General features: G+C 42.7%; 14 protein-coding genes and 1 long non-coding RNA gene across 22 annotated transcripts; 7 read left to right on the forward strand and 8 right to left on the reverse strand.

The window, feature by feature from the left end:
* Nucleotides 957–2,909, forward strand: LOC8077974 (heavy metal-associated isoprenylated plant protein 30). Its single transcript, XM_002465924.2, has 2 exons — nt 957–1,479; nt 2,186–2,909. The coding sequence occupies exons 1-2, from the start codon at nt 1,288–1,290 to the stop codon at nt 2,576–2,578; spliced, it is 585 nt and encodes a 194-aa protein (XP_002465969.1). The 5' UTR covers nt 957–1,287; the 3' UTR covers nt 2,579–2,909.
* LOC110431741 lies at nt 9,366–18,463 on the reverse strand. Its single transcript, XR_002449186.1, has 6 exons — nt 18,298–18,463; nt 18,065–18,228; nt 17,748–17,816; nt 17,615–17,677; nt 16,815–16,912; nt 9,366–9,496 (listed from the first exon to the last, which is right to left on the reverse strand). It is a non-coding gene; the product is annotated as an uncharacterized LOC110431741 (long non-coding RNA).
* LOC8085729 lies at nt 19,285–22,569 on the forward strand. The gene is made up of 5 exons (XM_021453665.1): nt 19,285–19,349; nt 20,654–20,707; nt 20,983–21,044; nt 21,610–21,682; nt 21,920–22,569. The coding sequence occupies exons 1-5, from the start codon at nt 19,285–19,287 to the stop codon at nt 22,476–22,478; spliced, it is 813 nt and encodes a 270-aa protein (XP_021309340.1). The 3' UTR covers nt 22,479–22,569.
* LOC8085730 (tobamovirus multiplication protein 3) lies at nt 22,587–25,049 on the forward strand. 2 transcript variants are annotated; one of them, XM_021451222.1, is made up of 8 exons: nt 22,587–22,605; nt 22,760–22,869; nt 23,082–23,433; nt 23,713–23,758; nt 24,102–24,165; nt 24,254–24,307; nt 24,377–24,454; nt 24,621–25,049. In XM_021451222.1, the coding sequence occupies exons 3-8, from the start codon at nt 23,178–23,180 to the stop codon at nt 24,711–24,713; spliced, it is 591 nt and encodes a 196-aa protein (XP_021306897.1). In that variant the 5' UTR covers nt 22,587–22,605; nt 22,760–22,869; nt 23,082–23,177; the 3' UTR covers nt 24,714–25,049. The 2 variants fall into 2 exon arrangements, with proteins under 2 accessions (XP_021306897.1, XP_021306898.1); XM_021451223.1 differs by lacking the exon at nt 22,587–22,605 and having other exon boundaries at nt 23,347–23,433.
* Nucleotides 31,647–35,985, forward strand: LOC8085731 (mucin-5AC). Its single transcript, XM_002465928.2, has 6 exons — nt 31,647–31,950; nt 32,716–32,836; nt 32,948–33,319; nt 33,965–34,418; nt 34,633–34,714; nt 35,599–35,985. The coding sequence occupies exons 1-6, from the start codon at nt 31,909–31,911 to the stop codon at nt 35,800–35,802; spliced, it is 1,275 nt and encodes a 424-aa protein (XP_002465973.2). The 5' UTR covers nt 31,647–31,908; the 3' UTR covers nt 35,803–35,985.
* Nucleotides 36,674–37,319, forward strand: LOC110433788. The gene has a single exon (XM_021456404.1). The coding sequence runs from the start codon at nt 36,780–36,782 to the stop codon at nt 37,074–37,076; it is 297 nt and encodes a 98-aa protein (XP_021312079.1). The 5' UTR covers nt 36,674–36,779; the 3' UTR covers nt 37,077–37,319.
* LOC110432815 lies at nt 38,782–40,760 on the reverse strand. Its single transcript, XM_021453670.1, has 4 exons — nt 40,548–40,760; nt 40,148–40,344; nt 39,866–40,039; nt 38,782–39,079 (listed from the first exon to the last, which is right to left on the reverse strand). Exons 1-4 carry the CDS (start codon nt 40,758–40,760, stop codon nt 38,782–38,784), a joined length of 882 nt encoding a protein of 293 aa, XP_021309345.1.
* LOC110433437 (ALA-interacting subunit 1-like) lies at nt 41,656–47,832 on the forward strand. 6 transcript variants are annotated; one of them, XR_002450865.1, is made up of 11 exons: nt 41,656–41,790; nt 42,391–42,442; nt 42,594–42,652; nt 42,754–42,828; nt 42,946–43,053; nt 43,171–43,241; nt 43,472–43,772; nt 43,896–44,185; nt 44,479–44,584; nt 45,499–47,276; nt 47,485–47,832. XR_002450865.1 is itself a non-coding variant. In XM_021455585.1 (10 exons), exons 2-9 carry the CDS (start codon nt 42,391–42,393, stop codon nt 44,537–44,539), a joined length of 1,017 nt encoding a protein of 338 aa, XP_021311260.1. In that variant the 5' UTR covers nt 41,656–41,790; the 3' UTR covers nt 44,540–44,584; nt 45,499–47,832. The 6 variants fall into 6 exon arrangements, 3 of the variants coding, with proteins under 3 accessions (XP_021311260.1, XP_021311265.1, XP_021311268.1); XR_002450869.1 differs by having other exon boundaries at nt 45,499–45,868; XR_002450872.1 differs by having other exon boundaries at nt 45,499–45,649.
* LOC8085732 lies at nt 45,153–48,969 on the reverse strand. Its single transcript, XM_021455580.1, has 11 exons — nt 48,183–48,969; nt 47,965–48,067; nt 47,549–47,562; nt 47,030–47,248; nt 46,863–46,934; nt 46,645–46,734; nt 46,526–46,564; nt 46,342–46,446; nt 45,910–46,075; nt 45,677–45,786; nt 45,153–45,575 (listed from the first exon to the last, which is right to left on the reverse strand). Exons 1-11 carry the CDS (start codon nt 48,423–48,425, stop codon nt 45,489–45,491), a joined length of 1,248 nt encoding a protein of 415 aa, XP_021311255.1. The 5' UTR covers nt 48,426–48,969; the 3' UTR covers nt 45,153–45,488.
* On the forward strand, nt 51,614–55,037 carry LOC8077975 (THO complex subunit 7B). 2 transcript variants are annotated; one of them, XM_002465929.2, is made up of 3 exons: nt 51,614–51,815; nt 52,353–52,968; nt 54,659–55,037. In XM_002465929.2, the coding sequence occupies exons 2-3, from the start codon at nt 52,375–52,377 to the stop codon at nt 54,791–54,793; spliced, it is 729 nt and encodes a 242-aa protein (XP_002465974.1). In that variant the 5' UTR covers nt 51,614–51,815; nt 52,353–52,374; the 3' UTR covers nt 54,794–55,037. The 2 variants fall into 2 exon arrangements, with proteins under 2 accessions (XP_002465974.1, XP_021311276.1); XM_021455601.1 differs by having other exon boundaries at nt 51,655–51,815; nt 52,336–52,968.
* Nucleotides 55,301–57,806, reverse strand: LOC8085733 (general transcription factor 3C polypeptide 6). Its single transcript, XM_002468577.2, has 5 exons — nt 57,723–57,806; nt 56,896–57,021; nt 56,687–56,737; nt 56,001–56,052; nt 55,301–55,622 (listed from the first exon to the last, which is right to left on the reverse strand). Exons 2-5 carry the CDS (start codon nt 57,013–57,015, stop codon nt 55,426–55,428), a joined length of 420 nt encoding a protein of 139 aa, XP_002468622.1. The 5' UTR covers nt 57,016–57,021; nt 57,723–57,806; the 3' UTR covers nt 55,301–55,425.
* Nucleotides 59,284–63,998, reverse strand: LOC8085734. The gene is made up of 7 exons (XM_002468578.2): nt 63,846–63,998; nt 63,395–63,717; nt 61,764–62,041; nt 61,160–61,516; nt 60,564–61,049; nt 60,379–60,457; nt 59,284–60,240 (listed from the first exon to the last, which is right to left on the reverse strand). The coding sequence occupies exons 2-7, from the start codon at nt 63,549–63,551 to the stop codon at nt 59,549–59,551; spliced, it is 2,049 nt and encodes a 682-aa protein (XP_002468623.1). The 5' UTR covers nt 63,552–63,717; nt 63,846–63,998; the 3' UTR covers nt 59,284–59,548.
* LOC8077977 (histone H4) lies at nt 72,889–73,480 on the reverse strand. Its single transcript, XM_002468579.2, has one exon. It carries the CDS (start codon nt 73,410–73,412, stop codon nt 73,101–73,103), a length of 312 nt encoding a protein of 103 aa, XP_002468624.1. The 5' UTR covers nt 73,413–73,480; the 3' UTR covers nt 72,889–73,100.
* LOC8077978 (pentatricopeptide repeat-containing protein At1g09900) lies at nt 77,031–78,696 on the reverse strand. Its single transcript, XM_002468580.2, has one exon. The coding sequence runs from the start codon at nt 78,623–78,625 to the stop codon at nt 77,357–77,359; it is 1,269 nt and encodes a 422-aa protein (XP_002468625.1). The 5' UTR covers nt 78,626–78,696; the 3' UTR covers nt 77,031–77,356.
* On the reverse strand, nt 81,280–113,883 carry LOC8077979 (callose synthase 9). Its single transcript, XM_002468581.2, has 51 exons — nt 113,374–113,883; nt 112,205–112,302; nt 111,282–111,445; nt 110,530–110,653; nt 109,261–109,374; nt 109,050–109,175; nt 108,079–108,168; nt 106,330–106,427; nt 106,120–106,237; nt 105,286–105,411; nt 105,135–105,211; nt 104,980–105,058; nt 104,620–104,736; nt 103,690–103,792; nt 103,479–103,602; nt 102,696–102,873; nt 102,557–102,609; nt 102,412–102,472; nt 102,254–102,335; nt 102,019–102,068; nt 101,703–101,789; nt 100,648–100,733; nt 100,546–100,570; nt 100,242–100,336; nt 100,073–100,157; nt 99,806–99,966; nt 99,483–99,603; nt 98,961–99,061; nt 98,777–98,867; nt 98,507–98,667; nt 98,237–98,346; nt 96,928–97,062; nt 96,354–96,422; nt 96,094–96,268; nt 95,807–95,921; nt 89,012–89,131; nt 87,565–87,680; nt 87,399–87,482; nt 87,194–87,306; nt 86,952–87,004; nt 85,389–85,565; nt 85,179–85,226; nt 84,173–84,331; nt 83,529–83,642; nt 83,358–83,446; nt 83,109–83,267; nt 82,918–83,020; nt 82,413–82,532; nt 82,280–82,330; nt 82,020–82,202; nt 81,280–81,800 (listed from the first exon to the last, which is right to left on the reverse strand). The coding sequence occupies exons 1-51, from the start codon at nt 113,570–113,572 to the stop codon at nt 81,564–81,566; spliced, it is 5,724 nt and encodes a 1,907-aa protein (XP_002468626.2). The 5' UTR covers nt 113,573–113,883; the 3' UTR covers nt 81,280–81,563.

Below are 122,459 nucleotides of genomic sequence, written 5' to 3' on the forward strand. Positions count from 1 at the left end.
ACGGACTATGTTAAGAGAACTGAGAACATGCAATAGTAGTGCACGCCGTGTGTAGAAAAGCCTGGACAGAATAAACACCGGGCATAATATCATCGAGGGAGGCATGAGCTTTGGAACTCGTTCCACTGGGAGGTACTGTAGAGGCCTAGAGGGAGAGGAAGATATCTATTTTCTAAACCTTTTCCTCCTATCTCCCAAACTGAACATATACTCCTCCTTCAGACACTTTTCCTGGCTTCTGCACCACTACACAGTTTGAATTAGTCACTAAGCAAGAAGAGCTTGTTTAGGAGAGGAACCACTAGTTCCCTTGTTGCCAAACACCCAAGACCTCTTTGGAAAGCAAGAATTCTATATAGTAATTTCACAGAAATCGGTTCATTTTGACGTGAAAAATGAATATGGTAAATATGAAAAATATCTTCATTCCAAAGTGGAGCCAAAGAGGCAGTGACACTGAATGATCAGAAAACCGAGCCGAGCGTGGATTCAAAAGGGCACCCTAGACGCTCCTCCTCATGCCTGTTTGTTTCTGACCATTGCATTGTTATGTTATTGTTCTCTGCCGAGTGTTTGAATTGCAGAGAGCACCGAGCATGTACAGATGGGCTCGCCGTCACACCGCCGGCATAGATGATTCACTCGTGCTGGCATTCATGTCTGTCATGATGCACCAAAAGAGCTCGATGACATGCACATCATTGTGCAGCTAGCTCATCACTCTGCCAGCAGCAAACAAAACGCATCGCCCGTAATCTTTCGCGTAGCTTAACTTTCAGTGTTTCAAATTTCGAAGAACATCAAAAGATCATGATTAGTAGGAAGTAGTGCTAGCTAGTCCACGGCTGACGTGGCAGAACATGTGTACCGGCGGACTGGCCAGCAGCTGCCCTGCTCCCCTGGCTCTCACCATACCAGGTGACCAGGGCCGGGCCCCTCTTTTTCCTCCCCAGTCTCCCAGAATTCAAGCACCAATACGAGGGCGGAAGAAAAAAAAAAAAAGCAGAGAGTAGGGCGCGCGCGCGGCAGCGGCGGCGAGAGAATAAAAGCAGCGGCAGTGGCAGAGGCGAGAGGCACTCGACTACTCGAGCGTCCAACGCCAACGCCAACGCCAACCCAACCCGAGCTCGCAAGCAAAGAAAGCGCTGTGCACGGCGCGGCGGGGCAACCAAAACCTCCCTGGGAAACCAAGGGTGAGCCTGCAGAGAGGGGCAACTCGCCGCCGTAAGCTTCCTCCCCCCAACCTTGAGCCACACGGGCGAGAGCACCGGTCGTATAAGTTGAGCCATGTCGGTGTCGTCGTCGCTGTCCAACTTCCTGCTCTGCTGCTTCTACCCGTCCGCCGGCCACCGCCACGGGCACCGCGGCGGCGCGTACTACTACAGCAGCCACCCGACGAGCGCCAACACCCTCTACTACCACGAGGGCCCCTTCGCCGGGCGCAGGATGGGCCGGAGCAGCAGGCCGCTGTCGCTGCAGGTGCGTCCGTTGATTTTCGTTTGGGCTTTGGCTCTGCTCTGCTCTGCTTCCCGTCTCTGCTTGCGTTGCGTGCTCTGTTCTTTCGTCAGGCATCAGGCATGCTGTGGATGCGTGCGAAACAACTCACAAATGGCAGGCAGAGTAGATGCATGCAAGTACGGCAACTCGGCCATGCGAATGCGACGTGACATGCACAGATTAGTTCTGTGTCCGCCACCATTAGTTTTCGAATTCGCAGGTTTAGTGTTCAGGAATTACTGTAGCTTACGCTCTATCGCTGTGTAGTCATAGTAGTTGCTACAGTAATCCTTTGGCGTGTGCGTGCATGCGGGCGCTCCTGTTGAAAACAGCGACGACCTTGCATGCAGCAGCATGCGTCCTGAAAAGAAAGCGAGAAAGCCAGCGAGAAGCAAAAGAAAAAAAAAAGATACACAGAGAAGCCTTTTCCTCGGTTGCTGAAGCTGAAAGCACCGGTGTCGAGAGAGTAGCATAGCATGCGCTGTAAATTGTTCGAGTAAAGTATAATACCCTTCTGTTTTATGAACAGTAAACTTTTCACTACAGTAAAATACTAGTAGGAGGAGGAGTATGCATGTTTTTTTGTTCTTCCTTTATCTTGTCCGGAGACATCATCATCACATCACATGACTAGCTCTAGCTACATGAACTGACTCTGACGAACGAGCTACTCTCCAATCCATGACAGACGGTGGAGCTGAAGGTGCGGATGTGCTGCTCGGGCTGCGAGCGGGTGGTGAAGCACGCGGTGAGTCGGCTGCGCGGTGTGGACTCGGTGGAGGTGGACGTGGAGATGGAGAAGGTGACGGTGACGGGGTACGTAGACCGGCACCGGGTGCTCAAGGAGGTCCGGCGCGCCGGCAAGAAGGCGGAGTTCTGGCCCAACCCGGACCTGCCGCTGCACTTCACCTCCGCCAAGGACTACTTCCACGACGAGGAGTCGTACCGCCGCACCTACAACTACTACCGCCACGGCTACAACGGCGACAAGCACGGCCAGCTCCACGAGCCGCACCGCGGCGCCGACCCCGTCAGCAACATGTTCAACGACGACGACGTCAACGCCTGCTCCATCATGTAGCTACTAATAGCTAGTAGCCGCCGTTCTTCCTTGGATCGGCCGGGCTGCTGCTCGCCACCCTGCTGATGGGAGACCTGCAGCCCCGTTGTGGCGTTGTGTGATCATTGTGTGTGTATGTGTTCTCACTTCTCAGAGAATTAGCAGGGTAGTCAAGTGTGACAGAGAGGCGGTGTGTGCCTCTGTGCTCATCAGCTCATGCGTGTGTAACAAATATAATGGATGCTGCGAGTCGTTGCAACATGCATGGAATGAGTAGCGGTGCCCTTTACGGGTTACAATGTTACATGATGCATGGATGCAATGCAATTGGCAATGTGCAATGGCCACACTCTCTCTATCCACTCCATGGCGCGAGAGCCATGCGTGCGGTTGTGCTCTGCCCTCAGCACTTCGTGTTCCCCGATTGTTCTTGTTCAGACACGGCCAAAGCCAGTGGGACACCAGAGCATCTTCTTGCTATGCTAGTATGCTACCCGTAGCTACCCGTTACAGCGAAAGGCGCGCGGCTTTTACTAGTCTAGTCGATCTGCTCCATTTTCGCGCGCGCGCGCGCGCGCGGGATAGTAGAACTAGGTTCGGTCGTTGGAGATGGTGGCTACCACTGCTACGCCGGTTAAATATTCAGTAGCAGCCATCGAGTGCCAGAACAAGGCTCTCAATGGAAGCTGGTTGGTGGGCATCACGAAAAGGAAAAAGCCTTGGAACTGGGAAAGCTAGCTAGTGTTCTTGAAGTCTGTGATAATTGCACCAATTGAGCCCCAGTGCAGCCGCCAGCAACAGTAGGCTAGGATACTCTAATGGATCAGGTTTTTGGATTGATAGTTACAGTCACTCACGGCAATGGAAAAGGGTGTTCGTGATTGATTCTAATCCAACCTTGTGAGGTCCTTGGGCGCTCTCCTGACAGGAGTTAACGAGCTCGCCAAGCAAGCATTTTGTAGATGTAGATGTGAAGAAAATTAAGGTTTGGATCTCGTACTTTAAAGTTTAATTAATTGGCTACTAAATTCTATACCACTTTAGCACACTTTTATATTCTAATGAACCAATATTTTTTGAAGGTTGGCCAAAATTAGATGACAGTTTAAGATTATCTATTTAAAGCCTCACGGGCTGAAGCTTAGTGGCTAAACTATAGGCCGCAGGATCTAAATATGTCTTTTTGATTCCTCCCAAAGAAAGATTGTGGTTCACACATGGAAGGGGATCAAGATAGTGGTAACCCACTATAATCGCTACTCGTTTTGTCATTGCAAATCTACGGCTTGATTCGTGTCATTTTTGCAGTCTACTCCTTCACGGGACTTGAGCAAAAGCAAATATGTACACAAACACGCCTACTATAGCAGGTATGGAGACTAGTTGAGGCCAAAGTGGGACATGCCCCCCTACTCATCTTGATCTCCATCGAGTAAGCAATGATTTTGCAAACACAAGATTGAGAAGTACCCTTGTGGATCGTTCTGTGATGACTCCATGTCATCTTTCATATGCAATGAGGTCCTTCATCACACAATCACATATGGACTAATCACCTGTGTATCTCACGTAAACACAATTAGTCTACCTAAATTTGTCACTCAATTGACAAAACCTGTAGGACCTTTCAACCACCACCTGGCACCTTGCCAGCGCCAACCCTCGATCCATCGCTGGAGGGCGGGCACACCGGCAAGCTGTCTGGATCCGCGAGCCATGAGGCTGGATCCGTGAGCCTCAAGGTCGAATCCATCGGATCAGCAAGTTCTAACACCGAATTTGATGTGCCGCCGCCTGAGGCCCCACTCTACCAAATCTGGCATGAAGGGAGAAGGGAGCTGCACTAGAGCAAGTTGGGCTTTGAGTCACCGACATTGCTCTCCCAATGCTAGAGTAGGTTGCGCCCACCGTCATTGGTGCCTATAGTGAAGAGGGAGAGGAGAGGAGCGACGATGCCTATGGGGGAGATGAAGAGGAGAGAGAGAGAGAAGGGGCCTCGCCGCCTATGGGTGAGAGGAAGGAGGAGGGGCACCGCCGTCTGTGGGGTGAGGAAGGAAGGAGACGGAGAGGGGTCGGGTGAGAGGGAGGGACAAATGAGACTTTGGAGATGAAGAGGAGCGCCGTGGTTGTGAGGAGAGAATGAGTGAATGGTTGAAGAAACCCTAAGTCTGTGATTTTACAATACAAAAGTATTATAATAGGTGACCTCGAAGTCAGTGCTACTCCTAGAAAATGGAGATTATTTTTGGGAGGTGATATAGTGGCATTTGTTGTGTTGATGTAGCACTTGTTTTTTAGCATTGACAACAGAAACTACCAATTATTTAAACTAACTACAAAAGATGTAAGGGCCCAAGCAATAGCTAATAGGTGAAAGCAAAGGAGATGCCAAAACAATGCATTGTTGGTACAGAGTTATACAAGCAAATGGCATAGCAAGTATGAATAACTGAGAATCCAAATTATGGATTCAGATGGATAAGAAACATTGTATTCTTTAAAAGTGAGCTTTGAGAATTCATTTGGGTTCCTAGCAGTATCGATACCATATATGCGTTATCGGGGGGATATTGGCTACAAAATGGTCAAAAAAAAGTTAAGCATTTACCTTGCACTAACCATCCCTTCCCCTGTGACCCCCACACGCCACATCCCTAAACCCTGGCCAGGAAACTACTCAGAACGACAAAGGTAACAACAACCAATGTACTTGGATCTGTCAACAAAGTGGGGATTTCAAGAAAGTACCATCTAGATCTAGAAGAAGGAAAACCAAGGAGCAGCAACGAGCAATCCAATGGGCAAGAACAATGTCGGGCCTAACTTGTGAGGTACTAACACCGGCGACCATGTACGATATGAGGTCGCTGACGGTGGTACGAGGACTAGGGCTAGCACTATTCTGGCTATACCCGACCGCACCATCACATCATAAAAAGCAGTAGGAAAACAACAAAGACACTGATAGGAGGAGGAGGAGAACAAAATGGAGTTTGTAGGACGGAGGCACAGGGCCGACAACCGTCTCGAGGAATGACACATGTGGAGAGGAGGTGCGGGAAGGGGAGCCGAGGACGTAGGGAGGCAGAAAAGTGTGGAAGGGACTGGACTAGCTCAAGAGAGATCCAAAACCAAGATTCGGAGTATATTATCGCTGGCTGATTCACACAGAAAGCAGGGGACCGAAGGTGGACCAAAGGAATCAAGGCATGAATCTCAGAAGCTAATTAAGGGTGGTCCGTATAGTTCTGGAAATATTCAAGACTGGATGTGTATTCTAATTTGAATAAGCTTTGTCATCTAATTCCTGGCTAGGTTTCAGCTTAACCGAACGAATCCAAACAGAATCAAGATCAGCTTCTAAGAATAGTTTGCAGGGACAAGACTAATTTGGAAAGACGTGGCGATGGTTTCTTGGCTAGGAGCTGACACGATTTGTAGTTTTTTTAAAAAAATACAAGATGCCCATTGAGTAATAATAAATTAATAATCATTTATATATATACCTAATCTATATCTAATAATAAAATTGTAAATGTAAAATTTCTGGAGATTTTTTTCTACCTTTCCTAACCGGGTTCAGCTAGAGATAGGACCCTCTATAGGATAGCTTGGGGGAAAGGATGAGAAAAAGAAATAAAAAATAAAGAAGGGTTCCAAGTGAAAAAGTGTAAGAAAAAAGTAATGGAATGGTCTAAATTAAATTTGAGAAACTCAAAGAAACACACTCATATTTAAATTACCATATCATTATTATACTCCACACACGAGTATTTATCTAGTGACATATAATAAGGAGAAAACTGAGAGACTTTTGTATACGTAGTTGCATAAAGCTACGTTTGGCACCACTTGAAACCCATCAAATCCATGAGCATCAATTCAAATTCACAGAAAAAACTATCATAAAATTGGAGATCATTCTACAAAATTCCAAAGGAAGCCTAGCGGGCACTAGCTGACTGCTAGCTTCACTCTCCACCACACGGCCTGTAGCGACAACACATCCGGCGCAGAAGCTTTTTGGCACTTACTATAGCCAGGTTGCACCCCCCCCCCCCCCCTCCCCCCGCCAACCCAAATCGTATTACACGGACACAAACATTCATACGTGTGCACATACACCTCCATTCTAATCCTATGAGCATATCAAAAGACTGAGACTAGAAATACAGATCTCGAGATTGATAAGTCACCAATCATGCAAAGAACAACATGGTTATGTTCTTAGATGAGTTCAGGAAAAAAAAATGTAAACACCCACATCAAGTCAAGGATTGAGAGTAATGTTTTTAGTGTAAAAGTAGATGAAAAATGTTTTGGAAAGGGATAAAGACAACATGACTCACTATAACCACCACTTTTTTGTCATTGTAATCTACCGCTTGATTCGTGTCATTGCCAAATAGTAATGTCAATATGTGTTTGTGCACATATTGACTTTTGCTCAAGTCCCACGAAGGATTTTAGTTTGTGAGAAATGAGGTGATGATGGACTAACTCATTCCATTTCATGAACTAAATAAAGTGAGAAATGATAAGAAGATGAATCACTTCATATCTCAAACTAAACACATTAACAAGTGTCATGTCTAGTTACATACCTCTACAGACGTTAGTATATCGGATTGCACGTGACAATGTCCAAGTCATTAAAAAATGTGACGAGCAATTATTTTGAGATAGAAGGTATAGACTACTCTTTGGCTGGAATTTCCGGTTCTACTCTTTTTTTTTGACTTACTAGGTAGCATGCCCGTGCGTTGCTACGGGATAACAAATATTTTATATTTAAAAATATAGATCGCACAATAAAATAATAATACTGTAAAATATAATTACCAACATTAAAGTGACAGCATCTCAAAAAAGTAAAGTTTATGAAATCAAACACAATAACAGTAAGCGTGGCATTATATGTTGATAAACTTTATTTTATAGGTCCTTAAGTGATACGGCTAAGATAATATTTAATATCGACAAGAAGATATATCTGATATCCATTTCTTTCATGCGCCAATAAATCCACAAATAAGTTTCACCGCATCTCCGTACCATCTTATCATACATTCGAGTTTATATATTTAAATATTAGTGCATATCACATGGATAATACTACATCTCTTTGTTCTACTGTGTTTTCTAAAATCATATTATATACTCTCAGTTCAGTTTTTAAGCACTAATAATGGAATCAATTAGATTTGTTATGTTCAATTGAATAAGCAAACAAAAATAGCGATATGTATTTAGCTGATTTAATTGAACCCAAATTATGGTGTATTTCTATATTCGTACATGGATAAATTTTTATGTTGTTAAACATATATATAAAGATACATATAATTATATACACAATAATTTATATGTGTAAAAGTTGGGAAAAGATAAACAAACAAAAGAAAAAGGACTCTTTCACTCTCGGGCCAACGCGCTCGCTCCTAGGCCATCGGCGCTTCCATCAGCTGCAGCGCCAGTCGCAGCCAGCGCCCCTCCTCCTCTCTCCCACTGAGCCGACAGCGCGGCTCCCACCCACTATCAGAGAAGGAGACCTACCCTGGGTTCGTCCCCTCCCCATGGCATCCCCGACCCAACCACCTCTCCGATGGACTCCATGGTGTCCTCGCCCCTACCACCCCATGGATTCGGCAGCGCCCATTGTAGGGGACATTCTTCCTCCACGTGCATCCTCCCCAAGTCCGACAGCGACCTCGACGCTGCAGCTGATTGGGATGCTGTGGCGGTACCTCTAGAAGCTCTCCTTGCGGCTTGTGTGGACCAACGGGCCAAGGTGAGACAGCTAGTAGCCTATTAGCTCTAGGAATTACTGAATTAGCAATAGACATTTAGCAACTTCACTCGTGTAGATGTCAATTGATACTTTAGGTTCGAAAATGTGCGCAGGAGATTGTTGAAAAGCTGTTCGCTTACTTGGGACAGTGTGATTGCACGAAGAAAGCTAGCAATGCTGCAACCGACATGTTTGATAAGCACATTTCTTCATCCCAAAGCCACAAATCAGAGTTAAGCACTTGCGCTTGTGAACATCGTATAGGATTATAGGTTCCATGAGCCAATTCCAGAATGTTGTATGTCTGTGTGTTTTTGCTACTTTTCCAATACTCCATAATTATAGCATATATTCCAGGCTGACTTGATGCCCAAAATTTTAAAAAGGACATGATTTTTAAATATTTGTTTTAGTGAACTATAGAACGAAATATCAAATTCAATTAGCACATGGGGCAGATAACACATTTACAAATCATAGTTGTTAAATGTTTGATATTTTTGTGTTTCTGTGTTGCAATCCAAATGGAACAGGGTGTTGCTCAGGCAATTATCCGATCTGCCATTGATCTGTATGTATCATCTACTCTACTGCTAGTAGTTCCTAGTTTGTTATCTGTGACCTAACACCTGTGTATCTTCACTGTAAAGCTAGGATAAGAAGTGTAAAGACTATCTTTGCAACTGTAAAGACTATCTCGACTCGGTGAAGACGAAATCAATCTATTAATTTATTTTCTGAAGCTAGCAGATTTTTTTGATGTAATCAGGAGGGGTTTCCCCCTACTGTCTTTTATTAAAACAAAGGTAAAAAACTTTACAACTGAGATCAAGACACAAAGAAAGAGAGGACCAAAATAAACAAAATTACACATAGTGGTCTAGCCATTGACTAATATGAGGTTGATAAGCAGCCTTTGCTCTAAGTATAACAAGAGCAAATTCTTTCCTGAAGATGGCTTTACACCTCTGAACTGAAGGCTGAATGCCTCTGAAGATTAAATCATTCCTGATAGACCAAATACTCCAACTCATGGTGATTAAAATTTCCAAAGCAAAAGGGCAGTGAAGTTGAGCTTTAAACATGACCACTGTGAGAAAAGGATCTTGCAGATGAGGCACTATCAGACCCAAAGTTGCCCAACATGCCTGAGCAAAGGGGCAGTCAAGGAACAAATGAGTAACAGACTCCTCAGTTGGCATGGAAGTACAAAAAACACAATGATAATCATCCAAGAACATATTTCTCCGTTTCAATATCTACGTGGTGCTTAGCCTGTCTCGTAATAGGAGCCAAAAGAAAATCTTTTTTTTTCTGGCAACAAGTCTTCCAAAGCCACTGAAAAACTACATGTACATGATGTGAAGCTAGCAGATAACTTCACTAATTTTGTTCTGGCACATGGGAATAGGCATCAAGGATAATATTAGCAACTGATAATGATGGTCCAGGTCAGGCTCTGTCTGGGGAATTGCTCCTCAACTTGGTAAAGAAAGGTTTGTGCATCAGCAAACTATTATGAAAAAAATGTTATGTGACCATTCATTTTTTCTTTTTCTTTTTCCAATTTGATTTGATGCAATCAGACGTTGGAGAATCAAGTGGCCAAAGAAGAATGATACAGATACTTGTAAAGACGCAAATGAGGTTTGTTATGGAATGCATAGGTTCATTTGACATATTCATGAAACCCGTTCTTGGAACTTGGGTAGTCTTTTGTCATTATGTAATCAGCTCTTGTAACACCTTTTTTGACCTACAGGTACTGATGTTTTTAGGTCGACAAGCATTGAGAAAGGTTATAGAAGATGGAGAGCTGTATCCTATAAGGGGCTCTTTTTCACTCAAAGATTTCTTCCAGAGAGATTGGTAATTATTATCTTGGAATACATGGTAATGAGTTTGGTATTCATACTCGATGGAAATCTTTGGATGAACTTTACAAGGTAAATTTAGTTGTATTTCATTATTCTATATTCCTTAATTTATTGGTGAAGGTGGGTTCTCAAGAAGAGTTAGCATTCTTCTTTATTATAACAGTAATGCTTTTGCATGCCCCATCGCAGCTTGAATTTGGCAATTTGTTTTCTTTGTTTACTATATGACACTATTTCTGTTACGGACTATGGAACGTAGGGGGTAGGAGTGGGAGATTGGAGGTCGGGGTTTGAAGGCACGACGTCGTACAGGCGGCGCCGTGCTTGACTCTGGAACGAGACAGAGAACAGAGGAGGTGCAGGGTAACCCGCCAGGGGCAAGAGAAAGAGATTAGATCTCAATCCCTGGCTATCTCATTCCAACAGTAGTGTTCCATACTTATACAAGAATCTCAACAAACTCAAATCTCACTTAACCAAATATCTAGCTAATCAAACGACTTCCTAAACTTTAGGATCCTATCAACTGAAATAGCCCAGGGCGACTGCTGGCCCAGGCCGTGGTGATCGGTGCCCGCGTACCAGCCCCTCAGCCCTGATGCCTGCGCTGGTACGTGTTCCCGGTCATGACATCTCTCCCCTCCTTGGGAAACAGCTCGTCCGCGAGCTGAAACGAAGGGAATAAGGCGCGAAAAGCAGGCACCGGTTCCCAGGTGGCTTCAGCTTCAGGCATTGTCGCCCACTGTACCAGCACATGCCACACACCCCGGCGCAGCTGTGAACGGAGGACGCGAGCTGGTTGGTGAAGAAGACGCCCATTGTGCAGCGGAGGCAGCGCCGGAGGTGCTGTCGGAGGAGTGCCCCGGAAGGGTTTAAGGACGCCCACATGAAACACATCATGGATGCGGGCGCCCTCCGGCAAACGTAGACGGTAGGCGACGTCGCCCACGCGCTCCACCACCTGAAAGGGCCCGGCGAAGCGTGGGCTGAGCTTGCCACGGAAGCCCGGCACCAACGATTGCGCCGGACGATGGAGAATGCGAAGCAGCACCCAGTCGTCGACCTGAAACTCCAGAGGCCGGTGGCGAGCATCATAGTGCTTCTTGGCATACTCCTGCGCTTGCAGCAGCCGTTCGCGAACATCCGCCAGAAACGCATCGCAATCACGCATCTGGGTCTCAGCAGCTTCTGTCCGCGCTGTACCTGCAGTATAGGACAGCAGGGCCGGCGGAGGCCGGCCATACACTACCTCGAATGGTGACGTGCGAAGCGCTGAATGGAAGGAAGTGTTGTAGCAATACTCGGCCCATGGCAGCCAGTCCAGCCAGGAACGTGGACGATCGCCAGTGAGACACCGCAGGTACATAGCAATTGTGCGATTGACCACCTCTGATTGTCCATCAGTCTGCGGGTGGAAGGCTGTACTCATCCGCAACTTCACTCCAGCAAGCTTGAAGAGGTCCTTCCAAACGTTCCCAGTAAACACCGGGTCCCGATCGCTGACAATAGAAGTTGGGAAGCCATGAAGTCTGACAATGCCTTCGAAGAATGATTTAGCCACAGTCACTGCTGTATAAGGGTGACTGAGTGCCAGGAAGTGTGCCTGCTTGGAGAATCTGTCAACGACCGTTAAGATGACACTTTTGCCATGGACCCGAGGCAATCCCTCCACAAAATCTAGGGATATGTCAGACCACACTTGAGATGGCACTTCCAAGGGCTGGAGCAATCCAGCAGGGTGCAGATGCTCAGTTTTGTTACGCTGGCAGGTGAGACAGGAATTAACAAAGTCACGCACGAGCCGCCGGTCGTGATCTATCACAAAGTCCTGCCGCAGCCGATGCAAAGTCTTCTGTGTCCCCTCATGCCCAGCAGTATGGGCCAGCTCCAAAACTACCGGGAGGGCAGCCGACCCAGTAGGAATGAACACCTTATTGCCGCGCATGATGAGGCCGTTGACGACCTGCCAGGGGGCACCGCGAGTGGCGACGATAGAGTCACGGAGGGCGCGGAGTTCAGCATTGGACTGCAGCTCTTGGCGAAGGTCCTCAAACAGACCAAAGGACGGACCAGTGAGAATGTTCAGCTGTACTGCTTCCTCCTCGCGCCTAGACAGTGCGTCAGCGACGACATTGAGGGTGCCTGGGCGATATTCCACCGCGAAGTCATAACCGAATAACTTGCTAACCCATTGATGTTGAGGAACAGTAGACAAACGTTGATCAATCATAAATTTCAGCGCATAGTGATCAGTCCTCACAACAAAGTGTCTGCCCCAAAGATATGGCCTCCAGTGTCTGACAGCTTGTACGAGGCCAATCAATTCTCTTTCATACGCAGCCAACTTGAGGTGTCTGGCAGCAAAGGGTCTGCTGAAGAATGCCAGGGCACCCGAACCCTGATGGAGGACTGCACCGAAACCAGTGCCCGAAGCATCACAGTCCACGGTGAAAACTTTGTCAAAATCGGGTAGCTGAAGAACTGGGGCTGTGGAGAGGGCGTGTTTGAGAGAACTGAATGCCGCCGTTGTTTCCTCTGTCCAGGAGAAAGCCTCCTTCTTGAGGAGGGCTGTCAAAGGTGCTGCAATGGCGCCATAGTTCTTGATGAATCGGCGGTAATAACCAGCAAGGCCGAGGAATCCTCGGAGGCCCCGCACCGAACGCGGCTGTGGCCAGCTGACCACCGCAGCGACCTTCTCCTGGTCCATAGCCACCCCGTCCCCAGAGATGACGTGTCCCAAATAGTGGACTGAGGATGTGGCAAAGGAACACTTGGACTGCTTGAGACGAAGGTGATGTTCGCGGAGGGCAGACAAGACGGCATTGATGTGTTGCAAGTGAGCAGACCAAGATGGGCTATAAATCAAGATATCATCAAAGAATACCAGAACAAACTTGCGCAGGAAGGGTCTCAGGACTGAGTTCATGAGGCTCTGGAAGGTGGCCGGAGCGTTGGTGAGTCCAAACGGCATCACCAGGAATTCAAAGTGGCCCTCATGTGTTCGGAAGGCGGTCTTCTCAATATCAGCCTCATGCATCCGAACCTGGTGATATCCAGACCGCAAATCAAGTTTGGTGAAGAAACGCGCCCCTTGCAGTTCATCCAGCAGCTCCTCGACCACCGGTATGGGAAATTTATCCTTGACTGTCAGCTTATTAAGGGCGCGGTAGTCCACGCAAAAGCGCCAGGAGCCATCTTGTTTCTTGACAAGAAGAACAGGAGCCGAAAAAGCAGATGTGCTGGGTCTGATCACCCCTTGCTGTAGCATGGCAGCACACTGTGATTCCAATTCATCCTTCTGTAACTGAGGGTATCGATAGGGGCGCACTGCCACAGGCGCTGAGTTGGGAAGCAAGTGTATGCGGTGATCACAAGCGCGGGCAGGTGGCAGACCCTGAGGCGTGGCGAAGACATCGTCGAACGACTGTAACAGCTTGTCCAACAAAGCGGGCGCCGAGGAACGGAGGCTATTTAGGCGTCGAGTGGACTGAACATCATGGCGGGTCGAGCCGATACCCCGCCAGAAGACACGCCGCCCCTCCCTGGTGAAAGCCATGCATAGATCATCAAAGTCCCATAGAATAGGCCCCAGTGTGCGCAGGAAGGTCACTCCCAGAATCATGTCCCACTTATCCAGTGGAATGGAATAGCAGTCGACACTGAAAAATTCATCTGCAATGCGTACACCAACGTCACGGGCCAGTCCAGTGCACTCCACACGGTCTCCATTGGCCACAATCACGCCCCTGCCCGGGCATGCTGAGGAGTGCAGGCCAACACGGCGAGCGACGTCGCCTCTGATGAAATTATGCGTGGAGCCTGAATCCAAGAGAGCCACAAACTGCTCATTGCCCAAGGTGATGTACACTTGCATTGTATCTTCAGTTCGGACGCCTGCAATCGCTGCGAGGGAGATCGTGGCCACTGTAGGCTCGCTGGATGCTGCACCTGACTGCTCCTCATCCTCAGACTCCTCTGGCTCTTCCACAATGTAATCTGAGGCCTCAAGATAGAACAAGCGGGCACACTTATGGCCTTGTACATATGGCTCATCACAGTTATAACAGAGCCCCTGTTTGCGCCGCTCGCTCATCTCAGCTGGTGTCAGACGCTTGAACGGCCGTGCCGCCGGTGCTGGTGTAGTTGATGCCGCCCCGGGCGCCGGCAGAGCATTCTGGCCAAGATGGTTGCGACGGGGAGGCCGGGTTGGTGGAGCTGGGAGGGCGAGCGGTGCGTTCCTGCGCTCATACGCGCGCGCCAAGCGCATGGCGCGGTGGAGGTCCTGAGGCTCATGTAGCTCGACGTCGACACGAATATGTTCAGGAAGGCCGCCGGTGAACAATTGCGCCTGCTGTAGAGGGTGCAGATGGCCGGCGTGCGCTAGACGCGCCTGGAACGCCTCCATATAGGCGTCGACGGTCGAGGAAAACGGCAGGCGCGCGAGGTCGGCGAGGTGATTGGTAGACAACGCCGGCCCGAAGCGCTGGTGGCAGAGCAGCCGAAACGCGTCCCAAGACGGCCGACCAGCGTCGCGCTCAAGGACATAGAACCATTGCTGGGCGCTGCCGGTCATGTGGAAGGACGCAAGCCAGACCTTGTCTGCCTCCCGAGTTTGCTGTCCCCGGAAGAAGGATTCACAGCGGTTGAGCCATCCCAGGGGGTCTTCCTTGCCATCATAGACCGGGAAGGACAATTTGTGGAAGCGCGGCACCCCGGACCCTTCAGGCGATGGTGGCTGGTGGTAACGCGATGGCGACTCGTGAACCACCGTGGCTGACGACATGATCGGCTCGTTCATGATGGACGAGAGGGAAGGCAGCGGCGACGGGGAGTGTGGGAACGGGATGGACTGGATCGGCAACCCTGTCAGGGGCGGCTGGGTCGATCCGACGCCCGCGTCGACCGTAGAGGAAGCCGCCTGCTGAGTGCCGGGTGCAGATGTCGCTGGCAGAGCCGTCGAAGGGAGCTCCGAGATCACAGGTCTCGGGGCTGGGATCCCTCCGTAGCCAGGCATGCCGTATTGGAGGAGCAGCGGAGCAGAGTACTGGAGTGCGGGCGTTGCAGAGGCCGCTGGCCCGCGCTCGACGGCCGTCAGGCGGAGGGCCATGTCGCCCATCTGCCGCTGCAGGCTCTGCACCGCGGTAGTGAGGGCCGCGAGAGACTCGGCGATGGCGGCCTGGGCGTTGGGCGATGGCGGGGGTGCGGTGGTGGGCGCGGGAGAGGCGGGAGCGGTGGTGGCGGGAGCAGCGGCGGCGGCAGGCACGCCCGACGAAGCCATAGTCTCCGATACCAGATTGTTACGGACTATGGAACGTAGGGGGTAGGAGTGGGAGATTGGAGGTCGGGGTTTGAAGGCACGACGTCGTACAGGCGGCGCCGTGCTTGACTCTGGAACGAGACAGAGAACAGAGGAGGTGCAGGGTAACCCGCCAGGGGCAAGAGAAAGAGATTAGATCTCAATCCCTGGCTATCTCATTCCAACAGTAGTGTTCCATACTTATACAAGAATCTCAACAAACTCAAATCTCACTTAACCAAATATCTAGCTAATCAAACGACTTCCTAAACTTTAGGATCCTATCAACTGAAATAGCCCAGGGCGACTGCTGGCCCAGGCCGTGGTGATCGGTGCCCGCGTACCAGCCCCTCAGCCCTGATGCCTGCGCTGGTACGTGTTCCCGGTCATGACAATTTCATTCAATTTATTGTCAATATGTTCAGTATAGCAATGCCTTGGTTTTGTCCTATGAATTTGTCTATACTCATTTTTTATATATGTGGATATTAATTGAAGTGGCTTATCCATTAGTTTTGTGATCGTTAAGTATCACCTGAACAGACTTTCGCTAGTGAGCATAGAAAAGATGACCTATAAGCTATTTGTGCAGCAGGTACTCATACTTGTGTTGTTGACTTCTAGGCTTATATTATTTAACCTCCCCTTGGTCTGTTTGTGGATGCGCCACTGTCGGCCACGCTCTGCTACTGGCGGCGTCCAGTTGTGCGCCGCATCCAGGCTATGTGTTGCCATCCAGTGGAGCACCTGGGCACGCGCCACACTGGTCTCTTCCCCAAGTCTTATTCACTGATTCACATCCTCGTCTTCTTCTGTACACCCTTATCCTCACCGAGACCTGAGGTACTCCATCCCCTACAACTCGGTGGCCAGCCCCATCTCTGATTTTGTCCTCTCGATTGTCTTCCCCACGCTCGGTAAGGTGAGTTTCTCTGCTTGACGTTGATTGTTTTTTCTAGATTAGTATTTCTGTAGCCATGAACTGGGGCAGAGCACGGGATGCTCCTAGGACCTGCGTAGACTACAAAGCACTCCAACAATTCTGTTACAATTTTGGAGCCTTTATCTTTGTAGTTTAGAGAGTTAAGTACTGCTAGAGTCATGGTGGAGTTAAGTAGCCAATTTTGTCACTTAAAGAGTTAAGTAGTGCTGGAGTCATGGTGGTCACCAGTAGTCCGTTTTTTTAGTGGTAGGTTGATTTTTCAGGCGTACAACACAGCCATGGCTAAACACACAGGCTAAACACAACATATGAACATAGAATATGTACAGATATTTTTAAACTTTGTATACCTCCATCTATTGTATTTGTAAGGTTCCCAAAGGTACACGTTCACCGATTGGCTTGGGCGTGTCCGTAACACTACCTATCACTTTTAGCAATGTTGTGCCTGTGAAATAATATGCCCAATAAATCTTATTATTGCAAAAAAAAAGTTAAATAGGTCGACAATATCCAACATGAAGGAACTAAATAACATTACGAATAAGGCTGAAGTATGTAGAATGGAAAAGATGGTCATGAATGGATCACCAAGACCAATAGGCCACATAGATTGCCATCAATGTATTCAAAGTGTCTTGATTTCAAACTGCATTAGTTATCCTTACACGTCATGTATCAATTCAGAAAATGTGGATTGGCACATTGCTAACAAAAGCATATTATCAGCCTGTGCATCCACCAATTTATTTATAATATACGCCAAGTATTCAAGAAGAATAGTAAAGTGCCTGCAACTGCAGGGCCCGTACTAAAAAATTATCAGGACCTACCATGTGACTATTGAAAGTTTCAATTTTTTTGTCAACTTAGTCTCTCTTTCAGGTACCATGATATGATAATACACAATAACATCATAGTTTTTTTCCAACTGTGTAAGGTCAAATGCAAAGATAAAATAGGCACAAAATCATGGTTTCCTCTCTAAGGAAGGATTTGCAAGCCTTTCATGTGATAAAGCATTCTCAGATCAATATGTTCTTAAAATGAATGCATTAACCCATAATTATGAAGCTTGAAATATATCAGGTCAACTGTGCAGGTACTCAATTTACTGATAAAATAATGAAATTTAGGAAAGCAATCTCACCTGCACGAAGTTCTGCCGGTAATGACAAACTCCTAGGGAAACGGCGTCCAGTTGTAGTTCAGCCTAATATGAGAAGCTATTACTTTGTAGTACTTTATAAACACAAGCAGTTAACAGTGAAGCATAAGCTTACCTATATATATTGACAGAAAAGGCAGCTTATTAATTTCTTCAGTTGGTTTTTGCATAAGCTTGTTTGCCACTTTGATAGATCATATGAAAGCAAAGCAGGCTACAGATAGTAAGTTGAGATAACCAAAATGCACTAAAATCGATCTGCTCAAATAAAGGGCTAACAAATTTATTTAGCAGATCAAACAAAGCGGTAATAAAATGTCATCTGCGCGGATCGGATCAACGCTCAAGTTTCGTGATCACCGATTCATTGGTAGGTATATGTTACTGTCTGCACCACGAGGAGCAAATAGGGAAGAGAATGATTTGGCACACCTGGTGGTGGTACTTGCAGGAGCAGAGGACCGACTAAGACACAACGGCGGCGGTCCGTTTGGCGAGTTATTTGCAGTCCGGTCTCGCGGTCGGCGGCGAGGTGGAAGAAGCCGCACCTTTTTGCAACCTCTCAGTCGCTTCACCACATTTTCCCATGTTACTATCTGTCAAACACAAACTGCCTATCGAACTGACCACCACCAATCAACGAAACTGATTCCACCATAGCCTACCTTGCCTGAGTTACCGATAGGCTCGGCCGCATTAGGCACAGTCACAGTAGGAGCCACTGCAGGGGTAGGCGGGGGCCACTTGGGAGCAGGCCTGCGGGGCGCAGGAATTTCCACGCGAACACGACGGCGACGGCGAACATCCGATGCTAGCGGCGTCGAGTAGCGATGCTGGCGGCGTCAAAGTCAGGGAAGGTCTAGGGCGCAGCAGGCTGGCGGCGTCAGGGCGATGCTGGCGGCGTCGAGGACAGGGAAAGCAAGGGCAAGGGAGCCGTGAGGAACTCCAGAGACATCGGACCTTCGACGGGGGAGGGTCGCACGATCTGGACCTGATTCCTATAATCACGTAGTTTCTTTATTAGTTGAGTGGTATAAAATCGATAATCTCTCATGTGGGTCCGTAAGAAGTGGCGTTTTTGGGGAGACTTATCTGGGACCACCCACAAATTGTGGCATTTTTAGGGAGAGTCGCGAGTAGAGGCGCGGGTCGCAGGTCGCGGGCGGACGGAAGCGAAAAAAAGTCGCACGATGAAATATTTGTTCTTTTTAGTTGTATGCAGGAGATTTCCGGTTTCTACTTGGCTTCCCACAGTGGACTATCCAGTTAGCAACACCACTAGAGAATGACGTATGACAAGCTGGACCCAGGCCGCAGACTCGCCGTGAACCCGCCCGCCTTCCACATCCATGATCCTCTGATGGACGGCCACCAACCTCGAAAGCCCATAGACCGAGTCTACTGATTAACCTACCTTTGCCTCAGCAACGGCCGAACCAAAACCCACCAGAAGCGTTCCCCATCCGGCAATCCCCAATTCGGCCGCCTCGACGAATTTTGATTTCTTCCAGCTTGGGCTTCTGATCGCTCGCGCGCCTCTGTTTGCTTTGCATTCTAGAACCTAGCATTTGATTTGATTCCGCCGCTTGGTCCGGCTCCGAGGAGGACGAGGAGGATGAGGAGGCGAGGGAGTGGTGAAAGGTCGCGCGACCATGGTGGGTTTGTCTCCGGCGGCGATGGAGGCCTGGTGGGACGACGTGAACAACTCCACGCTGTGGTAGGACCGCACCTTCCACGCCCTCGCCGCGCTCTACGGCGTCGTTGCAGTCGTAGCCCTAGTAAGCCCTATCCCCCCGCGCGATTTCACCCTCGTCCTGCTTGGCTTGAGAAAATGACTCTTATAGGACTATAATCGTTTGGCTTCTCCGAAATAGGATTCCTAAGGTTGATTTCTCCAAAATAGGACTCCAAACGTTAATAATAAGCTGCAATGACATTTTGTGTTTTTTTAATCTCTTTTCTTATCTAAATACATGTATTTGTTCCTAAAGTGACCCTTTTATCCTTCAGTTATTAGACTGTGATGATCGTCTCCATTACAGAAAAAAAGCATCGTAGCTTCCTGGCCCGTGTGTTGCCTTGTCCAGCTTTTTTTTTTTCATAAACTGATGCCTTGCTGCCATGCCGCCATGGTCGTGGCTGTCGTGCTGGCTAGCCATGGTCATGGCTTTCTGTCAGTAGAATATTGGATGTCGGCTAGGTACCTCACGCTGTTGGTGCTTCACGCTGCCTGCAACCCGATGTTCCGGCAGATTGCCCGTCACTGTTGGGGGCTCGGCGGGCGATGACGGATCGCCGGGGAGAGGTGGTGCCATGATGGGGCGGCGGCGGAGTTGAACAGGTCTGGGCGATGGAAGAGTCACAGTTGAAACGCCGATGTACAGGAGAGAGAACACGTCGATCTTTTTTTTAAACTGAAACGTAGATCTGTGAAGGGCAGTATCATTAACTGAAAATACATGTATTTTAAATTACCAAACTTGATTAAAAAGGCCCGAAATGTCATTAGAGCTTATAAACAACGTTTGGAGTCCTATTTGGAAGAAAACAATGTTAGGAGTTTTATTATAGAGAAACCTGTTGTTTGGAGTCCTATAATAACCATTTTCTCGCTTGGCTTAGCTTGCAACTGGGGTCCGATTTAGTTTGGAACCATGAGCTAAAGCGGGGACGAGGGTTCAAGCGCGTAGATTTGAGAGGTGAGACTCGTTTCTGGGCCTTGTGAATTGTACGACAACCATCTAGCGTAGTCTGTATTCCAAATGTGATTGGTAGAAACTGAGGTGGTGGTTTCCGGTCCCATTAGTTCATTTGATGTGAATTTCGTCAGGTCCAACTGATAAGAATCGAGTGCCAGGTTCCTGAGTATGGGTGGACAACACAGAAGGTGTTCCATTTCCTAAACGTCATTGTCAATGGTGATGAGTTCATTGTTGTGCTTATCCAATGCTTACTCAGTGGTCATATTATGCCTTTGTCTCCTGGTCATGATCTGTGGTGAACTTGTGTCTGTGTATGCAGTGAGGTCGACCGTGTGTTGTACTGCGGCGGAATGTGCAACTTGTACACCCTGAGGTCTGTGTAAGGAGACAATTTGTATTTTGTTTCTGTCAGCTGGTTGGAAATTACTGTAGTAATGTGTGTGTACCAATACTTTCTTGTAGATATTTCAACATGTGCTTATTGATTTGCCTGGCCTAGCATTCTTCACGACCTACGCTCTGCTAGTGCTTTTCTGGGCTAAGATTTAATATTAGGTTAGGTTTCAGTTCATCAAAAATTTTTTGGCATGGTTCTGTGAGTTCCCCTGTGCTCATTGTTTTATGCTGATGTTTGCTAGGCACGTGTAGTGTCGACTTATGGGCTCCGGCCAGCTTTCTATACAATCAATGGAATGATCTATGTGATTCAGGTAATTTGTGTATTTGTATTCCTCATTGGCCACCATTTGGAGGAGGCCATGAACATTTGACCTAACCCCTTCAACAGCACAACACTGTGGTGTTTCCATGGTCCCCAGGCTGTTAGAATGATTAGGGAGTTTACACCTTTGCGCAATTCCTTGGGAACACTTTTGGTGGTATTTTGTACCACCAACTTGGGAACACTTTCAAGTATTAATTTCAATGGGTTTGTTGTGTAAAATTAAGACAACTATATGGAAAGATGTGATAGAAATATCAAATAGCGAAATAAAGAAACACTATAGTTTAACACTTTAAATTCACTGTCCTAACGCTAACGATAAGTGTGAGGACCAGGAACTCCTCTTGCCTCATTGTCTGATTTGATACTTGGTGGAAGTACTGCATGAATGCCTTGGTAAATAGTATGACATTCAGTTAATTGCTTGTTATACTTTAGCTTGTGAAGTGGCACTTTTTTCTAGAGTATTTCTCAATACGTATTTCAAAATCGAGGAATTGTTATGCGATGTCACTTCTCATTTCTTTTGTCATCGACCTGTAAAATTGTAGATACTACTGTGGCTGCTCATGTGGTGGAAACCAGTTCCAGCTGTGGTGATTTTGTCAAAGATGCTCTTTGCAGGTAATGTCCTTGTTTCTTTTGGCTTCCCCTTCAGGTTGCAGCACTATGTTTTGCACTGTAAGAGCAATGAAAATTTACAGCATGAAATCATATGGTTTTTTCGTATGAAGCACATAGTTAGATATATTAGTTAATGAAAACATTCATAAAATTTCATAGAAATGATACTCCTACCCGATTAACAAATTCCAGAAACTATAGTTGTAACCTTAGTTTCTTGTATCCACCATTTGACAGGAAAGATAATTTTTGTGGTAAGTCTATCCCTAATAATAAAAGGGCAAAATTTCAGCCTTTTTTTCGTCTGGGCTGTTTTTCGTCTGGCCCATTCTACAAACCAGAAACACATTCGCAGGCCCATTCGCGCTCCCCCTGCACGGCCTGTTCCCGCACGGAACGGCCTTCACCATCGTGTGGATATGTTTTCTCCGTAAAAAAGAAACCGCAGCCGCAACTCGCGAGCAGCACTCGATGCCGGATGAAAGCGCCGCCGTTCGTCGCCCACACCATGCGTGCTCGCCGTCCGCTCACCCACGCGTGCTCGCTGCCCGCTCGCCGCCGTCCGCATCTACGTGCTCGCCATCGCGAAAAGGCCGGCCGTCCGCATCTACGCGCTCGCCGTTGCCAAAAGGCCGGCGAGGTGCAGGGACGTCGACGCCGCGGCTGCGCCCACGCGCGCTCGCCGTTTGCTTGCCACCACACGCGCTTGCCAGCCGCTCGTTTCCGTCTGCTCGCCCACGCGTGCTCGCAGCCCGCTCGCCGCCGTGCGCACCTAAGCAGACGCCAAGTCCGATGAGGTGCTCAGACGTCGAGACAGACTCGGAGCTGGGCAGGAGCGGCGCATAATTACCTCAAATCCAAGTTCGACACAGACTTCCCCTACATGTCCGATGCAGCTCCGCCAAAATTCCTCGTTTTCTATGGTAAGTTTGAATCGAATCAAAATTGAAATCGAAAACAAAAATACCTCAGATTAGAAAATATCGTGGTATTTTTCTACTCAAAATTCTTCCTTTTCCTCTCTGTATCTTACCTATATATATATATTAAAGGTTCTTGTCTTACTTGATCTCACAGATTGCGTGCTGCTTTGGAGGACGAACGGCAAGAAGCCACCAACTTGGCACCAAAATCGTTGTGATCTTCCTCATCGTGCCGCTGAGATCAAGTGCACACTCATCGGCCAGGTATTTAATTGTGTACTCCCACATAACCATGGATTGCTGCGATCCATGTGATTGAAAAATAGAGGGGATCTATTTTCAGAAACTCTTCTTGCCTGTTTGATGATGTTGAGAGAGTATTGCTGATTTCTTATAGCTGCTGATTCTCAATGAAGCTAAGGTAGTGCAATTGAGTTATGTTTGTTGATTAAAATTTTTTGGCTGTTTTTTAATAGAAAAAATGGATCATAATGTTGGGTCAAGCAATGATGAGAATTCTGATGTTCGACCCTTAAAGAAAGCAAAGATGAGTGAAGAAAGATGAAAAGATAATGGCATCGCCAACCAGAGAGACATTGTCTTCATATTCTGAATTGATAGATAAGCAAGTGAGAGAAGAAAAACTTCCATTGGATGATGAACATAATAATAAAAAGATAAAATTTCAGCCTCAAATTACTAAAGAGGCAAAATTTCAGCCAAATTTTTTGTCGGGACTAGATCGGGAAGGTGGATTGGGGGAGAGGAGCCAGATGGGTGCAGAGGACGTGAGGATGCGATGCGGGTGCGTCGCGAGCCCGTTGACAGGTGTGTCTGTGCGTGCGTGGTTTTGCACGGTGCCAGACATGGTGCCGTTCCTGAAGATCTTTTTCCATCCACAAGCAAATAAGTTTAGCTTTTGATGACATTAATATTAATATTAACTTTTGGTATACATATATCGTGGTTATAAAAATTGCTAATTTCTTTCTCCCGTTGCAACGCACGGGCACTTTTCCTAGTTATTTAAAACAAGTTATGTTGCAGTCTATGATTTTATTTTTTGTACTTGTTTATTTCTTCTACTAACGTGGAGCTACTTTTTAGCTACATCCTTATTTGCTGCCTTTGGTTTCCTTCTCTATGGAGGGAGGTAACTTATTCCTTGATATATCATGGTTCTTTAACAAATGAGAACTACTCTATTTGCCATCGGTTGAAACTACAGTATTATGGTTGCACTGCTACTACAGAAAACAATAACTCAGCATGCACACTAGTGTTAAGAGCAAGAGATTTTCAGTATACTTTGCCCCTTGATTTCTGCAACTTTAGGTTGTTCGAAAAGTAAAAAATCCCCATACACTAAATATGTGCATAAATTGAGGCCATGCTAACATCCCGTATTTTTCTGTTATCTTGAAATATTGTGCTGATCCTTTTGAGTTTTGATAACAGTAAGAGTTAGTTATAATAATGTGGGTATCCTTGTATAGGTTATTCCTGATGTTGCAGCGTTTCCCTGTTGAGTCAAAAGGTCGTCGGAAAAAGTTGAATGAGGTATTTTGCTATCCGTTGCCTTCCGCTATAGAATATGTCTTGATGACTTGTTTGTTTAACATTAAATACATTTCTCCCTTCTACGCAGGTTGGCTATGTGACCGCCATTTGCTTTGGTTGCTTCTTGACCAGATGCATAATGGTAAATCCTATGTAGTACCAATTTGGTTCTGAAATAATTCCAGTAATAGTTAGCATGTCTATATTGCAGATGTGCTTAAGTGCATTTAATAAAGATGCTGATCTTGATGTTCTGAACCATCCAATCCTGAACTTCTTTTACTACTTGGTATGTTTTTTTCATTCAAATAAATTGTTTGTGCAGGTTTAGAGTTAATAGTTTCTCAGGTGCATCTTTGAACTTACTTTGTGATATCAATTAGATCTCTTATGTATGATCTGTCGTTGCACTTGCTGATATTCTTTTCTGCTGGTGTCCGCTGTGTCTTGTGCAGCTGGTTGAGATTGTACCCTTGTCTTTGGTGTTGTTCATCTTACGGAAACTGCCGCCAAAACGTGGGATTGCACAGTACCATCCAATACATTAGTCAGGATTCCGAAATGTGCATGGTCCATTGCTAACAGTTCCATCCAATTGCCAACTACAACAAGGCAAATGTGAGTTTTTTAGATGAAGGATGAGACACCATATACCTTTCTTTGTAGGTTAATAGCTTTCATACGAAGTAGGTCTGGCAAATATAGCTTGTTAAAAATGTAACCTCACGGTTTGTTGTAATCCCAATTCCCAACAACTGTCACCAATACAACCTATTTCTTGAATTGAGGTTTCCGGTTGTAAACTTCAGAACAGAAGACAACACTGAGAATTGTTTGTGATTGAGAAAGTGTGTGATAGGATCATAAGATTGGCTATTTCAGAAGAGTCGGTGCTGTACGGGTATTATAGCAACAAACTCATGAACCTGAATGCTAGGGGCCTTTAGTTTCTTAGCCCACTTGGTCGTTCTGCTCTAAGTTTCTGTGAGGTAGCCTTAGAAAAATGGGACGTTGTGGTGGTGTGTGTGAGTGTGTTTGGGTCTATGTAGGACTCATTTTTCTTTTACTAATACAATGATATGCAGCTCTCCTGCGTATTCGAGAAAAAAAAAAAGATGTTGATCCACTTTTTCTTTTCTTTATTTTTCCAATAGACAACATAACGCAAAGTTTGTGGTGTAGGACTAGTTTAAGACCTTTAGAAAACCATCTCCTGAACTTCAGCTGTGAATGGTTTGAAGCACAAACCATGCATGAACCTGCAGCTGGTCGTGAGCTGGAAACTTGCGAGACACTCGGGGGTGCGGGAGAGAAGAACTCATCAACTGAAAGACGTTTGCTTATTACAGTACACATAAAAGCGCACACCTGTCTGCTGATCAGTCAGCTTGACAGCATGTACCAGATCACAAGACGAGGGGAACGGAGTGACACAGCCAACCTCCATTCCCGACTAGACCTGCTCAGCTCAGAGACTTGTGCTACTCTGGCAGTTGGCATTGCATTATTCTTGTCCGTCCGAGTCCGACCCAACAGGAATAATGGCCAACAGCCATTCCCAAGCCGGGCACCTACGTCCGGCGAGCAAACCACGCATGCAATTTCTATGGCACAGCCACAGCTCCTGGTGAGAGTGTCAGACATGACCACCCACGAGCCTGATCTGAACGAAAGAATTCGATCGGGCTACCATTTGAAGCGTGTCAGGTCAGGCAGTGCTGGGTTGGGCGGCGGCAGGAATTGGGGTCGAGGGGCCCCGAAATGATTGCCACGACGACCGGGCCCGGCCGGGCGGGAGCGGGAACACGAGCTGGTGTCGTCTGCACGTCCGTGCGCGGACGCCCGCGGACCGACAAATTGAGGCTGCGCTTTTTCGCGTCCTGCAGTGCAGCGGCGGGCGGCCAGTCGGCCACCCCCAAGCCGGAGTGGAGCGGAGGACCGGCGACTGGCGAGCCGGGCCGGGCCGGGAGATCACCGCCTCATCAAACGACTGAGAGGCCTTGTTTAGTACTTTAGTTACATCAAAAAAACTAAAAATTTTTCAAGATTCTTCGTCACATCGAATCATACGACACATACATAAAATATTAAATATAGATAAAAACAAAAATTAATTACACATCATAAAAGAAAAAAAATATCGAGTCAAATTTTTTTGTTTATTAAATAAGACCGACCCACGAGTATTGGCGGATCAGCTAGGTGGGTCTATTTCTTGTCTTTCCCTGTTTTTTTTTCTATTTTGTGTTGGACTTTTTCATCCGATGCATTAGCGGAGTCAAGCATTGAATTAGGTGTTGATCTTTCACGTCATAGGCCTTGTTTAGTTCAAAAATTTTTTTAAATTTTCCGTCACATCGAATCTTTGGACGCATGCATGAAGCACTAAATATAGTTAAAAATAAAAACTAATTATATAGTTCACTTGTAATTTGTGAGACGAATCTTTAGAGCCTAATTAGTCTATAATTAGATAATATTTATCAAATACATACGAAAGTACTACGATGCCCATTTTATAAATAAATTGAAACTAAACAAGGCCATAGCATCTTCCATCCACACCCACCAAAACTAAGGAAACCACACAAATTTGGCCATACCCAGAGAGACAAAGGAACGGAGGGATAATTGTTGGATATGCCGTACGCGTACGACATACAGTAGGGTTCTGCTAAAATCCAGTACACCAGTAAACGTCCACAGAGAACCTGGCAAGGCATCCTATATATGTACAAATTTATTTAAAGCAGCGTAACAATGTTGGAGCAGTTGAAAGATCACCATCAACAAATGCTTTTGCGCTCCCGGGCGGCCGGATTTGGATGGAGATACATAGCGGATTAGCGGCTGGACACCTTCTTCTCATGAATTTACGTGTTGATCCGTTTATATATTTTGACTTGAATTCGTGCGGCATGGATCTCTCTCTTAGCCGGCGGTGTATGGCCTCATGCATTATCCTTATCCATGTTCTTTATCTTCCTTGATTGAAGGAGCATGTGCCATGCATACTGACCCCTAGCCTAGAAAATGGAACCTCCTGTTTTACACTTTTATTACTCCCTCCATTCCAAAATAAATGTTATTCTCCTGATGAGTCAAATACTTTTAACTTCGATCAAATATATAATAGAAAATATCAATATTTATAATATATAATTAGTACTCCCTCTGTCCCTAGAAGTTTAATTCCTAGAATCCGTGTCAGTCAATTTTTTTAAAGTTTGACCACATTTTATATAAAAAAGAGCATCTATGACATAAATTGAGTATCACTAGATAGATTGTTAGATCTATTTTCATAATAAACATTTTTAAAGATATAAATGTTTCTACTATTTTATACAAACCTAGTCCAACTTTAAAAAGAGTTTGCTAGTGCTGCTTATTTTGTCATGAAATAAAAGACATACAATTATTTCAAAATTAAAATTTTGTTATCTTTATCAACAAATAGTATAATTATATATATGAGATTTTATACTGTAAAGGTGGTTAAGTTGGATTTATTTATAGAACAATTTCCGATGATAAAACTTTTATTCACATAAATTAAATATATGTTATAGGAAACATTAGTGGTCAAAATGTGATCTTGAAGACCACACGAATCAAACTAATTTTTATATTTTAGGATGAAGTGAGTGCCAGTACTTCTGTCAATTTCAGACGATTGTGAGTTTTCTTTTTCTTTTTAACCAGCAGCACAGCTACCTCCGGCTCAGCTGGCTCATATAGAGTCTGTTTGGTTCTTCTTGCTAAATTTTAGCTATCTAAACTTTAGTCATTTTAGTAGCTAAAGTTTCAAACACACTGATTAAAAAAAAGCTAAAATAGTTTAATCCATTAGTCATCCAAGAGTAGCTAAAATAATTTTAATTAGCTAAAATTTAGCACGGTAACCAAACAGGGCCATATTAAGAGTATACTCCCACGATACGACGCGCAGGAAGGTAGGGTGCATGAGCCTTGCAGCTGATTGCACCTAGCGTCCTAGCTAATAATTTCTTCTCCTGTCATCAACCGCTAATTGGTTGGTGGTTATTCCTTTCCCCTGTTCGGTTGATGTGCCAACGAAGTGGATTGCCACAAATTACACGTATACCTAGCAAGTAGCTTCTAGTATAATCGAGCTGAGCAGCCAAGAATCAGATGTTGAGGTAGTATATAATTAATAATCTACACACACCTTACCGCTAGATCATTAGCATTCACGAGCATTACACTGTCAGCTAGCTGGTCAAAGTCGTCGATCGTATGCATATTGCATACCGTACGTTGCGTGATTGCATAGTTACACGAACCTAACCCACTAATCATGCTTGCTAGCTTGGGGACATCTTTGTCTGATGAGCAGCTTATTATATGCCTGTCTAAAGCTTATGTTTGCACTTGAAAGTTGAAATGAATGCATCCTCGTTGTCAACCCAACTCCAAAGGAATTCCCTTGAAAGGGAGGTGCTGGTCACCTGGAAACGGCATGCCTTTTGAGCATCAGCGAAGAACACAGCCAACCAGGACGCTGCTCTGTGTTCCCTGGATTCTTGCTTCCTTTTCATTCGCTTTTGTACTATATGTATATGTAGTGGCACACCACAGAAAAAAGCAATACTACATCACATATTGTTGGGCCTTGTTTAGTTCCCCTGAAAACCAAAAAGTTTTCAAGATTCCCCGTCACATCGAATCTTGTGACACATACATGAAACATTAAATATAGACGAAAATAAAAACTAATTACACAGTTTAGCTGTAAATCACGAGACGAATCTTTTGATCCTAGTTGGTCCATAATTGGATAATATTTGTCACAAACAAACGAAATGCTACAGTACCGAAATTTTTTCACTTTTCGGAACTAAACAAGGCCTTGGTACATAATGGTACACGCACTCAAGAGCCGACATGCATTGTTCTTCCCATCTGGGAAAAGACAGGCTGGGACACCTGAATTTCACATGAAGGAGCGTGTTCTATTCTGTCAATGAGAATGAATCAAGGGAATTCCAGGCTGATGCATGGAGGAACGATGGATCCTGTGATCTTTGCTCTCGCCACACTCACGAGCTGGCGGCAGGGCAGCATAATAATATATATAAATGACTGAATCTTTGCTTGCTTAGGCTCCGTTTGGTTTTAAATGTTAAAGTTTACCGTCGTCATATCAAATATTTAAACATATACATAGAGTACTAAATATACATTATTTACAAAACAAAAAAACCAGCTAGAGAGTAATTTGCAAAACAAATATTTTGAACTTAATTAGTCTATGATTGGACATTAATGGTCAAATAAAATAAAAATAGTATAATATATATTAAACTTTAACAACCTACACCAAACACATCGAGGGTGCATGATACAGTGATGATACTGACCAGAGCTCGAACCCAAAACGGCCGTCAAATGCCATGCAAGCATAGTATTCCGTACTACTCCCTCTATCTCAAATTGTAAGTCATTTTAAGAATTTTGGAGAATCAAAGCATTTTCATATTTGACCAAACTTATATAGAAAAATGCTAAGATTTATAACGTAAAATGAGTATATTATGAAAATATAATTAAGAAAGAATCTAATGATACTTAGTTGATATTATAATAATAATAATTTTATTATATAAATTTGGTTAAATTTAGAAAAGTTTGACTCTCCGAGATTCTTGGAACGAGAGTACTAGTCATGCGTGTGGCCCCTTCTGAACACTGTCTTGTGTCGTGTGGCTGCAACTTTTGGTCCTCCTGTCACGTCTCATCACGGTGTCATGTGTGTGGAGTCCTTTGCGGTTTGCCCACCACTCCAAATTTTCCGACCCTCTTTCGCAAATTTTCTTTGGATATTGTATTTTGATAATTATTATTTAATTATAAATTAATTAAATGTAAAAAATTTATCTCGTAAATTATAAACAAACAATATAATTAATTATTTTTATTTATATATAATACTTTATTTTACGAAAAATCTTGGAAATTCTTTAGCCATTGAGGAACTAATGTAGGCCTAAACGGACGGACGAGGAAGAGGAATTCATTTGCCCGTCGCTCGGACTCCAACCGTACGCTCCACACGTGCGCCTCCTGCCACACTGTAAAAGTTTCCAGATCCTGCTGTTTTTTTTTGTTCTTACAGTAAACCACGGTATCTTATTTTTTATAGCGTCAGGATCGGTTCAGTAAAATTTTGGACTCGTCTAAAAACCAAAAACTTTTCAAAATTTCCTGTCACGTCAAATCTTGCAGCATATACATGTAAATCACGAGATAAATTTTTTGAACCTAGTTAGTTTATGATTATAAAACGAAAATGCTATGGTATCGAAATCTAAAATTTTTTCAGAACTAAGGTCTTGTTTAGTTCCTAAAAAATTTTACAAAATTTTTCAGATTTCCTGTCACATCGAATCTTTAGACACATGCATGAAATATTAAATATAGATAAAAATAAAAATTAATTGCACAGTTTGGTCGAAATTGACGAGACGAATCTTTTAAGCCTAGTTAGTCCATAATTAAATAATATTTATCAAATACAAACGAAATAGCTACGGTGTCGATTTTACAAAATATTTTGGAACTAAACAAGACCTTCGGAAAAAAAGCAAGGAGAGATTTTGAAATTTGCACTCGGCAGTCTGCACTCTGCAGCAGCAGGAAGAGGCGACCGGATGCACGCTAGCAAACTTGGCGCTGTGCTACCACACTAACTTTACATAAGTGTAGCAAACTACAAAAGTATGGCTAGTAAATTAGTTGCCACACTTTACCATGTCTAAAGGAATCTTGACACACTTTTTAATTCTATGACATGTGGAGCCCAAAAGAATCATGTCTAAGCTTTGTTGTAAACTAAATATTTGCCAATTTGGTTAAACTTGCTTAAGTTAAAGTTTAGCAAATTGTGGCTAGCAACCAAGCCGAGGTGTGCTGTGTTTATAGATTTCAGATCGTCTGCTTCTGCAGCTGCGTGCAGACCGCGGCGCACGTAATTCTCTTGCTTGCTGCAGTGGCAAAGGTGAACGGCTCGAGATGGATGGAAATGGTTGCTGCGCACGTAATTCTCTTCTCTTCCCTACCTACGTCGAGACGATGGAGCAGATGCAATTACACCAAGGATAAACCTGCCAAAATTGCTGGTAGCACTGCCAAAAATTACGAAATGCGCCTCTCTTTTTTTTTTACTCTTTCTGATCTGGTGGAAGGATTATGATTGTCTTCTTCACAAAACAAAGAAAAATCTGAAGCTAAAATACTGAAAAACCGGAGCAGGTTCATCCATAACGGTCAAAAGTGCAAGATATGCAAATTCTTTTTCCCGGCCCCCCCTGATTATGTGCACGAGAGAAGAGGAAGTGAACGTTTGCGCCCATCCAAAGACGCAGCAACAGAGGAATAATTCTTTTGTCTCACGAAACAGTGGCGGAAGGATCCCAATCCCCAATCCAATCCAAGTATCCAACCAAACCTCTCCCCCAGCACCTGCAAGGCTGCAATCGCTAGCGCACAAGCTCCTGCCGCTAATCGCATTATTTTAATTATTAATTAATAAATCCCACCGCCACTACTAATCGCACTACCACTACTACAAGACTACCCGGTAAATGCAAAGATCGCAAGTCCACGGCCCGCCGGCCCCCCAATCCCCACCCTCCACTTCTGTCGCCTCGGCGGCCGGTATCTTCCAGTCCTCCTCCGCTTCGTCGTCCAGCCTCCCGCTCCACCGGGGCCTCGCCATTGATGGAGTACGAGCGCATCCATGAGCCGCTCCCGCGTCGTCAGGTGCCCGCCTCGCCGCGATCCCCGCCTCGATTCGCTCTCCGGGTGCTCCGTTTCTGGATCTTGTCTTGCTTTTGCTTGGGTGCTCCCCTCCTCCTCCTCCTCCTGATGTGCTTGCTCGTCTTGGGGGTTCGATTTGTTTTTACTTTCGCGACGTCTTGCTCGTCTTGGGTTCGTCGTGTTCTTGGACGAAAGGTTTGAGGCTTTCCGTAGTGTGTGTGTGTGTGCTGTTCGCGAGGTGACTTTTTAATGATGAGGTTCTCGGCCTCGGAAGAGAGGCGCGCCTGTCGTCGCTGAACTCGATGAGCGGTTCATTTTGGTTGGACAGGTTCACAGGTTGATTCCTTGCAGGGTTTTTTTTTTCTTTCTTCCCCATCCTTCTATTCTATCGAATTCGCCTGAAGCTTTGGTACTTGTGCGGCTAATTCGACGCGCATTTCGCCGAAAAGCTGCAGCTTTCTCATGCATCTGATGTTACTCGGCACTGTTCTTGTAAATTTTGTGGCGCTTTCTGTGCCGTAGCTTTCAATCGCTGGCGGGTTTAAGGATGGGATTGGGATGGGTCGGGTATTTCAGTGCACATTTCACTATAAAGCTGGGATCTTCTTGTCCCTTCCGTCGTTGTTTCAGCTTTCTTCAGTTCCAATTCAGTAGTTTGTCGGTTCAATTCGCCTTCTGTGCACCATTTCGATTCTTCCTCCGCTACATTTCACCCTTTCTCTCGCGGCGTCGCTGAACCGTTTCTTCTTTCACCCTGCTCTGCCACAGTCCGGCGGATTCTCTCCAGCTAAGCTACGAGCAATGCTTCGCGGGCTAGAGAAGCACCAGCGCAACAACGGCGAGGACACGTCGCCGGAGGCCAACGACTCCGGCGAGCTTGACGACCGGAGTAAGTCCACTCCTGACCAACCATCAAGCTGTTCATATATGATTCCACCTTTTACCATTTGCTGAGCACGAGTTTTCTGATACGTACTGAATACTCTGAATGCGTCGACAGGGAGCTTGGAATGCTCCACCTCCACCGAGATGTCGAGCAACAGCGGCCACAGGTCAAGAAACCGAGCCCCGGACGACGACAGCTTCGACTCGGAGAGCAGCTCATCGGGGCCGCCGACGGTCAAGAGGTCGACCGCGGTCGCCGCGTTACTGCCGCCCTTCTCTCGGCCAACCCCGTCCAAGTGGGACGACGCCGAGAAGTGGATTTCCAGCCCGACGTCAAACCGTACTGGCCGTGCGGGGCCTACCGCCGGAACTGTGCCAAAGAAGTCTGCATTGGCATTCCCTGAACATGGAGGCCGTCCACCAGCCGTTGCTAAGGTGGTCACGGATGTGCCTACCAACACTGGACCATTGGTTAAGAATTCAGATGGTAAGCATGAACTTTGCCATGCCATCGATTTTTTATTGTTTCAGCACATATAGAGTAGCGCAATACTACAAACATATAATGCAGTGATAAATATTGTACTTGCGAGGTCATATTTTTTATTAATGCCATTGGATTTCAGTTTCAGCCTGTTTGTGTGTCTGAACTTTGGAGTCCTAACTATAATTTGGTTATATTTTATAATGAAGTTTGATGAATTAAGAATTAAGGATTATCTAGAACATTTGGTTGCAAGTTTGAAGTGTTGGAGCGGGGTGAATTGGGGACAGGTAAAGTGTAGCATCATGAGTTGTCCGTGCAGAGAAGTCTGCCTTTGATGTTTAGCTGTTCTTTTCATCATGGCAGTTTCTCAGACCCTTAAAAAGTAACATGTATTTCATTTAACACACCTTAAATTTATAATAAATACATAAATGTGTCAGTCTAATATAGCTAAATCTGCCCACCAACTAAATGCTTTACTTATATATTTTCTTTTGGAAAATAACTAGCAGGATAAATGCACATTCAGATCAGGACATATTTCAGGCATACTGTGTCATTATCTTATTATATGTTAGCTGCTTGCACTTAGAACCTCACAGATATTTTTAGAATAAATTATCATCAGTGTGTTTCTATTTTCAGGTCTTGCCGATCCTGATTTACTTAAACCTGCACACAATGCTTCAATAGTTGACGAACCAGCACCTGCAGTTAGGTCTGTCTCTATGAGAGACATGGGAACAGAAATGACTCCAATTGCCAGCCAGGAGCCTTCCCGGACCGCGACTCCTATAATTGCATCTAGTCCAACTTCTTCTCGGACACCAACTCCACAACGCACCACAGAACTCAGTGTGAGTAATATAGATTCTAACAAAATGGAGATGTCTGAAGAGGAGCTACAAATAAGTACAAGACAGGAAATTATGGATCTTGGCGAAAGGTTAGGCAAGACAACTATAGCTGCATGGGCAAGCAAGGAAGAGAAAACTGCCGCACATTCCACGAGTACTACAGCCTATAAGGCTGTCGATATCAACAGGGAGAATCGAGCGGCAGATTGGCAGGAGGCAGAGAAGGCAAAGTATCTTGCAAGGTATATCTGACCCTAGTTTAGTTGTAATGTCATCATCTGTTCAGCTTGAGAATTACATTTAAAAACACATAAAGAAGGTTAATGCTTTCCATTGTAATAATATACAGGAACTAGTTTTAGGATCATCAATGGTATAGAACTGCAGAACATATGGAAGCTAGGCGAAACTGGAGGTTGCAGATTTATTGTTTCTCTGATCTTCAACATTATGCAGGTTTCAGATGGAGGAAGCAAAGATCCAAGCTTGGGAAAATCTCCAGAAAGCGAAAATTGAAGCTGAAATGAAAAGGATAGAGGTAAAACCTCCATTCTCTGCTACTCATCTCATGATATAGTGCCATAGATACATACTTTTCATTTGAAGCCTGTATGTATGCAATTTTCTATTTTAAGTAATTACTGAATCAAAAGAAAGCACCATCACTCCAAGCAACATCTGGACTATCCTGCGATAGGATTAAACTAGGAATATGAAGTGTTCCCTCCATTTTCTTTTTATAATGCCTATTAGGACTTTAAAATGTCTTTGAAAGCATACATTTGGCCATCGATTTCTCTTACAATGTTTTTCGAAAGGGCCAATTTCTCTTACAGTGTATCATCAGTTGCTGCAAAGTCAATATTGTAATAAAATAAATGTGCGATGCAAATCTATTGATACAACTTTTACATACTAAGCATGCATACAATTCAACTAATTGTTAGCCAAATTGTAGGAAGTTTGACAGTTTTAAATCATAAAACGTCCTATAAAAATGAAACCGTGGGAGTACCTCAAATCTAAGTTCAGTAATTTGATATTGTTTACCATTCTTGAGTTAGTATCCATAACATTCTTTTTCTGCTGCCTAGTGCGCACTGGTCTGGATGTCTGAATCATTACACTTCCGCGATCCAATGTTTTCTGTTGGTCATAGACATGTAACTCTTTTAGTTTGCCTGGCTTTTGGTTGCAAATTCCTCAGTGTTGGTTTCGGATTGCCTCTCGCAGTCCAGGACAACACTGATGCTGCCAATGTGCTATACTAACTGGTACTTTTATCCTTCCTCTTAATGAAACATGTGTCAAAGCACATTTGCGGAGAAAAGAAAAGCTCATGAATTCGATGTATATGTATTCGGAGAGAACTGAAGCTCAGATTGCAGAATCTGACAGAAGCTCCCTCTCCTCTGATTGCAGGCTAAGATAGAGCGAAAACGGGCGCGCGAGCAGGACAGGCTCGCGAGCAAGCTGGCCGCAGTAAGCCACCGAGCGGAGGCGAAGAGGGAGGCCGCGGAGGTGAGGAGGAACCAGGAAGCCGCGAGAACGGAGGAGCAGGCAGCCCAGATCCGAGAAACCGGGCATACGCCTTCCTCCTTCTCCTGCTGGTGCTGGTGCCTGTGATTCTCATTCCTTCTCTGAATCGCCAGCTCTAGTCACCCGCCTTGTAACATAGCATGATCCGTGTAATCTTTGGGCGTGGTAGAAAAATTGCTCACTGTACGACTCATAGTGTAGTGCCCTGATCTCACGGTATCTCGTCTTCTCAGGAAGGAATGCAGCAGTGTTTTCACTTTTCAGTTTTCACCACGAGGTAATTGTAGGCCATAGCCGCTGGCCCTCTGCACATGCCACCGGAAAAAAAAATAAAATCGTTGGAGAGAGTTGTCATGGACAAGCATGAACACCTATCGCGAATTCACGAAATGCAAGCATCAGGATTGCATGAATTTAGGAGCACCGGGATTGTGGCATGAATTTCAGAGCACCACCACCAAATGCTTACGACAGTGGTTCACGGCTGCCACCAAAACTGCTCCCAACCCCATGGATATTTCTTTTATCCAAAAATGCCACTCCTAAACGGCGTCCGATCAAACTTGTGCGGCTGGGATGATGCCAGTTCTTGGGGCATCGCGGCCAATATGGGCTGTTGGGCCGACTGGGCCGCGATTCGCGTTCTCAAGGTAGATAGGGCCCGTGAGAATAATTGGAGGTGGGCTCGGATCGTCAGATCGGCCCAGTAACAATTGGATCGCAAGCAAACCCCAACGGGTCCTGTCGTTTCTCCTCCCCCCCACCACCACCACGATCAGGGAGGAAAGTTTCCCGTTCTATTGTATCGTCGTCGTCTCTCACGCGGTCTCGTCTCAATCCATGCATGGGGTGCAGACTGGAACCACCTGTCCGCCTCCGCCCGCACCTCTCGCCTCCCGCGGCTATAAATCGCGAGCAGATCCGGAGCGCGCACCCACTTCGATCCAAACCCTGACGACTCGTCGCTCATCAGATAATCCGTGCCGTTCCGTTCGTTCGTTCGTCGTCGTCGTAGATATACCGGCCGGCAGCAACCGCCCGATCGACCGGCGCGGCGCCAGATCATGGAGACGTCGACGGCGGCGATGATGATGGACCACCACCACCGCGCGGCGCCGTCGCTGTCGGCTGAGGAGAAGCGGCGGATCGAGCGGGTGGCGCGGTGCGTGGCGCGGGACCGGGACGGCGGGGATCTCACGGAGAAGCTGCTGCTGCGCCTGCTCGGCCTCACGCGCAACGCCCGCCGCTGGGGCTTCCTAGCGCCGGACCACCCGCTCCACCCCTACTACCTCCAGCAGAAGGTCTCCGAGCGCTGCCGCATCCTCCGCCCGCGCCACACCGCCGCCGCCGCCGACCGGTGATCCCATCCGTTCTCCTATAGCTACATACCGGCGCATGCACATGCTTTGCATGCGGACGTGCAGCCGGATCGACCATTGATAGGACTCAGCCATTATACGCGCATCACCTCGTCTCCTCTTCTCTTTTACGCTGCCGATTCATTTTGTTAATCGGAGCATCTTGTATTAATTGTTAGGGATGATATGGGAAATTGATAATCGAAGAAGCATGCAACGGATCCGGAAATACATTGATGCGCCTAATTGCAGCAGTTATGAAAGCAACTGCCCAATGATAGTTTCTCAGATTTGAGATCAAAATGTTTATGTGTGGCGATGTGTCTATACTTATATTACTCCCCCATCCCAAAAAGAGTCCACTTTCAGACATCGTGTTTGACCGTTTGTCTTATTTAAAAATTTTATGTAAATTATAAAATAAATTAATCATGGGTAAAGTATCTCTAATGATAAAATAAGTCTTAACAAAATATATAATATTTATGTTAAAATTTTGAATAAGATGAATAATCAAATAAATGTCTGAAATTCTAGAACGACACTCTTTTTGAGACGAAGGGAGTATATATGTTACAACTTACAAGGAATGTAAGTGATGAGTTTAGTCCTGAGAGCCACATGTATACTCGTATTGATTTTAATCTGTCAGTTGGATGGATTATAACACATACTAACACTATTTTCAACAATCATCATCCAAAATACAACACCCATTCATCCTTTGGATAGTGTTAGTTTTCTCCAACAATACTAAAAGACAACTTTCTCTATAAATAGATATCGAGGAGAGAGAATACTCAAATTTGGGTTATGTCATAGGTAGGTATTGTTTAGGAGACCCATTTTGGATTTGAGTTCCCAAATGGGTCTCCTATTGGAGACAGCTTAAGTTCAACTGATTTTATAGAAAAGAGTAACAACATCTATGACATAAAATATGCATCTTCTGCAAATATATTCTATGATAAAATCTAATCCAATGATAATAATTTGATACCATAAATCTTAGTATTTTTTTAGAAATTTAGTTAAAGTTTTAAAAGTTTGTCTTAGAAAAGCTTTAGAATTAATTTTTTTTATGGACGAAGAGAGTAATTAATTAATTTTTATCCCAATCCACCCCAAGTGCCAACACACGGAATGTGAATGTGGTGGATATGAGAACCCCACCTAAAACATCATCTATATAGCTTTTAGGACCAATCCACTAACATCTCTATTTAGAGTTGGGAAAGTTTAAACCTAATTCTTACTCGACCGTCTCTTTTTTTACATATTATATTAGGTTTGCTGCAAGTCAAACATTACTAACTTTCAACATCAATTTGAAAAAAAATCCATATATTTTGACAACGTATGAACTATATGTATGCCGATATCTAAGAATATACTTATGTTATTAACATATACATATTTTTTTTAAAAAAAACTTTTTTAAGGAAAGATATTAATGGTCAAAGATAAAAATATTTGACTTAAGATAAAACTAATATATATGGCATATAAACAAAATCTGGCTTAATTTAATAAAGGCAAAATCAGATGGCAAAAGGCAGAATATAATGTTAAAGAAAGGATGAAGTGCGAAGTGCAACAAGCAGCAAGCCTTCGACATGCATGGGAGATACATCCAGAACGTGAAATTTAATTTGCATCAAATCAATTTCCACCACCCATGCATGTAAACTGCAAAGTGGATGGTGGATCATCCCTTGCCAATGTTGCAATCCGCAAGCGTGCTCGAGTCCGGAAGGGTGTTTCCGTACACCAAGTGACATGGATAACCCGCTGGAAGTTGCAGTCCTGCTTTCTGGTTGATCTTGTGCTTCACAGTGGCAATGGTGTCACCATTCTGAACATCCAGTGTTATAGTCTTACCCGTGTGCAGCTTCACAAAGATCTGAAAATGGTTTTGTTGGAGCCTCGGCGAAAGTTGGCACTTCTTGTCCTCCAGCTTGCTCTTGAACACGTCCGTCAGAGCCGTGTTGCCAGTCAAGGTTGCTCTTAGCAGATCAACAGAATGCGAGATATCGATGGTGACAGCCAAGTGACGTCGTCACTAAAAATATATATAGGTCTTGTTTAGTTCACCCCGAAATTCAAAAACTTTTCAAGATTCCTCTCGTCACATCAAATCTTGTGATATATGCATTAAGCACTAAATATAAAAGAAAACAAAAACTAATTGCACAGTTTATCTGTAATTTACGAGACAAATCTTTTGAGCCTAGTTAGTTTATAATTGGACAATATTTACCACAAACAAACGAAAATGCTACAGTACTAAAATCCAAAATCTTTTCGGACCATAGTAAATAGTAATAATTCGAAGGATAGAATGGTCTTGTTTAGTTCACTCCAAAAACCAAAAATTTTCGAATCTTGCGGAAGATGCATATGAAGTATTAAATATAGATAAAAACAAAAACTAATTATACAGTTTGTCTGTAAATCGCGAGATGAATCTTTTGAGCTTAGTTAGTCCATGATTGGACAATATTTGCTAAATAAAAACGAAAGTGCTACAATAGCTGAAACTAAAAAAAATTCAGAACTGAACAAGGCCAATGTAATAATATGCTGTTGCATGGAGACTTACCTCTTGTTTGCTGATTGCAATGTCCATCTCCAACACCCTATCTTTTTCTCTATTGCACCAGTGCTTCATAACCAGCAATGCTGAAGCCTGATAGATAAGTAAATTATCGTCTACAACGTACGTGCCGTTGTCGACAAACTGCGGGCTACAGAAAGAACAGGAGTGGCTCTTAGCGAAGGAGCAACAATACGGAACACTGCACAGGCAGAACCACTTCTTGATTGCCCATTTGGATCTATGAACCGCCACCAACGGGGAAATGCTGGGGTCAAGCAACGTCTGTTTATAGTAGGAACCTATTGCATTGCCTGCTAGCACTCTATTCGCGTCTAGATCAACTGCACTGACGTACAGATTGTCCAAACTGCATCCGAGATGAGAAGTTCCGTCAAGGTTCTTGGTGACACAGGCCACCGGGTAAACCAGGAAACTGAGGAGCAGGTCCACGAACTCATGCTCGCATTAAGCGTACATAACTTTCTTTTCGTGACTATCGTAGAACACCTTGATGCTAAACTGTGCTGAATCATCGGTTTCTTGATAGATCTGGTGTTGAATGTTTTGAGCAGTGCTCAAGTTCACAATGGCACGAACTTCAGTTTCCTTGGGTAGGAAGGTATCAGTGAATACAGTCTTCGACGAAAAAGATGCCTTCAGCATAGATACAACCTATTTGACACAAGGGAAAAAAAGGAGTCCCAATTACTAAAAACAATGCCTTTTTCTGGAATCAGAGGATTTAGTCAGTGCTTTACAACATAATACTTGACATATTAAACTTTGGACAGTCTTCGACATATATAACTGATTTTCAAACTAACGATATGGTTTCTATGACTGGAGAGTGGAGACTGGAGAGGGTACTTGCTTACCTCTGTCCAGCCTACGAAAACTTCGATCTCCTCAAAGTCAATGGCGTGATCAATCCTACCAGAACCAACAATCCTCTGATGAAGCAGCAAATGTGTATTGGCAGTGGATGCTGGTTTGATCACCAGGTCATCACTGATCACAAACCGACGTTTCCGAACAACGAACATCTCCGCGCCTTCTTTTCGGTTGAACAGATGCGCCACTCTGGCCATGACTTGCCAACACCTGCAGTCCGAGCCGTTCCCCTGTAGGCTCGGCTCGCTCCTGACGGTCGCAGGGTAGCAACTGCACGCACAGCGTTCGTGCCCGAGGCACCGAATATTCCTATTTTTATGGATGGAAGTACAGATCAGTGCCGGCCTTGTATTAAGGTACTGATGGCATGTATCAGATTCAGAGGCAGCGAGGATGAGATAACCTACTTGAACTCATCTTCACGTTGAGCCCGGAGAAGCATGCCGTGGCACGCGTCAAACCTCAGCAGCTCGCTTTCCTTGAGGTAGCTGACGCCCTGGCAGAGGGTCGAGAGGCAGCCGGGCGACGACGCGCCCGCGACGAGACGCACAGCGGAGAGTGGAAGCGTCAGGAAGCTGATCGAGCAGCACGTCGACAAAGTCGGAGCCCGCGTCGGCGAACAGGACGCGGTTCCGCGCCCTGTCCACGGCGAGATTGATCTTGATGCTACCGTCGGCCATGGCTTCACGACGACCCCGGCCGGGGAACCCTTCCAAACCCTACTGGTGCTGCAAGATGAGACGGCCGACGGTGTGGACCAGAGGTGTGCAGCCTCGAACCCTATAGTATACTGTATACGGGAAACGACGCCGCCACCTTGGGAATTTGGAGATTTTGATGGTGGTGGGAGCAGAATCCGAGGAGACCTTCCTTCTCTGCATTTGCTGCACAGGCTGGCTGAATGCCAAGTCCCACTGCCACTGCAAATTGCAGTCTGCAATCCATTGGGCCTCTTCTCGTTTGCGGCTTTCCTCCTCAGTGGGCCAGCATTTGCAGGCAGCCCAATCCGCGAAAAGAATAGCCCATTTGGCCAATCCGCAGAGCCGGGCCTGGCCCACGCATCGCATCGGATGCCACGCGCCCCACCTCCCTCTCTTCGTCCTCACGACGTTTCGTCGGGGTCTCTCGCCGTCGCTCTCTGTGCTCTCCTCCACCATTTCCCCCCCCGAACCTCTCCTCCTCATCCTCCTCCCGCTTCCCCGTCCGGACAATCGAAGGCCCTCCCCGGTAAGCCCCCCCCCCCCGATGACCCAACCCACCTCGCCGCTCCGAACCCGCGAGCCGTTCATCTGATTCCGCCCCCAGTCCTTGCATGCCCCCATGGTTCCGCCAACGTCTCGTCGTGTTTAATCTTATTAGAGGGACGTGGTTTATCGCGGTTCTTCTGTCTGCTTGGAGGTGACGGACGCATGTGACCGTGGAATTCCGTTCCTCGTGCGCGATTAGGTTGGGACGTCGTGATCTTCATGCGGCCGCCGTACAAACCCGTGATCTTAATTGGTAGGGTTGTCGATGTCATTATCGTCGCATAATCGTGGCTTACAATAGATAGATAGGGACAACAAAGGTAAAAGCGGTGAAAGGAGCAGTCATGAGCGCGGTCTTTCTCTATCGTTAATTATCTGTTTCTCAACTGTTTAGTGCCCGGTGGGTCCCGAAATCCCCCCTCTAGTCAACTAACGCGACTTCTTCTCTTCTACAGTTTGTGTGTTTGCCTTTTGACAAGTTTCTCGGCTCCTAGAATTCCAGTCATTTCTAGTTGGTTAATTTTGTCTGCTTCTTGCAGTGACTTTGCTAACTCTGCCCCCAACTTTGTTGCTTGTGCAGATGGATCCATTGGAAATGCAGCACGACTCGAAGAAATCCAATAAGCCCAAATGTATCTGTCCGTGCCCCCCCTTTTTATTTCGTTTGTGTTGCACATGTATACTGTGTTGTCCGAGGAAATTTTAGAGCTCAATATTATCTGTATAAAATGGTGAGTGCAACATAATATGTGTACATAAGACTCGGCCCCTTCCTATGTGCAGATTCTAAGTTCACGCAGCAGGAGCTTCCAGCATGCAAACCACTGCTAACTCCAGCAATTGTAATTAGCTTGCCTGCTCACCACTATTTTTTTTGTTTTCAGATGAATGTTTGCTATATTATATTATCAGTTAGACTTATGAGTACCTTTCGTGAGCACAGGTCATTTCTACCTTCTTACTGGTTGGCATCCTATTTGTCCCAATTGGTCTCGCATCGCTTTCTGCATCACAAGAGGTATATCATAATATGTTTGTACTATGTTTTTTTAAAAAAAATGTTCGTACTACACTTTCCATTTGTTTTTCTTTTATCTGCTGCATTTATTTAGTCTGTCACTTGACTGCAATGTAGATTGTGGAGCTGGTACATAGATATGATACAAGTTGTGTGCCCTCGGCTGATAAAGTTGGGTTCATTCAGGACACTAAAACGGACAAATCATGCACTAGAACTCTAACTGTGAGTATGCCAGCAAAAGTTGCCCTTATTTATTGCTTGTGATCTTAAGATACAATCCTTCATATTTATATCCAGCAGAATTTGTAGTGGACTAATTGGTTGGTGTATGTCATCTAGGTACCTAAGCATATGAAGAGCCCAATTCAAATATATTACCAGATCGGTGACTTCTATCAAAACCATCGACGGTACATTCTTGAACCAAACGTTCTATCCTAAAATCTGCATCTAGTACGGCATTAACAGGCATATTGAACCATGATACTGTTGAATTAAATACCATAATTATTTTGTTATGTCTACTGCATTAGAAGGGAGCCACGGACATTGAACTGCTATTAATTGACTTTGATGATGTCAGGTCAGTAGGAATTAATTATGCTGACATTCAGACCTTTTTTTTGCATTCTTTTCCAAGGTACGTGAAAAGTCGTAGTGATAAACAATTGCTGTATAAAGATGCTGCACACTTGACAAAAGATTGTGAGCCTGAAGTTTATGGTGCTGATGGTGCTCCAATCGTTCCATGTGGCCTCATTGCTTGGAGTTTGTTCAATGATACATATACAATTTCGGTCAACAAGAAAGCTATTGAAGTGAATAAAAAGGATATAGCTTGGCAGAGTGACAAGAACAAAAAATTTGGCAGTGATGTTTATCCCAGAAACTTTCAGAACGGAAATCTTATAGGTGGTGCTAAGCTAAATGAGAGCATACCGGTACGTGAGAATTTCTGTGTCTTCAACAGTTGATATTTTCAACATCTCCATTTCATCTATTTTCTTCTAGTTTTGATCTAATTTAAATTATTGTCTTTCCATTTCTATCTGTCAATTGTTTAGTTAAGTGAGCAAGAAGATCTCATTGTTTGGATGAGAACTGCTGCCCTCCCAACTTTCAGAAAGCTCTATGGAAGAATTGAGACAGATATTATGGAAAATGATCAACTCACAGTGGTTATACAGAACAACTATAACACATACAGTTTTGGAGGGTCAAAAGCACTGGTCCTTTCAACTACATCTTGGATTGGAGGCAAAAATAATTTTATTGGTGTCGCATATCTGAGTGTTGGTGGTTTTTGCCTTTTCCTTGCACTGCTTTTTTTAGTTCTCTACATGATTAAGCCCAGGTACAATGTATTGTTTCAGTCAGATGCAGATGCATTTCCCATTATATTAGATTTAAGTTAAAACTGTTCTTAGTTCTGTGAATGTTGAAACGCAAATACTAGGAGGAGCCAAATAGTTCCTTGTTTATGATTATTGAGACCTGATTACTTGAATTCTACGGAGTAAAAACCAGTAACATATGTGTTTGCATCTCTTGAACATGCTAATTCTGTTGTAACTTCTGTTTTTTTTATTAAAACAAGCTGTCAGTTCTAATATTCACAGTGAGAAAATCACACTTAATTCTTTTCAGGACTCTTGGTGACCCCTCATTCTTGTCATGGAATAGGTGTACCCTGGACTATCCAAACTAATACGTCGGAACCTTCTCTTTATAGAAATAGAAGAGCAATCTAATGGTAAGTATATTGCACTTGCATGGGTGTGCTATTGACTCCAGAGCCATAATATGGTACAACTAATTTTACCTGGCAACGCGATAACTAGACCTAGGTCAGAGTGGGCTGGTTTGATCAGTTGTTTGGTCGGAGTGTTATTTTTATTTCTGTTTCCCATGTGATTGTGTTTTGTCATGCACTGTGCCACAACCCCTCTGCTTTGCCAAGATGAGTCAGAGTGGTTGCTTGTAAGGGACAGGTTTTTCTTCTCTTTAATACAAAAATAAGAACCTCTCCTGCATGTTCAAAAAAAAAATTTGTGACTTGAATAAAATACAATTATTTTTGTCCTAATCTTATTTTCTTATTTTATAGTTCCCCTATTGTATCACACAAAGATAGTAGCACCCGAGTCCAAGTGGCTTATGTTATTTTTGATGATATGATGTCTTATGAGTTCCAGTTCAACTTTGTTTATCAGTGTTTTATACTTGTAACCTAAGTACTTGTGACTTATCATGAGTCAAGCTGTGCAAGCAGTTAGTAACTTAGTATCCCATTTTATAAATCTTTAGGACATATCAGTCAAGAAAATACAAATTACAGGCAGATATCATATTGAAAATTGTTTGAGTTTCATATGATGATGATTTATTGGATAATTACATCAAATTCCTTCAACATGGAATCAGTGGACTTGGTTTGTAATCACTTATTAAATGATCAACAGACCAACTAGTTGTTGCTGCTCAATATATTTGAAATTGAAAGAAAGCTCAATATATCTTTCACAATTGTGTAATTTAATCTTTGCAAATGCTTCTGTCCAGATCAGTTTGTCAGTAACCTAAATGCTTCCATCAACTAGTTGTCACTGTTTGCTGGTACAGTAGCTTGACAACTCAATCATGTTCATCTGGGTTCATCATTCGCAGGGCAGGATTATAGGCTCCATGGGTGTGGATATGCTCCTAGCGCACATTTCAGGGCCAATCTCTGTGACCCCTTCTTCCTGTGTAATTATAGTTCCACTGATCAACAACCTTGTTCTAGAGACGTCATGAATTAATTAAGTGAAAGGAAAAGGTAGCGTAAAGATAACACAGCTCATGCCTTTGCAAGATTCCTGAAGTAAATTGTTGTGTAGTTCCCTGTTGGGAAGAAAACTTCTATGAGGTCTCCAAGAACCAACTGAGGCTGTGAGATAGCTCCGTCGTACCAATCTTAAAGGGGGAAAAAAGTAAATGTCTATGACCCCATTTCTTTGAGATGGAAAAATCCATTAGATCATTACATAGGTAAAAGGTATGATACTGGATTTTTAGCAGTAGGATTGCTTCTATTACCAAGTGTCCCAGAAGCTCCTATCCTTTTGTCTAATCTCCATATGCTGCGGTTTGATACAAAACTATAGCAGGAGTCTTGGCTAACATTAATGTTCTCCAAAAAAGTTGCTAGTTTGTACTCTGCAGGCTCCAAAGCATATGTCTGATCAATGACCACGTCCACTGTCTGGAATATTCGTGAACCAAGCTTAGTTAACTCTGTTACTGAGTGCGGAGTCACTGAAAAATGTGTCAAGTAATAGAGCATTTGATGTTTTGCAGGAAATTTTTATTTGATGCAACCAGTCAAGTTATAAATGTTAATTGTGTCAGGATTAATCCCTTTTCTGACCAAAAGAAAATGTGTCTTTTGTACACAACATGCAACAGTGAGCTCGTCAACTATTAGCATTACAGGGTTGTAATATTAGATTCTGAATGGTTGATACTCACACAAAGAATAGCATGGAAGTTGTCCATATCCTCTGGGTCTGAACTATTAAATCTCTTATTTGTAATAGTTGCATCAACAGTTTCTGCTCCTGCATCTGTGACATACTGTTCATGAATCCAAACATGAACATCAGTGGTCCACTTGTTTTTTGTTTATTTGAGTACTACTCTTTAAGGACCTTACCTGTAAGGTGTAACTTTCTTTAACAAATGTCCACATTCCCTACAACAGTAGATGGAGAACGCTTTAAAAAGTTGCTTTGGATGAGAAAGTTACAATTTTACTGGTTTGCAGTTGCATACCTGTGTGAATTCAATCCACGCTACTATAGGCTTGAACCTTGTGCTAAGGTTTGCAGCTGCTTTGCTTAAGCACAGGTAGTTTGTCTTTATCTGCAATGACGTACTAGAGAAATGAGACAAATAGTTTGCTAAGTGTGGTTTTATGGCACTGTCCAATGCCATACTTTATTACTTATTCATATATCAATTCAAATAAAGATACATTTAGTGGTCTTAACTGCATCATAGACAGTATTAGCCCTGCCTTCAGAGTTTGTGAAAGTTCCCAAGTACTTGATCCACTCAGCCCTCTGGAGAGAACCATTGAATAGATAGTATATAAGTTTTAGGTTGTACATAACTAGACAAGTTCCAGATTGAACTCAGGTTCCTTTTATTGCTTTACCTGCAATGGTGCATCTTCTTCTAAGGGTACATATGCTGCGAAGTTGCAACCTCTATCTTCATCTGTATCGCTTATGAAATGTGCAGTAAACTGCGAGAGTGTCTGTGCATCAGTTCTATTCACAAGCTGGGCATTTCCACTTGTATATGATTGGAGCACACACTGAGAAGCAACTTGGTTTGATGTTATTCCTTTCAAGCTTTCTATCACTCCAAGCAGCTGCATATATGTCAAATGTACTTATGAGGTCAATAATAATTTATAAGCTTAAAGCATTCACGTCTGCTAGTTTCTCTTGGCTTTTCTGTTTCTTCTGCTGCTATTGTTTCATTGTGTATGCATGCTACTATACTAGTTATTAGTGACAGCTAACTACAATTTTCTTAGCCTTAAGTTCGGAGTAGATGTGGAATGGAATAGTTCAGATATGTGTCTGAGTTTTTTTTCCCTTGCAGGAGGAGGAACCATTGCCCATTGGACTATGCTGCAGAGTTTCAGTTTGTGTCCTGCATTGCTCACCTCAAAGAATGACACTGCAGACAAAGGTGGAAACAATATTACTCCGATCAGTTATGGATGTATGTACATACGAGAAAAAAAAAGGGTCAAAAGTACTTGGGCACTTGGCAACAAAATGGAGTGGTCATGAATTATCTATTTCATTGAGGAAAGATTCTCTTGTACTGATAAGTATATTTTACCTTGCGCTGACGAACTGATAATGACAAGTGAATGGGTTCGGATGTGAAAAGTTCAGAAATGTTATTGCTAAGTTTATTTGGAAGTTTGTATAACTTACTACATCTTGGTATGTTCTAGCTGTACGTTTTCCATTTTTGCAGCATGTGTGTTCAAGGTCGTGTTTGGAGGAAGGAGTTGCACCATTTTCCATTGTTAAGGTAAAAAGTTCAGAGCAGCAGACGGTGAGCAAGTACCTGGAGAAGTCGTGGTGTCGATGGAGAAGTTGGCAAGGGGGATGACGAACGACTTGATCCTTCCCGTGCAATACCTCGTCTTGGATGCCATCTTGGACGTGTTCTGCAGGTACGGTGAGCACTTCCTTCTCAGGAAATTGGCTGGCGAAGAATGAGCCGAAGAATCCGGTGGCGCTGCAATGCAGCTCAGTCTCCGAACGAGACGTAGCTTTACTTACCTGCATGAGAAGGTAGCTCTTGCCGTCGCCGGAGTTCTTGATGACCTTGAAGCTCTGGCCGTAGTATATCCGAAACATGGTGGCGTCCTCCACCTTGGACATCGGCCCGGTCGCCACAGGCGCTGGCGCGGCCTTGAGCTTTGCCGGCACGGCTGCGGCCGCTAAAGCGAGCGCCCACGGCGAGAGCGCCGCCCAGAGCAGCACCGCCGCCTGCAGGCAGCGGCGGCTACGAGCAGCGGTCATCGCCGCCAATGCGCGGCTCACGAGCTCTTCCCAGCTCGTGAAGAACTGTGATGGCTTTGGCCCCTGATGGGAAGGGAAGGGAAGGGAAAGGAAAGGGAGTGAGTGATATGAAAAAGAGCCCGTGAAGCATGCACTCGGCCGTGACAAAGACCTTGGGAAGCTCTTCTTGTCACGGCGCGGAATTGGTAGGATTCCTGTGACTGCGAATCGACTGGATTCATGAACTGGCGAGGCAATGCATGTGCTGCGTGCTGGCGCGCATTGCGGTGCATGGCTTGCGGCTTTCAGCCTCTAGCTTTTGACCTTGCTCGCTCCTCCCATTCCTGGATAATGCACACCTCAAGAAAAAAAGAAAGATAATGTAAATGTATGATGCTAATGGCTTGTTTGTATTCAGATTAATTCATTTGTGTTGGAGTGAATTAAGATAAACTTTTGTAAGGTGTGTGGTTATCTTTCTTTCTCTCTTTTTCTTTGACCATAAACTTAAGAAACACTTGATTCGAGGGAAAGCAAATACTCTCCGTACTACAAAAAATAAAATCGTTTTGAACAGTGATACAGTCTCCAAAGCATAACATTGACTTCTTGATTTGGAGTGAAAGGTGAAAGGTAACAATAAGGACACTCCTAATGCAGAAATCGTTATAATTTCTATGGACATTAATTGTACTGTCACTTAAGTGTTTTGTTGATGTGACAAGTTAGTTATTGAAGAGAGAGAACAAAAATCATAGAAATCAGGTCTGAGTTAGAAACCATGCTTACACGAGAACCAAAACATGAAGTGATATGATTGGTTGAGAATTAAGAAAAAAATGAATATGATTGGATAAAAAAATTATGTAGACATTATTTATTGGGACCATGATTTTTATATGTAGTATATATATAGATATTAATAGATATAGAAACTATATGTCATTGGGAGTCCCCTAAGGCCACTTGATGACTTGATGGTGGAGGCCATGGCTCTATGACAGTAGTGTATATAACGGTCAGAAACTTGAAAATGGTATTGGATGCAATGCAACAATAATATCCAAGTTTCAATTGATGCTATATATGGAAGCGTAAGGGCGTGTTTGGCAGCCAGAAACATTTATCTCAGAAACGGTAAGAATCGTTTCTCTGGTTAGAAGCTAGAACCATTCAAATTCTTCTCATTTCTTTCTTATTTACTCTTCGGCATTTTAAATCCAGGCAATTAGATCTGAAATTATTCTTGGAAATTCTAGATCTCTACATGGCTAGATCAGGAACAGAACAAAAGCAGCAACGTTCATGGGGCAATAATAAGAGATAAAATACAATAAAATAAAAAGGTCATTTTTTGAACTATTACTAAGTATGGTTTTGGTAACTGAACTTAGAAACAATATATCTTTGACAGCTAAACTATGAAAACCAAACAAATTGTACCAAAAAAATTGGCCAAATTAGTTTAGTCATATAGATGGTTTCAAAGGTTCTCCTTTATTGCCTTAAAAAATATAAAAAAACTGGTAAATAATTCATTTTCAATTAGAAAAAAAATCGAAAGTAGTATCATTGTTTCCCCACAAACGTGCTCTATCAGACAATTATTTGTTCCCTTTTCTAATGTTTTCTTCTTATCTTGCTTGTTATTTACTTTACCTCTCATTTTTTATGGTATAGTAGACAAGGGAGCAACCAAAAGGATCCAACAAATACCGAGTATATGGAAGATCTCGAAGATAACACGAACTTTGTAGGCATGCTCCACCACATAAAGATCTTATTTAAGCGCCATAGCTAGCGCTTGTACTTTTTTTAATTGCTTGAACAGGTAATGTGTTCCAAACGAGGTGGGTCTCAGACATCATGCAAACAACTAATTGTGCGGTCAACATAAAGTAAAGTATAAAATGATTGTTCAAAATAAATACATTTTCATGATTACAAGCAGTAAACAAGTAAAACACTAGAAAAGGAACAATGATTCAAATAACTATAAATAGAGTACCGTTAGATATTTAATAGATATAATTATACTTTTAGAATTTTGGCACATCGACTTCGTATTTTTATTTGAAATAAATAACTGAATCTATACATATTAAAACCAAACTTTTATTTTTTTATAGAAGATATAAACATAGATAAAATCATCTTTGGTATGGGGTCAAAATTTGTCCAATTTCGTAGTTGGTTGCCCAAAGATAGCTGGTTGTTGGTCAACATTGGATTCCAATAATTCGATCGTAAAAAACGAACTTCTTCCTTAACTAAAAATCTGGGGATGTTGAGTTTAACTATTTTTCCAAAATAAGCAAATGTCGTGGCCATGATATATCTAGAATTTGTTTTACGCATATAAGATTTCTTATAATTGGATCGATAAAACCTCGGAGTTTGTCATTAGTAAGATCTTGAATGATGTAACTAAAGACACTATTCTTAGCGAATATATTCACGACAACTGGGCCTAGAGACGTCGCTGGATGAGACTTGAGAGATTGCTGGATTGCCAAATCTGAATTGTAGAAGTTGGCTGCAAATTGTATCTGTTTGGATCCTTAGCTTTCACAATTTGCTAGAATCCAAATGGGCTCTAAATTTGTACAGTATCTGACCCAAACAGATCATCTTGGTTCACCTCAGGCCGGCCTCTGTATTATGCTGAAATTACAACCCATCCTTGGTCTTCTTCTTCCATCACTCCTAGTGGGCACACAACCCTCTCTCACACACCGACGACTGAGTTAGTCGTCGTTGCGGCCCTCCTTCGACCCCTACACCGGTGACAAGCCCTACCAGGCATTTAATATTCACTTGAGAAATTGTCACAAAGAGAAAATTTGTTTTTATTTTAGAAAAATATATTTTTATCACTTATTGGTTTGTGAAATTGGTATATGTTCTTGTGAAAATGGCTTTTAGCTTCAATAGAAAAATATTCAACTTTAATAAAATATAAAAGATCTATTTATTTATTTATAATATATTAATATGTATTTACTTGCCACTGATGGTGTCCAATGAAGAGAATATATATAAAATTTCTGTTATGCTATTTTAAAAAATGTTTTACTAGCCATTGATAGTATCTAATGAAGAGAATAAACATATGAAATCCTACAAGAATATAAAAAATCAAAAGGGAGAGAAAGAAAAATAAAAAACACAAATTTCAAAGAAACTGAGAAACGGCCCACAAGAAGCCCGTGCGTTTTTTTCTTTCGCCTTCTGCTTCCCCTTCCGTCATCCGTCCGCGCCCCCCTCTTTCTTCCCTCCTCCTGTCTCTCTCTCGCTACCCTCTCGCTCCCAGACGCCTGTTGGGCCGCCGCCGCCGCCGCCGCCGCCGCCGCCCTAGGCCAGGCGCTGAGGCTGTCCTTGGTCTCTTCGCCGGCGACGAGCACCCACCAGGTACTCCCACCCTTTCTCTTCCCTTCCCTTATGCTGTGCGAAGCTGAGCACCGAAACCCTAACCTAAAGCTATTTAGCTATTTGACAATCCTCATAACTTCGAAGTTTTTCCAAAAATTATTGGGTGTACATGCGTACTCCCATGTCCCTTTACTGGATCCGCCCCTGCTACTCAGTTATGTGCACTCATACCCGTGGAACTTCTCCATTGTTTTGTTTCAATAACTTATCTCAGCATGATTAAATCATTCATCTTTCTGAACCTGATGCGCTAACATTGTAACAAAATGTTCTTTGGTTATTACTGAAAGTTTTGCAATGCCTTCTCAGTTTTATTATGTATAGGGTTTAGTTGTAGAAACTTGCTCTCTTACAGTTATGCAGTTGCTTATTTGCTGCAGCTTGGTAGAAGAAACATTTTATTTTTGTGTTTGTGTACGAATTTGTAGCTGCATTTTTTTTATATCACCAAATGAGATAACCTTAACTGACTTTTGGATTATAAATATTTTTTTCATAGCACTCTTTTAATTTCAGTTATTGGACCCCACATTGTGGAATGCTTGCCAAAGGGAGGAAGATAGCTGGAAGGGGTGAAGAAATGTCCGCACATTATGCATTTGGACCACAGGATGATGATGCAATTATTAAACACAGGCTTCTGACTAGGACGACGACCACCAGGGGTGAACCACCACTAAAGAAGCTTCAGAAGAAGTTCATGTCCTTTGCCACTGAGATCGAGAAGGACACAGATAACGCAAGTGACTGCGAAAGACTGTACAAGGCCTTTCTACAGGAAATTAATACCTTTGAGCTACCTCTCCTAAAAAGTAAGGCTGTTGTTGATGCAAATATTAGGGAGAAGGAAAGCTTTAATGATCTGCAGGTTGAGATTGAGCGACAGATCTTGCAAGCTAAGACTGATATTGAGGACCTTAAGAAGCAACTTGAGCAGAGCAAGATCGAGAGGCAGCACAAAGAAGAGTGTGAAGCCATCCGGAAGCTGATTTGTTTGCAGCCTCCACGGTCAGAAACTGAAAAACTCATTGCAGATCTTGAGAAGGAGATAGCTGATTTGGAGGCTGAGAATGTAGCATGCATAAGGACTTTGGAACTGAGGAAGAAGCAGTTTGCCCTTCTTTTACATGTGGTAAGTTTACGTGTAAACATGTTTTTATTCCAGGTTGTGTTTTTGTGTATATAATATTGGCACATAAGAATAGAATGCTCAATTTAAATAATGAGAAAATTCCTTCATTGCCATTAAAACTTATAACTATTCCTTTGTTGCCATAAAAAATTAGACTTCCTTCACTGCCATCAGTTTAGTAATTTTGTTTTTCCTATTGCCATTACGTTCATAGTAACCACAGCACTGTTAGATGGGAGGGAAAAGGACAAGTTTACCCCTTAGGTGGTGTTCGGATGGCAGTCTAAAAATTATGGAACGTATTTATGCCCATGTAGGGCCCACATGCTAAAATATAACACAAGCATGCAACCGTGGTCATGGGACTGCACCGCTGCTCGCAGGCACGCACGACCTAGGCGTGGTGTGGGCCGCGTGTGGCTCTGCGCGGCAAGGCGAGAAGCTGCTGGGGAGCTAAAGACAGACTGTAGCCGCAGCCTCGCTGTTAGCGGGGATCATAGCATATGTGCAGGTGCAACTTGCGGGGATGAAGACGAGAGCAGGGCGTGCAACTTGCAGTGCCGGCGGCCTCCTGGACTTGGCACGACACGGATGCAGCTTGGCCCCCTCCTCAACTAGACATCGTGCGAAGCGAACAGAGCTCGCTCAGCATGGTGTCTGCGCGTACAGAGTTCGGCGCGGCTTCAATGAGGGTCGCGACTCGCGCGAGTGCCTCATTGCGGGGGCACCGGACGTCGATAGTCCGTGCGGGGCGTCTAGCACTGCGGCTGCTGACGTCGAGGGTGGGCAGGGCCGCAGGGGGCCTAGGCGGGTGCACAAGCGCCAATACGGAATCACTTGGGCAAGGGCAAACCGGTAAAACAACTAACAACGTGAGTCCCTTCAAACGCCGTTATGTTAACGCAATGGCAATAAAGGGAGATAATGTAAATGGATGGCAATGAAGGAAACAATGGCTGTTGGTCTAACGGTGATGGCAGTAAGGGGAACAAAAATACTAAACTGATGGCAGTGAAGGAAGACTATACTTTTTGATGGCAGTGAAGGAAGACTATACTTTTTGATGGCAGTGAAGGAAGACTATACTTTTTGATGGCAATGAAGAAAGAGTTATAAGTTTTAGTGGCAATGAAGGAATTCTCTCTTAAATAATATATTCTCTCTGTCCCTACAAAGTATATAGAAAAATGCACGGTTATCTACAACATCAAATTTGTTTTGTTAAATCAACCATGAAATGTCTTGATAGTGCATGTATTTGGTATTGTAGACATTAATACTTTTTATATAAATTTGGTTCAAGTTATGGAAGTTTGATAGGGCAAAACTACCATGACCTACATTTTGGAACTGAGAGAGTACTAAATGTGATGCTTTATGAGTTCCTGGTGCTGATCTACAGCACAAATATTTTGTTATGGAGGGAGTAGCAATCAGATTAAGATACGATTATATATGATTGATCTATAAAATTTACATGAATGGCAACCTAACCTTGTGAACACTTATTTCTACCTGTGTTTCATTGGACTGTTTAACTGACACATAAATAAGAAGTGTACAGTTATTCGCTTTGAAACCATAATTCTCATGCAGTTCACCTCTGCTGGAAACCTCCTTATATAGCATAATCTAATTCCGTTTTGGATTGATCTAGGAATGTCTGTTCATGTGTTGGTACCTTTTACAGGTTGATGAATTGCAGATCTCGATTGAAGATGAGCAAAAGAGTATAGCAGATGAGCTGAGAGCTATCACTGGAGAGCAGAAGATGAACATAGAAGAAGGGAGTGTCGTTGCTTCAGATTCCATGGTTGTTGACTGATCGAGATACATTCTCATACTTGGCAGACCTGCTTGCAAAAATCCATCACATGATTTTTGGACAATATGGAATCCTAACGAGTTGGTAGGATATGTATTTTGCGGTGTCTTTGTACCTCACATGTAAATTGAGTTGTATGCTACTATGAACTGAAATTAAAGTACACATTGTTGTGCAACAAAGTCAGTTCTTACTTTGTTATATGCTCTCCCAACTTTTGTGTATATTGAATAATGCTGCACCATCTTTCTGGTTTAAGTGGAATGACCTCGCACTCCTAGAAAGTTATAAGATCTATGAATCCAGTCAACAAGGCTATATCTTCTTCCCCCACAACCCTCAAAGATATAGCTCCTGGCCATGTCTCAAGGGGCAACGGACAAAGGGCTCCACTGGCGGCCGCTGTTGTTCCATCGATCAAAGACTCTCTTACCCTGTAATCAACAGCACTGTGCCAGTCGTGCCAACCGCTGGTATATGATTTCCATGGGACGCTTAGAGATAGAATAAGGACCAACATAGTAGCTCAGATATATAGATGAACTCAGCAAGTATACAATCCACCTCGTTTGGATGGTCAATGAGCTAACTGGAGGTATTGAAGAAGCAGCTACAGTTTTTCCCCCTCTTCTCTAGACTTCCCTGTCCTTGTGCTGATATGCTCGATGCTGTGAATGCTCCGCATTGATTGGCCAAAATTTGAGGATCTTTTGAACGCTGGCGAGATGGTTCACCTCCTTCGAGGGTGCTTCCTTACTGCTGCTAGCTGGTTTGTCTGTATTTTCTTCAGAAGGTGTCATCTCATCACTGGTAGGTTTTGGTTCAGTTTCTGATAACAGAAGGAGAGCAAACATTGAATGAATCTACTATAAAGAATTGCATTATGTCAAAAAAAAGTTTTTAAGACTGCAAATGAGTTCCCCAATGAACCTATGAGCTGACAATGATTATAGCATGATGACTGACAAAGCTAGTACATACTCATGAAAATTATATTCACTAGTTCAATCATAACCTTATGACAGGATTCAGGACCGTGAGTTTTATGTGCAAATGATGCCATCTCATATGAAATGAACATCTAAAATTCTCAGAGACGGAAGTGGCATAATAACAATGCATATGATTCTGGGAAATTTAACAAGCTATGAAGAAATATTTGTCAAACATAAGGGCAACGAGGGAGGGTAGTTTCAGAGTTCCTTACCACTTTCAGAGAATAGATAGCAGGTGCCAATAGTTTCTTCATATTCTCCAATCTGTCATTAAACAAGGCATTAGCATTAGGACTAGCACGCTTGGTAAGCAGGTTAGAGCCTGAAACTCTAAAGTACAAATTGGGAATTTCAAAGCCTTTTTTTTTCATTTTGCAAAGAAGAAAATCGTAAGAACAAAGAAAGGGATAGAAATGCTTAACAAAATAAGTTGCCGTCATCACCAACAAAATAGCTAATCAGTAGTAAATGCATGCTTGGTACTTAAGGAATTATAAGTAACTTATGGGCTCCAAATACATCTTGTTTCCATCTTGTCCTGTTACAGCATTCAAAAGCACAAGCTACAGTTATGACGAATATGCACTCTGTATTCTTAGCCACCAAGAACAAGAAGTGAACTCAAACTAGTAATTGATCTCGATCTGGAAGACTGGCAATACAAGTAAACGATCTTGATCTGGAAGACTGGAAATACAAGTAAACGAAGTGGTGTAAGACCTGATCTAAAGTTTGAAACTCAGTAAACTAGATAGTACGTTCATGAAAATGCAAAAAAAACTTACTAGCACCCAGTGCAGCTAAGCACAAAGTACCTACAGCAGTACAAGACCTGCTACAGTCCACAAGCCAAAGGCACAGTATAGAGTACGGAAAACAATACCAGAACATGACTTACCATCTTCAGACTGTCACCTACTACCAAGGTAGGCATCAATGTATCCAAACCCTGACAAACATGATTTTCACAACTTAGTAATCTAATGTGAAGGCAAATGAACAAAAAATATCCAGAGATAGTTGCGAGCTAAGTTATCAATGACCAAAGGACATAACAAGTTATGTTAATCCCATAGAGTAGTAGATCCGGAGAAAAAAAAAACTTACAGAGAGTACGAACGGAGCACCTGGTGATATGTCTGAATAAAGACAATTGTCTAACTCTAGCAATACATACTCCTCTTCCTCTTCACCAATTTCCTTATCTTTCTCAAGTGCTTCTGACATATTAAACTGCACAGCAAAGAAGACTCCTCAGTCCTATTCAGCACACAGGAGACTATATACAACAGTATGTCAGTACCATACAAGTATTGTGGCTAATCTAGTGTTGATAGCAACTCAGTAAAATCTTCAACAATGTTCTCAGATCAGTATGCAATTTCCCAAACTATCATTTGCGATACAGTGGCAGATTCTGCGTATTATAATTTATGATAAATCAAAACTTCAGCTAATTTTCATATGCAATGAAACAGAATCAAACCATAGCTAGATTGCAATGGAGCAATGAATATACCTAGCAAGACTGGCAACAAATAAGAATATAACCTAACTCATGTCACTTGACCCAATAATTTTGTAGCCAAGCACACAAAAGGCTGCAAAAATCCAAATTCATGATCAGATTTAGTTTCAACCTATTCAGCACAGCATTATATGACAAGTGACAAACATTTAGCTTCTATATGGCTTTAAAAAATCCCAAATTGCTACTGTGTTAGACTGTTAGTTGATTTCAATCGTAACATGAAACCAATGCCATACCACAGGGGAGGATCCAGTAAAGGGACATGGGTGTACATGTGTACACCCAATAATTTTTTTCAAAAAACTTCGAAGTTAGGAGGCTTGTCAAATAGCGAAATAGCTTTAGGTTAGGGTTTCGGTGCTCAGCTTCGCACAGAATAAGGGAAGGGAAGGGGTGGGAGTACCTGGTGGGTGCTCGTCGCCGGCGAAGAGACCAACGATAGCCTCAGCACGTGGCCTGGCGGCGGCCCAACAGTCGTCAGAGAGAGAGAGAGAGAGAGAGAGGGAGGGGGGGATGCAGCGACGGCGGAAAAAAACGCACGGGCTTCTTGTGGACCCTTTTTCTTTTTTCGGTTTCTTTGAAATTTCTGTTTTTTTTCTATTTTTCTCTCTCCCTTTTGATTTTTTATTCTGGTTGATTTTGTATCTATTCTTTTCATGGGACATTATCAATGACTAGCGCAGCATTTATTTTAAATAATATAATAGAAATTTCATATCTATTCTCTTCGTTGGACATCTCACTGGCTAGTAAATATATAGTGCATTGTAAATAAGTAAATGAAACTTTTTATATTTTATTAATCGAAGCTAGAAGTCATTTTCTCAAGACAAACCAAGAAGCGATGACAACAGAAACAACAACAACAACAACAACAACAACAACAACAACAACAACAACAACAACAACAACAACAACAACAACAACAACAACAACAACAATAAGAAAGTCTTTTAGTCCCAAGCAAATTGGGGTAGGCTAGAGTTGAAACCCAACATAAACCCCACGATCTAGCCACGTCGATAGCTGCTTTCCAAGCACTCATGTTTAAATAAAAATCTCTACAGATATCTCAACTATTTAAATCTCTTTTTTTCCCATGTCAGCTTCGGTCTTCCTCTACCTTTCCTCATATTGGTATCTAAAGGTTTCCTTTGGATACGGCCAAACCCGAAACCCGCGGATATCCGACCCAAAACCGCCCCGCTGCCATCTTTACTTTTGAACCTAATTAGTCCATGATTAAACACTATTTGTCAAATAAAATAAAAATATTACAGTAGCCAAATCCAAAAAAAATTCACGAACTAAACAAAGCCTTACATAAGAAAACGAGTTTTGAAGTTAAAATAAATAGTGATAGAGCCAAAGCCGTTTTGGCTTAGAAACCAAAGCCACAAAAATGTGAATGTTTTTAGGTTCACTACTTTTTGAGAAGCCAATAAAGCCCTGCCAGAGAGGGTCGTGTTTAATAACCATACAAAAAGAAAGCTAAACCAACAACATCCTACCTGCACAAATTAAATACATAGCCAGTTGTGCGTTTGCAATAACCCACGAAGAGTATAGGGATTTCTCCAAGCTATATTTATTTTTCGAGAGGCGGCAAGAGATTTTCCTTATTGTTATTAGATGGGGAAAAAACACAACTACAGAAACAAAATTGTTAAAAGAAACATCATTACTACGGCACACCGGCCGTCCACCCCACTCGAAGTCTTTTTTAGGCACTCGAAGCCACACTCGAGGATAAGACGTACACACTAAAGCCTAGTTTGTTTACATCTAAAAAGTTTTTGGATTTTGACATTATAGTATTTTTATTTTTATTTGATAAACATTGTCTAATTATAAAATAACTAGACTTAAAAAATCTGTCTCGTGATTTACAGGCAGTATGATGAACAAGATACACAAGACTATGTAACAAACACCAGCTATATGCATGAAGTATCACATATGGATAAATTAAACATGTGTATTTGCACTTACAATTCATGAACAATGTTTGGAGGTACAACAGGGGTTAGACTTCAGACGTGTTAATACACGAACAAATAAAAAATTAAATACGGATTATTACATTTCTCCAGTTATACACCAGTTAATTAACTGACTGATGCACGAAAGACTATGCTTCTCCATGCAGCAGAAAGGCACCCGATACGAGTCCCCTAGGAGCATAATTCGAGCCGTACTTTTTACATGAGTCATGATCAGAGAGACCTTTCAGTGATTGCACCCTGGAGTGCGGATGGCCAATGCGGATGTCAGAAACGCCCATTTCCCACTAAAAAACATGCTGGAAATGCCTTTGCTCCTCTTGGAGAATGGAAGAAGCCATGCATGGCTTCCATCACAACCGGGCCCCGGCTTCATCACCTTCTTCGCCTTCTTGACCAACTCTTGCTCGGTAGTCATCGTCGTGGGGCCTGTGACTTCCATTGGTGTTAAGAGGAGCGACGACACTATCTGCAGCAGCTCACTCGCTGCCGCTGTTTCTTTGCTGCTTAAGGATCTTTGGTATGATAATGAAGGCAGCTTCTTCACCAGGAATTTGTCCCTGATGAGCGCCTTCAACTTGCTAAAAATGGAAATGCTGCTGCCACTAACTTTGGTTGTCACACTAATGGGGAAATGGAACTTCTCGATCGCCTTGCTGACGTCGCTTGCTACGGGATTCAGGTGGAAGCTGACCTTCTTCGATGGCTCAACGTGGTGGAAGAATGTCTTCGGTGCACCGACTGTTGAGACGAAGAGCCCATGTTTGACGTCAACCTTCTCATACAGGTCGAAAGATGCATTAGGGTTGACGTCGTCACTGAACCCAATAGCAAAGTCGTCAGGTTGAGATTGCGAGAAGATGGGTGTAGTGTCTAGGCCGCCGGCGTTAGTGGGATCGGTCAGGTGACCGGCTTCTCCTGCAATCTAGCTCTGAGTTAGTGTATGAATGAAGCATGAAGGTATGTGTTATGGACTTGCAATAATGCCCTATATATCTAAGATTTTGAACTGCTTCAAGTGGAAAGCATGCATGTTGCACCCAAAAATTTACATACCTGAATTGTCAGCAGCGTCTGATATGGGGTATTGTGTGATGCAGTCCGTTGGATTGCTTTCATCTCCTTCTACAACAATCTGCGTCATCAGAAAAATCAGTATCGTATTAATAACACAAGAAGGTGAGAGGTTATGTGTACAAGCATCATATCCACAATTCTCGTGAAGTCGATTAACTAGTTACCTCTCCTAGGTCATTGTTGTGAAGCCTCACTCCTCTAAGGTTCTCTACTTGCCTCTTCTCTTCCTTGAACTCCTCCATGTCAGCAATCTCAACCAACCTAACCGGTTCATCGACATGGACCGGCTTTGATGCGAATCCTACAGATGTGCCAATGCAGTCCATATGGTAGAAATTGTCTGCCTCCTCTTTTGCCTTCACCCCAAGCTCAACGAGGGAAGATAGTTCATTGATGTAGTGGGTGCTGGTGCTGCTTGGGCCAGCGCCTGGCCACATTTCTGCAGCGTAGCTGCTGCTGGTGCCGTTGATTAGCTCCTGAGAGGCCGAAGCCACGGAGAGGAACTCTTGAAGGATGTCAACCTCGTTGGGGTTGCTGCGGAGCACGCTCGTCTTTGTGTCGAGGCTGACGTCCTGTGGGAAGTCCTCCACCTCCAGGGGAGGTAATGAGAGCCTGTGCTGAAGCCTTGCACACTCCAGTGCAACATCCACCTAAGTCATAGATAATTAATATATGATTTGCAGTTTTGCACGTGTAAACACTTCAGTATTCTTTGCCTCAATTACTGTGCTGAAAATACTAGCATTCTTTGTATATATACCTTGGATGGGAGACATGAGAAGCTGGAAGAAGCTGGATTCATGAAGAAAGGATTGGTGGCGTTAAAGGCGTCTTCGCTCAGGAACTGCATCCATTTGCCATCCTCGTGAGGTGCACTCATCTGCATCCCGAACCCACCATGCATGGAGTCCATCGGCGCCTCAGTCGGGAATGAGAAACTGCTGCTCTCGAAATCATCACCTCTAACATCACTGGACAAGTCCAGCGTTGGGGAGCGGTCAACACTGCTTGCCATCCACTGAGGTTGCTCGATGGGGTGGTGCACTGCACCATAATGCTCTATGATTTTTGGCCCAGGCGCTGTCTTCTTAAAAACTCGGCATAATGCATACGCGTCCTGTGAACAGAAATGCAAGCAGTTCATATATGTCAGAGAAGCCTAGAAGCTATATATCAGTCACCCAGCATGTGATGTTTCATACTATATGAGTAATTCATGGTTAACACCAATGTGCATGGTTTATTTAGGGTTTCAGGAAAATAAGGGGTTACCACCAATTGTGTAACGTTACATATGAGTAGTTCATGGTTCCCAAACTACAGTATATAAATAATAGATTTAATCATCGGTGGCGAAGTCGCACCTGTAAGCCAGTGTCAGTCTCGCATTCCCTCTCGTCGAGGCGGTACTCATGCATGACCCAATCAGTGCGAGAACCATGTGGAGCTCGGCCCCGATAGTACACCAAGGTCTTCTTCATACCAACTGCACGCCTGTGCGAGTTCACCTTTCTGTCCTTCCCAGTTGCCTTCCAGTACCCAGATTTTGTTGCACGGTTTGTCCTTGATCCATTTGGGTACTTGCGGTCCCGAGGGCTGAAGAAATACCATTCAAGGTCTTTGCTTGGAAGAAAGGATTTTTCTGAACATTTAATTAAGAGGGATGTCAGACGATCGATATACAAAAATATAGTGCATAAATGCTAAAATTTATCTGCATAGGTATGTTATAATCATTATTATAATTCAAAGATTAGCCAAGATATATATAGACTACCATAGTTGAAAAAAGAATTAGACCAAATCACTTTATATCTTGGAGGCTGTGCACTTTAGTTCATCTTCTTGACTTATGTTCATCTCAAGTCCCTTTCTAATTTCTTGATTTATTTTGGCACTCAAAGAAGATAAAAGAATCATCTTTATTTTGTCTTTTCATTCAATGTTTTTACAGCAATATTCATTTCATACAATGCTATAGGTAATTTTTAGTATGAATAAAAACTGGCAATCTTGAAAGCCAACAAATGGATAAAGAGAATATATCTTTTCTTGAAATCTATGTGAGACTGACATGGCCCAAAATATATAAGCTTTAGCTTTGTTGTTACTGGGATAAAGGATTTTCTTTCCTTTTCAAGCAGCCCAATGCATGAGCATAGATAGTATATCTACACGATCACCTTTACACTTGGCAGAATTTTGCCATGCCTTACGGTTCTTTTCAGCCAAAGAGAGCAAGATCTATCTATATTCCTACAATCCTACTTTCGGTGCGCATGAAACGTTTAAAGAAAACAAATTTCGTAATATGGTTAATCTCAATTTTATTTCAAAGTTAGTGTGGAAAATATAACTTTTATAAACATGCTCTTTTATATAATTACAAGGACAGAAACAGTGCCTCATTATGCTTCGATCAAATAGAAATTGGAATTCAAATACAGAATAAAATAAATACATATAAAGAAAGTGCAAAATACATAAAGCCATCGTATATAATAAACTGCAATTTGCAAGAGCTAGTGATGCCTGTCAAGTATAGTATAGGTCGGTGAAGTGCCCACCAAGAAGGGAACATGAGCTTATTCTTTCCTCAAGAGCAAGGATTGCAGTTGTGTTGAGCAATAGTATAAGGATTGAATAAGATTGCTTATAGTGTGTGCACAACATGGTATCCAATACAAATATTTGAAGCTATATATATGTGTGTGCCTTCCGTGTAGGGAAATAAAAGGTGTAAGATGTTTAAATCCTATTGCATGAAAAAATGAAAATACATTAATTCACAATAGAATCAAACTTAGAAGGAAGGTGTTCCATAACTATGTTTCAAAAAAATGAGTGTTCCATAACTATTACATAGAAATGCTTACATATTCTGTTCGATAACATATCAAGCAAACAATGATGAGAACTATATACTTCATACAACTTCGTTCATCAAGAGTCAATATGAACAGCAAGATCAATCCAAGAATGGATATGCACGTACCTGGCAAATCCCAGGGCTCACACTTGTAGAGATCAACCTCAGGAATGATTTCGAGCTCTATCTGTCTCCCGTTGATCTTCCTCTTAAGGTAGTAGATGATGAGTTCCTCGTCAGTGGGGTGGAACCTGAAACCAGGAGGCAAACTGACTGGCGCCATTGCTCCCTCTGCCCTTCCTCTCAAAATTCTCACAGCAAAAGTGTGCTTGGAGCTTTGCAGTCGCCTGGCAGCAATGCTATCCGAAGCAAAAATCGTGGACAGCCAACCAAGCCTGCTCAACTAGCTCTCTATGAATGAATGATCAACTACAAATAATGTACACAACCTGAAACAAGAAATAACAGAGAGATATGTAAGCTGCAGAATATTAACCAAGATCGTCGTCGATCACGTATGAAACTAAGAGGTGCAGTAGAGAGGATAGATAGGAGCGAGGTAGGAGGAGGAGGAGACCTTGGGGACTAATGGCAGACGCATGAGGAAGGAGAGAGGGAGGGAAAGGAGGAGGGGAGGGGCTGTGTCTTTATAGCAAAGTTTGGGAGATTATTTTATGCTGGGATTCTTGTCATCTTTCACATGAAGCTGTATTACCCCTCTCTCTCTCCCAGGCCTCTCAAACTTTGGCTTTTGCTTTTGTTGTGTCCTGTGTCAGTAGCTTTATATCGGTGAATAGAGAAATATCCCAATCTTCTATTCTTGTCTTTGGCAGCCAAAGCGAGCTGGTGTAACCGCAGGATTGTGTAGGATGGCTATTGGCTGCTTTGTGGGCCACCAGAGCAATGCCTAGTCAGCTCCCGTTGGAAAGGGTGAGGGGCCCAAGGTTGGTACTCGATTCCCTTACCTTTTTTCCCGCGACTTCCCTTTGACGGTTTACGTCACGTTCACACACGAGCCCCCATGTAGATTTGCCGGGGGGACCCTGCATGCATGCCTCGATGCTTGTGCCTGCATCTGCATGATTAGCAGCTAATACATGTAGTACTGTCATTAACTGTCTCAACTGAGGAGCAACTGACTCTTTTTCTGAAGCGGAGTGGCAACCAACTCTGGGGTAAAGTGTACCTGTTCTTCTGTCCCCCATGTTCATGCTTGAGGGTGAATCTGTGCTGAATTGCCATATGCTTACTGTTACTGATCTCTGCAATGGCTGCATGCATGCATGCCGGCAATAGCTCAGCTCAATGTCAAGACTCAAGAGACAAGCTAAGCCAGTTGAGCCTAGTTCCAGACGAACTTATTACTAATACCAGCAGAATCCGAGTGATATATTTCATATTTTGTCAAAGAGTTGTACATTCTGATAGATCCAGTGTCTCTGCGTGTAAGAATGATACGTGTAACTCAAGCTACGACAGTTGTATCATTCATAAAAAAGCTCTGACTGGAAATAGCTGGTTCAACAGTGAAATCTACTTTTCAGAAATCCAATCTTCGATCGGTAGAAATAGCTGGTTCACCAGTGAAATCTACTTTCCAGAAAACTAGTTCAAGCCTTCAAGGAGCTGGGCCACCACTGAAATTTCAGTTGTTGCCAGCACAACAGCACATGGACATGCCAACTCTGGATGCTCCGCTGTAGCAAAAGTGCAGTTAATTTCCATGAGATGCAAGTTTTGGGACAGACACAAATATATAGCCGCGCGCTTTTCTCAGTTTGCAACGCAATTCACATGAACACAAAGCATGATAGTTTGACGTGCATGCATGCTCAGGTTCAGATAATTGTGTTGCTAACTGTGATTCAAAGCACCCGAACTACCGCCGCCAGAAACCCAGCCTCCGGAAAAAAAGATTGTGCTCACAGTCGTCGTCCACACTGGAAGGACGCACGCAAAAGGCTTCTGTTGGAGCTAGCGAGCAAACAGTTACTCCTGAAGGACCCCACTAATAATACAAAAAAGACTTCATTTCACATCACAACTTGGCAGTAAAATAGCATATCAAGAAATTAAACCACCGCCCCCTGCTGAAGTCGGCAGGAACCTAAGACTGATAAGAGCCATTTTCTTCAAAAGAGCAGAAAGTAAACTAGAAGGTCCAAATCAGAACATCCGAGCTGAATGAGACAGGTTGTGTTGTCCAGCTGACGACGGACGGACTGACACAGATGATGGATCTTCATTGGTCGATGATCCAGTTTAACCTCCAGAAGCCCGTTGTCAGTATCCAATGAATGAGCCCAGCCAATGAGCCAATGATGGCGACGATCCCTCAGCAGTCAGCAGCAAAACAAAAAGGAAAAGGTGGGTTATCCATGGAACCTACTGAGACGGCCAGACTTTCGACACGTTCCGCTGCTAGGCCGGCCTACATGGCAAGTGCAGAGCTGGGTCCCGGGAGCTTTCGAGGCCCCCACAACTTGCGGCTGCTGATGCATAGCTTGTGGGCCACTTTTCCTTTTTATCAATCCATCCGCTCCAGCTTTAGGTTCCTTTCCCCTTTTCGAGTTTATGCTTCTCCCCACCCCCCACACAGCGGGTATCTATAATACCATCTCAAGCTATTCTACTACACTGCTCCTCCTACCTGAAGCGTATCATGTACACATACATACCAGAAATACACATATAGAGTGTTATGCTTATGTGCAATATAAGCTGCCTAAGAAAAACTAGAAACAGTGGCGTGCAATTCTGAATAGATAACTTTATTACTGCAGAACCAAAAATGGAATGAACCAGCTTGATGAGTATAAGTTATTACATTCAAAATGGCAATTCACTGGATTTTGTGCTATCATGACATGCAGAAAACTACTAATATATGTTATCTATTTGCTCGTTTATGTTAATCATGCTTAAGATGTGTGGCTATGATGCAAAAGCTGGGTGAATATGGTGTGCAATGTGAGAGAGAGGGCAAACAAGTCGGTCGATCCGACAGCCTAGAGTGAACAGGAAGAGCACACATGACGCAGGTAGTTTAAAATCTAAAAGCAATGTGTCTTAGTAACTCTTACCTAGCAATGATGGACTTAATAAACTGATAAAGTACGGTTAGCCAGCTCGATTCATATGGAGACCCAGATCTCACAACTTCACATCGCTTTTGAGGAATGCAGAAGAAGAAAGGGAGAATTTAGCCCACCTGGACCCAGCAGATCAGCTCATGTATCTTCATAATGATGCCAAAGACAAAAATTACAACTGATCAGACTAATCATTAAGGTCTAATCAGCATGTGTTCAATTCAATTTGAAAAAATTACTTGACTCACCCCAAAAAAAGGCATTACCTTATCTGTTTATTTTTGGACAAAATCATTACTTTGCTTTAAGGTCTTGAGCATTGAGCTTTAGTTCAAAAAATGGTAATAATCCAAATTCCTTCTTTCAATTTCCCTGAAGTTTTTCAGAGTTCGGACTAACCACTGTCCGTCAGAACTAGTTCAATAAAAGATGAACGAGCAATATACTAATGTGCTAAGGAATAATTCGTAGAACTTTGGAGGTGGTGTTGGGATCAGACCTTGAGTGCCCACATTGAAATCCATCAAGAGATGGGTGGCCTCTGCAAGCGGCAAGCAAAGTACTTCAACCTCGATACAAAATTAATTACAATCAAGATATGCTGAGATATATTCCATTCAAAAGCATTTCAGAAAAGTTATTTAATCACAAAGGTTGCAGAGCTGAATGCAGTGTCGGTTCTGATTATGGGAGAAGAGGAATCAAAAGAAAAGAAACGGCAACAGTGTAGCCGAAAGGATAGGCCACCCCTAGCCTACCACTTTTGAAAGCCCAAAAGTCGGTCATTGTTCAAGTATCTTGGCTTCCACAGGGAATCAGATAGTACCCAAACAAGGAAAGAGATATGAATACCTTGCACCAAATGGTGAAGCAATACGATACGGATAATATAACTTGGAAACAAAACTTTATATGTTTCCCGTGGAAACAGTTCTTTGTGTTCAACTGGGAAGGCATAAAGTTTCAGTTTCTCCTGTAGCAGTCCAAAACTTCAAATTCAGTTCCCACTAGTACCATTTTCTTGACTAGTACTGAACTGATTGATAGCTGCAGGACCAATGTGTCCTGTAAAGTAAAGCAGTTTCAGCAACTTGCAAACAATTTTGTCTATGTCAATGTCAGTCACTGCATGAAGCTTCAATAGTTCGCTACTCTAAGTACGTAAGTGTCATGGCATGTCCATACTAAAGTTTTCAGTATGTCTGCATGATGGTGCTGAGGGAAGTAAGAATTGGTCGAGCATTTACTGAGGTAAAAAGAATAGTGATCCATATAATCATAATCCATTACTTCAACATTGTCTTCAAATACTACCTCCCTTCTAAAAAGAATGTCATTCTAGGTTTGGACAAAGACATTTTTTAAAAAAATTGACTAAGTTTACAAAAATATTATTAACATTTGTTTCTCCAAATAGGTTTATTATAAAAATATATTCTATGATTAAACTAATGGGACTTTATTACGCATCATAAATATTAATATATTTTCATACATATTTGGTTAAACTTGATATTTGTTGACTCCTCGAGAATGACATTCTTTTATTGGGGTGGAGGGAATATGGATTCATTGTCTGGTCGTCAAATCAGATCTGCTATTGCAACAGAAAACAGTACTGAAGCATTTCTCGGGAAAGGAAACATACTTTAGACTGGAATACTGGATGACACTTCTAACACATAGTTGTAAAATCCTTGATGCATAATAAAGGATGGTCAAAATTTTAGAACAAACAAAAAGTAACCTAAGGATAAGTGAATTACCAGGCTGAAGCCAAGGCTCAACTACAATTTGATCGAGGCCTTGTTTAGTTCCGAAATTATTTCGGATTTTGGTACTGTACCACTTTCGTTTTTATTTGACAAATATTATCCAATCATAGACTAACTAGGCTCAAAAGATTCATCTCGTGATTTACAGTTAAACTGTGTGATTAGTTTTTGTTTTCGTCTATATTTAATGCTTCATGCATGTGCCGCAAGATTCAATGTGACAGGGAATCTTGAAAACTTTTTGGATTTCGGGTTGAAGGCCCGATTAGGAAAAGGGCACTACCTTTCACCTGCTAACTTCAAAGAGTTGAGACTCAGACTGCTATCTTGACTCTTTACTACTGTCACTAGACCTGGTCAACAAAAAACTACTGTCACTAGGTACATACTAGTGTCATAGGACAAGTTACAGACAACTATAGCAGCTTAATGCGCAGGGTGCAGAACATCATCAGCTGTAAATGTAATTATTTCGATCAACTTCTAGTTCTGATAAGTGATAACATTCTCACAGCCTACAAGTAAACATGTGCCTTCATAATCGCAAACCATTGTGAAGCTTGTCTTATTATGTTACAACCAAATGGTAAGACATTTCATCTCCAGTTGAGCATGCTAGAACTGCAATGGTTAGAACTTAGAAGGTATGGATAGTATACCATATATAACAAAGAAGACTCTACTCAGTACGAGAACAAACATTGGGGGAAAGACAAACTTGCTCCTTCAATATTCTTGTTGTATATCCTTGTTTAAGAATAACTTGGGCAAGCAAATAACGGCATGGAAGATGCATGCCTGCAGAGCTTGCAGCAGTGACAAGAAAAAATGACAAAATGCAATCTTGATCAGGAAAAAAGCAAATTATGAAACTGAGGTCAACATCAAACCAAAAGTTTATTCTCTCTTTATTCATTGGATCCCACAAGCAGATTTCTAAGAATCAATGATGAAACTTGCACATGTTCAACATGCTTATTACTTTTCTCAGTGCAAATCGATAAAGCAAGAAATCTTGTTAGCTTCTCCTAGTCTCCAAGAACAGCTATCTAGCTCGTTATTACCAACACGTAATGCTATAGCAATATCAATGTGATAGAGTTCTCTTACTATATTTTAAAACCCAATACAAAACAATACCTCCATTTTTCAAGAAATTAATTTTATCATGGACAGACAATGCGTGCGAAATAATGGAATTAAGAAGCTAACTTACACAATCAGATAAAACTTTATAGTCATGAAACATCAGCTATTTGATTTTTTTTCTCCAACACGCACTTAGGCGTGTGTACATCAGCTATTTAAATGGTTGATTTCTCTTGACAGAAGCAACATCATGATACCAGCATCATAGTATCCAGCTCCATGAAAAGGAAAAGAAGACAATAAAAGATAAAAAGGAGCTGTCATTTTCAGTTATGCTACAAAACTGAATGGCGTCAAAAGAAATGGCAGCATTAAAGCAGAATTCTAAATACAGGGGCTGTGGACTGGGTTTTCAGATCGTCTGCCTCACATGGATGCAAAATGACATACTGAATATAAGGTAATAAAGAAAGGACAATCCTAATCTAGTCAGAAATGTTCACATCAAAATGGTGCAAGCATTTTATTCACTCACACGTATGGCTAGTTTCAGACCACTCATGTGGAAAACAATGCTAAGAAGATATCATTATATTTAAATAGTATAATTAAAATATGCTAATTTTAAAAGTAAATAGGAAATAAAATTTACTATTAGAAATTAATATTAGATGCCAACAGCGAGATTTTGCACCTACATTGGCCATGAGTTCCTTATGGCAGAAGCAGAAACAGAACTCCAATCAATCAATTGAACTTTGTTTTTTAACTCCCTTAGGGATGTTCTGCTAAAATTATTATGCTGCACAAAAGTAAGGTCAGTAGGAGCGAGTGGTTTTGTTAAAAAAAAAGTAGGAGTGAGTGGTTTCTTGATTCCTTCCTCTGCACTTATTGTTGCACAATATTTGCAACAAATGTCTGCAAATACAACTAAAAAACATAAAAGCTCTGTTATTTGGAAGGAAAGAAATAACAGAATTTTCAGCAGAGCAAGCAAGTCAGCCGAGCAGCTGCTCAGATCGATCCAAGAGGAAGCCAGAGCCTGGATACTTGCGGGTAACAGGGGGGTGGAGCTTGTCGTACCTTTCCAGGCGTCTCTTCATGGAGTGCTGCTAGCTGAGCTAGTTACTTTAGTTATTAATGAACTTCGCATTTCAAAATGTCGGTAATAATGTTAATGTAAACCATCAGTAATCAGCTCAGGGGTGGTGGGGCTTCACAATGCGGTGAGGCAACACAAAAGGGTGGGCACTTCTCGCGCCAAATCCATTGTACTTTGTTTTGCTTGTACTTTGATTCCTCTTATCAATGAAAGCCGGTAACGGATCTTTCAAAAAACAACTCATGTTAATTTAGAAGTGCATTGGTTGCTCCAATTTGATTACATTATTAGAAAAACAACAAGCTTGAGCTTAACCCAAGAAATAAATGTAAGCCCCATGAAACTCCACTTCAAGCTTCAGGTTCATAATCACCATATCAGCATATTGGACATCCTCAAGATGCACTACCAGTTCACATCTTAAGGCCAGGGTTTTGTGAACAGGGTAGTATGCCTTCACAAAGGAGTCTATGGCAGTGAAAATTATTTTACGGAGAGTATCCACTTTTACATCTTCATTTACACAATGAAAGAACCACTATGCCATTAAAATTACCATTTCAAGACCCTTTCCTGATCACACAGGTTTTCACCTTCAAGGTGCTGTATATAAAGCACAAACAAATGCCTTCATGGGCTAGTTATCTTATATATAAAAACCTTTCAATGAACAGGTTCTTCCTTAGATTAACGGAAACTAATAGGCAGATGATGAATGGTGACCAGTAGAGGCATACATCAGTATTAATAAGATTTCGACACATAAACAGCACACCAACTGTTTTATCATTGGAGATATTATGTGTGTTTCATCAAAGACTTATACACAACACCAACTATATTAATAAGATTTTGGCACATAAATGAATCTGTCTAGTACTCCTCAAGTTAAGATGCTTTTGTCCAGCGACAGGTAGAAGATTACAAGTAGAACAGCCCAATAAGATTGAAATCAAGCATCAGAGCAACACCAACACTACTGATTCAGCAAACCTTTCTGTCACCAGATAAGAAAAGCAGGCTCTATATTTTCCATCCAAGTGCCGGGGCACGCACGAGACACTACAACACACTATGCCATATTCTAATTTCGCCAAAAGAAGACAATGCTGTGCCGTCTAAGATGTGTGCTCGCAACAACAAATGCCACACGGTCGAATAACTTCAATAGTATTCCATTTTCATACTTTCAGATCAAACGTTTTTCGGTTAAACCTTGCACAGTTAAATTGACTGGATGAAACGAGGGGGGGATCGGTGAAACAAGCATACCTGTGCGTACGCAAACCATATATGAAACTCTTTGAAGCAACATGATGGCTGACGCTCTCAGTTTGATCAGCAACCGTGGGTTGCTTTTACTCGCTACTGTTGAGCACATTGTAATTTGTAACTGGTGGGTGGTGGCCACGTACCGGAGGACGCTTGAGGTTGGTCAGGAAGAGCCGAAGGCGAAGCAGCAGTGGCGGACTGCGAGATGGGGACTGGAGGTTAGGGCAGCTGCAGCCGACAGCACAATGCGCGTCGATCGCGCGGCGGCGGCGCACCCAAACCGATGTCCTCCGGCTCGGCGCCGAACCCAGCCGCCGTCAGCGCGTCGGCGACGAGCGGGGATGGAGGGCAGAAAAATTGGGGCCGCAGCACCATGATCGCCGGAGGCAGCGTTGATCGCCGGCCCGCCAGGCCTGGTGCCGCCGCGACCGCCGCCGCCACCACTCGAGAAGAGACAAGTAAAGGGCCGCGTCCATGGGACTTTCTAGCTGGGCCTTCGGTCCAGGCCCCAAAACGCGACGCTGCCAGGTTCAACTCCCCTACGAGAGCCTGGTGCCGAAGCGCCAGTTTCGAATTTTGCGCAAAAAAAAATTGGCGCCCAAAGCCAGATTCGCAACGCCGAGAGCGAAAGCGACCATTGCATATTCGATTTATTACAAGTGAAAAACTGCCGCCCGTATCCAATTTCAAACCATGGCCTTGTTTAGTTCCTGAAACCAAAACATTTCGTGACACTGTAGTACTTTCGTTTGTTTGTGGTAATTATTGTTCAACTATAGACCAACTAAAGGTTAAAAGATTCGTCTCGTCAATTTCAACCAAACTGTACAATTAGTTTTTATTTTTATCTATATTTATGCGTCTAAAGATTCGAGGTGACGGAAAATCTTTAAAGATTTTGTATTTTTAAGTAAAAGTAAGGCCTTGTTTAGTTGATCCTGAAATCAAAAAAATTTCAAGATTCTCCGTCACATCGAATTTTGCGGTACATGCATGAAGCATTAAATATAGACGAAAACAAAAACTAATTACACAGTTTGTCTATAAATCACGAGACAAATCTTTTGATCCTAGTTAGTTCATGATTGGACAATATTTGTCAAATAAAAACGAAAGTATTACGGTAGCGAAATCCAAATTTTTTTCGAAACTAAACAAAGCCTAAACAAGGCCCATATTCAAAGGGCGCAAAATTCCGCGAGCGGCGATGAAAAAAATCGGAGCCATGGTACAGGTCTGAACATGTCCACAGGTTTGTGCCATCAGTGCCAAAAACAGTTGGTACAAAGATGCAGTCGTAACTAAAACACAGATCCATTTCATTCATCTAGCATTGTTCCAATACACACAAAACAGGACAGATAACTTTGCACAAGACAGCCGGATAGCACAGACACCAGACGACACGAAACCCTAACAGCTGCTAAACATAGCACCACCGACGCGCACGGCGACCAGGAACCAGAGATGCCGCCGGAGCGGAGATTGGGGGCGGACCGAGCTTAGCCGCCGAAACCGTAGAGGGTGCGGCCCTGGCGCTTGAGCGCGTAGACGACGTCCATGGCGGTGACGGTCTTGCGGCGGGCGTGCTCCGTGTAGGTGACGGCGTCGCGGATGACGTTCTCGAGGAAGATCTTGAGCACGCCGCGGGTCTCCTCGTAGATGAGCCCGGAGATGCGCTTCACGCCGCCCCTGCGCGCCAGCCTCCGGATCGCCGGCTTCGTGATGCCCTGGATGTTGTCGCGGAGCACCTTGCGGTGGCGCTTCGCGCCGCCCTTGCCCAGACCCTTGCCTCCCTTGCCGCGGCCCGACATGGCTGAGAGCGAGGAGCTCGAAGTCGAGAGGAGATTGTGGAGGTGGATTTTTGGAGATTGAAGACTTGGTGGTGAAGAGGACTGGGCTGGGTGCTATTTATATTAGCCAGTGGGGCGGGAGGGGGGGTGTGCTTTGGGCACAGGAAGGGAGGTGGTGCGATCCGTGGGAGGTGGAGTTCGGCGCGTCGGATCCGTGATGGACGGCTGGGGGTGCGTAGGAGCGGGTGGCGCGGATCGGTGACGTGGCAGGGACACTGGACGGATCCGTGGGAGGTGGTTGCCGGCGTTGGATTGGTTCGTGGGGGTGGATGTGGATCGCTGACGTGGCGTCTGTGTGTTTTCCTGGAGTGGGCTTGAGAATTGAGATGGGCCGGGGAATGCGATCGTGGCGTCGCCGTTGAATCCATCTGACCAGTTGTCAGCGGTGCGGCACCTAACGGTCAGCTCGTTTTGCTGGCCTTGTTTAGGACTTGTAGTTTTTAAAAAAAATTACAAAATAGATACAGTAGTATTTTCAGTTTGTATTTAATAAATATTATCTAATTATGAACTAATTAGACTTAAAAAATTCGTCTCACAAATTATAAACAAACTGTACAATTAGTTATATTTTTAATCTATATTTAATATTTCATGCATATGCTGCAAGATTCGATGTGACGGAGAATCTGAAACAGTTCCCAAAACATTTTGCAAAACTTTCTCAGATTTCTCGTCACATCGAATTTTGCAGCACATGCATGGATCATTAAATATAAATAAAAAATTAACTAATTACACAGTTTACTTGTAATTTGTAAAATAAATATTTTGAGCCTAATTAATTTATGATTGTATAATATTTGTCAAATACAAACGAAAATTTTATATTATTATTTTGTAAAATGTTTTGGAACTAAACAAGGACTAAAAAAGAAAATAAAAAGAGAAAGAAAAACGCTAACCGTCACCTCATTGTCTTGCTTGCGACACGAGCTAGCCTGTTTCTTTGCCCAGATACTTAATAATGTTTTTCTCTCATAATAAATTAGTAAACAATATTTTCAGTTATATCTTTCTAAACAAATGAATAAACTTTTTAATATAATATTTTTATTTTATTTTAGTGCAAGTTTATAATAGCATTCAATATTCCACTCCCATGCATTTAAAATAAAATAATTTGAAACACTTCTACAACAACTCGTAGAGAAATCAACTAGTTAGTAGCATTTGATACACCGTAAGCTATATATTCAACTCATTTAGTGTCACAAACATTTATAATTTTTTTCTATAAATTTGGTTTAACATTAAAAAGGGTTTGGCTTAATATAACTCTAGAAATTTGGTTTAACATTAAAAAGCATATTTGAATTCCTACTTTGGAATTTGGATCAATTGGATAATATTTTTAATATTATGTGTACAAGGGCTTATCTCTATACATTAAGCAGGTTAGTTTTAACCGTGTTAATGATCTCACATTATTGCTCTATAGAGAATCAAAGTAAATTTACCAATAAATCTCGAAATGCTTTAAACGGGAAATAGCTAGTGTAGAATTTATCTCATATAGAACACTCATATCAATAAAATAGTTTGAACTATTTACTAGAAGAGCACACAATCCTTTTCCCAATGTCAAACCGAAAGGATTTTCTTTTTTTTGTTTCGAAAGCGCTCTTAGTTCAGTTTAGTAGAACACGGGTCTCTAAAACCCAATGTCGTAGGTTCAAATCCTACATAACGTGATTCCATATATCTTATGTTGGAACCAAAATAACTTAAAAAAACAAAGTAGAATTGCAACTCCAATTTGACCTCCTCCAGACTAGAGAGGAGGCCAATCAAAGAAGAAATATTAGTCAATCAAAGATCCAACTCATTAGTCTAGTTTTTGTGTTTACCATCCACTCCTTGATACTAAATCACATGATATGTCCTCATCCCCTAGAGTTTGCCCTGTTGACTTGTTGTTTACTTATCACACTTAAACTTCCACTTTATGCTTGTTGTATACAATCTTTACCTTTTCTAGATTAGCACATGCTAGTTGTTAAGATTGATTATATGTTGCAAAACTCTTTCTGAGTTTGATAGGTAAAGCACACTGGAAAAAAGTGCACATTATATTAGCTTATGGTTTTTCTGATAAAGTAACCTATGCTTAAGTTTTTTATACATGCAAGTCACTCTCTCCCCACCTCCCTGCTTTTTGATTGCTCAGTCTTTTTGTTGATGCACGACAAACGATGAACTTACGCTAGCACTCGTCTTAATCAACACTGGCGGAGCTCGAAGGGGGTTCAAGCAAGGGCCAACAGTATTTAAATCATAGTTGATGTGTAAATTTTTATTACTTTTCTAAACGCTAATCATAAAATTAACCATAAATACCATTAAAATTCAATGTTAATCAACAACAAGGTTATGCCAAAACCACACTATTCACATATACTCTTATTGCAGGTATATGTGAGAATATGGGTATGTTTGATATCCAGGCCTATGTAGTGTATCGTACTCATGCTTGATATCCATGTTTATTGTAGTATTATCTAGTACTCCAAATTTAGCTATGTTGGGTAATACATATTTAGGGTCTATTTAATTGGCCTTGCTAAATTTTAGTTAGCTAAACTTAGTTATTTTAATAGCTAAACTTCTAAACACACTGACTAAAAAGAAGCTAAAATAATTTAATCCCACTAGTTACCCAAAAGTAATTAAAATAGTTTTAGCAAACTAAAATTTAGCAAGGAGGATCAAACAAGCCCTTACACAAGCTGACATGACACGTAAAAATAGAGGTGAATATATGTAACATAATATAAGCAATCAGAGTTTTATGAAAGGCAGCTTGTCCATACAAGATAACATCGCATAAATTTGTGCTAGTTTGAATTGTGCTGCATAAGGTCGATGCAAACTAAAGCTAGAACAAGCAAGCAATTACACATGTGACTTATGTTAAAGACTTGCTTAGTTGGTGAAATTTTTTGAATTTGGTCACTGTAATACTTTCGTTTATATTTGATAATTATTATTCAATAAACTAATTAGGCTTAAAAGATTTATCTCACAAATTATATGAAAACTGTGCAATTAGTTATTTTTTTATCTATATTTAATGTTTTATGCATGTGTCTAAAGATTTGTGTGATGAGGAATCTTAAAAAAAAATTGAGAAGCAAATTGCATATCCTGCACATGTTTTAACACTGTTTGCGGCAATTGCAACACGATCGGTGTTGGCGTTGTTTAGTTCCGATTTTTTTTTTCGGTACCGTAGCATTTTCATTTTTATTTGACAAATATTATCTAATTATGGACTAACTAGATTTAAAAGATTTATCTCGCGATTTACATGTAAACTGTACAATTAGTTTTTATTTATATTTATATTTAGTGCTTCATACATATGCCGCAAGACGATGTGACGAAGAATCTTGAAAAGTTTTTGGTTTTTTGGATGAACTAAACAAGGCCTTACGTAGCTCAAGCACGTGACCTATTCAGAATGAAGCAAGTCATACGAGCTACATACAACAGAACTTGATCATGAACAGCGACAAGGTGTTGCGAGGTGTGTTGGACATCAATCATTTCAAAACCGGTTGATTAACCATAAATAAATAAATAAACTGATTCCTTAAATATGGTGAGCTCGTGTTCATGATCCATACGCGGCATATAAGCTAGAGGGGGGTGAGAGGGACATGACTACATGAGACATTAACCGCCACATGTGTCTTGTGGCGAAGCCAGCAGAAAACTTTACCGGGTCTTCAACAATGTACTCTGGGGTCTTTCATGTTATAAAACAGAGTATAACAGTGATATTTCCACGGATTTTGCCAAAAATCATAAGGGTCAGCTGACCCCGATAAAGAGGCCTAGCTCTGCCCTGTCTTCTATGTACATGCAAGCTTCACTCGACTCAATAGCAGATCAGAAACACATCATCGACCCATATCTGCCTGTACACTGAACCTTTGAAACATCATCTTCAGTTCAGAAGCCAGATCACCCCTGCCCATCTTGTGCAGATCCTTGGCCACTTTAACATAAGCAGAATGGTCAGGTCTGAGGCCCTTGTCCATCAGCTCATATAGGACTCTGCCTGCATCGACGGTCCTCCCTGATTTTCGAAGCAGCTTAGCGAGCAGGCTGTAGTTCCGGTTCACAGAATGCCTGTCCCTGGTGCTCATGTCATTGACATACTTGCAGGCATCTTCTATTCTCCCAGCGTAGAAGTACCCCTTGATGAATGCAGAGTGTATAGTGATCCTCGGCGTCAGGTTTTCCGAGAACATCTGATTAAGAATTTGCATTGCCGAATCCATCTTCCCTGCCTTGCAGGCATGGTATGTGAGGATCTCGTACGTGAGTGAGTTCGGGATCTCACTGCACTTCAACCTCTCCATGGCCTCAACAAGCCCGCATGCCTCAGCGAGCCTCCCGTTCTTGAGCAGGCAGCCGAGGAGGTAGTTCCAGGTGTTGGCGTCAGGGTCAGACCCCGACTTCCTCATTTCGTCGAACACCTCGCGGGCGCCGACAAAGTCGCCGGCTTTACACTTTGCCGCGACAAGGACGTTATAGTACCGCACCTTCCTCGTCGTCTCCTCGATCACCGAGACCGCGGCATCGAACTCGCCGATGGACGCCAGCGCCTTGACAAGCGAGAACACGCCGGACGCGCGGCAGGGCCCGCCAACGCCGTCCAGAGCCCGCAGGACCGATGTCGTCGAATCCTCCACACTGCCGCTCCGCGACGAACCCGAAGACAGAGCGAGGAAGGCGAACGCCCGGTCCGTCAGGGGGAGCATCCGCTCCGACATGAGCGCCAGGGCGCGCGACATCGCGCCGCAGTCTCCCAGCCTCCCGGTATTCTCGACGAGCAGGTTGTGCGCGCGGGGGCCGGGGGAGAAGCCCCTGCCGAGGGAGGAGGCCCACGCGAAGAAGCGCTCCGCGGGGACGCCGCTGTCCGTGAGCGCGCGGAGAGCGCTGGAGACGAGGCCGTGGGAGAGGGTGGCGGCAAAGAGGCGGTCGAGGTCGGCCTCGAGGCCTCCCCCGCCTGCGGCGACGAGGCGAACGATCGCGTCTGAAGCGGCGGCGTCGTGGCTGCCATCCGCGTCGCTGCCGTGGGGAACGGAGGGTCTGCCGGAGAATGCCGCGCGGGGAGGGACGTGGCGGAGGCGAGCGCGGACGAGGCGAGGGAGGGGGAGCATCAGACGGCCAGACGGGTGTGCTGGGCCGAGGCGAGGTGGCGGCCAGTCGGGTCGGATGGGTCGAATCGAATGGAAGGGGAGCGATGGGGGCGCCCGGAGGTTGCGAATGAAAAAAAAATTCTATGCATGCGCGGGTTTGTTTAATTCGCGAAAACAATTCTTAGATATCACATTAAATATGTCAGCACATATTTTAAATATTAAATATAAACTAATTAAAAAATAAATTACATAGCTCATAATAAATCTATCATTAGCATATATTAGTTACTGTAGCACTTATGGCTAATCTCTTGTAATTTATAACTACACTGTGTAATTAATTTTTTTTCGTGTATGTTTAGGCCTTGTTTAGTTTTCAAAATATTTCAAGATTCCCCGTCATATCGAATCTTACGGTACATGTATAAAACATTAAATATAGATAAAAAAGATAACTAATTGCACAGTTTACCTATAATTTGCTAGACGAATCTTTTAAGCCTAGTTAGTCTATGATTAGATAATAATTGTCAAATAAAAACGAAAGTGCTACAGTAGCGAAATCTAAAATTTTTCGCGAACTGAACAAGGCCTTAATGCTTTATGCATATGTCGAAAGATTCGATTAGACACAAGACCAGCCGGTGCAGCACCTCTTGTACGCCGTTCATGCGGACTGCTGATCCCTGCTCAGCTATACAGCCTGGAACATGCCAAGGTGATTTCACAAATCAAAAGGGCGTGTTTGGTTTGTGGATGACCACAGCCTCGCTCGTATACCGGGGTCAGGCCCACTCTGGCCAGGCTCGTCACGTGCCAGAGCAACTTGTTTGGTTCTCATACGCATGCATGTAGACTCGCTTCATGTGTTGTTTGGTTGCCTTCAGATCTAAGGCCAGTTTTAATGGGGTTTCATTAGAGTTTTATGCACATTAAATATACTGATGTGGCGCTATATTAATGAAGAGAGAGATGATAAGAGTTTCATGAGAATAGAGAGAGTTTCATCCCCATGAAACTCTTATGCAGTGTTTCCAAAATATTGATGTGTTGAAAACTGTGACATGAAACTCCTATTGAGAATGGCCTAACACAAAAAGTGATTTCTTGTGTCTGCACGTGCTTCCATGTGCATGGCCAGTGCTCACGTTTGCACCACTGGAGCCTGGATCCCGAGAAACGACCGATTTCCACGTTTCTTGAGAGCCTGACTATGAAACCAAACACGCCAAACCTGCATCTATTAAACTTTAGCACCACATCTTTCACTTCCACTTCTCATAATCTATCTGTTCTAAATCATAAGATATTTTAATTTTTTAAATATATTGCTTTTACTAGATATTTAATATAGTATAAAAATATGTATCTTAAAATCTAAAACGTTTTATAATTTAAAATAAATAGGACATTTGCTTAACAAACAAAAAAGGAGAATATCATCAATAGACAAATGTAGCTATTGTTACCTTATTTTAGATTGGAGGTATAGATCTAAGTAATTTATGAAGATTGATGGTGTATACTTCCTCCGTCTTAAAAAAATGCAATTCTCATTTATTGAAAAGTCAACCAATTCAAACTTTGACCGAAGTTACATAAAAAAATCTAATATCTTTTATATAAAATTAGTACTATTGATTAGTTATACAATATATTTTTACTATAAATTTATTTAAAGACATAAATGCTAATGTTATTTACTATAAACTTAGTCAAAATTGAGTTATGTTGATCGGCACACATCCCCTAATTAAATATTTTTCATAGACAGAGAGATTACAAGGTTAGAGAGAGAGAGAGAGACTAAGGAGCATCACAGATTCACGGTGCAAAAATCTTTGACTTGTTAAATATAACGTGAAAGTAGAAGGAAGAGCGTCTTATTTAATCATTCAATTCGAAATGAGACCGACATCAAAATAACCAGGCACGAAAACAGAATACAGACGAACCGAAAACTCGAACTGATCATGATGTCTTAGGTCCTGATTGGTTGGGCTGTTTTTTTTAACACTTATCCCATCGAATATCGAATATTTGGGCTGTTTTTTTTAACACTTATCTCATCGAATATTTAGATACATATATTTAATACTAAATATAGACTATTTATAAAACTAAAAATATAGTTAGAGAATAATTTACGAGACAATTTTTAAGCTTTATTAGTTCATAATTGGACACTAATTAATATAATTACAAATATACTACAATACCTGTTAAACTTTAGCACTACCAAACATCCCCTTAGTATGCCTATGCTGAACTTTGCTAAAGCGTCATGAGCATTCTTGAGGCCATTCCCAAGACAACTTTCTAAATTCTTAGGACGTGTTTGGAGGGGCTCCAGCCCCGCCCAAATTCATGGCTTCGGCAGCTTCTTTTCATGTTGTTTTATGCTAGAGCCAGATCCGTTCTTAGACTCTGTTCACTTAGCTAATAAGCCATGACTGAAAAAGTACTGTTCACTGATTTGTGTGAGAAAAAAACACTACTTAATGGCTGACAGATTCAACAGAAAATGGGCAGGATAAATATAAAAAACAGATAAGAATGGTGGTGCGTGTGCATGAGCTCCACAACCAACACATGAACTTCGTATAACAAATAAAAAACAATTGCGTTCAACCCCGATTGAATTTAAAGGTCAACAACACTCAAGTTAAAAATGAGAGAAAAGGACTAACCAGTTGAACAAAGATTAACCAGTTGATGCAATCAGCACATATATCAATGTAAAAAAATAAGATGTGGCATACAAAGTACACCGGCTGAACAAATACAGATACAAGCTACCTCTAGAAATATTGCCGTTCACATTTATACCCACGGCAAACAACTGCCGGTGAACATGGAGATATCAGATATGTACATCGCTACTGTTAACTGAGGATTAATTAAAGTAAGAAAGGTCCACAGTCAGATTGGTGAAGCAAGACCGGAACTGCCACCATCAAATCCCAGCATTTGGATTGTTGCCAGCAAGGATGAGAGATATCTCCAAACCTCTGCTGAACGCCTGGTTGAACAGAAGTCGCGTCTGGAATGTGGATATGAATGGAAACCACGAGCAAATGGCTATGGGTATGAAAATGATCATCCCCGTGCCAGCATCATACAGGCGAGCTAGGGCACGGACAGTTTTCCACAAACCCAATTTCTTCACGACAGGTTTCCATGCCATGGCAATCTGTAAAAAAAAAGGATGAATAGTAAAATTTCAGCTAACACCGACAATGTCGAGTACAAAAGAGAAATGAAAACGATGAGAAGAATTAACTGGTCAAGAGGAAAGCTAATGCAGTGAACAGAAATATATACGAATGTAACTATGAACTGTTTCCAGAATGAACCAAAATAAAAGGCAAATCAACATATGGTCAACAAAAAGTTGGCACAAGAAGCTCACCGAAATGATTCCCCACCCAGTTGGCACAAATGCTAGAATCGAAGCAAAAACGTCTCCGATACTGAGTTCCGTAAACAAAATTGCCAGGACCAGACCAGCCAAAACCATCAATAACGCTATACTTTTGACTAGACGCAGGAACAATTGGAAATGTACCATGGCCTTGGGGTTTAAACCAAATACCTGCAGAGTAATACAAATTAACATAATGAATTTCCTGCTCAGCAGATGCCAAATGTAACAACAAAGAAATATATTACCAAGAGGAGGATGAAAAGGCCACCAAGCACAGCCCACGAAATCCAATACACCTGCAGTGCCAAGGATTAATTTACGACTATTATTTTGACTATAGAGCACTACAAGCAAATGTGAACTGAAACACTAACATACCGATAAAGCTGTACTTTCTCTGCTGGCATGCATGTGGTAAACAACTCCGTATTGGAAGATGAAAAACCTCAGGCTTAGTATGGTTTCCAGTATCCTCCCTCGAATGCTGTAAATATGTTGCTGAAACGAAGTGTTTCAAAATGAGGAGTTATCCCATGAACAAAAGTGAAAAAAATCCAACAATTTCCAATGGTAAATATCAGAAGCTTCCAAGTATGCATGTGTCTTAATGACTTATTGTTCTTTATTCAGACATGTTATATCTGAAGAATAGAAAAGCACCAAGAATAAGGATTGCATCATTGTAGCAGATGTAGTTGACAATATAACAAGCATCCAACTTTAATGAAGCTATGCAAGAGTTTTAAACATTATCGAAAAAAATGCAAGAGCTTCAAAACCATAAGAAACACGAGTAGGCTAATCAGGTGCAACAGTACTACATCCAGTCAACAAACAATACAGCACATTTTGGCTAAAGTGAATACAGGTCAAATTCATTTACCAGTTCTTCTTCCCACCAAGCTTCCCAGCTTTCTTCTCCTTTAACACCAATACCACCTCGATAAAACAGCCAATTTGTCCAGTCTCTGAAATCCTCGACGATCCTAAGAGGGAGAAGTGTTTGAAATATAATGTTCAGAATGACAATTTGAACTTATAGTACATAGATAGACAAAATGCTTAGTTCCTTACTTCTGCCATTCAAATCCAGATGGGTTAAATAAGTAGGGAGCAAAAAGCCAAGACAATGCCATAAACCAACTGCTTATAGAGAGTAAAATATAGCCAACTGCTCCACCATTGTTAAACCCATACACTAGGAAGATAACCAACAAAAGTGCAACCTCCATCCTACAAAAACCAAGCACAATCAACACAAATGGTATTGTACTAGGAAAATTCCACAAGCAATTTTGAAAATAGCTTCATGTGAGAACAAACCCTTTCACAAAATGGCTTCGAGCATAAATACGATAGTTCTCAGCAAACTTGATATGCCGTACCACAAAACCTCTACCAGTTGCTCTATACTGGTAATATTAAAAAAAAGAATCAGATCAGTGTTCAGACATTTAGAAACTGATAAGCAACACTTAGTAACAAAAAGCCTACCTTTGCACCTCCATGTAATATTGCACGGCCAAAGTAGTGGGTCCTTGTTCCAAGTGAGAAAGTGAAAAATACAGAGCATAGTTGGAACTGCATTGTAATAAATTGAACAAAAGCCTGCATATACGCATTAACAAATAAGGACATATGTTATCATTCTTGGGGAAATTTTTGAAATGGCGACTGTGATTTGTGAAACAAGCTCAAAAATAATGATAATGTTCCATATAGTAGTCAGGAAAAACAACTAATTCATGTAACCTATCATCACCGGTGACGACAACGACTGGGATTGTAAGAAATATAGTTCGCCGACTAAAAGAATACTTGATGCTTTTTATTTATTACGGTCTATTATTTACAACTTTGACCAGATAAGGCCTAAGCAAACATGATTTTCTGTTACACCATATTAAAAAATATAATAATTTATGAAGTCAAGAAAGTACCCTTTAGAAAATATATACACACACAATATTTTTGTGTTTGTAAAATATTTTTTAGTACGTTATTGAAAGCCAAAGTTTGATAAGATTGCAAGACAGTAAAAAATGTTGAGTATTTATGACTACAGGCAGTAACATAGACAAAAGTAACCAACCACAAATACTTCTACAGAGTTCACAGGCAAAGGGCAAAGGGAATACCGTTAAGACACCTGATTCAAGGATGAAACCAAGAATCATGGGCACTGCAGTAAATACACCAATCTGGAAAAGAAATTGAGTGTTCAGAGCAGCATCCAAGGCTGTGTTGTGCAGTATATCCGCTCTACTTTGAATTGATTCTCCAACACCAGATAAGGCCTAAGCAAGCACACGGTAAAAAGAATATGTCAGGACAACCATGGAAGGAACCAGATAATGTATGCAGAAAAGAACTCATAGAAACCACCAAAAAAATTGCAAGAAACTTATGTCACGCCGTAACATGTGACTGCAGAAGCCTTTCATGCTAAGTCAATGCAAAACTATTGACAATGTATTCTTGCTCCAATACATCTAGCCAAGTACTCTCTCCATTCCAAATTGTAACTCGTTATACATACGAGAAAATTCCTTATTTGACAATAGACAAACTTCTCCTTCCCTATTTGACACCAAAACTTAAAATCTTCCCTATCTGTCACCTATTTCATCTTTTGTTCCCAATTTGACACTTCCATAACTTTTTGGCTGTAACGACGTTAAGTCCAAAGCAAAAAGACCATATTACAACTCCTATGTGATTTTTAAGGCATGCTGTGTTCAAGCATACCGAGAAAAAACATCTGCAAATAAATAAACGAGACAAAAAAAATATGCAGCATCATGAACACAGCATGCATGAAAACACACGAGGGGCAAGATGGTCTTTTTGCCTTGGACTTAATGCTGTTACAGCAAAAAAGTGACACAAGTGTCAAATAGGAAACAAAAGAGGAAATAGGTGACAGATAGGGAAGAATTTAAGTTTCGGCATCAAATAGGGAAGAAGTTTTATTAGTGTAAAATAGGGATTTTTCCTCCATACATTGTCTGGATGCATAGTAAAAACTATGTATCTAGAAAAATAAGAACGGTGTACAATTTCAAACAGAGGGAGTACATCTCAAGTCATCCAAAAAAGGTGGAAAAAGAGAAAATTAGAAAAATCGAATGGATACCATCTTACCAGATACGTTTTCCCATAGAGAAATATGTACACTGTCAGCACAGTTAGCTGCAAAAGAACAATGAGATTAATATTAGAAGGATAATGGTAATAGCTATTTTTGTATATTTAATTTTATCCATGTGCCTTCAAATAATATTAACATGAATCACTACAAATGGAACTAGTTTCAACTGGACAAATCCTAACAGGCAAGGAAAATTAAATTACCATAGTACAGAAGTAGAATCCAACAGTTGTCACGTAGAAGGATAACATCCTGAAAAAGTCAAAAAGTTGTCCGAGTCTATATATGTCTCGGCTAAGAACTTGTTCACCATTTCCACCAGCAACTTTTCCTTCAAAGAGTGCAATCTGATTAAGTCCAACATCCCTACCTTTGCCAACCTACAGGATAACATTTAATTTAATATCAACATAATGTTAGTTAACCTATGCTGCATGGATACATGAGGTAGGCAGCATATCCCGTATTGGATACATATCCGCTACATATACATGCAGGTAACGGCTTCAATACATACACTGTCAGAATAACAAAAAGAAAAATAAATCACGACAGGGTGGGTGAGGGGTGACACATATCAGGGCGGACAGCTGATATGGCGAAGCCCAATTAACCCCCGATGCCCCTTCTCTATCCAATCACGCTCTCCCCACCTCTGCCTCATTTATACCAGGCACATCGCGCCACGGCCCACCTGCACATGCATCGATGCAGAATGGCCAAGCACCCCCACCCACGCCCGTTAAGAAGCTCCGCGATGTCCGCACCCAAGCACACACAAGGGCAAGACAGATGAGTGCCCCCAGCTCGCCGCCCGCCAGCGATCCACTTTCACCATGCACGTGTCACAGTATGCACAGGTGCTGGCAGCAATTCAGTACTGAATCAATGACTTCCAGTGACATTCCCTTTCCGAATCTCGATATAGATTTTTTTCTCTCTCGAACACACAGCAGAGCTGTGTATCATTGTATTAAAAACATATAGAGACCCCCCCCCCCACCACACACACCCCACTAGAAGCTTTTGATCCTAATCGCCTATTACATAAAGGCAAGACCCGACCAAAATGGGGAGAGCACAATCTCAATATAGTCTTGATCTTCAGTTCTTGAGCTCTTGTTGGTTGATTTTCCTTGTTCCCTTCCTGTCTAGTGTTATCTGTTGTTTGTTGCCCATGATTTTTGCCAGCCGCGAGTAGATGGCATGACCCAACAAATTCTAGTACTAGTGCTACTATGCTAGTACTTCATTTACACTATGGCTCCTACTGTCACATTACTTGACTACTTCTAGGTTCTCACCTTTCTTTTCGCAAATTAGAAATTTGGAAAAGAGCAAAAGACCAATATTGCAGGTAATTTCAATGTTCCTTTTGGCTGCTATGGTTTTTAAAATTCTAATGTCTTACTATTTATATTAAAAAAATCTAAAATGTATCCGTGTATTAGGTTTTCTGGAAAAATACAGCATCCACTCGATACCGATAAGTGTATCCATATGCATGCTGCGTAGTAGTTAACTTCCTTATGCGACTTGTATTGTCTACCAAGGGTACACAGGAAATTACAATGATGCATCCCATGCTCTAAACATATGTATATCAAAGAACGTGGGTTCAATATTTCGTATTTAACCGATTCTCGATGTAGAGAACAGTACTATTAACGCACAGCAGCACAAACTAGGCTTGAGGCCTTCTTTGAAAAGTTTAAATGAGCTATGCAGATGATGAAAATCCAAAAAGCAAGGATAAGAGAATTAACCTGAATATACTCATGATGAGTTATGCATCCTTGACGCAGCGTTGAGTTGAATCCTGCAGTTCATAGATGGATCGGTAAGATCCGCACCATAATCTTAAAGACAGGCCAAAATAATTTGAAGTTTTTAATAGGGAAAATTCTAAGAAACATGCCAATACTAGTACATCAAAATGATGAATACTGAGTAAGACTAAAGATAACTCTCAGAATGAGGAAAAACAGAAAAAGGTTACAAGTTTAACCTGCATATATATCCTCACTGATATTGATGCTGCGGGAGGCCTTACTAATTCCACCCCTTGTTATATGAAAAATTCTATCAAAAACATCTGGATGACCATAGTGCATTCTCACTCTACAAAAAAGGAAAGGTTTCATGTATTAACTACACACAATTCTAGCTGATGCTCATGTGAAAGAGAAAACATACTATGTAAAAGCACTTACTTCAGTGGGTTAGCCAGAACACGTTGTCCTAATGTCACAAAACTTGTCTCTTGGTTAGACATAAATGAGGCCAAGGAGGAAACACTATAGAAGCATGATGTTAGAACTGAGATTTACTCTAGAAACATCTGCATAACTTCTCTACTGAAAATGAAATGAATAATACCTTCCCGTGAAGACATGCTCTCTAACACCAAGAATTGAAGGGTAATGCTTGCCACGCTTCAGAGAGAACTCCTCAAGTAGATTCCTCATTTTAAGTGCCTCCTCGAAGTAGTTATCCTAAAAAAACAGCTAAGCACTGGTGAAACAAATACATGATTCCAACTGAACCGTTAGTCAAATTGTCAAACAGTGACAGTAACAATAATGGAATGATCTATTTGTCTTCATTTCATCCTTTTGTCATTGTCGCACTGAAAAAAGGTTGGCCTCAGTAGAGCTGTAGTGCACTACACAAAATACAAATTATAGAAGACTGAAGACTCAGTAATACTGATCCTGACTTTGGTTTGATCCAATATTCAGAGGGTGCAATTTCGAAAAGTGCAAATTACACCCTCCAAGTTTGGCTTATGACCAGATAACCCACTAAACTAACATTTGGTTCAATTTACTCCCTCATAACTATGTCAGCTGGCCTAATTTACACCTTAAAGATATTTTTCTTTTTTGTTTCTGCGTACAAATTGTGTTCTAGCTTCAATTTTTGTGAAGTGAAAGAGGACATAATATCCTTTGTTAGAACAATAAATTATGAATTTTTCATCATTATGTTTTGCACGATATTATACCTCTAGTGTTAATTTATTATTAAATTTCAAAAGCTATCGAAATAATGGCGAAAAATTAAGGTATATTTTCTAACACACCTTATGAAGTCCTCTATCACCTCACAAAATTAAGGTAAAATTCAAGTTTTACGTGGAGAAACAAAGATAACAAATCCTGTTAAGGGGTAAACTAGACCAACTAAGGAGCAATTAAATTGAATCAAATGTTAGTTTGGGGGGTTATTTGGACATAGGCCAAACTTTGGGGTTGTTGATGGGTGCCGGGCGGGGGGGGGGGGGGGGGCTTAACTTGGACTTTCTCCAAATGAAAAGTCACATAACTCAAATGAGATTGGTGACAGCTTATCTGACAACTAAGTATATTAAGGGCTCGTTCGGTTTGGGCAAAATGACACTAGGAATCATTCCAGCTAATGAAAACTTATATAAATTGACTAACGATTCCAGCCGGGAATTCCTGGGAGTGCTTCCCGGGGAAATGCACAGGGCCTAAGTGAACATTGTGAAAGCTTAAGTCTAGTGCTTACCTACCTAGGATACTTATCTATAGTTGTTGGTGGCTGCTGTCAGCACCTTATCTTTATAGCATCTACTTTAGCATCTCTAGACTATACTGTAATCCTTTCTTAAGGACAGAGCAAGCTACCCTATATGTATCCAAAACCTGCCAATAGTTGTGGCAAGGCTAATGGAATAGAAAAACTAGCCCCAAATCCTGTGATTTGTGTCCAACACATTCTAAAGTATTTAATGTAAAAAAGATGTAGTAATGAACTAAATAATAGAAAAATTGGGAGAAAAAATAGTACATCTGTGTACCTGATTCATATCAATAGTTTGCACTGCATTTCCACGAGTGAATATTATGGCATGATTTTGATTTTCAGGTTTTCCCTCTCCAAGCTTTGGATTGCCAGGCAATTTAATCGAATAAATTTCCTGTAAGACAAAGTTCAACTGGGTGAATACAAGAATGAATGCACTATTTCAGATAATTTGCTGGGACCAGTTTGTAGCTGTCATGCGGCACAGCAATATCTAGTCCACTACAAAAAATGTTTACTATTTCCATCAAGAATTTGCTGCTATGGATCCTAGCCAAAAGACCCTAAAACTAGCTATGCCATCCAGATGTAGAAAATAATAATATGTACTTTTGAAAAGCCACCACATTAGCATAGGGGGGCTTATGGGCATGCCCACGAACGGACAACCAATGCCCCCTTAGTATCAAAACCATGATATGAAGTTACAAACAAGGATATACAATTCAAATACTCAAGAATAGGGACATGCAACAGAAAAAATAACAACAGCTAGAACCCAAGAATATTGCAATTGACGATGGCTCACTCACCACAAGGAACATCCTAAAAAGAAAAAAGCACCAAGCTTGAAGGAAATAACTACAATTGCATTCTCTGCAACAATAACATGGACGAAACTGCCTTTCATCTTTTCCTCAGCTACTTTTGGCAGTTTCCGGGCATAGATTGGGAAATCTCCATGGATTTCTTCCAGATGATGGTTAATGCTGAACAACAATTTCAAAGGCCTTTCTTCATGGAGATTTTCATCATAGGAGACTGGCAGATTTGGAAGCAAAGAAATAACTTCATTTTTTATCGTGGTGGTCCCTGCTATAATAATTGGAAGCAATGTTTCCTGGAAGAAGCCCAGTTGCAGTCTTTTCGCTTCTGCCACTCTAAAAGACCTAATTTCCTCCCCCTTCTTACTGACCTAGCTTAACTTTGTTGGCTTGTTTCTGCTTGTACAGCCTGCGCAGTTCTCTTAGTTGTAGCCACCTGGGTCCTCCTCCCCCACTTCCTCTTTGTACAGTGGTGTTGTTCTTTTTGTTGTTTTTTAATATAATAAAATCCTTACAGTCGGGGTCTCCCCTGCTGTATTTAAAGTTAAAAAAACGATGGCTCTTACAAGCTACAGTATAACGATGATAAACCCTAGCGAAAGGAAAGAAAAGTAGCTCTATACAAAAAGAGAAGAGGTATCAAAGAAGCTAATTCCTCTGATCAGAAATGTAAGTCCATCTTGGTCTCTACTAAGTGAAACATTTTTCTACCTTTGACTATCAATATACAACAACAACAACAACAAAGCCTATTAGTCCCAAACAAGTTGGGGTAGGCTAGAGTTGAAACCCAACATGAGCCCCTAGTCATGGTTCAGGTACATCAATAGCTGCTTTCCAAGCACTCCTATCTAAACAAAGATCTCTAGGTATATTCCAACCCTTTAAATCTCTTTTTATTGCCTCCCCCCATGTCAGCTTCGGTCTTCCTCCACCTCTCCTCACATTGATATCTCGACTTAGGACTCCACAATGCACTGGTGCCTCAGAAGGTCTCCTTTGGACATGTTCAAACCACCTCAACCTATGTTGAACAAGCTTTTCTTCAATTGGTGCTACCCCTAGACGGTCGCGTATATCATCGTTCCTGCTAGACTTCTGATTTTCCATAACTGGGCTAACCCTAGAGGGTTAGGAACATAGTGTCATACACATAGGCCTCATGGGCCTAGCCTCATGGGCCTAATACTCATATACTCTAACACCCCCCCGCGGTCTGAACTACCGTCGCAGCGGAGTTTATAGACTGGACACGAAAGAAAAGAAGTACAATACACGAGCCCCCCACAGACACAACTAGCCACTGGTGATGTTGAGGCTGGTGCGGAACTCGGTGAAGGTCGAGGACGGGAGACCTTTGATGAAGATGTCGGCGAACTGGGAGGTGGTCGGGATGTGGAGGACCCGAACATCGCCGATGGCGACCCGAACGAAGTGTAGATCGATCTCCACATGCTTGGTCCTCTAGTGCTGAACCGGGTTGGTGGAGAGGTACACCGCACTGACGTTGTCGCAGTAGACCAGTGCGCTCCGACAGAGAGGGCTATGGAGTTCGACGAGGAGCTACCGGAGCCAGCAAGCCTTAGCCACGCCGTTGGCGACAGCGCGGTACTCCGCCTTGGCACTAGAGTGGGAGACGACCGGCTGGCGCTTGGACGACCAGGACACCAGGTTGCTGCCTAAGAAGACGGCGTAGCCGGAGGTGGAGCGGCGGGTGTCCAGACACCGGCCCAGTCGGCGTCAGTGTAGACGATGAGCTCGGTGGAGGACGACCGTCGGTGAAGGAGACCGAAGTCGACGGTGCCGCGGAGGTAGCGTAGGATCCGCTTGAAAGCGGTGAGGTGTGGCTCCCGAGGATCATGCATATGGAGACAGATCTGCTGAACTGCATATGTGATATCCGGCCGGGTGAAGATGAGGTACTGAAGTGCCCTGGCAAGACTCCGATATGCAGTGGGATCTGTCACTGGTGTACCCTCAGTCTCCGAGAGCTTGCCCTATGTGTCAACTGAAGTGGAGCAGGGCTTGCAGTCAGTCATCCCAACTCTCTCCAGGATATCAAGAGTGTACTCCGTGGAGGGATGGCCAGGGTGCACCCCGTGGAGGTGGCGGCGTTGTGTTGCCCCCACGACCTGCTCCACGTCCCCCACCACGGCGACGACGACCGCCAACCCCCCACCCCCGCTCGGCCCGGAGGGAAGAGGACTGAGAAGTGACGACTGTGGTGGCGGGGCAGGGCGGGGCGGAGGAGTGGCAGTGAGAGCAGTCGAGGAGGACGAAGACCCTGGGCTAGAGGGGGACCCAGGCTAGAGGCCCTAAGTAAGCTCCTCCATGACAAGGTCGTCACGGACCTACAGGAAGGTGGGGAAGGGCCGCTGCCGGGTGATCCACGTCCGGAGGTAGGAGTAGCGGTCACTGAGCCCGCGGAGAACGTTGAGGACCAAGATACGGTCCTCCACGGGCTAGCCGAGGTCGCCAAGTGAGTCCGCCAAGCCCTTCATCTGGCGACAGAACTCACTGAGGAGAGGTCCCCCTAGACGAAGGTGCGGAAGCTCGCGTCGAGTCGTAGAGCCCGGGCTTCGGCGTTGCCTAGGAATTGGCCCTCGAGCGCCAGCCAGGCCCCGCGAGAGCTCGGAGTGTTGCGGACGAGGTCGTGGAGGTCCAGGGAGATTGTCCCCAGAATCCAGGAGAGGACGATGTTGTCGAGGCGTAGCCACAAGGGGGTCTAGACCGCGCTCGCGGTGTCGAGGAGGACGTGGTCGTCGAGGGCGTAGCGGCGGAGGGTGAGGAGGACCAAGTCCCTCCAGCGAGCGTAGGAGGGGGACTAGGGCTCGAGGACGACCGGGACGAGGAGGCTAATGTTCTGGACGCCCCCGGCCTGGTAGTGGAGCTGCATCACGAGGGGGTTGGCCGGATCATGCCAGATGACCGTGGCCGATCTTGAGGACGTGTTCCCAACGTCGGGCGAGGACGAGATGCCAAGGAATTGCTCTGCTTTGGCGATCTGGCGGGGCAACACGTCGGCCGCGTCGAGCTCGTGCTCCCAAGCGAGGGCAGCCTCCCGCACGCGTTCCCATCCTTCCGCAGCCGCGCGCGAGCAGTGACGAGAGCAGCGAGGAGGGTGCAGTCCAGACGATGGGTCGCGGGCGGCGGAGGTGGTGCGGGGAAGGGGTCCGTGCCTCCCGCACCCACAGCCGTGATGGATAAGTCTCTGTTGGCTGGTTGTGGGCTGCAATAGGCAGCACATGGTCCTTGTGTAGGACAGCATCTTGACTACTTTTAGGACAACAGTTAGCATCTGTAGGACAGCATCTTAGACTAGCATCTTGGAATATGCTGGCTGGTTAGCAGTTCTATAAATATGTATCCCCAACCCCTCAGGTTGGCATAGCATTGTGTGAGAAATAAACCCAGAAAATTGCCCTAACTCTGTGTGCTATCCTCTCAATGAGAGTAAGGATCCTGCTCACACCTAGAGCAAGGATCCAGCGACTAACAAGCCGCGCTCAGGCCGACAGCCAGCCCCCTAGACAGAGCGCGCCCGCAGCCGTGAGCAGCGCCCCGGGCATAGCAGTCGCGTCCAGGGGCATGTCGAGGCCAACCGCAATGGCGGCGGCTGCACCCCGGGCGTAGGCAGCTGTTGTGGTGGCGTCTGCCACGCCCAGGGGCCTGTGAGGCGTCCATGGAGATCGGCAACCTAGGCAGGCGCGTCCGCGACGGCCTCTGCATCCACGGCCGCCGGATCTGCGCGTTCCTCTGCTCCCGCGGCCGCATCCGCCTGTGCCGCATGCGACGCCGCATCTGCGCGCGCTGCAGCCTCCACGCGCGTCCTGGCCTTTGCGCGCGCCGTGGCCTCCGCAGCTCCTGCCGGCCCCGCGCACGTAGCTAGAGCAGCAGCCGCGCCGGCGGCCAGGGCAGCAGCGTCGCCGAAAGCGGGTCTGGGCGGCGGGTGACGCGCGATTTGCGCCCAGGTGGAGGTGGGGAGAGGGGGGAAGTGGTTGAAGTAGAAGGGAGGAGGATCAGGCCGGCCGGCCATGGCTGCCAGCGGCGCCGGCCAGAGGTGGCGGCGGCTGGGGTGGGCAAGGGCAAGAAGGGAACCCTAAGCTGATACCATGCTAGACTTCTGATTTTCCATAACAAGGCTAACCCTAGAGGGTTAGGAATATAGACAATACACAGGCCTCATGGGCCTAATACTCATATACTCTAACAGTTCCGAACTCGGTCCATCCTTGTGTGACCACAAATCCAACGTAACATACGCATTTCCGCGACGCTCAGTTGTTGGACATGTCGTCTTTTTGTAGGCCAACATTCTGCTTCATACAACATAGCGGGTCTAATTGCCGTTCTATAAAACTTGCGTTTAAGCTTTTGTGGTACCCTCTTGTCACAGAGAATGCCAGATGCTTGGCGCCACTTCATCCACCCTGCTTTGATCCTATGGCAAACGTCTGCATCAATATCTCCATCCTTTTGTAGCATCGATCCTAGATAACGAAAACTATCTTTCTTGGGCACCACTTGACCTTCCAAACTCACCTCTCCCATCTCCAAAGTCGCATCTCATGTATTCTATTTTAGTTTGACTTACTCTAAAACCTTTGGACTCAAGGGTTTGCCACCTTTCTATTTTAGTTTGACTTACTCTAAAACCTACGGGCTCAAGGCTGACCCTTGATGAAGTCTTTATTTAATCGGGAAGTAATTTGTGTTACCATCATTTGTTCGGACACTAGTCCCAGCATTATTGTACATGTCCTTGATGAGGGTAACATACTTGGTTGGGACTTTATGCTTGTCCAAAGCCCACCACACAACATTCCTTGGTATCTTGTCATAAGCCTTCTCCAAGTCAATGAAAACCATGTGTAGGTCCTTCTTCTGCTCCCTAAACTGCTCCATAACTTGTCTTATTAAGAAAATTGCTTCTATGGTTGACCTTCCAGGCATGAAACCGAGTAGGTTCATAGACACCCGTGTCGTTCCTCGCAGTCGATGCTCGATAACTCTCTCCTATAATTAGTGCAACTTTGGATGTCTCTCTTGTTCTTGTAGATTGGCACCAATATGCTTCTTCTCCACTCCTCAGGCATCTTGTTCGATCGATAGATATTGTTGAACATTCTTGCTAGCCATACTATAGTTAAATCCCCAAGACACCCTCCACACCTTGATCGGAATACCATCAGGGCCAAATGCTTTACCAAATTTCACCCTTTTCAAAGCTTCCCTAACCTCCTGCACTTGGAACCCACGCACAAAGCACCCATTGCTGTCATCAAACAAGTTGTCCAACTGACCGGTGGAGTTCTCATTCTCCCCATTGAAAAGCTTATCAAAATACTCTTGCCATCTATGTCTGATCTCATCCTCCTTCACCAAGAGCTGCTCTCTCTCATCCTTAATGCACTTGTGTCATGGGCATAAAGAGGGGCGCCGTAGGGCGCAAGTGTCCTAGTTGGGCCTTAAGCCCATTAGTGTTAATTAGTGTCTCTCTTAGTTATCTGTCTATAGGAATAGTACCATATTGTCTAGGCACAAGAGGTGTTAGTCCTATGTACCTTTTATATTCAGCCCATGGGACACAATGGAAAGCAAGCAATGAATTATGAAGAAACAATTCTAGTCTCCCTCAATCTCTCAAGCTCTTGGCAAAGCATAAGGCTTAGTTATCCCAAAGCTCTTGGCAAAGCATAAGGCCTAGTTATATCCCAAAAATACCCACGTCCATAACAACTTGACTTGGTTGAAGTCCCTCGTCTTTCTATCACGAGCCCTAGCCATCCTATAGATGCCCTTCTCTCCTTCCTTCATATTCAGTCTAAAATTAAAATCACATATAGAATGTTGACACAAGGTTGTGGCCTTACTGGACTCATTATAAGAAATACTTTTAAAAAAGTTACTGTTATAGATATATACTCCATCCCAAATATAACTCGTTCCAAGAATCTTGGAGAGTCAGACCACCTCAAGTTTGACCAAATTTATGTCATACGATAATAACATTTGTGATACCGACTAAGTATCATTAGATTCTTTATTAATTATATTTTCATAATATATCTATGTGATATCATAAATCTTTGTAATTCTTTCTATAATTTTGGTCAAACTTGAAATGTTTTGACTCTCCAAGATTCTTGGAATGACTTATAATTTGGGATGGAGGGAGTATTTGTAATCAAATTGTCACTATACTGATGTCTCAAGGGCTTATATTTGTGGTACTAATGACTGACCTTGTCCTTCCCATGAATATCAGCTTTCACAAGCTTTGAGTAATACTCAGTGATGGGTTTTCCATTCTTAGCATTCTCAACTTCATCAATGTAGGCAACTCTAAGAGCTTCATTCCTACAAAAGATAGTAGAAAATGTTATAGGTGGTGTACCTCAGAGTGTAATAGTTTATGTGCATGTGTTCAAGTGCTTATCTGTGAGAGACAGAACTAACCAGGCCCCTTAAGTCCTTTACAAAGAGAGAGCTAACAAGCAAAGACATTTGTGCCATATTAAATTAAATGTACCTTTGCATTAGTAAGGCTATGTCTGCAGCTTCAGGTTTCCCTTCCCCCTTCTGTTTTCCATAAATTTGGCAGGTAACCACATATGTAAACTTCAAATCAGCCTGTGCACGCGCCTCAGGTGACAACTCAAAATGTGTATCAGCTGAACTAGTCAACCCTAATGTAGATTCCAAATCTAGTAAAGGAAAACAACAGACAAGGGGATATCCATTCAGATAAAATAGTATATATGCATCTCACATGCTAAGCAGTGCAGATACCTTCGGATTGTATCCTCTCCAAATAACTCTGCAGCATAAGGGCTTTCCTATAGTACATCATGCCACGGACTGCAGAGTAAAACAAAAAAAAATGTTGATGTGAACTGATCATATTCAAAGATATGAGGGAATGAGTTCCATGTAGAAATTCTTGCAGGCCAAACAGATTAATCTTTTGTGATGTCATCAGACAAGCAAACATGACTTGACACACTAGAGTGAAAGATTATAAATACAAAAGTATAGGTGTGTTGGTAAATAGGAATAGTACCACATTGTGTACCCACGTGGGGTGTTACTTTAGTTCTATGTACCCTATATAATCAGCCCATGAGGAATGCATACATCCAATTATCCCACCAATTCTATTCTCCTTCACATTGGACATTCACAGATTAATCACAAATTTTGCTGTTGGTGCAAATTATTCCATACCCAAACAGCAAACGGAGTGTGGTTTATGAGTCAACAATGAAATAAAAACTAGCCAAAATACAAGTGTTCACTATTTCAAACAAAAAGAAGGTCTACGAATTGAAAAACAGGATTTAGTAAAAGCACATGAATAACAAACCAGTTCGAGCTAAGGTCTGCCCACGATAAGAAGCCCATAGACGTAGTTCAAGTATGTCATTTGGGTTGCCAAAAAGCTCAGAGTCTGGCGTATTTTCATCCCTGTTGATACGAGTGAGGAAGTTCTTCCATTCATCTGTTCACAGAAAGTTGACCATTTATCAGAAAAATGTCAAACAATTTGGCCATTTGGGGGAGACATAATTTCATACAAAAGAAAGCTACTATGCTAGCTTAAAAGGAGCAGGAGATAGAAGCCCCCCCCCCCCACCATGTTTCAAGAATAGAGACCAAATAGAGCACAAAGTACAACAATATGTCTAAAATCACGTCATTTAAATTAATAAAGGAAGTGCAACTATGTTGAAAACTTCAAATATACGGGTTTTTGTTGAGTACTCCTAGACAATAGATCCCAAAATTACAGATGAAACCCTAATATAGAAGGGGTTCAAAAGCCTTAAGAGTGCATTGATAGCATGGCATAACATGATAATTAAAGATCGTGTGAATAGGTCCGTTCTTATGTCTCGAGCATGGCCTACATTTTGGACAGGGTTATATCTGTCTTAAGCCATAGAAAGCCAGGCAGTAGCGAGACTCGTATTCATCGCACATAGTTCCTGAGCAGATAGCAGATGGATCACAGGGGGGGGGGGGGGGTTACATAAGTCAGTTGGGAGCCCCCTAAGATGTTCCCATATAATTTACTTGATCATTTCAACTTCTCACATCTCCATGAGAGTTGAGGAAAAGGGTTCCAGGTTTATCACTAATAGCTGCCACTGCATAGTCAGTTTGAGTAGTGTCAGTGTTCTTTGGAAAGACCCAATGTGTTGCCACTGCATAGGTAGTGAGTAGTGACAGTTGAAAGGAGCAACCAGTAGTGTAACTGAAACAAGGTTCTTACAAGGATGCTCCAATCAGGGGTGAGCAGCAACTTTCCAAGACCTAAGGGTAACTTCATCCCTCAAAATTCGGACTACATCTCATCCTTAAGCTTCTACCACTTTCAGTTCCAGATAGAAAGAACCCAAACAAACTGTTAGTGTTTTGTCGTTGTAGAACTGTAGAATAACCATTTGTAATTGCAATGCCCTAGGTTTATGGAACTTGCTTGATGGAGACATGCACAAGTAATTGGGGAAGAAACACTTAACCATTTTCAAAGAAATTTCAACTTCCAAGTTTGTTAGACATACATATCACAACAGGATAATAGATATAACCAAAGGATCACAAGAAAAGGTTAGAGAATCCAGGTATTCCTTTCAGCGCTCATGGAAATGGGAAAGAAGTAAAGACCAGACCTGGGTAAATCTTCTGGAGATAAAACAGTGTAGTTATACCATCTTCATTTTTCTTCTGCAGTTCAGCCATGCTGTAGAGAACAATCTCAGAGTAATATGGAGTAAACACGCTGCATAACAAAAAATGAAAACACAGAATGTAAGAAAATAGTATAACTGGACAGCACAACCAGGAAAAAATTGCACAAAACAAATAATCAAATTTCAACCAAAACAGAAGTGACAAGTCCACAACTAAATGAACAAGTAAAAGGACTAAAGGAGCCCCACCTAAAGGAGACCATTTCTGAAACAGGCCGTGCAAGGGGCATTTCCATGAACAGAGAGTTCGTAAAGAACTGAAGTCTCCGCCTGGCTTCTAAATTTTTAGGGACAGTTGCAGCTGATTCTTTAATTGTCAGAAGTGAATACAATCGCTTGATCAAGTCCTTCTGGATAGATTACAAAAGCATAGATCAGACTGATGACTAAAGAAAAATGCAGACTACCAAGAAAATAAAGACAAAACAAGAAAATGTGTATCCAATACTTAGAAAATACCAATTTGGGATCATTTGGCCACTTGAGTTTGTTGAAGAGGCGACCTTCAGCCCTTGCTAAATTAATTTGATCCCAGTCTTCAATGTGGCCACTAACATTTATAAACAAAGGGCTTTAGCAAAGCGAAATTATAAGGGCACAAAATCTGAGAATAAGGTAGAAAAACTACAGACAAACGGCAGACCTCATATTAACAGAAAACGCTTCATGATGAACAACATCATATAGATCTTGAATAGCATTAACCAAACCTTTTTTCAGATCACTGGACTCTGTCGTACCTCGCTACAAAACAGTCTTTTCACAGTTAATACACACACTTGAACCATCCAAAATAAAATGTTCAGTTAGTGAAAACGCAAGTGACATCTTGACATATACAGCATACTTTACATCAGAAGGAAAATTTTGCTAGACTGCTAGGGGAAGGTCAAAACGGCTCTGGTTAGGGTCTAGGAGGTTTTGGCATAAGTTTGACGGTATCATGGATTTTACTATTCTAGTGAAAAGGTAGAAAGCAATATAGTTTCTAAAGAGAATTTAACATCGTAAAGAAGGGAAGCCAAATTTGAGATTTGACTCATGAATACGGTGATCCTGTAGCTAAGTTTGAGAATTGGCTCACCAATAGGTGATCACATAGTAAATAAGCCAAAGAAATACAAGTTAACTGCCCTAAAAATAAATACCAAAACATCATACATACCAGTATTCCCAATACAGCAACAAGCTTGGCAATAACATTAGGCAACTTTTTGAAATGAAGATCACTTTGGATGGTCCTGTTTGAAATGCTGTCCCGGATACCACCATAAATCTTTTCCACCCTAAATTTTCCAAATAACAAAGCAACTTAAAAAAATCTGTCAAACTTATGAGGTGAAATGAAACTACAGCAATAAAAACAAAGTCTTTCAAACCCAAGCAAGTTGGAGCAGGCTAGAGATAAACCTAACAAGGTCCACCAACCAATATGATGTAGAAGAATAAAAAAATAGATTTAATAAGTACAATAGTAACACTAATTACCAGAGGCGTCCTTCTTTCTCTAGTATAGACGTCAGAATATGATAAATGCTGTGGAAGCACTCTACAACAGCATATTGCATGTATTCATCCTTAGATATCCTTAGCCAAAGTTCTTCTTGTGAGTCTTTGCAGTCCTCTGCAATCTCTTTGGCCAAGAAAACCTACAAATTGGAAAGGGGAGGTGTTGATTGAAGGAACAGAATGGAAACATAACTTGTGAATCAAGCAAGGTAAAACTTTTAAACAGAGTTGTTTTTTATTTTTGACCTTGCTAGCAAGCAAGAAAAGTGGCCACTGCACAATCGGAAGCACTCCAGCGTCATTTTTGGGCATCAAAAGCAATTCTAATTCACTGCAAATAGGATAACAGTCAAACTATATCGACATATGGCAGTCAAGAAAACTGTATCATAGTAGCATAGGAAGAAATACTTACAAATTGTTAATATAATCCTCTTCCCGTAAATTCCTCACAATTTCATTCCAGAAGGGGGAGAATCTAGATGCATCAAACTTGTCTAATTCCGTTTCCTGGAAAAATTGATGCCTCCAGTGTCAACTCTTTGTAAATCACAAAAAAGAATGGCATACATTATTTATACATACAAATAAATAATTCAAACAAGTATTGTGCTATATCCGAAATCCCGAAAAGATTGAAAAAAATAGGATCAAAATGTACAGCTACTCAGAGGTCAAAATCAATACACAAAGAAGTTCCATAACAATGACGCTCATACCTGACCAGAAGATAGCAATTGCTTCCTGTATAAAGGATTAAAACCAGCTTTAGATTATGAAAACAAAGAAGATAAACAAGAAACTAGCAGGACATCACAGACCTTTTTGGAACAGCAACATGAAGTCTATGCATGAATTCTCTAGGAAACTTCTCAAAGAATCTATGAACTGCCTCGACATTATTAATCTGTAAACACAGATAAAAATACCAGACAGCATTGATTAACAAACAGACAAATACATGTTCTTTCATATTTCCATTGCACGGTACTTTTTCCCAAAGAACCCCAGCCAAAGGCAAATACGAACTAGTACTTGGACTTGAATGGGTATGGCATGGTGGAGTGGACTGTGTGCCATTAGCTGGAAGTGGAAACAGTGACAAGAGGTAAATCGCCATACAAAGAGGAAGTGACTGCCACGTTGTTCAAGCATTGGAGTCCAAAGCAACAATTCCCTCCTCCCAAAATAAATGCACTTCTAGGATTTGTTACTGAAATCAATGTAACTTGAAAATTACATAAGTTATGCAAGCATGTAATAATTGCATTTTTTTTAGCCATAAATACAGCAGGGGAAGCCCCCACTGTCATATAAATTCGAAAAAGTAAACTGTACAGAGAGAAAGGGGGACTACAGTCTACAGGGCTGTACAACTGTACAGATCGAGAGGGAAAGAAGAGAGCAGCCGGGGGAGTCAGCCTTGGAGTCCTAAAGATGACTTGCATTTGGGGGATAGAGAAAGTAGTAATAAAGCCTACTAGAGCTAGGGGATCCCATACCTAGAAGTGCACTTATTGTGGAACACCTTTTGAATGCTAAAAGTGCACTTATTATGGGACGGAGGGAGTAGAGAAAAATAAAGTACATTCCACTGGAGGAATACCCAACCTTAACACAGGCCAATAAATGTTTTGCAATTCCATTTAGTGTTTTGATGTTATCAAAACTAAAAAAGACTGTATTCGCGTAGTCAAATGAACTTAGCCGTAGGCATAGCATTAAAAATCAATATTTTAGAAGTATGACAAACAGCTAAACAAGAAATGAGATTGCATAATATTAACAATCTAAAGTGATAAGGTTGATAGATCAGCCAGAAGCAACTTCATGGATAGTCTGACAGTAATTCAAGGCTAAAGTTTATGGAGCTAACCTCTCCCAAGCGATCGCGTGCACCAAGGAGAAATCCATAAATAGCAGACAATACGGTGTAGAATACATGAATGTCCAAAAGGTAAATCTGCATAAACGAATGCTTAATATAAGAAATATACTTTCAAATGTGATCAAGAGAAACTAGACAGAAGTCGACTCATTATTTTATAATGGGCTTACGACAATTTCGTCTAGAAATATCTAATGTTAATTTTTCAACAGCCATAATTTGTTTGCATATTGTGCCTGTGATTCTGACACATAATAAAAGGAGTTAAGAGAGCTAGAACTAGAAGCAACCAAATGTTACTTACTGACAGCACTGGAGCCCATAAAGAAAGGATTGTAAGAGCATTATGATTATCTGCAAGCATTGTAAGAACAATTCCATTACACACATTTAATCATAAATATTTAGAAACAGATAAGACACTTCTCAAAGTTCTGAAAAGAACAATTTCCAAATACACAATAATGAAATTTTATAGGATCAGACGGTGTGGATAGGAAAAATATATATCATGGTGGAAAAAAATAATGTATCCATACTCTTTGAGACAAAGTCATGCCAAGCATACTGCAGGCCTCTGAAACTGATTATAGTTCTTGTTGGACTTACAAGAGGTTTTATCTGCATAATGAAGACCATGTTTTAGGGTCCAAAGGTCAATAACTATGAATTGTTTAAACTCAAAAACTAAGCTTTCCTGGAGAAAATAGGTGAATGAAAATTTTGCACCAAGAATTACAATCCAGAAAGTGGCGTATCTGCACAGTAAATATAGTAAATAATTAAGAACTTCCAGTTTGTCAGCTGGATCACAGAATTATGTTTCAAAGTTCTGCAGTTACTTGATATAGTCAAGGGGGCTCTCATGCATGCCTCTTCCAACATAATTATTCTCCTTCAACAAAAATAGAATGTCAGCAGACATCGCATACAAAGATTTCAAAAGATAAGAAGTCAGAATGTGCTAAACAAGGACAAGACCTGATGCATCCACTTAACAAGGCGTACAGCAGACCAGCGATAGCAAGCCTCAGCCAAACCATGGCAACAAGGGACACTCGTAAGTAGGCTGATAATTATCTTAGCGCCCACATATGCACTGATTACAAAAACATATATCTTGAATGTTGCTGACTCTGTGCCATCTTGAAGTGCCTTGCTAGAAAATGATCAGACTATTAGAATTTTATCTAGCAATTCTCCAGGACAAAAGGTTCACTTAAATATCAAGTGCTGATTTGGAGTTGGGACCAGATAATTTCACTTCATGATTAAGTTGAGCGGCCAACTAGAACTATTCTACAGTTGACCACAGGTAAATTTTTTGAAAAACCAAATTTGTCGTGAAATTTTAACAACTTATTACTTCAGCTTTATTACTAGTGAATCTTTGGTAATATGACTGATGAAAACTGTAAATAGCACTGTAAATAGCACATAGCATGTGGGAAGTATCAGAATTGACCATATTTCAACCAAGCCAGTAAAAAATCATAGTGGATAAGACAGACGGCTTCAAAATTCTTAAGTTTTGAATGACATTACAAAGTGTTACACACTGGATATCAGGATTGAAATATTTTATGATTTTCTAAATTCATATCGAACCATGTAAAAAGCCAAATGTGGTATTTGATGCCCCTTCGTGTTTCAAGGCCTCAACATGTGGCATTACCAGATGATAAATGACCTTCATGACAGTCTTTCATTTAAGTGAACTCTTTTTAGTTTATAGGGATATCACAAATGGTTTTAAAAACATACATATATAGGTAGCAAATCGCAACTGAAGCTACAGTAAACCAGCAGAATCGCCATGCCACCCTAGTGATTGCAGATCCACGAGACTTTGAATAGGCACCATACATCATTAGAATATCCAATAGACCTTCGCAGTAACAAAATGTAACAAAAGAAATTAGCCATCAGGACAATTTACACAAATGATCATATTGGGGAAAAGATCTGTGCTCACTCTCAATAAATTTCATTACAACATAAGTAGGACCCAGACTAAGAAGTTGCAATATGGTCTTCCTGTCAAAACTACCATCATTGAAAGCAATGATAGTTAGTCCCTGCATCAACACAAATAGAACCACACATAGGTTACACCAAACCAAATGTATAAAAACATTAAAGAAAGCAATATAAAGCACCTAATGATACATCATATGAAAATTAAAAGACAGAATTCATTCTCATGGCCATATAAGGACAAAACAAATCAACACATCTCCAGGTAAATATCAATTTCAAGATGTTTATGGTAATTTTTCACTATGGGTTGTAAGTTACATACCAAGTCAAACCTATACAAAGATGGAAACATGCTCGCTCATAGCGGAGCAATATACAATCATGGAACATAATAAATCATAGATAAATACTTTTTGTGCCAAGAAACAAAAACAACAATGTCCAGCTAAATTCTCTCTTTCCCACACAAAAAGGTCCCAAAACACAAGCCATTATTTGTTTTAAGTAATCAATCAAACCACCCACAAGTTAGGGTTTTTATTCATAAACTCCATACAAGAAAGTATGCATCAGTCTAACACCAATTTGTTTTAAGTATACCCAGGACCAGTCTATTATTGAATACCCAGTGTAGCGGTGATGCAAGAATCTGACAGAAGACAATATAGCGTGCAAGGGAATTAAAGGGGTGCATTGCTACTAACTTCATAGAGTGCCACGTCCAAGGGAGGCAAAAACAGTTATTGTGCGAGATCATGTATTTGGAGAAAACTTTGTGTTTTTAGAGAAGGGGTGGCCAAAAAACTTTGTTCATCTAGCAACTCAACACATGTAATAAAACCAAACTAAGAATTCCTTAAACAGTGAGTACTCAATTCCAAACAAAATAAGGAATAATGGTAGCATGATTAGAATTTGCATTCACCTGAAACATCATAATAAGGAACATCCAAAGGCGATGAAAGCTGTGGTAAAGATGAAGAAAAGTCCTATGTTCCACAAAAGATGTCTTTCCGTAGTGATGATTCCTACCTAGCAAGCCCTGGAAAACCAAATGCACATCTTGTAAGAGAAACAGGCAAACAATTCGCAAGAAGTAGAAGCATTTTTGTAAGCCTATACTGAAGCTTGGTTAAAGTGAAAATGGGCCTTATCTCATTGTTGGCAACTTGGTATGATGGTCAAGAAGCACAAAACGTATTACTTACAAATATACAAATACTGATTTGGTTACAGATACTGAAAGATCAAAATAATTGTGATTATGATTAATATAAAAAACAACCTTATCCTTCCTACTGGGCTTAGAGAAAAACGGGTCGCTCAGCTTCCAAGGCCATCCTAGGTGAAAGCACTTATGAGACCTAGAAGAAACCGTCAAAAGATTATGAGAAATAAAAACAAATAGACAAACAAAAGTAACATGATTGATTTGCTTACCAGAAAAACTCATTGAAATCATCATAATTTCTCCATTCAGAATGCGGTGCACGCCCGTTTTTATTATTGGCTGCTTCCTGCAGCAGAATCAACACATTCAACATTAAGAAAAAATAACGAGTTATATTACCTCACCAGCAGGCACACTTACCGCTGCCATGATTTCATACAAAGGATAAATGACTTTGTCAAGAAACGACACGCCACCACCAGAACTACAGCTTTCAGCTGGCTCTACAGTTTGTTTTCGCAAAATCTCACCTAATTCTCTTGCTAGCTGCAAAATTGAAGCAGAAAACAAATGTTAACAATATGAGTAGCAGCCAACACGTGTTGAAATCCAACCCAGACATTGGTACCCGACAAGGCAAACTTCAAAAACTGGGATTTGGGTTTATCATTTTGATTGCATACTGTGGACATGGAGTAACCATGATGGAATAGCTTTTTATCATATTTTATTTGGGCCTGAAGCATAGCACCCTCTAACTAGTTCCTCCCTCTCACATAGAACGTCCCCTACAATCCTCACATATCATGTGCATCACCAGATCACATAGTATCGAGGCTGCTCCCATCCCAGGAAGGTAGTAGGATAGAGTCATTTCACGTGTGACAAACGCAGACACCAGGACACAAATTGACATGGCAAAAAAAATTCCCGGACACGCAGAAGAGCTGTGTATCATTATTTTAAGAAGAGAAGGGATAAGGACCCTGCAAAAGCACACACACCCACACAGCAAACATAGTATCAAACTTATGTGTCCGATACACTGAGGCATGAACATAACTCTAGCCACAGAGACATGAGAAAGAGACATATGCCAAATTGGTTTGTGTCACTGGAAAAAAAAACAGCTCATGGAGTAACCAGTCAACTGTGATTACAAAATATTTTCACACAAAAACAGAAAAAAAAAAGGAAAACCATGCAGCATGAAAGAACATAATAGGTAACTTTATTAGAATCATACAGACTTACATGATGAAATATGTAGCATAAGCCCTCTGGAATAAATCGCACATTGGCAGCTTCTCCCCACATCAAGTAGTACAAACAGACATATAGCAACTTCTTTTCCTTTGTCAATGAATCAGTGCTAAAAGAAAACCATGCAATATCTTAAAACCAAATGAGGTGTTGATATGGAGTTCAGTAGATAAGAGCAAAGTATATTTTGAAAAAACATACTTATCCCAGACAGGACGAAGGGGCAGATAGTTGCACCATTTGATATAGTTATCAAGGGCTTTAGAAAACACAGCATGCACGGCACCCTCATCAATTTTCTGTATAGAAACAAAAATACTAGTAAAGATAAGAGGTGTGAACAACTTCAAGCAATACAGAGATGAATAACTTGGGGAAGAACCTGGTAAATGATCACATTAAACTGTTATCACAGCACTGTATTTTCTAAAAAGAACAAAGATAAATCTCTGAATTTGAATGGTAAATACTGTACCAACATTGATGATCAAGCCAAAGAAATTAGTGGGTACTAGTAGTCTAGTACTATTGTTTTTTGGAGCGTACTGAATACTATGTTGTAGTGGGGCAAAGACTTGACAATCATGTTATACTTTTCACTATTAGCATCCTTTCTGTTAGAAACATAGGCTCAGAACACAGGTAATTTGTGCTGCCAAAGGGCAGCTTGGCAAGAATGCCGCTTGAATTGTATTGAAATACAGATGATAGCTTAGCTTACAAGAAGATGTTTACCACTGCATATATAGGCAAGTGGTGTACCAACTACCTGGCACATGCCATGATTCTACTTTGAAAAGCAGATGCCATGATTCTACTTGGTTGCCAAGGCACCATGATCAACTTGGTTGCCAAGGAACCTGAAAACTACCTTACTGTGAATAGTAAATGTAAAAGTAGTAGATAACTGGATACATGGGTTCAGCACTAGGCTAACACTCTCACTTTCTATATCTAGAGGATCAGCAAATTTGATCAAGGAACTTCAGTGTATCACTAATATTAAAACTAAAACAGCTGCAAATCACAATCAGCATAAGCATGTAACAAACAAAACTTATTTCTTGGAAATCACAGAAAAATAATAACTCAACTGCGAATATCAGAATATAAACATAGCCGCCCCTGTCATTACAGTTTAGTATGTCATTTTTAGAGTTCAAGTGATTAGCAAACTGAACAGAACTATCATTAGGGCTGAAAACAGTCAGTAACGATGTCTTTTATTAGGAAAACGATTCCTGATTGGTCTGTTATGGTCAAATCAAAAATAGTCATAAATGATATCATATTTATGGAAACGATTCCCAGTAAATGGGATCATCCATTTCTGTTTTCAGCCCTAACTTTTGTTTATTTGGAAGCCTCTCGTCTGAGTACAGTTGTAGCATCTGTTCATGCACACAATACGTGCACGACTAGACCTACAACTACACAAAGAGTAGAAGATTGCAAGAGATCACCGAAACCATCATAGCTTCGTAGGCGACAGAAAAGTCGCAGTCCCTTTGTGGCACTGCGCGAGAGAGGCTGTAGATTTTATTTGGGAGCGAGTCCGGGTGAGAGACACAAAGTTCAATTCTAGGAATCGAACCCACACTGGCTGTGTGGCCACGGCCGCCACTAGCCACTCAAGTGCTCGGACTCTTTTCAGCCCTAACTATCATCAATGTGTTCATCACATAGACAAATGGCCAGCACAGAAGTAGAAATCTAAATAGATAACAGATAAGCTTTTCAATTAAAAAAACTGAGAAAAGAGTAACTAACTGAACTTTTAGGGATATTACAAACGTAAAGGAAGGGACCATAACTCAAGAAAAAAGAATAGCAGAAAAATACTAAATTATTGCTAAGACGGCAAGCTATTATTGTTATTATTCAAAAAAATAGCACTAATCATGTCCAAAATTATGATACACAATGAAATAATGTTAAACAAACAAATACCGGTTCGTTCTCTGATAGTTTTCCCACACGAGATTGTTCATTTGCCAATAGGTGAATGATATGCTCTCTTTGGTTTTTCACATTATCCTCCTGCAACCATGAAGAAGGGATATAGCTTATTTCCACAAAGCCGAGTAGCCGACAAGGCTTCAAAATATGCCAGATGAAGTAAGACAAATAATGATGTATGAGTGAATGCCATGTAATGGAATTGCTTTCCTACCATCTGACTCCATCCAATGATCAATGACCAAAGATGCTCCTAAGAATGGACTCAAATTCATAATAAATTACATGTCATCTAGAACCAAGGATACCGTATTTACAGGATGGATTTCATTTTTCACCAAAATTTATTATGCATATGAAATTTCTATTCATATTATTTTACCACTATTAGGGCTCCTTCCTCTCACTGTTCAACTTAATGAATCTGGATCATTAACATGTCTATGATCACCCAAAAGGACTCAGCTAGCTAACTGGCTGGTGCCTGCCTACAGTTAAAGATCAACCATACATTAATTATATGTTTGAAAGTTCAGCGACCATACTTCACATCGTTTTTTACACCTTTCATGTTAAACCTTATAAGCATCACACAGATTATACAGTCAAGGTTAGGAAGCAAAATAGAGTCAATAAGGAATCGGACAGGCTGCACTTTCTTAATAAGTTTGTATGTAGACCGTGAGCCCGTGACCGATAATACCTGTTTTGCAATTTGCAACAAGACTTGAAAATGTACTAGCAAATGCAGATTTACTTATGAAGAAATCCGATCATATAATTGGCCATCAAGATCAGCAAATCTATTCAGACTTTTTAGCATGGCAACTAACATTTCTCATCTTATTAACATAGCAGTATTACAAAATGTGACTGTTCCACTGTAATACGATTACAGTAGTTATCAACCTGGAACAAGCATATGAAGATTGATATGAAATATGCACCTCATAAACACTAACCTGAAAACCAAATACACATTGTAAAAGATCCAGGATATCCGAATTCCTAGCATCAGGGACTGAAAAGGTACTAGGAAGCCTGGGCAGATCCCCATGGTACTGAAGAGTTGATATTGCTGCCCTCACCTGAATTGAAACAATTCATACGTATATAACCACCTCCAGATCCAACAAATTTGCAATAAAAAAATACCTTACTCTGAACTATTACCTCCGGAAAATTCACAATTGCATTAGTGGTAGAAGTCAAGGAATCCAGAGGAATGATATTATATGGAACAACATCCTCCGTCCTTGCTGCGTCCTTTTGCATGACCTTTTTCATCTGACCAAAACAGAATAAATAAATAAATAAATAAATTGATCACAAAAGATGAGACCTTATACTGGTCATGATTATATTCAAACGGTTGAATTTGAAGGAACATAAGTTCATAACCAGAAGATATCAAACAGTCACTTAGATTCTGTATGCAACTTACTCAACGGTGCGATTTGTCACAAGAAGATCGTTGACATAACATTAAAAGATAGATAATTAAAGAGCTTGCCAACAATCTACATCCTCGGCACTCAGCACACTATTCTAGAGAGGGAAACATAGCGACAAGGTGAGAGAAAAAAACTGCAGTGCCCTTCTCTACTTTTCAGCATCTCACAGATACAAGTCCCAATTTGATTCAGGCACATTATGATTTAAGGTAGCTTCAATGACAATCTGCTATTGCTCTTTTACATGCCAATACAGATGTTTGACACTTGATACTTGACTCATAGCAAATCAAGTGTGGATGCATGCAAACCAAAATTATAATATGGTTTCTGTATGGAGCATATCCTTAATACTTGTGTTTCAGGCACATATTTATATCTTAGATAAAAAATTTAGCTTGTCAAACCCATCATGCTGTTATTTCTTTATGAAAGAGAGCTCAATGCATATGGAGGATCAGAACCTTAGGGCATGTGTTTGGAAAATTTCAGTGTGACCAGAAGATCATCTTCTGAGCAAATATTTGGTGATATCTGCATACATACACATAGAAGCTCTTGACGGAATTCTTGGAGTTTTAGCAAATCTTGGAAGATTGGTATTGCCTTCTTGTGGCTAATACAGAAAACTATCAGACAGTGAGCGTATCAGATGCTACCAACCGCAGGTTACAGTGCTACGTGTTACCAATCACGGTAGCATCTAAACACGAGCACAAAAAATATGATTTAAATATGAACAAATAGAGGATACAATCATCTATGTGCATGCAAAATTTGAAACAGAACAAAAAATAGAAATCAGCACATCAATAGTTGCAGGTTGCAGATCAGAAATAAACAATTGCACCCACAACTATCCATGTGCTTATTCTCTTTTTAACAAACTGCTCAACATAATATATATAGATATCACCAAGAAGATGTATTTTTCAAATTTTCTGAAATCAAGTATAAACAACTAAATATCAAGGATAAGAATTCAAACCTCTTCAGATATCAAATTTTTTGCATCCTCCGGTGATATTTCCTTTGTGATATCCTCAATTACCGACCATAAGACCTTCAAAGTCGCAAGTACTTTTTTGCGCTTTCTGGTTTTCCGTTCCAGCCTGTTCAAAAAAAAAATTGCAGACAAGAAACATCATCCAGTGACACAAATTTATTTATGTTAGAGCATCTCCAAGAGTATCCTATTTTTTTCCTCCTAAAAACATGTAGTTTTGCAACTCCTAAAAAGATATTGGGAGAAAAAAAAAAGGTCATCTCCAAGAGTTTTCAATAATCCACTCCTAAAATATAGAAGACAATTTTACATCAGGAATCCTATACTATTTCTAAATTATCGTAACCACTTTTATATATTCTTTCTCTCTCGTACATTTGCATCAAGAACCCTTTCCTATTCCTTTTTTCCCACACGCTTCCACCTTTAGATTGACTGACCGATACACACGGGAAAGCAGTATCCGCGTGACCATGACTACGCGCAAAATTACATGCGACGGGGGAGAATTTCCCAAGTGCGTAAATTTTAGGAGCATAGATTAGGAGTTGTTGGAGAGGAGTTCTTTCTCATCTTGCTAAAAACCAAGGGTTAGGAAGGGAAATAGGGTACCCTTGGAGATGCTCTTACGCTTAACAACATGGCACAAAAGGTAATGAAGTACTAGGATTTTGTAAGTTTTTTACAGAGAGTGAATGCAGAGTATGTCCATTAAACTGCAGAGAAAAACTTACTCTCCAAGGTTACCGCTGAACACAGCTGATTCCCTCAGCTTCATTTCATCTTCAATCAACTCATCCACTTTATGCTTTTCTCTATAAAGCTTGTAAAATTCTTGCAATTTAGCAATATCCTGACTTCGGTCAATAGGACCACCTTCCCTCTTCGCTAGTTTTTGCTAAATTCAAAAACCAACAAGAACTGTTCAAAAAATGTACCTAAAGTTCTGAAGATCTATTTTATAAGAATATGTCAGTTATGGTTCAAATTGATATGGTGCGGTACTGTGGTGTGACTGGTATGACCCCCAAGGCATTATTATACAATACACAGCATAAAGGGCTTCAAGGCTTAAACGAAACAGCAGCAACCACAATGGAATGTGAACAATCTACTAAAGGGACATATTATCAAATTGCTAAATATTCACTGTATTCATAAGTATCTGTCATTTTAAAGCATGCAGCAAAATATTTATCATTGTTACCAGTAACATAGGTAAGGCCCTGTTTGGTTGCACCCGTTAAAGTTTACCGTCCATCATATCGAATATTTGGACACATGCATGGAGTACTAAAGATAAACTATTTACGAAACTAAAAACACAGCTAGAGAGTAATTTGCTAGACGAATCTTTTGAGCCTAATTAGTCCATGATTGGACACTAATTGTCAAATAAAACGAAAATGCTACAGTACCTGTTAAACTTTAACAACCCCAACCAAACATCCCCTAAAAGCATCTAGAATGGCCTTATAAAAATAATAGTCAAAGATTCACACACAAAAAGGGTATGGATTCATGGTGATATATTTATGGTCTTTACCAACAAAATATGAAAACTGGAAGTTTTTTTCTCCAATACTGTAGAAGTTTGAAACTGGACATCTTAAACTACGAAATCACATAATAAGATGTGTCACTGAAATGGGCATACCCTGATCACTGACATTAAACCGGTTTTGAACTGCAATACTCCTCTCCCTTCGCTGTTGGGATCCAAACTCTGGGCTAGCGTGTAAGCATGCTCACAAACTGCACGAAGTACAAACATAAACGTTACCAGATCAAACCAAGTCACACATTGCCTGTTTCAATCGTAAAATATTCCATTTTCCCAACCGAACTGTATTTCAGTGTTGGCTTTTGTCATCAGCTAGTTGCCATACATTGACAAAACCAAGGACCCCAAAAGCTAGTTGAAGAACAAAGTGTCAATCAGGAAACGGTAGGAACCTGGCTAAGCGGCATAGAACAACATTTTTCCTACTTTTATTAGACAGGTCGAAATAAAACAACAGAATTGGTGTAACGTGTAATATAACTTAGTTGCCGAAATTTAATCGAGTTTATTTAATCATTATCCTTTGATTTGGTGGAAGTTTGATTTTCTGTAGTAGAGTACTATAGTACTGTTCAACGGATGAACTAAACATTATATGGAAACTGGAATGATGTCCAAAAGTATAATCAAATGATACAGGCATCAAAATTCAGAGAACTACTGATGCATTGAACTAAATTATCCACTAGATACATAACATCAGCAAGGTGCCAAGGTCCAACTAAGCTAAATGCATACAACTAAAACTAGCCTAGCCATGATTCTAAAACAGTGGCAGCTAATTACAGAGAGAATGTGCTAGCAGGCAACATGAGCAATATAGGCAAACAAAAGCCCAGTGTCATCACAGGCACCAGATGCATGAATAAGCTGGAGGGGAAATTACTCTAGAAGAAGCAAACCATACACCATGCAAGGCATTCATAGATTATATGAAAATCATAAAATTCTAGTCACTAATAGACAATGTTTATTGGCTTAATCAAACTATCTGCCAAACTTCAATAACGTGACACCAGTGACCAGGTTTGAAGTGAAGCATAATTGTCTAGAGTTACGCCAAAAGAACTAGAGAACCAGCATAACGAAGCAGTCTAACCGCTACTAGCACAAGGGAGGGACAGCTAGTCAGCAACAAGCATGAGCGATAACCAGAACCGTAGCCACGCAATTCAAAACCCAGACTCCAGAGCCACTGCTACGGGCAGTCGGGCACGCACTGCTCCCAAGCTCAGCGGGACAGAAATGGTAGCGAGACTTACGGATCCTGGCGACGGTGGGGTCTTCATCCTGGATCTCGTCGGCGGCGCGGAGCACCTCCTCGATGTGCACGTTGTTGCCAAGCGACGACGGCACGTTCCCGGCGATGCCGGTGACCGGCTGCCCGTAGGCGCCGACGAGCCGCTCCCCGCGCAGCGCGGCGCGCACCAGCCGCTCCCAGTTGGCCTCCGCCCTAGCCATCGGCGGAAGCCCCTCGGATCTAGCTAGACGACACCCAGCAGTCTAGCCTCTTGCGCGCTCAGAGGCGGCTCGTCATGGGCCCCGAGCCCGTCCAAGCGTCTGCGATCGAGTGGCGACGGGGATCGGCGCTAGGGTTTCGAACGCTGCGTAGGACGGAGGTGGTGGCGTTCGAGCTGTGGGCGGAGAGAGGAAAGGAGGAGCAGTGGGCTAGTGGGGGGAGAAGGCAGCGGAAGCGGAAGGCCGGAGAGGACGCGAGGAAAATCTCTGAACTGTGCTAGCCGGTGAGATCTACGCGTCGAAAATCGGCGCCACTTGCCGCAGCCGGACCAGGCCACACGAGCCCACCACTATAGAGGGTTTAAGCGAACGACGAAAGCTTAGTGACTCGTTTAGTTCCGAAATTTTTTTTTGTTCCTGTAGCACTTTCCGTTTATTTGTGACAAATATTGTCTAATCATGAAGTAACTAGCCTTAAAAGATTCATCTCGCGATTTACAGTTAAAATGTGTAATTAGTTTTTATTTTCATCTATATTTAGTGTCTCATGCATATACCGCAAGATTTGATGTGACGGGAAATCTTGAAAAGTTTTTGGTTTTTTGGGTGAACTAAACATGGCCTAGTTTTGGTTTTGGCAATGGCAAGTCAAGCGCGTGATGGCAGATATGTCTCTTGAGATCTAGACATGTATGGCAATCGGTGGTTTTTCGTGAGTAGTGTACCGAGCACGCCACAGTGATGCCGACGCGACCCAAAGGAACGCGTTTTTTCATTTCGCGTTTGAGTTTGAAAAAAATGAATGAAGGAGAGTAACGCGGTTTTGAGCGAGCAAACACTGTGGAAACGCTGAGAAAAATAAATAAACGACGGCTGTCGAAGAGATGAGTCCAAGTAGGCCGGGAGCCCGCCAATCTTCGGGAGCCGGAGAGCTGTCGTCGAGCGAGTATTTTGGGCCGATAGTTCTGAAACTGGAAGATTCAGCCCAATAACGTTTCTCAGCGTATAGCCAAGAAGACCGGAACGGAGTTGGGTCGTCGCGTGGTGTTGACTCAATACCCAAGAACGAGTGGACCATAACTTAACCCATTTATACATGGACAGCCCCATACTGTTCAGCGATTAAAATTGCCTATCATTAAAAGATTTGGTCTAGGTCAAGAACGACGATAAGGAGTGGTTTCAGAGCGAGCGAGCGCCTTGTTCCATCTACCAGTCATTCAACAGCTTACAACAAATTAACCAACAGTACTTTTTGCTAGGGCAACCAAACAAACAAAGCGGAGATCAGTCAGCCATTGTTTTGCCATACAGTACCCAATAATACTACTCCCTCCATCCCAATTTATAAGTCAAAACATCTCAAGTTTGACCAACATTATAGAAAAAATATAAAAGTTTATGACATCAAATAGATATTACTATGAAAATATAATTTAAATGGTATCATAAATGTTTTTATGCTATCATATAAATTTAGTTAAACTTCAAATATTCTAACTCTCCAAGATTTGATTTCCAGAACTTCTTTTTACAAAAGAGTTTTTCTTCTCTTTCCTCAATATAAAGCTAATTCAAAGCGTTTACAGCATCGGCGCGCTCGCCACAGCACCCGCCACAACAGAAAACGACTAAGCGTTTACAAGTTTCGACATCAAGATTTTAAACAAACCCACACTAGAACTAGAACTCAGCTGAATCGCAGCGTTGCACACCAACTCCAAAGGCCAAGATACCAATGTTGGTAGATTTGGCTGATGCCAGCATATTCCAGAAGATTGAGCTGCTTTTAACCTCATCTTCTGGATCACCGACATCAGCTCCTCCTTTATTGCTCCAGCAAACATTGTCTCCATCTTCTTGGAGTCTTGGAAATCCACATCATCAGCACTTTCTTACCTGTCCAATCCTCCTAAAAACAAATCTTATTACGAAGTTTTCAAAGGCACCACAAAGCAGCCGCAAAAAACACATTTATAACAGATGTTTCTTATTAGACAACCATAAGGGAGCAAATCATTCACCATTTAAGCTCAGACATTCAGAGAGTTTGCACCAAAGCCTCTTCACTACACAACAATAAATAAATGATAGATTCATTCAAGTTCAAAACAAAAAGCACATGTTCTGTCATCTACAATCCTTCTCGTAGACAAATTATCCCTTGTGAGCAATCTATTATTGGACAAAAACCATAAGAAATTTTGAACTGTTGGAGGTATCCTAAGCTTCCAAACAGCATGGACAAAAACTAGTTTCACACCATGATTGTTAATGAGTGCATAAAGAGATTGCACTGAAAAAATTCAGCTAGAACTAAAACTTCAAATGATTTGATCAGGCTCATCAACGAGACTGACCTCCTCAGAATACCCACCAATTCAATCCAGAGGTTCATACGGGTTTTAGATACAGTTCCAGTGAAAGAGAGCATCAACGCCTCACCATTCCAAACTTGACTTATTGTCCTGCCTTGCTGATTACAAATAACATACAAGGGCCCAAATTGGATTGCTAAACTAGAATTACCAAACCAATAGTCCTCCTAAAACCATATTCTTTTACCATCTTCAACTTTCTAGATAATCCCTATTTTTTTGCTTGTAGAGCCTAGGAGACACCTTTCCAAAAATGGGAGACCTAGGTCCCCACTAAGCAACAAATATTTGGTCTCGGTTGTATAATTGTAATTAGTAATCCTATGCCAAATAGCACTCTCATTCAACCCATATCTAAAAATCCAAGAACTTAACAAGGAAATCTACCCACATGAGAATTAATCATATCAATAACTCATCTTGGAAATTTAATCATAGACATGAGATGATACTAGCCAAACATGCTTTTAACAAAGTTAGTTGAACAGCATGGGATAAGAGCCTACCCTTCTAGCCAACTACCCTTCCGATAATTTTGTCAAACACATGTTGTAGATCCTTTTTTTTCTTAATTTTATGAAATGTAGGGGTACGTCCAAATATTTTATTGGAAAATCACCCTTTTTGTAGTAGAAAAATTTTGCTAACTCATTTACTCTTCCCCCTACCTCCCAATGCCAATGGTTAACAAATCACTTTTGTCATAGTTTATCGTCATACTAGTCATTTTCTCATAGCAGATTGGGAGACCCAGAAACAAGATTAGATGCTACTTTTATATGCATTATTGTGAAAATGTCAATAACCAAGTTGAATATGATTGTGGATAAAGGGTCTCCTTGCCTAAGACCTTTCTAGGTTTAAAATAAGCACTATTTTTATCATTTATTCTAATACAAATAGAACCACCCTGTATAACATTTTTGAACCACCTCTTTCATTTGGCTCCAAAGCCTCTAGAACGAAGCATCTCCTTAATAAAACCTCAACTGACCCTGTCATAAGCTTTCTCATAATCTAGTTTAAGAATTAACCCACTTTCTATCATACTTTCCAAGATAAATCTTCTCTTAATAAAAGTTGTTTGATTGGCACAGATAAGCCTGTCAGCTATCTTGATCAGTCTGTTATTAAGTGCATTCGCAAAAAACCTTAAAACTACAATGATGGGTCTAAACTTCTTAAGATGCTTAGCCTTCGTATCTTTTGAGGTCAAGGTAATAATATTAATGGCGTAATTGTTTCTATCTAAGTTTAACTCATCAGATTCAAAGTCCTTAACCAGTTTCATAAAATCTATCTTTATTGTTTCCCAAAAAACTTGATAAAAGAGGAAAGAAAAACCATGAGGCCAAGGGGCTCCCTTAGCATAAGAGTCAAAATATAGCAGTCTTGACCTCATCTTCAGTAAAAGAAGCTTCAAGCTCGTTCTCATAACAGCTGACCTTATCTTCTTCGTCCCAGAAATCAGACTGTGCACTAATGCAAAACTTTGCGTTCGAACTGCAAATCAGACTGTGCACTAATGCATCCACCGTCCTTCATTAATGTCCTGAATCTCTGATGAGATACGCAGATTTTAGGTCGCCATCGCCAAGCCAAAGAAAATGCTCAGAAACAACAACACAAACCAAGCAGAAGCAGAAGAATCGCACCCAGCTCGCTCTCTTTGCTTGGCTAGTTGCCGTCCTCGGTTCTCCTATGTAGGTGTATTTCTATTGGTGGCATTGCAATTGCAACGACGGAAGTCGTACTATAGCATAGCACGTAGCAGTATTACGGAGTTTATTTGATCACAATATACCACTTGAAGAAAACGTGTGACATCACGCCGTATCTTTCTTGGTACCAGACGACCGGGCACAACGTTTGGTGAAGGCGACGTCGTCTTCCTTGGCCGGGCATCTTCCCTGCCCTATCCCAATCGCGGTGGCCCCCGGCACCGAGAAGCTGCCGAGCCCGATCGCATGGTGGAGTTTTTCCGGGGAGACAAGCGGGAGCCGGCGCGCTGCTGCGCCATGCATGCTTGACGACAATGGCGTCTTTCAGACACAAAGTACTGCTGTTTGTCATCGACTCATCGTGGTAGAGAGAGCTTTATCGGTCCTCAAAAACTGAAAAAATTCTCACAGCTTTTCAGGCGACGAAAGGCTCGACAGCCGCGTGGATAAGCGCATCCATCGCTCGTCATCATCGGCCTCGCCTTTTACGTGGTTTTCACTTTTTCACCGTACGTACGTACCTGAACTCATGCTCATGGGCCATGGCATGTTACCAGCTTACAGTTGGGGGGGGGGGGGGGGGGGGGGGGCGCTCATTTTTCTATGTTACCAGGAGTAGAAGTTGTACACTTGTACGTACTTCCGCTTTCCGACGGCGATCCATGCCCTACTATACGGCAGTACGTCGGTACATACGTACCTACGCTACGCAGTAGCTAGTACATGCCGACATGCCGTGCACGGTAACAAGATTCTTGCTTAATAATTGACACGCGTTGCCGCCCCTTCCCCTCTTCTCGCCTTCTTCTATCTTCTGGCTGCGAGCGAGAGCATGGGTGCATTGCTTCGCATGGCTACGCATCCAGACCAGAGCCGCAAATGCGACGAAAAGGATACGCAAGGCAGGCCGGTCACCAACCGGCTGCGTTGGCATATGGATATGGCAGGCGCTGCCATTCGGCCATTCCCACACTGGAATCAAGCGAAGCTATCCTGTTCAGATGACTCGTAGTCGTTCTTTATCGCGCGGGGTCTCTATCCGACGGCTGTTCCAGGACAGGATGGGCAAGGCCGCGGGCCGCGGGCGTACAAGTTGAGAAGGGCCCGGGCGGACCCGACGCGCATTGCCGCTCTCGTGCAAGCGACAATCTCGCTCCTGCACACACGAGATAGACAAACGAATGCCTGCCTCTGCCTGTGACCCTGCCGATGCCGAGCGAGCGCGCGCCGCGCCTGACCGCGCACGCTTCGGGGCAGCTAGCCGGGCGCCCGGGCAGGAGAAATGCCAGAGGGCACGGCCGGCCGCCACCCGCGCCGGTCCGTTCCAAATCAGCCGGCCGCAGCAAGCAGCAAGGGCGGGGTGCAAGGCAAGCGGACTCCCGGGCCATCCGTCGGTCCCCATTGAATCCCGGTCCGCGTCAGCGCAATGATAGTATCCTCTACGAGCTCCGTCCGTGCCGGGGCACGCCTGAGCCCGACAGCTCGACGCAATAACACCGCCCATCGATCAGGACCCCCCCGGCCCCGGCCCGCGTACGTGCCTTTGGTTGCCAGCACTGCACCGCACCGCACCAGGTCCAGTAGCTCACGGAGTCGCGCGTTCTCGGCTGCCTGTCGCGCCGCACTCGTCGACGGACCACGCACACACGCTCCGATTCGGGTGCACCCGTGGATCCCGTGGGTGGCATTGCCACCGGACCGCCGGCGCGGCGCCGTTTCGGCAAGCTGGGAGGAGCTGCGATGATTGACGGTCAGCTTTGGTCTTAATTAGCCAGATGCTCCGGCGAATGATTTGGTTCGAATAATGGCGGCGGATATATACCGGGTGGGTGTCGGGTCGTCGTCACGGCAATCGGCAGGCAGCGATAGCTAAGTTTGCAAGCTGTAGCGAGAGGGATGTCGCTTTGGTTGGGTGCGTACGTGGCCTGGGTTTCATCTGAATTCTGAGGGCGCTAGCTACATCCTGCACGAGATTGACCGATCCATTCGAACGAGCGACGAGCTAGTTGGACTTGTCTTCTCTGCTCCACCAGTCCGCCCCTCTGCATAACTCTGCATGCATCGCCATATATTCTTGGACGATTGCACGTAGTATGTCCGTCCGGCGGTCGGAGCGTGTGGTGGGCAGCCACTGCAGTTGGCGGGTTTCGACCACCGGGGGCTCGAGCCGCGTGGAGCCAAGATACGCACGGCGCCAGTCCGCACGTACAATGCCCAATGCTAGTCAACATTTTGATGCATGATTGATATGAACGAAACCTGGCTTTTTGGAGCTTATTTTTACGTTTTGAACATGTTGGGTTTGGTCGAAATTTGCTCTAAAAGCACCACAGATCGACCGAATAATTAGCCCGGGGCATGCTGTACAGTCGTGGTATGGTCAGGCCTATGAGATCTGATGATGGCATTCTTATCCTCGATCCAAAACTATTCGAACCCGTCCAATTAATCATCAGCCGAACCAGGATCAGTCACCAGCGCGTGCATGATATAGAATAGGATAAACAAACGAGACTAATTATTGGAGAGGATATATTTCGCCCAACTTTATTCGCGCCTATCTACGGGCGTAAATTAAAAATCCTTGGAGCGGGGCTGATCATAGCGTGTAGTATATATACACACCAAGTACACCCATCATCATGCATGGCGATAATAGAAAAACCTCGCATCAAATAAGTATTGCTCCTACGCTATAAGCGGTAGCTGCTTATCTTTGCTCCTACACGTAGCTAGCTTTAGGTTAGGTTAGGCAGACGTACCATTCGATGGCTTGCATGATCAATCGTCAATCATCAAACCTGCAGCGCGATGATGCATGTAATGTAACCATTTTCCTGTCGGGCAGGAATTCGGCCGGAGGTGCTCATCCGTGGAGGCGGAGCGGCCGGCATGGCCCGGGATCCCAACCGTGCCTCTGCTCGAAGCCCCCCCAATTAACTGGCCACGAACGAAAGGGCGAAGCGGCGGATCGGTCATAAGTGCATGCCCTAGCGCTGACGGCAACGCATGTTTGCAGACGTCGCCGTCACGACACAAATTATTAGCAGCTCTAGTATAATATTATGTTCCAGTTTATCTATCTGTCCCGACATTCAGATAAGAATAAGGCAAGATTACGCCGACCGGATCGCCGAAAACGACGTGCGTTAGTTCTGCGTTGCGTGCGCAAAATGCACGCACGGTGTGTTGTGTCATCGTGTGCAGCTGTGAGCTGTGAACCACAGGATACGATCATACTCAAGCCGGGGGGCCGGACGAGCGAGCCGTCGTCGGGGATTCAGAGGTCAGACGAGGCGGCTGCTCCGCTCAGGTAGGCAGGCACCAGCCGGAAGGGGCCAGCCAGAGACGGCAGAGCCTGCGCGCACGACTGCATCAGGCGTGGGAATTGAAGCTGCCAGAACAGCATGGGCCATGGCTGCATCAGCCTGCGGCAAGCGTGCGCGCTCGCCCAGCTGCCATCCAACACCAAGCGCCACGCCACGCCGGTACCTGCGCACGTGCTTGTGTACCGCGGATCGCACAGCGTACTGGTAGTTGGCTGGTTGCATGAGCCGCGATAAGCCTGCGTGCCGCAACTGCCGCGGGCAAGTTTAACCATCGCCGCTTAATCTAATCACGGACCCGGACGGCGGTTCTTATATCCTAGGGGCTGCCGAGGTCGGTGAGTTCCGCGGAGCATTTTGGCTCGGGCTGGCTCGCAGATCGATCGCGTCGAGTACTGCGCGTGGGGCGACGCTGTTTGCGCGCGCGCGCCCAGCCGGCGGAACCAGCGGCGCGGGGGAGGACGAACCGAGGGAGTTCGTGCAATCGTGCGTGCCCCTGTGTCCTGTTCCTGCTGCTGCCACCGAGGCGGTTCGTGCGCTGGGAAACCAAAAATCCAACCGAACCGAGGTAGTAGTGGTAGTGGGGCGGCCAGCCGCCCGCGCGCGACTGCCGGAAAAGAGGGCGAGGCCGCGGCCACGGCGAGCGTTTCTCCCGGAAGGAACCGCGCGCAGTTGCTCGTGCGCCTCCACTAGTGCATGCGCGTACGCGTACGCGTTACTATACATGAAAAGAAGATGGTGCGCTCGACGTGGGACTGAGCACATACGTGCTCGGCGTTCGTGCTCGGCTTCTAGTGATAGTGTGCATGTAATCATGCAAGGGTTTGGTGGATGAGCCAAAAGTGTTCTCGATGTATCATTGCTGCGTCTTCCATCGTCAGACAGCGGAACTGAAACACAGGAAACCAAGAATGGTGCTGCCGATTATCCTAGGGGGAAGGTCGGAAGGAGAGGATTATAGTAGTCAAGTACTCGACGAGATTGTGGTGCTTGCCAGCCAGTAAGCAAGAGCGTAATCTAATCCGCTGTGTACGTGTCTCCCGAAAAACGTTTTCTTTCCTGTTGCAGAGGACGCATCGGAATTCTCGTTGGAGGAGTACTCAACAAGGCAGGCCCAAGCCCTCACTCTCTTCGAACAATCGTACTGTGCGTCTGGAAAAAACAAAATTATAGTTTTTTTTATTAATTATCACTAGATTAAATTATATCTACAACTTGTTTTAATTTAATTTATAGAAAAGCTATAAAAATTATCACAACATGCATACTATTAAAATATATTTAAATAACTTTTTAGTAATATTTTGATTGGTGTTATTTTTTATATAGACTCGATTGCTTTCACTTGCCAGGAGAGAGAAGTGACATATAGGAGTACGAAAGCTGACTCCATGACCCGATAAATATCTATCCTTGACAAGGGTTCCTGACTCCAATTTTATATTCCTACCACTGTACATCTATA

The sequence above is a fragment of the Sorghum bicolor genome, chromosome 1, assembly GCF_000003195.3.
Source record: "Sorghum bicolor cultivar BTx623 chromosome 1, Sorghum_bicolor_NCBIv3, whole genome shotgun sequence".
NCBI lineage: Eukaryota > Viridiplantae > Streptophyta > Magnoliopsida > Poales > Poaceae > Sorghum > Sorghum bicolor.

What these genes read in the sequence shown, in the direction of transcription:
- LOC8085729 (XM_021453665.1), top strand. Translation starts at nt 19,285, where the DNA reads ATGGTGGGTTTGTCTCCGGCGGCGATGGAGGCCTGGTGGGACGACGTG. An exon ending in GTGAACAACTCCACGCTGTG is followed by an intron (nt 19,350 to 20,653) that starts GTAGGACCGCAC and finishes CTGTGTATGCAG; the next exon opens with TGAGGTCGACCGTGTGTTGT. An exon ending in GTCAAAGATGCTCTTTGCAG is followed by an intron (nt 21,683 to 21,919) that starts GTAATGTCCTTG and finishes ACCATTTGACAG; the next exon opens with GAAAGATAATTTTTGTGGTA.
- LOC8085733 (XM_002468577.2), bottom strand. Translation starts at nt 57,015, where the DNA reads ATGTCAGAAGCACTTGAGAAAGATAAGGAAATTGGTGAAGAGGAAGAG. An exon ending in GTGCTCCGTTCGTACTCTCT is followed by an intron (nt 56,738 to 56,895) that starts GTAAGTTTTTTT and finishes CATGTTTGTCAG; the next exon opens with GGTTTGGATACATTGATGCC. An exon ending in TAGGTGACAGTCTGAAGATG is followed by an intron (nt 56,053 to 56,686) that starts GTAAGTCATGTT and finishes GTTTAATGACAG; the next exon opens with ATTGGAGAATATGAAGAAAC.
- LOC110432815 (XM_021453670.1), bottom strand. Translation starts at nt 40,760, where the DNA reads ATGGCCAGAGTGGCGCATCTGTTCAACCGAAAAGAAGGCGCGGAGATG. An exon ending in TTTTCGTAGGCTGGACAGAG is followed by an intron (nt 40,345 to 40,547) that starts GTAAGCAAGTAC and finishes TGTGTCAAATAG; the next exon opens with GTTGTATCTATGCTGAAGGC. An exon ending in TTCTGCCTGTGCAGTGTTCC is followed by an intron (nt 39,080 to 39,865) that starts GTATTGTTGCTC and finishes TGATCTGCTAAG; the next exon opens with AGCAACCTTGACTGGCAACA.
- LOC8085731 (XM_002465928.2), top strand. Translation starts at nt 31,909, where the DNA reads ATGGAGTACGAGCGCATCCATGAGCCGCTCCCGCGTCGTCAG. An exon ending in CGGCGAGCTTGACGACCGGA is followed by an intron (nt 32,837 to 32,947) that starts GTAAGTCCACTC and finishes ATGCGTCGACAG; the next exon opens with GGAGCTTGGAATGCTCCACC. An exon ending in AAGGCAAAGTATCTTGCAAG is followed by an intron (nt 34,419 to 34,632) that starts GTATATCTGACC and finishes AACATTATGCAG; the next exon opens with GTTTCAGATGGAGGAAGCAA.
- LOC8077974 (XM_002465924.2), top strand. Translation starts at nt 1,288, where the DNA reads ATGTCGGTGTCGTCGTCGCTGTCCAACTTCCTGCTCTGCTGCTTCTAC. An exon ending in GCAGGCCGCTGTCGCTGCAG is followed by an intron (nt 1,480 to 2,185) that starts GTGCGTCCGTTG and finishes AATCCATGACAG; the next exon opens with ACGGTGGAGCTGAAGGTGCG.
- LOC8077979 (XM_002468581.2), bottom strand. Translation starts at nt 113,572, where the DNA reads ATGGCTAGGGCGGAGGCCAACTGGGAGCGGCTGGTGCGCGCCGCGCTG. An exon ending in AATGTGTATTTGGTTTTCAG is followed by an intron (nt 108,169 to 109,049) that starts GTTAGTGTTTAT and finishes TCATGGTTGCAG; the next exon opens with GAGGATAATGTGAAAAACCA. An exon ending in GAGGATTATATTAACAATTT is followed by an intron (nt 100,158 to 100,241) that starts GTAAGTATTTCT and finishes TCCTATTTGCAG; the next exon opens with TGAATTAGAATTGCTTTTGA.
- LOC8077975 (XM_002465929.2), top strand. Translation starts at nt 52,375, where the DNA reads ATGCTTGCCAAAGGGAGGAAGATAGCTGGAAGGGGTGAAGAAATGTCC. An exon ending in TTGCCCTTCTTTTACATGTG is followed by an intron (nt 52,969 to 54,658) that starts GTAAGTTTACGT and finishes TACCTTTTACAG; the next exon opens with GTTGATGAATTGCAGATCTC.
- LOC8077978 (XM_002468580.2), bottom strand. Translation starts at nt 78,625, where the DNA reads ATGCTCCCCCTCCCTCGCCTCGTCCGCGCTCGCCTCCGCCACGTCCCT.
- LOC8085734 (XM_002468578.2), bottom strand. Translation starts at nt 63,551, where the DNA reads ATGGCGCCAGTCAGTTTGCCTCCTGGTTTCAGGTTCCACCCCACTGAC. An exon ending in TCTCATGTCTCCCATCCAAG is followed by an intron (nt 61,050 to 61,159) that starts GTATATATACAA and finishes TCTATGACTTAG; the next exon opens with GTGGATGTTGCACTGGAGTG. An exon ending in ACAACAATGACCTAGGAGAG is followed by an intron (nt 60,458 to 60,563) that starts GTAACTAGTTAA and finishes CTGATGACGCAG; the next exon opens with ATTGTTGTAGAAGGAGATGA.
- LOC110433437 (XM_021455585.1), top strand. Translation starts at nt 42,391, where the DNA reads ATGGATCCATTGGAAATGCAGCACGACTCGAAGAAATCCAATAAGCCC. An exon ending in CACTGCTAACTCCAGCAATT is followed by an intron (nt 42,653 to 42,753) that starts GTAATTAGCTTG and finishes TCGTGAGCACAG; the next exon opens with GTCATTTCTACCTTCTTACT. An exon ending in CTCTACATGATTAAGCCCAG is followed by an intron (nt 44,186 to 44,478) that starts GTACAATGTATT and finishes AATTCTTTTCAG; the next exon opens with GACTCTTGGTGACCCCTCAT.
- LOC8077977 (XM_002468579.2), bottom strand. Translation starts at nt 73,412, where the DNA reads ATGTCGGGCCGCGGCAAGGGAGGCAAGGGTCTGGGCAAGGGCGGCGCG.
- LOC8085732 (XM_021455580.1), bottom strand. Translation starts at nt 48,425, where the DNA reads ATGACCGCTGCTCGTAGCCGCCGCTGCCTGCAGGCGGCGGTGCTGCTC. An exon ending in AAGAAGATGCACCATTGCAG is followed by an intron (nt 46,935 to 47,029) that starts GTAAAGCAATAA and finishes GGTTCTCTCCAG; the next exon opens with AGGGCTGAGTGGATCAAGTA. An exon ending in CGTGGATTGAATTCACACAG is followed by an intron (nt 46,565 to 46,644) that starts GTATGCAACTGC and finishes CTACTGTTGTAG; the next exon opens with GGAATGTGGACATTTGTTAA.
- LOC8085730 (XM_021451222.1), top strand. Translation starts at nt 23,178, where the DNA reads ATGGCATCGCCAACCAGAGAGACATTGTCTTCATATTCTGAATTGATA. An exon ending in TCTTGACCAGATGCATAATG is followed by an intron (nt 24,308 to 24,376) that starts GTAAATCCTATG and finishes TCTATATTGCAG; the next exon opens with ATGTGCTTAAGTGCATTTAA. An exon ending in TGAACTTCTTTTACTACTTG is followed by an intron (nt 24,455 to 24,620) that starts GTATGTTTTTTT and finishes TGTCTTGTGCAG; the next exon opens with CTGGTTGAGATTGTACCCTT.
- LOC110433788 (XM_021456404.1), top strand. Translation starts at nt 36,780, where the DNA reads ATGGAGACGTCGACGGCGGCGATGATGATGGACCACCACCACCGCGCG.